Here is a 132,060-nt window from a genome sequence, read left to right on the forward strand (position 1 = left end):
CTCCGGGGGTTGAGATCGAGTGAAGTAACTTAATTTTTGAATTTTAGATGGAGACCGTATGATTCGAATTCATGATAATCTATTTGAAGTGGAGTGTACACATTCCGAACAATAAATTCGAATTCTAAAACGATCTCGAGTAACGGATTCAAATTGAATGGTTCCGATTCAAAACCCAAAAATTGAGTTACTTTAGAGGATCCAGACCCCCACACTAAATAAAATTAAATACAAATATTGTTTAATATATGAAACCAACTAAGACCGAATCTCGCGGGCTGGACCACAAATATACTGTATATATATATGGAGTTAGAAACAAATCAAAGGATACCGCCAAAAACAAAGAGAATATAAATCCACCAATAATCCCAAGTTGCCAATTTGATGTGGAAGTCTGAAAGAAGACCCCATTTCTTAGATGAATTCACATCCTCTCAGGATACCGGACTAAGTACAATTGAATCGAATGGTCCAAAATTGTTATTTTTAACTTGGCACGAATTTCAAAGCACAAATAATACTGCCCCCTTAGTAGGGGTGAAAACGGATCGAATACGGATCGGATAGTGATAAAACCATATTCGTATCCGTTTTTATTTTCCGGATATGGATACGAATCGGATATTAATCGGATACGAATACGGATCGGATATTAATCGAATACGAATACAAATCGAATATTAGTCGAATACAAATACGAATACGGATATAAATCGAATTTCTAATTCGGATATATATATTACAACAAGATTGTATAACATCAGTGGAGTGAATTAAAATTTTTAATTGTAAAACAACAAGTATCCACATTTGAAATCAGAACAAAATTAATTAACTAATGTGTTATTTAATAAAAATAAAATGACCCATCATAAACAATAAATTACATCAAAACTCAATTAATTAAATGAGAAAATAATTAAAAAAATGATTATTAGTATTTTTGAAAATTTATTATGAATTTTTAAACCTAAGATTTAACTTAATGAGAAAAATAAAAATTCAAGATGTTGTTTGAATGACGATGGGGTCTCATGGCAGGACTTCTCACTCACGGATGGCCACATAGATTCCACCTCTTAATTCTCCTCTCTCTATTTCTATTACAAGCGGACCCCACTTGTATCCGAATATCCGAAAAATTCAAAAATCCGGATATCCGAAAAATTATCCGATTATCCAAAAAATTATCCGATTATCCGAAAAATATATCCGAAAAATGAAAAATTCGGATATCCGAAAAATCAATGTATCCGGATTCGGATAATTATCCGAATCCGTATCCTTATTTGCTTCCGAAATTAAAACCGAATTCGTATCCGTATCCGGATAAATCATATCCGTATCCGTATTCGTATCCGCAAATTATCCGTATCCGACTATCCGAATTCGAAAAATTCGAATACGAATCCGAATTCGAAAAATTCGAATACGAATCCGAATTCGGTCGGATAATATCCGATCCGTTTTCACCCCTACCCCTTAGACATTCTGAGCAAGACCTGGTTGAAATTAAATCTGAACCGTCCTTCTTCAATTGTGTTGAGTCCGGTATATGAGAGAATACGGATCTGTCTTAGTCTCTTAGATGATTCAATTCACCAACTTTTTTTTTGTTGGCAGACAAGTCGATCCGTATTCATTCACTGAACAACTGTTTATATTACAAGATCACCTAGTAAAGATATACACTGATGACATGCCACATCCACTTTTTTTTGTTTGTAAAAACCTTGGCAGCGGAAGATTTATTTAATACATGCCACATCCACTTTATAAGAATATTTTATTCTTTTTTCTCATGCATGGAAGATTTATTTAATACAGTGTACAAGAAATTTAAATTGAACTGATTGAAAAAGTTTGTTACAAAGTCGTTAAAAAAGTTTGTTACAAGCTCGTTCGATTCAAGCTTAATTTGTCATGAGCGAGTTTATGTTTGATTCAACTCATCTCATACTGACTTGACTTATTTCTCAGTTTGTTGGAAGAGAAATAAAGAGTTTTTCTCCGACATGTACTTTAATTCACTATTTAATTATCTTTATGTCCACCATGAGATGAATCTTTGTAACAAGAAAAATTAAATATCATTTTATTTTTCTAGCTCATGATTTATGCATGGTTTACAATATCGAATTGATAAAAATCTTTGATGTTAATGTGCTGGAAGCGATTCGCAACATAAATGAGATGTTAACAAGCTGACTTAGCTAAAAATTTGAACAACTCAACTTGATTCAGTTCATTTTGACATCAACTGAATTCAAATTTTGTGGAAGTATTGTTGTTGTGCCCTTGCTAGTTGCCACTTGCCACTACATACATCATACATGAGAGGGAAAAAAAATGAGTAGAGCACTCAAGGACGGCAAGGACAGCTGAAATGACAGGGATGTGGTCGTTTTTGGCGTGATAATGACAATGTGGGTCCGTCATTCCCAACAAAAACAAGGTGCCGGTATGCCACCGCCCACTGGTTTCATTTCTTTATTCCAAAATAACTAAATAAGCCAGCTGGACTCACTTTTGCTCAATTGCTGCAAAGTGCAAACTAATGATGAATTTCCAAAATAAGCCTGCGTGACTTCACTCTGGGTCTGGGATTGTCGACTTGTCGTTGCGTGTTGACCTGTCACTTGCTTAATTACCCACATCGTCGGCAACTAAGATGCATCCACATTGACAGTAGATTTAGCTCTAGCTCCTGTGCGGAATGAAATCTGCTCATTTTCTTAAGAAAAGAAGGACCCTCCTATTCTCCAATCCGAACCGTTTAAAATCGATCAAACGGCTTCAATTACATCTGATTTATTTGTGCTTTGAGATTCGTGTCATGTTAAAAAGAAATTGAAGCCGTTTGATCGATGTTGAACGGTTCGGATTGGAGAATAGGAGGGTCCTCTTTTTCTCAAGAAAAGGAGCAGATTGGCTTCCCTCCTGTGCCGATCTCTCTGAGTCTCGAATCCATATCCTCTCAAGTAGCTGAAGACAAGATAAAATAATCTCAACCGAATCAAAAATCAAATCAGTACCAATATAAAATATTGTGGAGGGAGGGGTTGTGACTTGTGAGGGCATAGTCAGAAATTAATACAAGGATAGGCAAAAATTCAATTAATGCAGGTAAAAATTAAGAAAAAGGGTAGGCAAAAGTTGAATATGTTTTGAATAGACCACTTACATATTAGTCTAAATTTAACTTTTAATATCAGAGACTTGATTTTTAAAATCTAGAAATAAATATCTCAGTCCTAATGTGGCTCTGTCAATTAAGTGTCCATCTTGAGATTCATGTGTGCCTTTCAATCTCATTCTACACGGTTAAGTGTTGCAATTCCAACCTATGTCTCTATCACCTCTGCATGCATTTGACCTCATAGATCTTGCACATTTGTAGGCAAAATAGGCTAAAATTCATATGTTGTTAAATTTAGGAGATACCGAAGGTGGCTAATTTTTTCTAAAATTATAAATTTTAAACTTTTAATTTTTATAAGTTTTACAGTTGAATTTTTATGGGCTTGAATGATCAAATTTCATAAAATAAAGTTACACTATCATTGCTCATTTAACGCTTTAAATATAAATTTTCTGATTCCTTTTTTCTCTGCTAAAATTTAAAATAAAAATTATTCCAACTAAATTAACACCAGTGTGAGGTTAAATTTATTATAAAAATCCCTGTACTTCAAAACCTTTTTACAAATACTCTCTCGAAATGTTATTTTGTTTCTCTCTAATCAAACTATTTTTTTTATTAAAATATGATTTATATTTTTATCTAGAAAATACATGATAGAAAAAAGATAAATGATAAGTAGAAACAAAATCGACTCTAATTAAAAAATCTATAAGTACGACCATCAACATGTCTCACAAACAATGTTATAAATCTATAAGTACGACCGTCAAAATGTTATAAATTAACAGAGGTTTAAATCTATAAGCTGGCAAAATTCTCACCATTCTTACAGTACAATTAAGGGGTTTTAGTACCTTATGTTTACAATTTTGATATTTGATGACTCTAAATGTTACTTAGTTTCCTTAATGTTACTCTGTCGGATTACAAGTGCATAATCTCACCGTGCAGTTGTGTCGGGTGTCGATCCACGGAGATAGATCTTAAGTAGCTTAACAATTTATCACTAGTCTAGGTTCTTCGGATTTGTTTGGATAGCGTGTATACTTAATAAAATAAAGATATATGGTGATTTTACAGTTTACCCTAGCAAATATATAGATGGAGATGCTAATTGCTGTAAACCAAGTTTAGGGAGCCTCTAGGGTTTTAAATGAAATCCTTCTAATTATCTCAATACATATTTATGGCACTCATGTATATCGCTACCGCATATGGCCCGTATATTATCACTACCGCATACGGTATAGACCACCCTGCAGAGCAGAGCCGCATACCGGTACTATTATTTCCTACGGATGCTTGGGTTCAGTTCTATGCGTATTTGAAAGGTTCTCCGACTCTAAGGTCGGCTTGTGGGGGACAATTTAGATTATCACAGGATATAATGTAATTAAATCACTCACACCAACCTAATTAATTATATTCCCCTATTACTCGCTAAGTAATAACCCTAAACCCTATTCATTACAAGTAATAAATAAATTCCTAATTATACTTCGAGATGCTATCTAATTTATATCCTGTCAAGGGAGCTCACTGGGTTTTAACCCCTGCCAAGCCTTGTTAGTCGAAGTATTTATAGTACTTGTATTTCCTCTCACACCGAGATACAATGACTTAACACCTATTGGTATGTGGAGGACATTGGCATATAGTAGACAGAACTATGTATGCAATGACATATTTCAATAACATTCTAAGTATAATGAAATCTCAAATAGACATAAAAGAAAAATAAATATTATAGTAAAGATATAATATATAATTCATTACATCCATTCCTAGAGAAGAGGAGCCTAGCTACTCAAAGTCATGACAAAATAAAAGAAAGACATAACCTAAAACTTATAACACCTTTTCCTTGGATGATTCCTTCTTTTGCCTTGTACTTCGAGCACCTCTAATACAATAAACTCCAGAAATTACATGTAATATTTTGTTCTAAACTATGGACTTACACAACTAAAACATGCACACTAATTCTTATTACATGAGGGGTTTATATAGTCTTCCTAAAGGTGTGGAGTCATGGAGATCATGGGAGAACATGGGTGTCAAATATAGCTTTTCATGCTATATTTGGAGCGCTAAAAATAAACTTCAATGAGTAGCAAGGCCTGCCACATCTAGGGATTCGTCCTTCTAGAAGGTTGCTACCCAACGGTCAAGATTTCATCCAAACTAGACAATCCATAGATTCAATCCTTGTGCCCATATGTAATAGATTTTATACCGTATACGGTATAGGTTATGCCGCACAGCACTGTACTTAGCCGAATTTCAGTGAATTTTGTCATGTTGCATGTTGTGCACTTCGTATGAGGTGTTTGCATACTTCATGTGATGCCCTATTTTGACGCTTCCTTCATAATTGACCTAAATATGACATTTTTGCTCTGTTTTTGGCCTAAATTATCAACTTTCTCCAAAACCTGCCAAGATAGCTGATGTAGATTATTACAATACAAGTAATAAATCCTAATTTACGCTCAATTCGGTTGCAAGTGTACAACCTTGTCGAGTAGTACTTAGGGATCGTCTCCACAGGGACAAGTCGGAATATTAAACCTAACCTAACAATTTAATTTAGTAAAAAGGAAATAAGAAGGTTTTTGTTTGTTTAAAGGGTTGGTTTGATTGTGATTAAACTAAAGTCTTTAAAGCAAAATTAGGTTTTTAACAAGAATGAGAAATTAGGGTTCCTATCCACTAGTGTTACGATTAATTGGTTTATTAAATTTGTTCTATAATTATGAAAGCACAGTTGGGTGTTGTAGGTACAAAGTGATATCTCTATATTAATACCATCTTTCAATTAAAATAAACGTCACCTCTCGGTACTTGGCTACTCTAATCTAAAGTCATTAAGTTCTTACCGTCCCAATTGATCTAGAAAACTATCTTTCACCTATCGGTACTTGGCACAATTTTCTAAACTATTGGGTGAAGCCCGTATAAGACAAGCGTCACCTCTCGGTACTTAGCCTATCAAATACTCTATTCCTTATGGTCTGGACCTAATATTCAATTTCTCAATTGCAAATACCAAATCCTAGGGTTTCATGTGATTTCGATTAAGTCCTCACAATCAATTAAAATAAAGAATAGATCACAACAAAGAACAAGAATATATAAAATAAAACCAACTAAATCATAACAAAAGTTTCAAGTACAACCCTAATCAACCCTAGAAAAGCCCTTAGCCAGCCATGACTAAGATACAAATCAAATCAAAAGAATAAAAGAGTTACAAAGGAAAGAAAATAATAAAACTGATTTATCAATGATCTCTTCTTCCTTCTTCTCTCTTCTTGCTTTCCCTTGCTTTTCCTTGTTCAAAAACTAGAAATTCTGCCTAAAAAACGTACTCAACCTGTTCTACAGGTGCCTATTTATACCCCCCTCTAAAACCTAGAAATAACCAACCAAAAATAGCAAATTCGGGCTCTGAACCGACCTAATTGCGGACCGCAATGAATGGAGGCAGTTAAGAATTTGTCGCGCAGAAAACTATAACTCATTGCGGGTTGCAATGGATTTGGTTGCAGGCCGCAATGAAAGTGCAGAAATGAAGATATGTCATTGCGGGCCGTAATGGGATTGGTTGCGGGCCGCAATGAGTATGCTGGAATGAAGATAGGTCATTGCGGGTCGCAATGGGATTGGTTGCGGGCCGCAATGGATGTTGCAGTTGCTCCAATCTTCGCGCTAACTCACCCGTTTTGCTTTGTTAAGCTCCAAACACTTGATTACCTGTAAAATAAACATAACTAGGGCAGTAACTTGAACTTTTGGACATTTCTAACCTAATTGAACCTAATTTAATCAAAACTTGGCTTAATTTACATACTTAACCCTAGGTTTCAATAAATACAATTTTGGCTTATCAATAGCCTAAAAACACGTTTGCGGTAAATAATTCAGAAAAATAGATACTTTGCATAAGCTTTTCGTCATTTTCGCTACTAAAAAGTAGTGATTTTCGCTATATGTTTTGGCGTTATCAATATTTATTATTTAATAGTAATATATTTCTAAGTTGAAAAGCAAAAAATAGGAATATACGTGGGTGAATAAGCATGTCGTATGATGAATAAACTCTTTTATTCATCATTTAGAATTTGGTCGTTAATGCTGCCAGAAAGTTGATTTGGTGCATTTGTTGTATATCATACAGTCTAAATTAATTTTTTTTCCCTCTATTTAGTACTTAGCAATACTTATCTTTCTTCTAAAGAATAAATCACAAGTTTGATGATGCTTACTGTCTTATTAGCATATGTTATAAAAATATGTTAAGTCATGCTTACTGTCAGTTTTCACTAAAAAATTTACTCGCATTAATTGATAGAGAGAAAAACATGTATAGACTTATTAGTAGACACTTTAGAGACAATCACTCACAAATCCACTACTTTCATCTAAATCTTATTTTGATTCGAGCATTTAATTCATGGAACACTTTTAATGCATTCATCTATGCAATACAATCAACTCAAACATTTAAACTTTTAAAATACATGTTTTACAAATTCGAATTTAAACTAAAGGAGATTACTTATAATATTTGATGCATATTCTTTAGTGATTTTGTTTTAAGCCTAGCCTTTAGAAGGAGATTGAGCCTATTTGCATTTATCTAACGAGAGTGGTATGGGGAACTCAGATTGGTTCATATCTTTTTCAGTGGGTCTTGAACTTTAGTTTGAAATTAGATACACGGCATTAAATATAAGAAGATTGAAGAAGATCAAATTTAAGGAAGTAGGAGAGCTAATTTCTCATTTCATTCCATCTTAGCGGGGAGACTAGGGAAGAAACGAAGAATTCTTACGCGAAATACGAAATCTTATTTGAACTGGAGTTTATGCGATTTTGTTCAGCAAATTTTCAATACGAATTGGCTGATTAAATCAGTTCCGATCCAATTGCTTAAGTGATAGTATAAAAGAACCAAACCGAACAGACCGGTTTCGATTTTTTTCGATCCAACCAACTGGGCAGATATGGTTCTAATAACACTTCTCACAAGTCTCATATGAAAAAAAAATAAGCACAAAGTCTCCATTCAACAACACATTCTTTAGTTTTCTTAAGTGTTTTTTAGTTTCCTTATTAGTTACGTAATTATCTGAGAGTTGACCCAGCCCCATCATCAAATCTTGTTTTCTGACCTTAAACCCCCAACTCCCTTCAAAGATATTAATCTCAAGTTTGGATGAAACAAAAAATAGAGCAAGAATAGAGCTAATTTCAAGTTTAAAAATAATAGCTAACCCAACATTTTTTTTTTGTTGTTGCATGTTTCAGGCTCGTAGGCACAAAATTGATTACATTCTAGTGCTCTCTACCACTCGAGCATGTTCTAAAAATCATTAAATAGAGGAAACTCATATAAGACAAATAAATAATAGTGAATTAAACTCCCTAAACTATTAAACTCGAGCATGTTCTAAAAACCACTCCCTACCCAACATTTGGTTGGATTAGTAGAATAGTGAGTCAACTCATATAAGACAAATAAAAAAATAGTGAGTTGGTGTTATTCTTGTTCTATCCAAACATCAAATAGTTCAAAAAAATAGTACTATTATATTCTTGCTCCATCCAAATGCACTCTAAATAAAGGCGGGGCATTTTTGAAAAGTTAGTAACGATTGGACAAAAATGAATTAAATTTAATTCAGTGTGTGCGTTGAATCAAGGAGATGTCAATAATTAATTATCTAATTATGAGCTTCAACTCTACTACACATATTGTGAGTAGAATATGACAAAGTTTTCTTGCTCTTTATCGTGCTGATTGGCAGATCCAACTTAATTTGGTGAAACCTGATCGCGTCGCGTGGACACCACCCGCCATTTACATGTCATTCTACTGTGGTCGTCCTCTTTGATTATTTGTAAAACGAGTTGCGGGTATATGTTTATTATTATCCGTTACATTTTTGGATGTGGAAGTCTCCATCACAAAATATCTAAAACGAATTCGGATAAATTCAGGTAAAAATCTGATAAAAAAGGAAAATGGAAAGAGCAGAATCTATCCGCATCCTCAGTATTAACGCACCGTTTTGATACGATAACAACATCTACGTGTATATACGTACCTACGTGTACGTCCTCTTATAATTATGCATGTGATTTATACGTGTACGTCTATTGCTCCAATTATAATTATGCACGTGATATACATGCTTAAATTTGATAGAGAACTAATTAAGCCTTATATATATTTTGTTTAAAATATATATAATTTCAATAAAGCAAACTCATTTATTTTAATCATTTTAACTAACAAATCTATATTAATTTCAATAAAAGTGAAAATTTAATTTCTTACAAAATTGTGAAATAGATATCAACTTAATAAATAGCTCAAATCGGCCATCTCAAATATTTAAAGTCAAGATTTGAACACAAAACACTACGGCCAGCCTCATATATAATCATATTTTCATCACCATCTGAACCATATTTTCTTGATGAAATGGTTCAGTCTCTTGCTAGCTAATTGTCCCTCTACTATGATATACAATGTTTTTAAATACAGCTACATATGCGTATGTAGTCTGTTGCTGCATTCAAAATATTATACGGTCGACGTCATATATATGCAGATTTGATATGCATACACATATGCAGTTCATGCAGACACATAATACTACATGCGTAACATGCATGGACATATATTACTTTGTTAACTTGTCATGACTCATGACTATAAAAATTAACTGTGGATATTTACAGCTCATATTAAAATATATGTCTGCATTAAAATTCACATATGTGGTATGCAGTAATCTTTCTGCATATATGAACAAAGAGGAGGGTTCAAATGCCTCCATTTTTTGTGCCTCCGTTTTTTAGAACTTTAATAATTCAAAATTTAAACTTTAAAAGTTCAAATAAAACCATTAGATGTGATCTATGTTATTTTCTCTATATACTCATAAAAAATGATCACATTTCAATTTTGTTTTTATGTGAATTAATAAGTTGAAAAATCAACGTCTATAAATTATCCACATTAGTACATTTTTTATAAGCTCTTGATGACAATTAAAATAAAATTGAAATGTCATAATTTTTTATGAGCACATAGAGAAAATGATCTAGATCATATCCAACAGTTTTATTTTGACTTTTAAGTTTTAGATTTTTGAGTTATTAAAGTTTAAAAAAATAGAGGCATAATGGAGGCACAAAAAATGGAGGCATTTGAACCCTCCTCATGAACAAAACTGCATTTTAAAACATTGATGATATATATTATGCTCTTAATATCTGCTAGTTCAATATTTCAAATGTTTATTTAATTAAATTATACTTATATATTAATGGTACAATTTATAAATCTATTATTACTTGACCAACAAACCAGAATAAGTTGTAACATGATATATATCAGGAGTGAAATCCGATACGGTACAATGGGAACTGAGTACAACACATATATATATATAGGACCGAGGATTTTTTTTCTGCAACATATGATCTAACTTTTGATATAATATCATGCTCCTAAAATATAATTATGATATGGTTCTAACCCATTAGGGCATTAGAGGATTCAAATCAGCTGAAATCTCAAATGAATGAACAGTAACTCTGAAATTCCGAATCCAACCGATGAACTATTTCGAGATGCGTGCACAGAAAAATCAACTGTTTCGAGATCCGTGCACAGAAAAAGTTGAACGGTTGGATTTAAAATTTCAAGAATTTCAGCGGTACTGTTTATACATTTGGATTTCAGCTGATTTGAATCCGGCATTAGAGCGCTCATGCGACTTAGACAAAAAATATATATTGGTCCCATACAATCACTTTGGTCGTTGGACATGAGTGCGCAATTCAAAATCGGAAAAGATAGATAATATTGGTCCCATAAAATCAATTTGATTGCTGGATACATGAGTGCTCAAAGCTGCCCTTATTGACTAAAACACTTATCTTTTACGCAAAAAGAGAGAACGATGGATATATACTGACTGTGTTTTGCAAAGCATCAATGCTTTTTAATTAGTTTGACTTTAAATCTTGTGTTTAGATATGACCAACTAATTGAAAATGTAAAATATTCACTGGTCATATATGAGTATGTATACATATAATTTAGAGAAAAGATTTCTATCCACATCCTTCTGTCCATGTTTTGTCCACAACTAACGATCGAATTGGTCCACTTATAACAAATTTTATCCAATTCCTCCAACCTTCCTTTATAAGAAGTTTCATTTTTTATTTTTTGATCTATTCTCCAAATCTCTCCAACAGCCATCGTTTCGCCAAAGAGAGAAGAGATTTTCGATCAGTCTCTTCTTCATTTACGAAAACAAAAAATTCTTGATCTGGTTCGTGACTCTGATTCATTTCTCAAAGCCACGGCTTCTATAAAACCTAATAAGTTTCATTAAAAATCTCTCTCCTCTCAAAAGTAGCACAAAAAGACTTGTTGTCGGGCTTGGATCTGATAACTAGAAGCAGCAGGGATGAAGATCTTGACTATTTGTTTTGATTGTTGACGTTGAGGAATAAAGAGTAGAAGCTCTCAGGTTAAATCTCTCACCCCTTTTATAGATTCATCAATTTATGTACGGGCTCGATCTAAGAGAATCACTTCATTCGAAAGTGAGGGAAGAGTTAACAACGCCAAATTTTAGTTTAGAATTGACCTTCTCTACTTCTCTTGTTTTAAATTTACTAGTGAGTTATTGATTTATTTGGGGGTATAATTGCAAAACGGTCAAAAAGTCAAACACAAGTGGTAAAGGTAAAAAACTTGTAAGTTTATTTTGTAATTCTTATTTATAATAAATCCAATTTGTTACATTGTTTATTTTATTTGTATGCATGATGATATTTCGAAAGAACATGTGGTTCTTGTGATGAAGAGTCTTACTCATCCTAATAGTGTTCACAAGAGGGTGATGATTTAGAAGTTTTATTTTTGCATAGTATGTTAGATGTTATTTTGGATGTTGAATGATATACTTGTGTTTGGTATTGTTTGACAAATATATTTGTGTGGCGAATATTATGGTTGCTTTGAACATATGTTTTTGAACAAGTGTGTTTTGTTAAACAATGATGTATTACAGTTTGGAATTGTTATCTTTGTAGTTAACATGTGTCAGTTACGATATTGAAGTGTTGTAGTTTTTATTTTTAATGTTCTGGATGTTATATACATGCAATTGGTTTATAGTTTACATATACTAGTTTTACAGCATTGGCATCTTGTAGTTTATACGTTTTGTTTTTATAGTTTAAGTTGACAGTTTTTAATATTGAAATTTTATATTTTTTACATTATGTTTTATCGTTTTCATCTGCTAATTTTATATTATTGAAATTTTATAGTTTTACATTTTGTTTTTATAGTTTAAGTTGACAGTTTTACAGTTTTGAAAATTTATATTTTTTTACATTTTGTTTTATCGTTTTCATTTACTAATTTTACATTGTTGAAATTTTATAGTTTGTATGTTTTATTTTTACAGTTTAAAGGTGACAGTTTAAAAATATTGAAATTTTATAGTTTGTATGTTTTGTTTTATAGTTTTAATCTGTGAATTTTGAATTACTGTCATTTTATAGTTTGTATATTTTAGTTTTATAGTTAAAGAGAACAATTTTACAGTATTCATTATTTGGATAATTTTTTTTGTGTGTTGATTAAATAAAGAAGAAGAAAAATTAAAAAAATTAAAAAATTATTCGAAAAATTTAATTTTGCCTTTTTATCACATGTTTTGTCGAAATAACTGTTAATAATTAACACTAACTGCTAATAACTTCCTATAACTGTAATTTCTAAAAGTACAATAAGTGGTCCCTCTGAAAGTATATTTTTTTTGTCTTGTTGTGCAAGTTGCAAACTGTTACTAACAATCTTGGGACCACTTTGAATACTATCTGGTTGATATTTTATTAACTGATGTATTTTATGTGATATATTGAGTAAATATACAGAATGAAGGAAGAGTTTTACAGTATTTGTGCAAGTCAAATGACAGTTTTTATGTGAACAAACTGTAGACAACTAGCTGTGGACAATTAGACGCTTCCTATAATTTATACCTTATTTCACATGCCAAATCAATGAAGAGAGGATTTCTAATGCATGTATCATTATCATTATTAAAATAAAACACCGTTGTCTAATTTGACTGAAATTGCACTCTGTACATCTGAAACTTATTTTCAAAATTGCTTCCCAGTTTATTTTAAGCCCAAGAAAGCCCATGGAGAAGACAACTCATTGAAACTTGTGTTACTTGTCCAACCCAATCATCTCCCTCTATGGCCTTTAGAAACCCAATCATCGAAAGCTAGAGACAAGTTTGAGAAAATGTGTTTTGACTGCCACTTGCCAGTTGCCAAATTGAAGTTGAACCAAGGCAAACTATACATGTCATTAGTTGCCACTTCCCAAATCACTGAACGGCTGAACCATTCCTTCAAAATTGGACACAGGCATGCATATGACAAGTGGGACCGGTACCAGAGGCGAATTCAGAATTTCGGTCAGGATATGACACTAATCAAATTTAAACCCATTAACTAATTGAGTACTAAATAAAAACTTATTTTTGTATAGAAAGTTGAAAAAAAATTGATAAAAAATTATGTTTTAAAAAAATATATACTCTTGTTATGAGTAAAATTATTCATTAGTTTTTTAATTTTCAAAATTTATATGAAAAAAAAATAAAAAATACTAATTGAAATAAAAAAAAATGATTCACACCAATAAGGTAAAAATTAATACAATAGTTACAATACCGTTGATCTCAAAAAAAAATATTGTTGAAAAAACAAAAAGATGTATAAATTATGAATAACAATTCAAAACAAAATAAATGCAAATATGCAAAACAAAATGTGAAAATGGATGGTTCAATGAGTGAAGATTAGATACTTCAATTTTACAAGTGAGATCCCGTCTCATTTATCACATATTTTATTATTTGGACCTAGTCCATAAAAATTTATTTACAATAGTCTTTAATGATACACATACACCAAGTCTAAATGGTAAAAGAATGAAATGAGAGCTTTCTTCTCCAACATGCTCCATCAAAATTTGACAGAAAAAATAGATCTTGGCCTTTAGAGGAAGAGAAAAAATGACGACGGAGAGAGACTCAGTTCTTGTAAATTAGATTGTTAGGTTTATTATAGATCGAGGGTAGGGAAAAGGTCAGAAACTCAATTCTTGTGAATTAATTTTGAATTTTCAGGGTAGGGCTGTGCTTAACTAGATCCGTCCCTGACATGTACTGTTTATCAATGTTAACCAGCATATGACAAAATATTTTTAGTATTTGGTGGAGACTTGGGAGTAGGGGTGGTAACGAATCAAACCGAATCGAACCTATTCTAGTTTGAGTTTGATTTGAATAAGATTCGAACTGAACTGGGTTTGATTTATTTTGAATCGAACTAATTTCGAATCAAATTAATTGCGAACTACATATTTTTCGAATCAAAGTCGAATTGAATTACAAACTAAAATTTTTTTTAGCAGCCCTAGTTATACTGGTAGTTTATACATTAATTTTCTTCTCGTAGGATAATTTACACAGCTTTATTTTACCTTTAACGAATTCACACTAATGGATTATGGGTTAGTTTATTAGTTGTTAGCTGCTATAATCCTGCTAACTGAGCATAGACAAGTGCAAGACTAATAGCTGCTACATTAACTCTCATAATTACCACTACGGTACTAAAAAAAGAGCTTCAATGTGACATCAAAGTATGAAATGAGTGTTTTTAAGTTGAAAAATTGATTATGAAAAATATATCACAACAAATAATCGTAAAAAGAGGATTAAGTACAAGAACTGAAATATGCAGTAAAATAAATAATCGTACAAGAACTTAGTGTTTTGAGAGCCAGAGAGCATCAGCTAGGTTAAATTATGACTTTCTATCTTGGGTTCTAATTTCATCAGGTAAATGAACGGCCGATGTTATTATGAGATTTGAACCATAAAAGTTCGTGAACCCATTTCGATCGAACCAGACCTAGTTTAAATTTGGTTTGAATTAATTTCTAACCGAACCTAGTTTGGTTCATTTCAGCTCGAACTAATTTTGAATCAAATTAACTCGAATCAAACCCGAATCAAACTCGAATCGAATCACGAACAACGAATTTTTTTGCCAGCCCTACTTGGGAGCCTATCCAGTTAATTCAGGCCCGTGTACATCCTTATCTTAGTTTTGGGCTGCTTATCTGACTTAAGCCCATTGCGTTACAATCCAGTCAAGCCTCTGTAGTCTGTACACGCATCTCTTGCTCAGAATTAGTCCAAACTTGTACAATTTTAGTCTAATATTTATTAAGCAATAAAGATTAGATTATGTAATAGTGTATACTGAAAGCTGTTGTGTACTCAAAGGCCAAAATCCTAATCCAAGTTTATGTAACACAGTTTATAATGGAGGCTATACGGTGAGTCGGTGAGGGTTTTTTTTTTTTTATATATATTTATTTAGGTTAGAACTGTAGATTGGTTATATTTATTTCGACAGTTTATGTAGCACAATTTATAATGGAGGCTGGCTATACGGTGAGGGTTTTTTTTTATATATTTATTTAGACAGTGAGTTTTGTTTATCAATTTTTCTTTTTGGAAGCGTCTAATTGTCCACAGCCTTTTGTCCACCATTTGTCCATAGCTTTGACTTGCGCGAATACTGTAAAATTACTTCTACATGCTATATAATTATACAATATATCACATAAAATATATCAGTTAATCACAAAACATCCAGCAACTATTTGAAGTGGTCCCATGATAGTTAGAAAAAGATTGCAACGAGAAAAGAAATGTACTTTCAAACTGTACTTTCGGAAATTGCAGTTATAGGAAATTATTGGCAGTTAGAGTTAGTTATTAGCTGTTATTAGTGGTTATTGGCAGTTAGAGTTAGTTATTAGCGTTTGCACTTGAATCTTGTATATTGTAAAATGGAATATTGTATACGGTAAAATTTTCGATTGAATCTTGTATACTGTAAAATTGAATCTTTTATACAGTAAAATTTTCAATTGAATCTTGTATACTGTAAAATTTTCAAATAATACTGTAAATTTTTAATTGAATCTTGTATACTGTAAAATTTCTAAATCTAAATCATAAAATAATATCATGTATACTGTAAGATAAAATGTAAAAAATGCTGCATTTCAGCTTAAACTACAACTTGCAAAGAATCATGTATATTGTAAAATTTCAAAATATAGACCATAAAATAATACCATGTACACTGTAAAATTTCTAAATCTATACATACATCCATCATCTGTTCAACAAAAATCTGTTCACCACACAAAAAATCTGTCATTTCACTTGCACCAATCATGTAAAATTCATCATTCAATGCTGTAACTTAAATAACAAATAATATAAAAAAATGTCATTCAAATTTTCAAACATCCAGAAAAGAAGTGCAACAATAACTCCAATACATTACCCATATTAATTTCTAGAATCCTAAAACTAAACAAAATCATATGTCAGTTTCCTTAGAAATCTCCTTCAAAATCTGAGGCACTTGGGCCATGCTATTAGAATAATTGAAGGCTTGATCTCCGCGCCATGTCCCTTTTATAGTAATCATACCCTTGCCTTCAACTCGTCCCGTCTCTATTTTCCAGCTGAATAGCGTTTCAGTATTATCTCGATTTACTGGGAGAAATTACTGGGAGAAGCTGCTAGAGAAAAAAAGTAGAGAGGCTCTGTGGACAAATTACTGGGAGAAAAAAAATCTGATTTATAAAAGAAAGATAGAGTCTGTTAAAATTAGTTAAACGGGAGTACATAAGGCTCTGTGAACAAATGGTGAACAAAAGTTAGTGGATAAAGATTTTTTGTCTTTCTTTTTTCCTTTTTTTTTTTTTTTCTTTTACCAAGAGATTCCATTCCCATCCTTCTCATTGCTATGTGCCTCCAATATTGCACCCACAAAGAAAGTGCTGACATCAACAAAAAATATCATGAAAGTAAAAACCAACCTAGGGAAATTAATTTATTGCAGTGCACAAGCAGCTTCTGGAATAACTCATTAAAAGTTCACCATATCTTTGGAAATTTTTTATACCAATAATTGCTGGAGTACTAAACTTGAAACAAGAAGAAAAGAAAGAAAATTGAAGAAAATAACAAGTAATCGATCGCCTGATGGGAATGGCAATATTTGCGAATCCATTGAACCTAGCCTTAAACACTGTTTTCTGTTACATTATATATATAAACCCATCTCTGATCTCTCTGCCCACTGATCATTGATACCAAAATCACCATCGATCTCCCCTTGTTCTAATAATTATAATCATGGATAAGGATGAACACTCTGCCTCGTCTAAAGACAGTTCTCTAAGGTTAAAAAATGCGATAATAGCCCTGGGGAAAGCGCGCAGCTCGGCCATGGAGAACGAAAAACGCCAGGATGAGCTCCTCTTCTCAGCATGCACAAATTTAACTCGTTCATTGGATTCCATGCTCCCAAAACTGGAGCGGGCAGTGGCCCGCCGCACCAATGCAATGAAGCCCGATGCATCACTGGCCTCACCTGTGTCAGAAGTGACAGTGGAGCATAATATTGTTGCCTCATCTAATGACACCATTGCAGTTGAGGGACCAAATGAGACAGAGGAGCACAACAGTGACGACACGGCTGCTTCACATTAGGGTATTGCCTCACCTGTGGTCGACCCAAGTTTGAATTAGCAATTTAGCATGCGTTTTTTAGTATGGCGTGTATGTAGAGAAATTTGTCCAAAATATAACTGGTTTTGTGTTGACCTTTCTTGATTTGGTTTCTTTTTCGTTCTTGTTTCTTGGCTACTATGTTTTTGTCGATGTGTGATGTAACAAAATTGAAAAAGGACTGAGTTGATTTCTTGGTTTCTTGGTATCGTTGGTTCCTTAGATTGGTTTCTTTTATTGGAATATTCCTGTTCTGACAATTGCGTGCAATTCAGATCAGAGAATTTTAATTGAGCTTATTACTATTGTGAGAATTGCTTTAAAAGCGATATAAATTCTTGAATCTTGTTTCTTGTTTCCTCCAATATGACGGACCAACCTTCTCTGATCTTACAGTTTTCAATGATCAGAATATTATTATTATTTTTTTTTTTCACAAGCAGTAATTTTACAATAACATTAAGTAATTAGTAACTTCATAATGATATGATCCTTCGTCAGTGTTTTAGAGTTTCGACCCTTCGAAAGTAAAAGAAGTGTGTGAGAATTGCCTATCCAATATTCCTGATAATTTAGATCTTAAAATGTTAAGCAGCCCCATAGTCAATACTATGCTAATAACCATTTCGTGTAATTGTAAACTAATATAATTTCTTTTTGAATTGGAATTAATAATGGTAATTTTAACTGAGGCATTTCTTTATTATATTAGAGCATACTACTTGCAACACAGACAGACAAAATATGTACCACTGGTACAAGGCCCAGTACAACAATATTTGATATGTGAGATATAAGTTAGTTTTGGCATTATCGTCGTATTTGAAGCTTAATCTAAAGTCAAATGTTACTAAATACATTGAATAATTGTCAGTCCTAGAAATCTGTGCTGATCAGCAACTATGTAGCAACAATATGGACACAATAAGACAAATCATTCTATGGATTGTAAATTTGGGAAAAAGATGGAACTACAACATCAGCTTGCTTGCTTGAAATGAACAGGAACTGAAAATAGTGACACATTACAACAACAAAATTTAGCGAAAAGGAGAAATACTTTATTCCTCACCCACTTATTTCAATTCTGTAACTAAATCCTCAATCCCTGTCAGGTTTCTGTTCTCCACTGGTACCAATAATTTTTTTTATAGTTTTTCCAATTTCCAAAAAAAAAAAAAAATACATCAAAACATTTTGTTATAACTTGATATAAACCCGATTTGCAGCCCTCTTCTTTTGCTCCACCAGCAGTTCTTTAACCAAAACCTTTAGTGCACCATGCGTACCATGATCTGGTACCATAGCCCTCTTGAGCCCATTGCCAATCACATTTTGTGCATCATCGAGTTTATTCTCTTTCACAAACGACTTATAAAATGCTTATATGCTGTTTAAATTGGCATGCATGAATCCCATCTCTTTTAATTCCTTAAAACCTGCCACCGCCTCATCAAATCTTTATTTGCATGGTACGATATGGTCAGATAGTTATATCTGATGGTATCTGGTTACAGATTAGCCAGTACATTCTCGGAGATCAATTCAACCACATCCTATGGCTCCACATTAGTAGATTTGTACATCGTGTGTAAGTTACACATAGTTAGATCTGGTACGATCCACTTTTTGCTCATCTCCTTCAACACTCCGTCTGATCTTTCCGACTTAGCCTCCTTAAATTTTGCCAGGATGTTGTTCACTTAAGCTTGATTGACAATTCACATGTGGGAGCCAGAGATGCACATAGACTTGTGAGTTGATACTGCTCTGGTCAGGTGCAATGGATTTGGAGGTCGGCGGCAGGGCCCAAGAAATTTTTTTTTATGTATTCCCCACAGAGAGAATGGTGGATGTACTGATCATTGTGTTTTGCAAAACATTAATGCCTATGCGTTTTACTTCAAATCTTGTTTTTAGATTTGACCAGCTAATCTGATAGTTATATGTTTACTTTACAGATGTGTTTAGATTTTCTAAATTTAGATATATAGATCAAAATCATTAATTACTTCTTAAGACTATAATACTTTCTAGAGCACTAATCTCATGCTCCTTGGACCTCAAATCTTGACTTCTGAGGTTGTAGGGTTATCTGGAGCTATCTAATATGATCTAGATATCAAAACATATTTGAATTCGAATTTTATAATTTATATTCTTTAATATTTTGTTGGGTAATTAAATGGAAATCCATTGCTAGCTATTGGATTGCATGTACTGGCAACAAATAATAATTTATAATTTATCCTTGTTAAGACAAAAATATGAAACTTAGATTTAATGCTTGCACAATTAATTTAGACCTTTTGTTTAAGTCTCAAAAATCAAGATATAAAACTAAAGCACAATAGGATTTTGCAAAGTATTGTTACTTGTGCTATCGATCTATTGTTAATAATTTAGCTTGTTCGTTGCTCCATCAACAAATTTGATTGAAAAAAAGTAACTATCTTCTCTTGTCATGAGTATCTATGCATATGACTTAGACATGGTTTTACAAAGAGAGCAAGAGGATCTGGTCAACGCGATTTATGGCAGTACTGTGGAATATTTAGAAGCAGCGGAACGAGACCATATTCCGAGAGAATGCATCCGGTGGTATTGGCAGACAGAATCCGAGAAGAGACTGAGCTATGGCTATCCTGTTGTAGACGAGGCAATGCTAGTCGGAGGCATACTGGAATGGACAATACTGTGTAGTTTGTAGTTGGCTGTTGTAGTTTTAAACACATCTTAATTCTTGTAATTTGGTAGCTGCTACCAATGTTTCAAAAAAAAAAAGACTTAACATGGTTTTACATGCCAAACCAGAAGAGATGATTTCTTATGCATGTATTTTTATTAAAATAAAACACCGTTTGACCGAAATTGCACATCTCAAACTTATTTTCGAAAGTGCGTCCCTGTTTCATTTTGGACCCTAAATCCTAAACCCAAAAAAAAAAAAAATCAAAAGACTACTGTTTTTGAAAATTTTCATATTTATCAAGACCGCAACGACAAATGGCGGCTCCATTCTTACTGAGCTGCCATTTGTTGTTGTGGCCTCCACAGAAACAAAAAAAATAAAGTGAATTTTAAGCTGAAATTTTTGGTTTTTGTGGGGGCGCAACGACAAATGGCGGCATCCAAAAATGAGTAAATATGAAATTCTCCAGATTCAATGGTCTTTTAGTTTATTTATTTTTTTAGCAGTGTTAAAGCAAGGCTAATTGATTTCTAAAATTCTCTCCTCATCTTAGTTTTGAGCTGCCCATCTGCCTATCTATGTTAAAATTCACTGTTTTTCAAAAATGCTGACAGTGGTTGTCAGTTATAGTTCATACGAAAATTATAAAAAGGAAAATATAGTCATGCTTATGTAGTCTGCAGTTTTGTAGCTTCTCATGGGATCATCTACATGTGATGGGACTGCCTATCTATGAGAGGTGCCACTGATCACGCACACGAATCTGTACTTCCTCTCCTCAATCTGGATCATCGATCCATATCCAACGGCTCTGATTATAAGACCAACCAAACACTCGGATCGCTCCTTTGCCATTGATTAGAATACCTAATTTGTACTCAAATTGCACCCATAAATGTTAGGTCTCCTACAAATACTATAACGTGCTTGAAAATTCTGATTCAAACTTCATTTAGACAGTAAAAAAATCTCTCACAATTCTGTCATTTTCAAATTTACATATTTAGGATGGGTTTAAAATCTGAAATAAACCCCACAAACCTCCAAACTATACAACCTCAACCAAAATTCTAGAAACCGTGTAGGTTGAGTGTAGATTGTTAGAGAGAATGACAGCAAGGGAAGAGATGTTGAGTTATTCAGGAAGCATGATCTATACATTGACGGTGTGGGCCAGGGGAAATAAATCTGCTGCGATCCTACAGGATCGCAGGGTCCTGCAATTCAAATCTCAACCTTTCATATATTTTGAGATCCGTGCACAAAAACTATCTATTTTTAAGATTCGTACATTGTAATAAATGAAGAGTTGAAATTGGAATCGCAGGACTCTGCGATCCTGTTGGATCGCAGCATATTTGCTTCCGTGGGCTGGGCCTGCAACACCGGGCTTGAAAGGCATGGAGCTAGTTGAAGTGCTTGGGATAAAATCTACTTGTGAAAAATTTTATCTTGAAGGGAAGTGTACAAGTGTCATTTTATATTTTTATTAATATTTATATGTATTTTAAATTGATTAAATCAATAATGGGGATATGAATAAAGCAAATGAGTTTAGAATATGAGAAATAATTAATTTGCAAAATTTTGATGGGTAAATATCTAAATCATCAAGTTATAATGTTCTGTGTGTGTGTGAATATATAGATATAGTCTCCATTTTTTTAAAACACAATATTCAGCAAGCTAACTACTTCGCATCTCTCAGTTAATCAGGAAACTCTTGATTTTATAAAAGTCTGCAATAAAGTGCGGGTCCAAACTTTAATTTATTAACGTGAATATCTAAGTCGTGTTTATCCAAAATGTGTCTAGTAACTTTACATAGTATTGGTCTGTGTGTCCCAACTTCGTATTATATATATATAGTCGCGAAGTATTTTACTTAAAGTTCAAAACGTTTATCGTTCAATTAATCTCTATATTAAACTATGTTTGGAAAACAATTATTATTATTTTTTTAGAATTTTTGAAAATCATTGTTTTTTATGGTCCGTATTTTTTTGAAAAACAGTGATTTTCAAAAATTCTAAAAAAAATGTAAAATTTAGTCTCCAAGCACAATTTAATATGAAGATCAATTTGAACGGTTCGAATCAATGTCTTGAACTTTGAAATTAAAGATACAGATGTGAAGTAAAATTCTCGCTTTACTTCGTGAAGTATCGTAGCCCAACTCTTTATCTCTATATATATATATAGAGAGAGAGAGAGATGAGCTACGGTACATTGCAATGTATAGACATTTTTGTACATTGAACTACAAATTACTGGATTCAAAGTCCAAATAACCTATCCAAACCGTTTATCTTATTCTCCATATTAATATGTTTTTGGAGACCAAATTTTACATTTTTTTGGAATTTTTTTTACTATTTTTTAGATTTATTGAAAATCGTTGTTTTTTATGGTCCATATTTGTCTAAAAAATAGTGATTTTCAATAAATCTAAACAAAATAGTAAAAAAATAAAAAAAAATGTAAAATTTGGTCTCCAAAAACATATTAATATGGGGAACAAGATGAACTGTTTGGATCGGTTATTTGGACTTTGAATCCGATGATTTATAGTCCAATGTACAAAAATGCTACACACACACACACACACACACATAGAGTAAGGCTACCATACATTGCAATGCATATGTATTTTTGTATATTGAACTATAAATCATTGGATTCGAAGTCCAAATAACCAATCCAAACCATTCATCTTGTTCCCCATATTAATATGTGTTTGGAGACCAAATTTTATATTTTTTGGAAAAAATTTACTATTTTTTTAGATTTATTGAAAATCACTGTTTTTTATGGTCTAGATTTGTCTGAAAAACAACAATTTTTAATAATAAAAAAATTAATTCAAAAAAATTAATTTTGCAAATTTCCGGGGTTATATTGAAAAAACTGCAAGTTTGAGTAGTGGTCCGGTTTTAAAATGTTCTAGAAGGTTATAAAACTGTCATTAACCGTAAGTTAAAGAAGTACATCAAGTGGTCCCACAACAAGTATAATTAGTTTGGTAAGTACACAAAATGGTCCCGTTGAATGTTAGAATTTTAAAGTGCATTTTGTATATGATTCGTTATATAAGATTACAGTATAAAATTAAAATTTTACAGGATTCGCGCAAGTTAAATAATAATTTTGTTTATAAAATAACTGTGAACAATTAGACACTTACTACCAAATTTACTTAATTGTTGTATCGATGATATACTGGGAGGGGTTGCATGAAATATCAATGATACTTGAAGCATGATTTTGTGTAAAGAATTCCTTTGGGTCACGTTATGAGCTGGGCTTCATTATCTAATACATTTTGACTTTTCGTCCGGCACAGCAAGTGAATCTAACAAGAGCCAGTTCGGTTGGGCTCGGACCCAATATTGGATCCGGGCCAATCTGGCCCCCGCTCCGCTGAATCCCTAATAGAACAAACAATTTCTGTTTTGATCTTCACCGTCCAATCAGAATCCAGAGGGGTCACGTGAATTGCATCTAGGGCCAGAATTTCCCGGATCCTGATTGGACGGACATTAGAGAAACATAAATATTATGCTACCAGTAAATATATCATTTTCGATTTAAATTTTTTCTCTGACAACGCTCGCTCCAGCTTCACCTTTGACGCAAGAGCATCACCTCTCCAGTCTCCCCTCCTCCGCCGATGACCGCTGGTAGCACACGATTACTGCTGATCAACGGCGTTCCTCAAACTGGAGATGTTCCTTCCGTCTCATCCTTCCTCGAATCCACCTCTGGTATATCCTCACTTCCCATTCCCATTTCCTCTTTTGCTTCATCTTTTCGCATATACCCCGTCAATTCTTGTAATTACTCAGTGTAATCCACAATGCACTTCATCCTCAGTTTAACCTATACATTGCTTCATCTTTTCGCATATACCCCGTCAATTCTTGTAATTACTCAGTGTAATCCACAATGCACTTCATCCTCAGTTTAACCTATACATTCCTCAATTAACCCTCTTTTAGCAACTAATCTTTGATTCCACCATAGTTTGTCCATTTTGACAGCATATGACGGGTTGATACTGGTCTGACATGACTAGTTATGTACCAAATTTATTGTAAATTTTTTGTACCAAATGAGATGAAAAGCAACTATTTGTGAAGAAATAATTATTCTTTTGGTTAAATAGGAGCTTACACCACAACTCGTACCCATGGCGGTGCATCATGCATCCTTTTCTGGGATCGCCATGTCAGACGGCTCAGTGAATCAGTTCAGATTCTGTCAGAAACCCGGCCTGATCTACTTGGGACTGGACCCGGACCTGCACCCAACCAAACCAAACTGTGCATGTCATCAGTTGCCAAATCACTGAACCACTCTTTGAGAATTGGATACAGGCTTGCATATGACGAGCGGACCCAGTATGGTCTGACTGATGAGCTGGCAATCACGGCCTTGGTCAGAAGCAAAGAGGGTGTTGGCTGGTTGTTGGATATTTATCTCCATATTGGGTTTTATATGCCCTCTGTTTTTGGTTCTAGTGGGGCCCGTTTGGCAGTGGCTGGGCCTGGCAGGTATCTGGCATCTGCCAAATATTCAGATTGGGTTAGGTGACTTATTTGCTCTGTTACTTTTATTTACTTCTTTTTTTTAAGTAAAAAGTTTGTCTACCTGGCACAATGTAAACATGTCATGATTTCCCATTCAAGCACGAAATTGCTAAGGGATCCTGACAAAACATGCTAATGTTCATATATATCCTTCCTTGCCATATTTTTCTCCAAAAATATTCTAATTAGCCTCATTCTTACTTTATCTACAAAATGAGTAATTTGGGATCTTTGGAGAAGTTATAAATTGTTTAGAGGGTGAATGAGATTTCTCAATTTGCCAGGTTATACATGATATAGATTGCAACGCAAATGAGAATTCCAAAAAAGGATCAAGTCAAAACTTCTTTTTTCGTTGCTGTGTCTTTTATTATGTTTTAACCTCAGAGGTCATTTGTAAATTCCTGACTGGTAGGGTGAGAAAAAATTTGGAAAAGATGAGGCCGCCTAATGTAACTGAGTTACTACTTACTAACAATGGAGATGAATTACTGGAGGGTTCAATAACAAACTTTTTTGTTGTCTGTAAGGTTAGTGTTAATTTTCTTAAATTTCATTATTTAATTCTTGTGGTAGCAACTTGTGGCATTTGAGAGTATAGGAATACACGCTCCAGTGGTTGTGTTCTTTTGCTTATTTTTTTTTTATTAAGGATTAGTTACTCAATTTTTATTTATTCTGATCGTTTTGATGCAAACTTACTTCTCGAGTAAAGGGAGAAAAAGAAGCATGCTAAAGCATCAGTAATTCATTTTTATATGATGTTACATTTAAGAAACTTTTATTAGTATTGCAGTTTTATACATTCTTTTGTAGGTTCTCAAAGTATCATATATACATTAGCTAAAGAAAAAATATATTGTGCATAGTCACAGCACGCTAGGATGATAGTTGTATGTGATAATTGGGAAGAGATTCAGCTACCTTTTTTTTTTAACTCCATAGTGGGCAACAGCAAATGCATTATTTAATTTCTTTTACATATTTAAAAGCCTAAGATGTGTGTTACTTTTGGTTGGTTACCTCCACATGGAAATCGTTTGTATTTCAAGAAGTTTATTGATATAAACATTAATATTTTTTTATTATGAAAAGCTAGGTCACTGACAAGTCTGTGCCAAATACATCAAGTTATGGGATAGAAGTACAAACAGCTCCTGTAAAACAGGGTGTACTTCCTGGAATTGTACGTCAATTAGTTATTGAGTATGCTCAACCTCCCCCCCCCCTCCCCCACCAACCACCACCACCACACACACACATATACAACCCTCACAATGTTTCTCGCACGATAGTGTGCATATTTTGAATTAAAAACAAATATAGTGAGGCTATGGTACTATGCACAGTCGATATGAACTGTTCAACATGATCCCCATATGAAACTAAATTTTACATCTTTAAGAATTTTTTTTCCTATCTGTTTGACTGTTTATATAGTTAGAAAAATCACTACTATTAATGGTGTAGAATTTTTAGATCAAATGATTTTCTACCTACCTAAAAAATTGTAAAAATGTAAAATTGGATCTATAGGTACATTTTAATATGGAGATCATGTTGAACGGTTCAGATTGACTTCTTGGACTTTGAAAATGGAGATGAATTACTTGAGGGTTTAGATATTGATCCATAGTATGGACCCTTCTGCGCTATGCATAGTACCATAGCCTCACTCAAATAAATATATTATGCCAGTACCAGGCATGTAACTAATAGTGAGTCGGTGATTTTCTATTTCTTCCTTTATTACTTTTTGTATTCTTTCATTTAATGTGAATGTGAAGCACCTAGGTGTCTCTGTTTTTTTTTTTTATTATGTCTTATGGTTTTCCAGTCATTTAATGAGATACCTGTAAAATGTCCTTGCCAACCGCAATTTTGTTTCTATTTCAGGATTTTAAGATAATTAGATAGTTATTATTTGGTGAAATCTTTCCTTTTGTGTAGGATGATGCAATTGTTCTTTTTATATTATTTTTATTAGAATATCTTTGCTTGATAGGATATGCTCTGACAAAGGGATCCCACTAAGGGAGATTGCCCCGTCATGGTCTGAGAGAAATTTTTGGGAGGAAGCGTTCATTACAAGTATGATACAATGTTTGATTTTTCTAATTGTTTTTTTCATTTATGTTTATATATAAAAACATTCCTTTTGCAATACAGCAGATATCATGCTGAGATGTGTTGTAAATCAAATGGGTTTACTTAATTTATTTAGTTAAACAAAACCTGTTATAGAATTTTTCTCATTTGCATAACCGTTCTAAAATAGGAGTTTGGATGTTAGTGGTTTAAATTTAGCTTTGTTGAAAGATTTACATTTAAAAAAAAAAACCGATAGCTTATGACTAGGGGTGTTCATTGGATCTGGTTTATTTGGTTTTCAACGGAACCGATAAATTATGGATTAAATGGTTTGGTTTTGCGGCTTAAATGGTTCTGTTTTGCAGTTTAAATGGTTTGGTTCGGTCAAAAAATTTAATTACTTTGGTTTTTTTATTTGGTTCAGTTTAATCTGTCTTATTTGGGTTCAACCAAACAAATCCAAATTTACTTGATATTTACTTGAATAACTTTGGTTATTTATACTTGGTTCAGTCTAATCTCTCTTATTTTGGTTCAACCAAACAAACCAAAATTTAGTTCGGTTTTTTCTTTGTTTTGTTGTTACTTGGTTAAGAAGTTTAATTTGGTTGGTTCGATTACATTTTTTAAACAGAATAAAATTTCCGTTTGACTATATTAATTCTGTTTGAACACTACTTATGACAAGAAGACTAAATTGTAAAAACTATTGTAGGTAGTTTGCGAATTGTTCAATATGTCGATTCAATTCAAGCTCCAGCTTCGTATGAAGATTTGCAAATGACATGGGATGATGTATCTTGGATTTCAAAGAATTTTGAGGTAGAATAATACACTTTTTATATATTATGATTTTTAGTAAAGAGGATGTCACGTAAGAATTTTATTTCTAAATATTTATTAATTGGTACCAGGGTCCAGGACGTATCACCACACTGATACAGGTACACTTTATTTAAAGTAATGATATCTAGATTTTATTATTTGTTGGGTTTTTCTTTTACCGAGCATTGCTTTTTATGGGAAGTAGTGAAACCCTATTGTTTTTATTTCCTGCGATATGAATGCCTGCTATATTGTAATTAAATTAGAAATGCATGCCACTAGTTATTTTTCGATAGAACTTTCATGCATTGATTTTTGTATAAATGTTAGTATGATAACAAAAGTAACGCTGTGCGAAGTATGAATGAACTTTTACACATAATAGGTTTAACAGTGCTGCTTATGAAGAAAGATGAGCTAATAATAGATTTCTTCACTAATTGCTCAAATACATTAGCTTGATTGAAATATGATATGAAGTATTTTTTAGCATTTTACTGGCAAGCATGTTGCTTTATTCACCATTTTCTTGTTTACTGGTAATTATTTTGCTTATTTAATATAAGGAAAAGAAAAGGAAAACTTGCAACCATGCATATTGTACTTGAATTTTTTGGTTCTAGCAGTGAAATTTATTTTTTTCAAGCACTTATTTATTTGTAGAAAGAAATAAATGCTAGAGCTGGAGAAGAAGGGTATCAAATGAATTAACTGTTCCAAGCTTCTATCTAAAAGGTTTGCATGTACTTTTTTTTTTTTCTGTTTTTATTCTCTTTTTTTAATTGTTTTTGTAAGTATGCAGTACTGGCACGCTTTTACTCGTGCGAGCTGTAACTGATCATGTAGTGTATTGAATATGGCTTGGCTGGTACACTACAGTGGTACCAGATATGATGTCGTACATTTGGTTCATGTCCTATGACAAATGATAGGTCCAACTTGAGAAAACAACAGCTCAAGGCAAAGCCTATTTTAGTTTTTGCTATTTTTTTAGCAAAGAATAATGTTCTAGCCCTTATCCATAAATATTAATTTATTTTAGGTTGGATTGAATTCTTTTTGCTGAGGTTGGCTGGTGATGCAAATGTCGATTAAATAAAGAAAACCTATTTTATAGAATTTAGCATCTGATTATGTTATTGTATGTAATTTTTCTTGTCATAATTTTTAACTCTATAGAAGTTTGTGTTTCGCCTTTATCAGTATTATGATATTTCTGATTGTTTGTATATCTCATGTAGTATTTCGATCCAATGAATGTTCTCCCACTTGATATACTTCTGTATAAATTGTACTCTCAATTCAGATACCTTTCTTCAAGAGGCAAAAGTGAACTTATGTGTTATAGCATTTATACTAAAATTGTACCAAAAAAAATAAAAATTGAAACGTATAATAGAGATAAGTGCTTTATTAGCATGGCAGAGACCAGAGAGGTTGGTCATGCTTTTGACCATCAAGGGTTGAATTTTGTGAAGAAGAATGAATATTTTGCATTGGATCCTATGTGGCGTTGACTTTGTGGCTTCATTTGGTTTCTATGTGGTTGCATGTGCGTATTTGGTTGTAATCCGTACAGAAATCTGTATGCTGTCAATATATGCGGTTTTGCACATGCAGCCGCATATTATTACTGCATATTCGGTCGCATATTATTATATATTACCGCATATTATTGCATACCATTTATTACCTCATACTTGTTTATATATATAAATTATCACTTTAAAATTTGTATATATAAGTCTGCATAAAAATCCACATATGCGGTATGCGGTGGTCTTCTGCATACCGCATAAAAACTGCATTTAAAAACATTGGCTATGATCTGCACCTTTAATTGCTTATCATTTTATCAGCTCAATTAATTAATTGCTCAAGTATTTTTTGTTTAAAGGTTAATAATTGCACCACAACATACTGTGGTGAATTATATAAGTGCCTGTAAATTGTAGCGGTTCTATTGTTGCTTTTAGTGTTTGAATTATACTTGTACCAGATTCAAGTATAACTTTTTTAAGTATTAAACATTAAGGGCGTGTTAGGATTTTATTGTTCAAATGGGAAAAAAAAAAAATTCAGACTGAATTTTTTTTTCCCACATGAACAATAAAATTTAGTTCAAAAATTTTGCAATCCCATTCCTATTTCTATTCCCGTCCGTCTGCCGAACATGCCCTAAAAGAATTAGTTTATTCTTGGTCATTTTGATACATGGAAGATGCAAACATGGTAAAATGGGTATTTATGCAAGTATGCACTAGAGGCCAGAGGGGTGCTAACTATCCCTATCCCCATATGAGTTTATCATTTTTGGCTTTAATGTTTGTGCAAGATTCACTCTTCAAATGTTTAGGGGTTTGTTCTTTCTTAGCAAAGAAAATGGCGAATTCAGTACTTGATGAAATCTGTACGATTTTTTTCAGGCTAATAATGTCATTATTCTATGCACTAATGCACCTCAAGGATCATTAAACTTTAGAATAAATTACATGTACAAATGTGGTCCTCAAAACATTGCCAACTTTTCATTATGTTCCTTAAAAGCATTAAAAGTGTCATTTTGGATGCTATTGTAAATTTTCATTTGATCTATTTTTGTTGGTGATACCAACATGACCAATTTGGTACATTATGAAAATGATATTTGTGATATTTTAAGAATCATAACGACAAACGAGTGATACTTGAGAAATCAGGGTTGTAATTTACTCTAGAAACTTGAAATAAACGAGACGACACAAAAATTCAAAGTAAAAAAAATAAAAACCATAGGACCTTAAACAACAACCTGTGCGTAAAATGTAAGTTAGTACTTAGTAGTACTGCTCAAAAAATTTCTGGCCACCTGCAACACATAAGTTCATAGCAGATTGTTGCATAAGATCGAAGTTCCTTTTAAGGTCCCCCACTGAATGATTTGCAAACGACCTTTTAGAATTCATTGACACTTCTATTTTTTTAAATTGGCATCTGCCAAAGATTATATTAAAACGAAAATTATGTACAAAACATCCTAGATTGTCATTCACAACTGCTCACACTCAACAGTACTACCCAGTCGTACTGGTATCTTACCAGTACCACTGACACTGATCGGGACCATCCCAGTACCACTGATAGGGACTGGTACCATACCCGTAACACTGATAGGGACTGGTACCATACCAGTACCCCTGATGCAGACTCCTCACAACCTCCAGGAATTGAAATAGTAAAACAAGGAAATTTTTTATTCATAGTAATTATAAAATTCAGATGTACGGAAACAGATAAAGTATCTCGTTTTCAATCAATATAGTAAGATCGGTGGCTGTGGAGAGAGGGGCTTTATATGGGGTAGGGTTAGGTTTAGAAGAGGATTTGTGATTTTTGGACTTGGGTTTAGTGGACCAACATATTGTAAATCTGGATTTGAGCTCATGACAGAATTTTGTTTTAATGCTTATTTTCAAATATTGAAATAACTGGAATTATAGGTTCGGAATTTGGAAAAAGTTAAAACATAAGAGTCATAGGTTTTTCTGTTATGGTTCTAACACAACTGGTTTCACCTTAATAGGAATTTTCAGTGAAGAGGAATTAATAAAATAGTCAACAAGGGTCTGCAGTTCCAGAACAGCATTGTTTACTAACTTTGGAAATCTATGGAGAATTTTACGTTCAGAATTTGGGATAAGTTTCTAAACTAATGTTGTACATCTTGAGGTTAGGTTTTCAGGTATTAAATTTTATTTAGATCCGAATTAGTATGATTGATAAATGGTTAAAATACTAACAGCTGTCTGTCTGAAATTTAGAAGTTTCCTAAGTTTTATTCTATTGTGCTTATGAAATTTTAATTTGTCTATAGAATTTTATTACGTAAATTCCGTGGCGTTACACACTTGCAATCTTATCTTGTAAAAATATACTTATAAAAGAAAAGAGATAGAGAGCGACGCTGGCCACCTGATAAGGACACAAACCCAAATCAGTTTCTATTTGCGTCACATTGTCAAAATCCATAACTGAATACATTATATTACATGCCCATATTAAACACACACACATTCACACAAGAGGTAAGTTATTTATTCTTTTTATATTACTTCCTGTAGCTAGCCTTGCAGGGAGGAAATATATGCATGTTATATAGTGAATATTTTATTTGTTTATATATATATCAAATAAAGTTCGAGAAGGAGATAGATTAAAAAAAAAATTCGATGCACTAGAACAAATCAAATCATTGATTTTTTTAAAAGCATTTTTAAGAAAACGAACCAATACTTTGGTTCCTTTAAGTATGCATGCAGATATTCAATCATCATTTTGTGGGCTTTGAACTCATGATCTTCTACATGAAAGTTATGTATCATTGTACTAGATCAAGATCAAAACTGATTCTTAAAATTGAAGTATTGATTTAAGCATTTTTCTAAGAAGCATCCACTATAAAAGTAATGGATAATACCGAAACATAGATTCTCTATAATGAAAATTGGGTACATGTATATATTAAGAGGAGGGTTAAAATGCACTATTGGTTTTGTGCTCCAACCATACCTCATGTCTCTATCTTCGTTTACAAAGTTCAAACAATCGATCCGAATCGCTTAACATGTTCTACATATTAAAATATGCTTAGAGATCAAATCTTATATTTTTTGAAATTTTTTTAGATGGGTACAAAATCACTGCATCTTGACCATCCAAAAACAGTGATTTTGTACCTATCTAAAAAAAATAGTAAAAACAATTCCAAAAAAAATATAAGATTTGGTCTGTAAGCACATTTTAATATGTATAACATGTTGAGCGGTTCGGATCGACTGTTTCAACTTTGTAAATGAAGAAAGAGACGTAGAGTATTGTTGGGGCACAAAACTAATGGTGCATTTTAACCCTCCTCATATATTAATCTTTAAAGGAATCGAACCATTCATTCAATTCCTTAGAAAATGACCGAAGGATTCGGATTTGGTTCCTTCTAGTGTATCAAGAAAAAATATTCATCCATCTCCTTCCTAATTATTTATTTCATATATTCCTAAAAGTTAAATATATATGTTATATGGATATATATAATAGCGAGACCGTCTAGTATGACATCAGTGCCATTTCAATCTATATAACACCAATTTCAAAATCTATCAAATCGATTTTATACGGCAAATCCAAATTGTTGAAACCTATCTACTTCATTAGTTGTGTGTTTACATGTAAAATTTATAATTTTTTGAATTTATCTAGTATCAAGTAGTAAAATGTGATAGTTTTTAAGTTAATTTAAGCATTTAATTTTCAATATTTTTGACCAGTTAATTTGATACTAAAAATAAATAAAAAATATATATATTTTTTCATTAAAATACAACTTAAAGTAAAAGAATTTAAATTAAATTTTATCTAATAAGTTTGAAAATTGGTATCATATCATAACAATATCATATTATCAGGACTATAAGAGAGATAATTAAGTATAATATAAATCATTTTGAGTTGTCTCTTTATCTCTTTTCAAACTCTAGAAACACTAACCATCTTAATTATCATCGTGAAATATAATGTAAACAAAGATAGCAAAATATCACGATAATGAAAATAAATATAATGATAATCAAGATATATTTTTTAGCTTAATTATTCTAAATTTCTTATATATTTAACACGTGTTAGGATATGTATAAGCTCGAAGATAGCAACATATGCATAAAAATTAGAAAAGACTGCTTGTATATAGTGACCAAAGCACGCGCATCTCGTTTTACACAAAACATCCGGAAGTATTATTAAATCTTATATAATTCCTTATTGTTTAGCCTACGGGCTATGTAAGAAGTAAGAACCCAAAAAAAAAATTCCTTTTTGTTTTTATCTGTTCTATCTTGTCGTTTACCTGTTTTACGCTCTTTTTAATTTTTGGAATTATGAGATGTAAACCTCGGAAAAGGGAAACATTCTCGTAAAGTGCACTGCCATGTCTATAGATTTGAATTTTTGTTTTCATGTGTATAATTTGGTAATCACTACCGGTGATTAAACAGGGAGATTGGAGCGCATGTTTCCTAATTGGTTTGCATGATTTGCTGATTTATAGCTGATATATAAAATTATTTTATTTTTATTTCATCTAAAGATCCATCTATTGTTAATTCTCCCAATATTAATTAATTCTTGATTAACATCTCCAACAAGAAAGAGCGGAGGCAAATTTTTGATAGAATGGTGTAAATTAAATTTTAGGACAAGACACATTTTTATAATTCTATTCAAAATATATTTGTTTTTTACTCTTTCGGACTCCACCTGTGCTCAAAAGTTAAATTATTTGAGATTGTTTTTCAACTTTCCAAACAAATATACAGGGTAAATTTTGCTGTAGGTCACTAAACTTTGTTATTTGTCACGAATTGATCACTCAAGTTTGATTTGTCCCTTTTGAGTCACTCAACTTTGTTATTTGTCCCAATCAAGTCCCTCCATTTTTTCATCCAAAATTTTAATGGAATATGCTAATTCCGTTAGTATTTTGGATGAAATATGCTCATTCCGTTAATATTTTGGATGAAATGAGTATATTCCGTTAATTTTTTGGACGGAATAGGAATATTCCGTTAACATTTTGGATGAAAAAATATAGAGGACTTGATTGGGATAAATAACAAAGTTGAGTGACTAAAAAAGGATAAATCAAACTTGAGTAACCAATTCGTGGTAAATAACAAAGTTTAGTGACCTACAGCGAAATTTACCCAAATATATATGATTTTCTAAATAGGATGGTTCTGTTGAAACAAAGATGGCTGACATGTTTTGGATGACGAAAATTTTCAATGAAGTTTGTAATTTTATCAAAGAGATCAAAAGAAAAAGTGAAAAGTTTAATCGAGACACATATATCTAGTTGATTTGAAGGGTTATCTTCATCTATATATACATGTTCATGTTAATACTTGACAAATATTGTATACAATTATATACGAATAGGGGCAGAGTTAGACTTTTAAGTTATGAGGGTCAAACGTACATAGAGATCAATTATATAAAAATTTTCATGTTTGAATGTGGATCAATTTTACAATATCCCATAGCATTTTGCTCTAAAATATATAATAATCAAATTTTAAAAACAAATAGAGATCAATTGATTCCCATTGATTCCACGTGTATCCGCTCCTATATATGAATATAGTATTTTTATATGAAGAGTGATCCAATTACATTATTTTAGGTTGCCACGTCTTGACACCATACTTTTTTAAGTTATTTTTGCGATTTCAAAATCAAAACAGTCGATCCAAACCATTCAACATGATCTCCACATTAAAATTTGTTTGGAGACCAAATTTTACATTTTTTATGGAAATTTTTTATTACTTATTAAAAAATTTGAAAATTGTTGTTTTTCAATGGGATTGTCTAAAAACAGTAATTTTCAACACATCTTAATACTGAAAAAATTAAAAAATATATATAAAAAATTTGGTTTCCAAGTACATTTTAATACGGAGATCACATTGAATAGTTCAAATTGACTGTTTAGACTTTGAAATCGCAAATATAATTTAACATATAGTATCAAGATGTGTCACATAAAATGATAAAATAATATAATTGAATATCTCCTCTTTTTATGTAGTCAAAATTGTACTCTGAACAAGCAAAATCATCCCCAACATCCCCTTTTTTTGTTTCAGTGAAATCAGACTCCACATCATGAGATGCTAATTAATTAATAGGGAAACAACTATTGGAGATGTCAATTATTTCATATTAATAAAAATAAACCATGTTTTAGGAAATGACCCCATGTGATCACTGAAATTGTGGAATGTCACAAATGTTCTCATTAGTGCTTGCCTCACTATAAATTGTTACCATCTCTCATATTTATATGCTCTCCTGTTTTGAGAAAATTGGAGCCTCCAGTTATATTTTTACTGCATATGGCAAAATATATGGAAGAAACAAAAGCTAGATACTGAACCAAAGCTGCTTTTTTTTTATTGAAAGAAAAAAATAAATATATGATTTTCAACCAACACTAATGGTGGATGGTAATACAGTGCTTAATATTTTAGTTGTGCAGAGATGGATAAAATAAAATAAAATAAAATAAAGACAAAAGTGTATTTTAATTTAGAAGAAAAGACATAGCATATTTATGTGAGATTGTAAGTATATAGTTCTACGTATTTTTCTAACTTATCAAAGCAAAAAAAAAAATTACATAATTTTTTGAGGCACAATGGTTCGAGTGCCTTAGACTATGTATATAGAATTATAGATACATTGATTCTGCTGTTGAGTTGTGATTAAACAGAAGGTGCCAGTTCAAAACAAAATGGAGAAGACACTAACAGTAAAACAACCAAATAATCATTATGGGAAATATGATGTTGATATTCTGCAACTTAGATCATTCGTAACACAAGTTGGATGAACTTAATATTCAAATGAGATTTTTTTTTTTACAGGGCATGATGCATCAAAAGTCGTGCAGTTAAGGTGCATGATGGCATGGCAGCGCGCATAATCTTAGATTGAGGCGACTGAGACAGATAATAAAGATAAAGAACCCCAAAAAACAATACCTTTCTTAATCGGCGCCTTACATTGGTGGGACCCACTTTAAAATCTCTCTCTAACACTAACAGCCAGCAGCAGTCCCCATCCATCCATCCATCCATTTCTTGGCGCAAATACCGAAATATTCCATCAATATCAAATTAACCATGCCTAATGAGTATTGATATATCTCCCTAACATGCACCAAACATGAACGTATGTAATTATAGATTTATATTGATGTATTATATTATTTTTTAGGGTAATTATATCTTTCCTACCTAGGGATGGCAATGGGCCGAGCCCACGGGTATTTTGTCAAGCCCAGGCCTAGCCTGCCCGTTAAAAATCAATGGCCCGCCTGCCTGGCCCAAACTGACGGGCTTGAAAATTTAGGCCCAACCTGCCCATAGGCCTTTCCTCCAGGCCCAGGCCTGCCCGTGCCTGCCTGTCTATGCCCATGGGCTGCCTTACCCGGCCCGGCCCTGCCATGCCCAACCAAACCAACAATAATTTTTTGTATAATCAACAGTTCAACAGAGCATAAATTAATACTAAGCATATATTGAAAAAAAAAATATCCAACATTATATGACAGCACATCCCTAAACAAAACAACACCATAAATTAATACTACGTAAAACAACACAGAAACAAAAGTTCCAACATAGCAAAACACTTTACTATCCAATACAGCACAACAAAACAACAACACAACAAAGTATAATTCAGTACAAGTATAATTTAATACTAAGTTAAAAATAAAAATTTAACAATTACATAAATATTATTTAGCACCCAAGCAACAAGCATTCCTCACCTAATACTTGATGTTACCTTCTAAAACTACAATTCTCTCCTGTTGCTTGCTTATTTGATCAATTACTATCTGCAACTCACTCACATATTTGTTTTCAGCCTATTCCTGATTAAGAAAAAAACATAGTACCTAAACATTAGCAAAACAATATTTACGAGTTACGAGCAAAAATTGGACTACAATTTTGAGAAAATCAACATGCACAGATCAACTAAGGTGGGTTTAACAATTCAAAATCATCAATTCCACAACTCAAATTTCAACGACTTCAAGCAATCAAAAGGCCTCAATATCAAATAATTCATCACAACAGATTTTAAGCATATAATTCATCACAACAGATATTAAACATATTCAAAAATCATACTGGGTTTATTTTAAAAATAACTATACCAGAGGCCACTTCCACATTTTATTAGTGCATTCATTCAAATCACAAAACCAACAACAATATGGATATATAGACATATGGATAGAAAGCTAATTTAAGAAAAAGATGCAAAATGAAAAATATCATGGCTATATGGATAGACATATAGGAAAATACATTTGCTGGTTATATGGATGAAATAAACTGAAATTCACAACACAGCTTTGTTACGCCTCCCATATGTAAACCTAGGCTTCCACAATTCAGCACTTAAGCACTAAATTTTTTTTTGAAATTTACCAATTTCCAGCAAAGTCGAAGCGAAAGATACTAATTCCTTTCTTAGTAATTGTTGCTGCAAGGTTGAGCATTATAACGTCATCCTAAAATTAGAAAAAAATTATACAAAAAAAATAAGAGAGAGAGAGGTACAGCATTTCTAAGAATAGAAGAGCCATAAATGCAAATGTAGTCCCTGCCACTAGAAGTACTATTTGAGATTTATATTTGAAAAATGCAGTCCCTGCAACTAGTCTTAAAACTTGTGGCATTAAAACCCTCCTCAGTGAACAATTCAAAAATAGTTATTTGAGATTTAATTTTATTAGCACTGATTTGGCGCCATGACCATGGGCAATGGATACCTCCTCATGGTCTACAAGCAAATGCAATATTTTCCATATTTATTAGTGGGGTAAATGGGAAATTTTGTTCCTCAAGACTGAGTGTTATAACAACTAACAAGCACTATAATGACAATGCCACGAAAACAGAATATCAACCCAAAAATTTTAACTCTAGTTTAAGCAAATTCTATTAGTCAGTACCTTACTAGACCTGAAACCATGAGAAAGGATCACAAGTTCACAACCCCCTTAGAACCAGTGTTGTGCAACACGCCAACAAGCTTCTCTCCATGTTTGTTAGTTATTTCAAGCCTTTCTTCTGATATGTCTGTTTTATTTCACAGGGAAGAACAAAATAAATCATTAGTATTGAGAAAGGATGCATACGTGACAATTTCAATAGCAAAATTTGTTATGATCTTCTCAGTTAAAATGCCAAATTGGTTACTACAATTTCAGTATTCCAGTTTAATTATACGAGCATGAATCAGTAGCCCTTAAGCCGAGCTAAGTTTCAGTTCAGAAAAACGAAAGCAAACGACAATCGATGGAAGAGAGAGGGAGCAAACTAACCTGATAGAAGAGTGATGCAAATCGATTTTGAGGGCGTGACTGGTGGCGTCGTGGTGGAGGACTGGCACCGTAGCCAAGGACTGGTGGCAAGAAGAGAGGGAGAAAGACAAGAGAGTCGGAGAGAGTGACAGAGAGAGAGATGTAGTGAGGGAGGTAGATCAGATCTGTGGTGGCGGAGGGTCCGCGGTGGCTATCCGGTGGCGGAGCGAGTAACAGAGAGAGCCGACAGAGAGAGGGGGCTAAGAGACAGAGAGAGAGAGAGCGAAAGAGACTCAGAGAAAGAGCGGCTGCACTGCCTCCACATAAAACCCTAAATTCATATTTGTTGTATTAACATATAAGCCCAATGGGCTGCCTGTGGGCTTCGACTTAAGCCCAGGCCTGACCTGGCCTGTCTTTAGGCCCGGCCTTACCTGGCCCATCACAGCGCCGGGCCGACCGGGTAAAGGACGGGCCGGGCGGATATGACCGGGCCTCCGGGCCATCTGGGCTTTTTTGCCATCCCTATTCCTACCCATCATTCTCTCATTTCTTTCCTCATTTTTAACTATAACTATCAATTATAACTACTTTTATTTCTTTTCCCTCTCTCCATTCCTCTCTCATATCCACCTCCGCCTCCACCTCTCTCACCCACCTCCGTCTCTCTCGTCTCCGCCTCCACCTTCGTCTCTATTTTTTCATCAATAAGCTTCCCTCTCTCTCATCTTGAAATGGTAAATACGATAAGCTTCCTTCATCTCCCACCTCTGTCTCCGCCTCTGCCTTTTCACTTATTCCTACTGCTACCGCTCCAGCGGACATTCTGCTATTCTGCTGGAGATCATCCGCCACTTAATCCCAATCAAGCATGCCTCCATTGGGTATGAATACTTCAACGTGTATGAATGAATACTTGATATACTCCATCCCAATTAAGCACACCTCCACCGGGTCAGATCCATCATTGTCGACCGTCTCAAAATGAGTGCTAAATGGATCGAGTTCAACTAATTGTGTCTCTGTGGATGCAATTAATCCCTTTCGTGTCTATGTTCGTTTTTCTCATGAAGTAGCGAGTTATTTGAAAAAGAACAAAACTCCATTAATACTAAGAAATGACAGAAAAAAAAAATTTGAAAAAAAATATAGGTGTATGAATGAATGCTTGATGTTTTAGGTATGAATGAATACGTGATATCTTATGTATGAATATTACAATGTGTGTGTGGTGTGTGTATATATATATATATACATACATACAGAGGTGGGCTACGGTGAGTTGCGAAGTAAAGCGATTATTTTACTTCACGCTCATATTTTGCGATTTTAAAGTTTAAAATGTCGATCTGAACCGTTCATCTTGTTCTCCATATTAAAATGTGCTTGGAGACCAAATTTTATATTTTTTGGAATTTTTTTACTATTTATTAAGCAATTTTGAAAGTCGCTGATCTGATGGTCCAGAAAATTTTACTGTTTTTTACTGTTCACAGCAAAACAGCAATTTTCAAAAATACTTAATAAATAGTAAAAAAATTCCAAAAAATGTAAAATTTGGTCTCCAAGCACATTTCAATATGGATTAAACATCTAACGGTTCGGATCGGTCGTTTGGACTTTCAAAATAAAAATACGGCGTGAAGTAGAAACTCGTTTTACTTCGCAACTCACCGTAGCCCACCTCCATACATACATATATATATAAATATATATATATACACACATACATACATATAGAGATGGGCTATGGTGCATTGCAATGCATGGAGGGTTTTGTGCATTGGACCATAAATCTAAAATTCAAAATCCAAATGGCCGATCCAAACCGTTCATCTTGTTCTCCATATTAATATGTGCTTGGAGACCAAATGTTACATTTTTCTGAATTTTTTTACTATTTATTAAGTATTTTACAAAATTGTTGATCCAACGGTGGCTGCTGATTTTACTGTTTTGTTAAGCCACCGTTGGATCAACAATTTTGTAAAATACTTAATAAATAGTAAAAAAATTTAGAAAAATGTAAAATTTGGTCTCCAAGCACATATTAATATGGAGAACAAGATGAACGGTTTGGATCGGCCATTTGCATTTTGAATTTTAGATTTATGGTCCAATGCACAAACCCCTCCTTGCATTGCAATGCACCATAGTCCATCTCTCTCTCTCTCTCTCTCTCTCTCTCTATAAATATTTGATATCTTATGTATGAATACTTCAATGAAGTATGTTTTGTTTCTTTTAAATATTGTTTTTAGCATTTCAATTACATGATCTGTAAAATTTGATAGATTATTATTTTTTCGACAGTGAAACATGTGGCAACTATTTTTTATTTCCAAAAAATAAAATTGAACTAGAAAGTAATAAAGCAATGTTCAATACTCTTCAGTTGCTCTTGTAAAATTAATCGAGGTATGCACATATGCTTGTAATACTCTTGATTCATGAACTATTTACACTTGTACGACGAAAATGAATACTTTTTCGATGAGATATGAATACTTGCATGACGAGATATGAATATTTATGCAATTGATAACTCGAAAGTAAATCATCATGGATCGCATTTGAAAGATAAAATTGTGTTAAAGATGTTCGTGGTTTTAGATTTGCAAAATTCCTCACAGATCGTCAGAAATATTTGTTAGATTGAACAGAGAAAAAAAAACATCTCTAAAAATGTATAAAAGATGGATAAGTGATGTGTCCAGCTTTTTTATTTGCACTTGCACGATGATAATGAATACTTTCTCGATAAGTTGTGAATACTTGTGCAACAGACAACTCAAAAATATGTCATCATGGATTTCATTTGAAAGAGAAAATTGTGCAAAAAAATGTTCATGGTTTTAGATTTGCAAAATTCCTCACAAATCGTCAGAAATATTGGTTAGATTGAACGGAGAAAAAAAACACCTCTCAAAACATGTAAAAGATGACTGAGTGATGTGTCCATTTAAAAAAAAATACTTGATATCTTAGGTATGAATAATTGATGTGTTATATATGAATACTTGCGCATACCAGTTGTAAAATCTTTCAAATATTAGGCGGTCCCCAAATAGTAAGTGGTCCTCCTAAGTAGCTAGTAGTTACTCAAGTAGTTAATAACTGGAGGAAGAAATTAAGAAAAGTTACGGAGATAGCTAGGTACTCTCTATTTTTATAACTTTCACAATTATGTTTTTATTAAAAAGCACACTCTTTATACTTTTGTCTTTCTAAGTTGCCAGTTTCCCAATTAATATAATAAACTCATAACATTCATCAAACACCAATTAAATTATCAATTAGTGTATACCATTCAAAAAGATCATAGCACATTGTTTTTGTTATATTATGCAATATAAACTTGTTGTGTATAACAATATGTAAGTTGCACAAAAGAAAGACAAATTCAATAAAAAAAAAAAATTAATGTGATACAATATCTAGTAAGTTGTATATTAATATCTACTATTCCATCAAACAACTATTCAATAAAATCTTGAAATATGTTTAACTTTCTAAAATTCAAATTTTACAATACTCTTTTAACTATTCTATGTAAAAAATCAAACATATCACATGATTTTTTATATTTTTTCTTTATGCACTCACTCTTTCAAAACATTTTTATTAATAAGAATTTAATATATATATATATATATATATATATATATAACTATGTAACTCACTAACAAACATATTACCAAATCAAATTCAATCAATCAGAATCATCTAATTGAATGTTACCAAGTTTCTTTATTCGACTGATACGTCCAAAGGGTATGGTAAAAAGCTTCAGTACAATGAGATGTACCTTTTAACCCTAAATACACTTTCGGTTCAGATTGCAAGTATACAATTCTATCGTGTAGTATATTATCGGGTATCGATCCACAGGGAGTGTGTTTAATTACTATGCTTAAACTTTAGTAATAAATTTCAGAAAATAAAATAAAGTGCAATAAAAGTAAATGGGGGGTTTGTTCTAACAATTCCTAGTTTTGGGTTCAATACCTGAGAGAGAGATTTTAAAACAATAAAAGTAAATTGAGGAAATAAAGATTGATTTGCTTTCTAGTTTGAGAAGATCTATGAGCATTCGGTCTACAATCTCTTGCTAACTCTATCTATTCGGTATTTGTTTAAGTTCATGTATGATTTGATGAGGTTTCTAACCTAATATGTTATTAAGGGTCACTTTCGTGAATTAATAACGTGTCTAAGTAATTCGAACTTCACGATTAAGTCCTTCATCCTAGCTACCTAGACCATACGCTTTTGTTAGTCTCTCCTTACCTCAAATATTGATATTTCACGATTAAGTCCTTCATACCAATACCCGATTCGATTTGAGATGTCCTAATTAGGGTTTGCCTTCACGGTTAGGTCCTTCACCAAATTCCTAACCTTAATTTCTGTAGTTCCGACTTAGATTACAAATTAGTTAGATCATAATCCAAACCTAGGGTATTTGCATTCATAATTTGGTACTCTCCTCTCATCCTAGGAATATTGGTTCTTTCGAATCCAACACGGGACTACTGCGATTTCAAGTACTAACTATGTAATTAACACAAATGATAAATCACAGAAATTAACATCAAATCCCATAAAACAATCATAACAAAAACAAATAACCGAATAAGATACAATTAAACAAGTTCATGCATTGACCTAAATCTCTAGAGAGAGAACTACTCCCTCATGGAGAGGTCCATTACAAAAAGTTGGCAAAGTAAGAAGAAATGAAATAAAGAAATGATTACACCCTTTATTGAATCAAGAACCTCTATCTCGCCGAATCTTGCTCAGGAAACTCTTCTTCTCCTCGCTTGAAAGCTTTCCTTACTTCAGAATTTATCGCTAAGTATTGTGTGTGTGGAGAGAGAGAATGAGATTGGATGATTTTGATCTTTCCGAAGAGATGCCTTGAATGGATAATGAACCCCCTCTTTTATAGCCAAGGGCTATGCCCAATTAAGAGGCTAGGAAGTGGAGTTAGTGGGTGCTATATTTGGATTGTTTCCCAGGATGCTTTGTCCAATTTTGACTGTAAAAACGTGTCCATGATGCGCTAAAAATAGAAACCGTGTTGAAAACGTGTAATTTTGGCTTTCTGCGAGTTTAGTGCATTCAACTGACTCCAAATTTCTTTTTTTAGTTTCTCATGCTGTGGATCTTCTTTCTAGCTTTCCAAAAAGTGGTCGTATGCCCAAAACGGAGTTACGAGTCAAAAGTTATGACTATTTTAAGTTCAGGCTCTAGTTATGCGTTCTGCTACAGTGCGGCCAGTCCACCTGCACTGGGCTCGGATTTTTCCTGTGCGTCCAGATTTCATTCGCATCGAAATCCGTGCATCCACACGGATTTTGACGAATAGCTTATTATACCTTTTTAAAATTGGCACACATCCAGAAATCCATCTAAGCACTTAGTACGGCCGTATCGTAAACCGTGCGTCCGTACTGAGCATTTTTCTTCGGTTTTCTTTATTTTTCTTCATTTTCTGCAAATTAAAACCAAATAAAAGTAGTAACTTGATCCTAGGTGTATTCTATTTATTTTATATTTAAAATACAAGATATTTGATGTTATTTCATGATAAAAATCAGATCAAATATGTATATAATTTAGGCCTATCATCGACATAGACTATAAAGTTCTAGTTTGATCAATGTGTCCAATTATATGTTACTGAAATATCTATATTTAAGAACCTACCTTCGGCCTAGTGACAAAGGCACATGACTTCTATATTGGAGGTCATGGGTTTGAAAATCACAAAATAGAAATATCCTCTTAACCTCTAATCCATGATTTCCCAAAAAATATATATATATTTTTCTTTTTCTCAAACAAATGGAAGCCCTACAAATATTATTAAATTAATTTCTTCAATCTAAAATTCAATCAATTTGAATCATCCATTTTAATATTCTTTAATTTTGATACTCACAATCAAATTCAAGTTTGAGCAAGTAAACTATAAGCTATGTTACTCTAATACTTTACATATGGCCTCGTATCCGTATCCGATACGTATCATATTATCGTATTGATACCTGTATCCTATCATCCGATGTCCATATAATATTGAAAATTATCATATAGCCGTATTCCGTATCATATCCTATACAATGCCCGTACATATATTTCTATAACATCAACTATCAATTATATGTTAATGAAAGTGAAACTCTTTTTCTCTCACACATGAGAACCATAACAGATTGCAAGATTGGGGGAGATGTATCCGCTCCAGCACAAACTTAGTAGGTCCCACGTGTCACGTTCTCCGTATGGGTAGCATCTGTGAGTAGCTAGGCGGGACCCGCGCACTACCCATCACCGACAAAGCTCTTGGATTGGGTGCAGTGGTGGGCCCTACATCCCTTCTCTTGGCTGCTCTTTAGTACAAATCAGCCGCAGGCCTTCTGGTTCTGATTTCTCTCTCTTCATGAATCCATCCATCCATCATTTTCTCTCTCTTACACACGCATGACATGGAACAATAGAACATCCACTTGTTCCTTCGTCGCCAATTAAACTCTGCTATCATTGGCAAATATGAGAAAAAAAAAAACAGATAATTATATGTATAAACTCTGCTTTTATTTTTCTGATAGGAAGTATGTTCTGGTGATATGATGAACCTTCTCCTCTTCACACATCAATACATCATGTCATTTCTCACCTGAACTTGGTTTACTGTGCCACTGAATGTACCAATCAATTAGTAATCTTTTCCCTATATGACTGTGAAACTAACATAAATATATTTTTAGTAAAGATTGAGGATCAAGCAGAGGTTATATATTGATCATATCCAGAGAAAATTTTCATTCAGATTTGAAATTTGCGGTCAATCATGTCATATAAACTATGCTGTCATTAATTTCTTACCTGAACTTGGTTACTGTGCCAGTGAATGTACTAATTAATTGATTACCAAGCCTTTTCTTATATGACGATGTGAAACTGACATGATCAAAATAATAACATTCATTTTCACATGATCAAAATAATAACATTCATAAATAAATAAAAACGATTTTTTTAGTAAGATTGAGGGTCAAGTTCTTTCTTTATATTCACATAAAAAATCATCAGCTATCGATGGTCAAGTTCTTATTTAGTTCTATTTTTTTTAGGATAGGAACACTGTTTTGGTGATACGATCAACCTTCTCCTCTTCACACTTCTCACTTTCTGATCATGATACATCAACATTAATTCATCAAAACAAAAAGAAAGATATTAATGTGCTATTTGTTATTACTTGTTGAATCTTTGGTTGGGTTTGTTAGCTACTTAAATACAATGAGGGTTCATTTTCAGTATTGCTTGCATCCATAAAAGCAGCTTCTTGCTTTTCTATATTCGGTGTGTCTAATTTAAGATTGATAAATCATATTTATAGATTTAAGTCTTTTAAGAAAAAAAAAATAATGGTGTAAATCTAATCTATCCATGATTGAATGAACTTGATATGAAAAAAAAAATTATTTGTTTTCGTGCAAATTAAACGGATCACCCTCAACTTAATTAAGTACTACTACTAATATTTTTTAATTCTTGGATATTATAATTTTATTGAAATTATTGTAAATGTATACTGCAAGTTAAATGTTCTTTAAAAGTACATCATGTCTTTGATAGGACTGTGAAGAAAAACATAAATTAATCATCATAAAGAATGTCAAGCTTTAAAGTCTTTTAACTATGTCACATCATAAATATTTTATCCCTAATTTAGTTTCTCTCTCTATATCTCATATTTTTTTATCAGATGACCTTTATACCATGTTTGTCTCTTATTACTTACAAATTATGACTTAATTTGATGTGTCTAAGTTGCAATATAACTCTCAAAATAATACGATTTTTCTTGTGTCTTCCTCTGTTTATCTATTTCACAATTACCACTGTACCTATCTACAATATTATAAAAAAAATATTTTGTTAGCCCAAATTTACTGAATACAAAATAAATAGATATACATCTCTTTTTTTCAGAATGAAACCTGAGAAATAGCCCAAGTAGTTATAAATATTTTAATTAACAAGTGATTACGCGTGGGTGCATATATATAAAAGGAATGTTCTTGCGAAATGTATATATGTTTAGAATGAGCATTTTAAAAATAATGATTACATTCATTACACTTGATAAATCTATTTAATTTGATCAGTCCATTATTTACAGAGAATTCTGAAAATAATATCGCGATGATCATGCAACAAGAATGAGACACTTTTCGCGAGGATAAAAAAGTGACTTTTTGCGACAGACTACTCTCATTGTTCAGTTTTTTCTTTTTGCGACAGACGACCGTCATAAATGCGTTTTTTCTCTGGCAAAAAGTGTCTACTTTGTTGTAAATATATATATATATATGCATGTTTATTGTCATGTTTTTTTCATTTTCTCGAGGTACGTTTTTACCCGATCATATTTCTTGCATCATGTATTTTTACAGCATGGAGTAAACTTTTGTCTGTATATATTCTCATAATTAGTAACTAAAACAAAACAAAAAATTATAATTTAATATATAAATATTATCAACATAATTAATACAAATAAATCACTGTATAAGATGATTGAAGAATGCTTCTACATTTACTTTTATCCACATCATGAAATATATATTTTTTTCTCGAAGCTCTTCAACTAATTAATATCTTACTATAAGTTAAGAACTAGAAAGAAGCGAAAAGCCTAGTAAACTCCGCAGGTGATTCAAGACTTGCCGTTTTGAGAGTCGCAACACTAGTTTGACCGCTCCGCCTCGCCTCCATCCCTTCTTGTCAACCTGGTCCATCTCGTCTCGCTTTATTCGAGCATATGACTTTGTTAAGGATTCTGTCGCTCGTCGCCTCATCCATTCGTATCTATTTTTCTGGTTCGACTGAGAGTTTTGTGTATTTGTTTCCATCATCGTAGTATCTACTACAACAATATATATGAATAAGGTATGCGTTTTTATAGTTGTTGTTGATGATGAGATTGCAAAGAGTTGCCTCCTTCCTCCTCTCTTCTTGTTCTTGTTCTTGTTCTTGTTCTTGTTCTTGTTCTTGTTCTTCTTCTTCTTCTTCTTCTTCTTCTTCTTCTTCTTCTTGTTCTTCTTCTTCTTCTTCTTCTTTTTTCACCTCTCTGAGTGGTGACTGTCCTGGGCCGGTTGATTCAATTTCCGGTTTGGTTTGATTCAATGCCTTCTCAGCTGAGTGGTGACTGTCCGGTCCAATTGGATTCAGTGCCCTTTTCTTCCTCCTCTCTAAGTAATGACTGTCTCGGTCCGGTTTGATTTAGTGCCTCTCGGCTGCACATTCCTCTGGGCAACGTCGATTTTGGAAAGAAGAAGATGTTTCGTCCTCAAGGAAGGACTTGATACGGCGTACTCCGCCTGCCATGCAACTCGAAAAATTACTGTTGTTTCTACATTATCAGAGAAGAAAATCGGAAGGCCCACCTACTTTGCTAATCGGGCGCGAATAGACTAATTCGCATTATCTGGCTTCACATATCTATTATTTTTTGACATAGCAAATTAGATAATTTTACAGGTAGCTCAATGTATAGGTTTTTATACTTTCTATTTTAATCAAAAGAAACCTGTGTAATAGCTATCTTGTATATCGTTGGATCAAATGCAATCGCTTACTGGCTTTTAACCAAAAAAAAAAAAAAAAACTAATTAATATCTTTCAAACTTACAACTTCTCATAAAGAAGGCAAATTATAATTTAGCCATCAGAATTGGTGCGGTTCTCACACCTTAATTAAGAAATTACTCTAAAGTCTAAACCATGAATAAACATCTGATATATATTCTCGAATTGTAAGATTGATGTTAAATAATTTAATGCTGTTGATATTCATGGTATGAATATACATCTGCGGTAACAAATCCAACTGAACATTTAAAACATGAAAAACAAGTCCAATGAAGCAACCATATGCACAAAAATATAGAAGCAACTATGCACACAATTATGTAGAAACTATAGTGATAATTTTATGATTCGACAATACATAGTTCCAAAAAGGTCAAAAGTTTGTAGTTTGTGTATAATACAGGTGTAATCCGATTATAATCTCAAAATGCAAATGATATACTAATATTGACATTTTTGTGAAAAAAAGTTTGCAGATTCAATAAGGATATTAAATAAATATACAATTTGATAGTTTGAAAATATATAATTCAGTGAGGTGTCTAGAAAAAATAATACGGGAAATATTATAGGGATAAAACCAGTGTTCTAAATAGTGCGTTATAGCGGCGCTATAGCGCCGCTATAGCGTTTTTGGAGACCAAACGCTATGCTATGGCATTAAAACACGCTATTTGCGCTACAGATGCTATAGCGGTAATAGCGGTCCGCTATAGCGTATAGCGTGTAGCGCAAATAGCTCGCGCTATGCAACATTTGCTGTTTTTTTTTTCAATTTATATGAGCTTTAAAATAAATAAATGGTGAAGATATTGTTTAATTTTGATGAATATTACATTATATCAAATTCAAGTCCGCTATAATAATTTTTTCATTTTGCTCTTGGTTTTTTTTTAACTGATGATAAATCAAATAAATAATTGCTAAATTATGAAAATTTTAGGGACTGACAAGAATTTCTTCAAGGATCATCTGTTTATTTTACTAGAAGTATGATTTTTTTTTCTTTTCAATTTCTAGGTTATTTTGAAATTTAAATAGAAAAAAGATAAATTATGTTATGATGTTGAAGATATTTTAAATAGAAAAAGATCGATAGTTTATGATATTAGTATTACTATAGATATTTTGAGTCGCAATTTGAACTTTGTATTGGTTCAATATAGAGGTTGAATAAAACCCGTTAAGGGTATACCCGCCCGTACCCGCCAGCTAGGGTGCCCGAGCCCGGGTATGGGTCGGGTACTCGGGTACGCGGGTACGGGCAAAAACCGGACCGGACCCGTTATTTTAGACCAATACCCGAGTTTACCCTACCCGAGTTAACCCGTACCCGACTAAACCCGTACCCGACTACCCGAGTACCCATACCCGTATACCCGAGTACTGTTCATCACAGTTCAAAATTCAAAAAATTTGATTTTTCCCCCCAAAAAAATCAGAAAAAAACCAGAAAAAATCAGGAAAAACCAGAAAAAACCAGAAAAAATCAGAAAAAACCAGAAAAAAACAGAAAAAAAACAGCAAAAAAAAAAAAAAAAAATACCCGTACCCGTACCCGCCTTACCCGTCAAGGGTACACGGGTAAGGGTATAGGACGGGTAGGGTATGGGTTTTGAAAATTATACCCGCCATACCCGTACCCGAATACCCTTGTACCCGAGTATACCCGTACCCGAGACGTACCCGTACCCGAGACGGGTATACCCGGGGTACCCGTACCCGCCCAAGTTGCAAACCACTAGTTCAATATGAATATTATAATTTTTTAATCAATTTGATATTATTTATTGTTCTATGAGACTAAATAATGTTGATATTTAGTACAAATATATAATATAATTTTTATAAAAATAAAAAAAACGCTATTTGGAATAGCTTTCGCTATAGCTTTTTTTGGAGGCTCCCCGCTATGACGCGATAAACGCTATTTAGAACCTTGGATAAAACCATGTGGTGTATAAACTACAACACGAATGTAAACACAAATCCTGCCACACTGAGAGAGAGATTTAGTGCCTGCCTGCCTAACATCCAATCCAGTGATAATGAGGCCAAAGAAATGAATGAATGAATGTACGCCTGTGAAGAACCAACCGTAGATTCTGTGCCTTGTCCGTTACCCACAAAACAATAAAAAATAATTAGTAGAATCTACAATGTCATATAGAAAAGCAAAAACAAGGAATTAGTTGGCGGGAGACGGTCTTTCTAGCTTCCTTTGTTTTATTGTTTTGCTCTCTAGTTAATTCCCTCCTTAATTTGGATGAATCAAAATGTATTTATTGCTTTCTAAATTTGAGAAAAAAAAAATAATATTCTTATAATTTTGGGAAGCAACCTCTGAACTAATGTTACAAGAATATGACAGTATTCATCGCACATATTTCTGTCACTAATAGAAAAAATAAATTTTTGTCCGTATATCCTCACAAATAATCACTTTTAACACTCGCAGATACTAGCACATTATTTTACAAGAATACGACACTATTCCTCGCATATATTCCCGTCACTAATAGAAAAAAATACCTTTGTGTCCGTATATCCTCGCGAATAGTCACTTTTACGCTCGCAGATGCTAGCACATTCTTGTTTAACATTAAATTAAAGACAATGTCTACTTTTGTGTGAAAGGTCAAGATTTGTTGTAAATATTAAATAGCTAATTGACTTAATCTTCATTCTTTAATAAAAGAATCTTACAATTTTAAAAACACGTAGCAAATACATAGCACCGGATGATCTGATTAAATATAACAATTACTGCCACATACTTTTTTTTTATGGTTAGCAGGCAAGTTCCAAACTAACAAATATATTATAATAAAAGTTAATTACATAGTTAGCACTATACAAGGTCATTTTTGTTATGACCTGTTACAACCCCCTGCCCTTTTAACTATTTATTAAAATTTGCTTCTAGCATTATGCTATAAGCGCTCCCATGCCCTCTAACAATAATCCCTTTGCTAGCTAAACTCGTTTTACATGATTTAAGTAAGGTGTATCCAATCATTGATTTCTAGTGTTGCGCTCGCAATAAGCAGCCCAGGTGGCCTTCTCTTGCCCGTAAATAGCCTCTTGTTTCTTTCCCACCAAATGCCCCATGCTTCTGCCGCCCATACATTATCCCATATGCACCTTGACTGATCGTGTAGTGACAATCTGATGTGTAGCCATATATCCCCCAACTTCTTGTCGTGAATAGGCCTATATGTCAGGTTAAATTATGTCATCAGGCCTCTCCAGACCAACTTTGCATAAGGACAGTTCCACAGCATGTGATCACAGGTTTCTACTTCCGTTAAATCACATAGTGCGCACCCATGCGGCACATTGCAGCCTCTTATAATAAGCATCTCCTGCGTCAGTAGGCTGTTCTGTATCACCAGTCATAAAATAATCCTCACATTAGTCAGAATTTTTAGCTTCCACAATGCTTTGTGGTAAGGGCACGAAGTTCCCCTGTTATGCATGGTTTTGTATGCCGTGGCACAAGAGTATTGGCCTTCCTGAGTCCATCTCCATCGTCTCCTTTCATTTGTCGTGTCTGATTCTGTTGAAACCTGATAGAAATTCCAGTTTCTTTCTAGGTCATTTGTAAAAAAGGATCTATTCGTTGTTTCCCATATTGCCTCTCCCGTGCTATATATCATCTGCATAGATTGTGTCCATTGACTCGTCGAGTTATTGTCCAATTTTCATAACCATTTTATGAGAAGTGCCTCGTTAAGAATGGCTAGATCTATGATACCCATTCCCCCATTTTGAGCCAGTGTACACACCGTCTCCTAATTCACCAGACAATTAATGCCTCTACACGTCTCATTGCCTTTCCATAAAAAATCCCTCCTCATTTTGTTTATATGTTTCAACACTCCCTTGGGGATAGAGAGCACTTGCATATAATGTAACGGCATAGCTTATAGGACTGCTTTGACCAACGTCACTCTACCTCCATAAAAGAGAATGTTCGATTTCCATCATTCCATTCTGTTCTGCACCGCATTGATCATTGGTTCCAGGTCTATCTTCCTTGGTTTCCTGGTGGTGAGGGGGAGGCCTAGGTTTTTGATCGGGAGTTGGGATGGTTGACAACCTAGGATGCTTTGAATGACCTGTACTCTGCTCAGTGCGAGAGTGATTGGGACAAAGCTACTTTTGGTCTTATTTATTTTAAGGCCCGAGAGCTCCTCATACATTGATAGTATCCTTGCGATGATTTTAAGGGTGGTTGGGTGTGATTCGTAGATGATGATAGTGTCGTCTGCAAATTGGATTGGTTGTGGGGCCATAAAAGCTAGATTGGGCATGAGAGCTGAGGCATTTTGGATAAAACGGACCAGGGAATCAGCCACAATGATAAAAATCATTGGAGATAGCGGATCACCCTGTGGCACTCCTCTTTGATGCCTAAAATAGGAAGTTAGGCTCCCATTAATCTTTATTGCCAGATGTGCAGCACCGATGTTACCCATCTCGGTGAGAATCCTCTTTCAATCAGCAAGTTTATCGTGTAGCACCAATCTACCGTGTCAAATGCCTTCTCGAAGTCCACCTTATACAAGATCGCTAGCACTTTTTCTCTGGTGTAGAAATTTAGAAATTTCCTTGCCACCACAAATGATTCTGTCATGGATCTTCCTTTGACGAATGTCGTCTGGTTAGGCGCAATGAGACTATCAAGCATCGGTGCAAGTCTATTCACAAGTAATTTGGTGATGATTTTTACAATTGAATTGATTACACTTATTGGCCTATTGAGCTTTCTGCATGTGTATAAGTTGAAAGGGAAAGTCCGATTTGGTGACTGCCATGAGAACCGACTGAATGACCTGGGGGTTGTGCACCGTTTTCAGTCGGGCATCACTATGATCGCACGCCTCAGCTCCATTGCATTGTATCTCATTCGGTGAGTCTCCGGTATGTAGACTGTAGCTGTGTCTGGGCGATTGGATGGTAAGCCTTCTTCGCCTAGATTGCTCATTGGTCGCATTGGGTCAAACCTCGCCTTGTTGTATTCCGGGCAGCTGCGCGCCTCGTGGCCTTTGACCCAATAGTGAGCACACATCCTCTTCTTGTCTTTGCATTTTCTTTGATCGTGTCAGAATTCGAGGTAGTTAAAGCACCTTTCTCGCCATGCATGATGCGTCGGTACCGGGGGCAGCGGTAAAGGGAGTCGTTTAGGCTTACTTGGCTACTTCGAGGTGCTGTGTGAAGACCATGGATTTTGGTCGACGAAATTGATCCATGGTGGCAGCTGATATCTCGATGGTGGGGGTGATGGAGAAGCGTGTATGTGTTGGTGTGCATGTGGTATTTGGTTTGGTGCATTACGGCTGTTGTGATGGGGTGGGGTTGGGGATGACAGAGTTTGTGCGTAAGAGGCTTCGTTGGTAATGTTGAGATTGAGCGTAGTGGGTGGTTTTGGGTATTTGATGTATGGTATGGTTGTAACTGGATGGGATGGGATTACAGGATTGTTACTAGTGTTATTTGGATTAGGAGTGGGGGTGTAATTTGGGGAGTGGGTAGGTGTGTTTTTCTCTGTTGTCATTACTGCTAGTTGTTTAGGGTCATTAATGGTCACTGCCACATACTTTCATAGGAAGATTATTTTTGTAAAGACATATTTTTATTAGGACTGAGTAGTAATATAGTTATGCATTAACATATTGGGTAAAAGAGTCTTAATTAATTGATACATGAAATCGGCACATGTACATTAATTAATCCTGGTGCATGGTGAATGCTACTAATTTTGATTTGCTAAATTTGTACATGTTTGTACAAAAGATTTTAGCTCAAAACTTTTGGGGAACAAACACCAGACTATTTAGAACAATAAAGAAAACACATGAAATTGAACCATTCATCATTCATGTTAGTGTTTTTTTTCCCTATACATTCAATTTAGGTTCCCAATTTTGTATTACATGATTATTATTATTTTATAAACGCATACAAATAGTTGGCTATAGTATGCATCCTCTGCATTAATACACAATTAGAATTTAGATTTGGATAGTACTATTAGAATCCAATTTTGTATTACATTATATTTTTATTATTTTATAAACGCATACAAATAGTTGGCTATAGTATGCATCCTCTGCATTAACACACAATTAGAATTTAGATCTGAATAGTACTATTAGAATCATCTGCAATCCAATCTGGTCCCCACCTGTAATGCACGGGGTTCTTTTAAGATTAGTGTTAATGTGTACCGAACAAATCAGACACAAACGGTACATATAATGCAGAGGATATAAATTCCAATTTAACCTAGGTGATATAATTAAATTAATTAGCTCCATAATCTGATTTTCCAAAGGCCTTTAATTTGAATGACAAGTGACAACCATTACCATATAGATCTTATGTGGCAGAATATTTGTAGGCCATGGTGTTGAACCATGTAAAAAAATTAGGTACAAATAATTTTGTCAAGTAATATATATACATTGAAAGATAAAATGTGACAATAAAATTTTAAAACCAATACATATAGGGGGAGTTGTTCCACATTGATCCAATATCAGCATCGTATTTGTTGTTGTTTGTTATAATATTTGGTCAAAGTATTGTGTGTTTTGTGTGGTTATCATCTAAACATTTGTTATACTTTAAATTGTCGTGAATTAAGTCACTTTATGTCTCATTTGAGCTCTTTGGTAAATGTTTTGAAAATCTTTCTCAAAACCATTGCAAACACACTTTTCATATTATAATTACTTCACATAAATTAAATTAAATTAAATGATATATAATTTTTCTTTGTCAACACATAAAGTGTGGTGGGTTGACAACTCGTAGCTATTGTATTACCAACTAAAGCATTCATTTTGTAATTATTTCTCAAATTATATTGCAGAAAATAACACTCTTTACAAGAAAAGATTGTACAAATTTTATCATTAAACCCAAAATAGAGTAAATAGTACATTTATTCAATTAATCAAAATTTATAATATCCGTTATATTATACGGGAGTTTTACTAGTTATTTAATGATACACAAAATTAAACATGCCTGACAGTCAAAACGTTTCTTTTTTTACTATCATATTTGTTAAGAGACGCTCTACTAGTTATTCAATGACACACAAGATTAACACGCTCTATAAAACTAGACCCAAAAAAACTAATTTTCTCATTTTCTCTTTGTATTTCTCATAAAATTGTCATTGTATTATGTATCATCGACTTGATTCGTACAACATCCTTTCTATAAATTTATATCTGTAAATTTATAATATATACAAACTATTAATTTTTTTGCAACAATGGAAATTATGTACTGAGCGAAACTAATCAAATAAATTAACTGTTTAATTTAAATAATACTTTATTTTCTAGAAGAATTTACTTATAAGTGTCAAAATAAAAACACACGGACCAGTTCATGTCAGTAATGTAAATAACAGTATGCGATCGTCCGACGGGCAGGGTATTGCCAAAAGATGAATTAGTATGCGGCCGATTAATCGAAATTATGCGGACAATTTAACGTTTTTATTAATTAAATTTATGTATACATATCATACTTTATTCAACTCATTAAACTTACCAAATAAATTTAATTTAATTTAGTTCCATTATTATAACATGACATTACGTTTATATTTTCTCAACACATAAAAATTTTCATGTGTAAGTAACACATTTATATAATAAAAAATAAATTAAAAATTAAGCATTTTCAAATGCTAATAACATACTATTTGAAAGAAATGAAACATTTCAACATAAAATCACTAAATTTAGTTTATGATAACAACTAGTTTCATAAATGAATATGTCGTACTAATTGAAAAGTTACATTAGTAAGTAAGAAAAATGTATGGCTAATATAACATCAGTGTTATTTCAGTCTATATAACACCAACTCCAAAACCTATCAAATCGAGTTCAAATGGTGAATCCAAACCGTTCAAACCGATCTACTTCATTAGTTTTGCGTTTACATGTAAAATTTATAAGTTTTTGAGTTTATTTGATATCAAGTCAAGCAGTCAAATGTTTGAGTTTTTAAGTTAATTTTAATACATTCATTTTTCAATTTTTTTGCCGCTTGATTTGATACTAAAATAACTTGAAAATATAAAAAGTTTGCATGTAAACGCATCACTCATAAAGTAAATTGGTTTGAACGGTTTGGATTCAACATTTGAATTCGATTTGATAGGTTTTGGAGTTGGTGTTATATAGACTGAAATGACACTGATGTTATATTAGCCATACTCAAGAAAAATATATGGTATATAAATAACAGAAGAATTAATCAATTTCAAAGTAAGAAGAATAAACTTATATAAAAAATATTGGATGTATGTTGAAACACAAATAAACTACAAAACATGATTTATAAAATTTATTATCACACACTATCACAAAAAAAAAATCAATGTGAAAAATAAATATTTAGTAGAATAAACGGGAATAAACATGAATAAATAGAAATAAACGGATGATTAAATGGTAAAACGGCCAATTAATTAGAAAAAATAGCCGATTAATTATTATATATTATCCGCAAACATGCATCCGTTAAGCGTATTTGTAATGATTTGATCACCGTTAACGATTAAACGGCCGTTAAGACCATTTTTTGACAATACTGGTGCATAGTGCAAGTCTCATATAGTAACACCTACCCCGTATGCATAAAGCTTATAGACCCACTGTCATTGACACGGTTCAATGCACCATGCTCACGGTACCTTATCCAATATTTCCCAACAAAAATGATTGAAAAAACCTACAATCAAACGCAACTTCACTTAGTGGCGCTCCAGTCCAAAGTGACAAAGTGGGTCCTTACTGTCCTAAACAACCTTCTCCAGTTTTTAAAACTGGAAATCTCCTGTTATTAGTATATTATAGTAAAAGATGACCAAATGAGAAATATTTTACCAACGATGACAAATTAATATTATAAGTTCTGTTTCTTAGAAAAGTTTGCTTCAGTCCCTGATTCTTTCCTCGACAGAAATATGAACTGGAGATGTGAAATTTGATTGAAAATGGAGATAAAGAGAAGGAGAGGCCGTTGCGGATAGAGTGGGGAAAATGCGTTGAGTTCGCTTTCAAGCCAGAACCCATCACTATTCAGTAGCCTCCTGTACGGAACTTATAATCATCTCTCTTTTTCCTTCTCTCTCCTCTCTCTTTCTTTCTCGCTTATTGGAAGTTTGGAACTTGAAAGGTTGAGGTGAACTTAGTTCCTCTCTCTCTCTGAAGCTTGGGGGTGTTGTATGGATGGAGATCTCAGGTGCACATCACCAGGTAGAAAAACATACATACGATATAATATACGGTTAATTAAACGCAAGTATGATGTTTGGTCTTTTCTTGAATTAACAAAAAGTATTTCTTTAACTGATCTTCTTTTGTTGTTGCTTTCTATACCATGGATTTGTTTCCTACTATGTGAATTTGTTGGGCTTTACTTTTGTACAAATATTGAGATCTCAACTTTTACGGTTTTTTCCTTCAATTTTTCCTGTTTTCCTTTTTCAAGGGATGTTTCAAGATCTGCGCGTCTATGATCTGTAACAGCAACTTGCCCATCCTGTTCTTCTTGTTTGATAAATTCTATTATCTCTGTCTTTTCTGTGAAGAACTTTTGTGAATCCTTTTTGTTTTGGTTATGATACATATTTCTTGCAGAATCTAAAATAATTTTTTCCCCTAGTTTCTCTTCATCTCAGAAATTATAGACGTACTTTTTTTTTTTTTTTGTAATTTAGATGATACCCATAATCCATGATCTCCTTAAAAATTAGATAATTCATTTTTGTCCCACAGAAAGAAAAAAAGAAAGGGTCTAGGTTGTTTTCCCCTCCCCTGTGAGATTCTTTGATGGAAAAGAATTATGAAAAATTTGGCTATTGGTTCTTTTTGAAATTTCATTTCCTTAAGTGTATCCTCTTTAGATCCGTGCTTTAACATTCAAAACCTTTAAGATTAAATTATTTTGTAGCTTTCCAAAATCATCCTTAAATGTGTCTTTTAAGGCTTTAAATTAAGCTCATAATTTCCCTTCAATTTTCAACTAAAAACTACCCAACTATCATTACCATGCATGCATTCATGCCTTTGTTTGTACTTTATTGTGCATTTTTTTATCACTCTTTAATTGCTAACAAATTGAGTTTCTCAAGCAAAATTATGTAAGTAGGAGAGAACAGTTTTCAAAACATTTTCATACTATTTGTACATTTCCTGATGAGACGACAGTTCTCAAAATCAAAACTCTTGCAAGATTTCTCCTGAGATATATAGTTACAATTTTATTTTGTTAGGTTCTTTTTTTATTACAATTGCTCTATTCATATAGTCATCTCCTAGATATAAAATCTAATGATCTTAAAAATCGACTTCATGGTCCTCATTTTTAAAAAACAATCATCACATCACAAATTCATTCTTACGAGTGAAATTCACATTAATTCCAAATATGATATTGGATTTTGGTATAATTTTGAAGACTGAAAATGGAACAAAAGATTTAATTTGCAACTATAGGGAGGGAGGAAGGGGAGGACATGCATTACATTGTAATTATGAAACCTTTATTTGACGTTTATGATTTGCATGGGTATTGCTAATTAAGTTGGTTGTTATTTGCTCAAGTGGAAGTTTTTGTTATATTTGAGGACTCTAAATCTCTGTCTCTTTTCAGCTTATGTCTAGCCATCCATTGGAGGAGGTGTTCTCAAACTCAAACAATCGACAATCAAACCACCTCTTGCACCACCACCAGATCGTGCAAAACCAAATCCAGTCCGAAAACCAACCACAACAAAACCAGCATCAACAACAACCTCAAAATGAACAATCAAAGAAGCCTCGGCCGCACCCCGATCAAGCCCTCAAGTGCCCTCGATGCGACTCAACCAATACTAAGTTTTGCTACTACAACAATTATAGCCTGTCACAGCCAAGGTACAAGATGTGTACATTGTAATTAATTAACTGACATATTAACCTTAATTATTTGAGTACATCTGTTTTGTTGCTTAACATTTTTTTTCTCCTTTGTATACATTAAATACTCTTAAAAGGTTTTGAGTTAGTAAGATATATATTTATAAAAAATCATTTATTTTTAGGCCGAAAATGGCCATCTTACAAAAATCATAAAAAATAGTTAATTTATTTTTAAAATTATAAAAATCGGTATTCTACATGTTTACTATATATCCAATTTATTGAGCTACTTAGGTTGATGTTTTGAACATCAAATTTTAAAATTTGACCCATAACTACTTTGGCTAAATGCTTCCGGAAGCAATTTAGCCAACCCCTATATATATTACCTTATTAGATTATTGCTCAGTGTTTGTTGTTTAACACTTCTTTCTCATGTGTATACCTCATATATTTATAGTTCTCTTTTATAAGTTTTAAACTAGGTTAGATAACCTCTTTTGAGTACTTCTGTGATGGTTGTTTAATTCTTCTTGCTCATGTGTATATATCACATTAGGGATAATGAAGTGCAGCAACGATTTGATACTTAACATTTTTATTTTAATATTTATGAATGCAAATTAAATAAATTATTTCGGGTATCATGATACAAAGGAAATTAATTTGTATTTTCCTATCTTTTTTTTTGTCCTTAAATCCTTTTTATACGAGATTGATATAACACCTATACCGCCAATTAATCTTATATTTTGTGAAGGCATTAGCTACAAACCTAAATTAGTTTAAGATACACCGACTAGTTTAGCACTTGTATCATGCCTAGCTAGTTGTAGGTGTCAAATACTTATGAAAAATGTTAGGCGCGCAGTCAAAAAGACAATCTAGTTGAGTTTAAACAATCAAAAGACTGTAGTGGATTTTTAAGTGCAAATACTTTTAAATTGTGTCCTAAAATTGGTTCAGTCCATAGATTATATATTTTTTTAAAAGCTATTGAGCCCACTACGTACCAATGGTGAGTCATATTTTGTTTCCAATAATATTATAGAAGCGACCTATCTTGTCATATATATTGTCCCCAAAAAAAGCTAGCCAGACATAGTTGGGATTATATTATAATTTCAAAATTTAATTGGCAATGTCCTTATTAAGAGATGTTTGTGACTTTTGGTATATATGACTTGATAATAATATATCTCTATACTTTTACCCATATTTTGTTTCCAACAATATTATAGAAGCGACCTATCTTGTCAAATATATTGTCCCAAAAAAAGCTAGCTAGACATAGTTGGGATTATATTATAATTTCAAAATTTAATTGGCAATGTCCTTATTAAGAGATGTTTGTGACTTTTGGTATGATTTGGTAATAATATATCTCTATACTTTTACCCATATTTTGTTTCCAATAATATTATAGAAGCAACCTATCTTGTCACATATATTGTCCCAAAAAAAGCTAGCTAGACATAGTTGGGATTATATTATAATTTCAAAATTTAATTGGCAATGTCCTTATTAAGAGATGTTTGTGACTTTTGGTATGACTTGGTAATAATATATCTCTATACTTTTACCCATATTTTGTTTCCAATAATATTATAGAAGCAACCTATCTTGTCACATATATTGTCCCAAAAAAAGCTAGCTAGACATAGTTGGGATTATATTATATTATAATTTCAAATTTTAATCGGCAATGTCCTTACTAAGAGATGTTTGTGGCTTTTGGTATGACTTGATAATAAAATATCTCTATACTTTTACCCAGGTACTTCTGCAAGGGTTGCCGCCGATATTGGACTCAAGGCGGGTCTCTTCGGAATGTTCCGGTTGGTGGCGGTTGCCGTAAAAACAAGCGTGCATCTCCTTCGCCTCGCAACTCCTCGCCAACTCCAAAGAAAGTTCAAGAGAATGCCCAAAGCATTACCTCCAACACAAACCATAATTCCAACCCTAACCCTAATCCTTTGCTTTCCCCTCTGCTGCCACCAGGTCAAGTATCACAACATTCAGGCTTAGCATACGATCCAAGTGACTTGTCACTTGCATTTGCATGCAATCTCGCAAAGCCAAGTGTCATCCCTGCATTGCACGAAGGTTACGCAACCCCAAACGGATTTCTTGATATCTTAAGGGGTGGTGGGTTTGTGGAAAATAACGGCAATGCTTCTAACAGTGGAGGCACACATGCCGTAGGAGGCGGGTTTCAGGGTTTCTACTATGGCTATGGTACAAGTGGCAGTAACGCAAACGGGGTAAATCAAGTTGGCCCTAGAAGTGGAGGTGAGATGTCGCTGCCGGCATTCGATGGAACTACAAGTGCAAGTGGTGCAGCAGGCGGTGGTTCAGTGGAGAATCGAGATGCAGGATCAGGTGCAGTAGTTTCTGGGAGTGATAGGTTGACGGTGCAAGGAGGTGGCTCTTCTTGCAAAGCTGCCTTGGATGAAGGTTTACAATTACAACAACTAGGAAGTGGGGATGGGAATGTGAACGGGCTTGGAACGGGATCAAACTCTTTCGTTTTGGAATCGGCTAGAGATTACTGGAATAGTGTTAATGTTGGGTCTTCTTCTTCATGGCAAAGTATTGTGAACAGCTCCATGTTGTAATAATTGTGTTAGGTGTTCTTCTTTCAGGCAAGTGGAGCTGCTCTGATGGGCATCTCATATATACTTCTTCTATTTTCAGGGATTATCTCAACTGTTGGATAGATATTTGATGATTCATTTTGATGGCTGAGATGAACAAAAGAGAAAAGGGTTTGTAGATGCTCGTCAGATCAACTCTCTGGCAGTTTGTTTGATAATTAGGTCTCTTAAGGTAGGAAAATCAACAACCGAGAAGCCAAAAAAAAGGAAGAAGAAATTAAATGTCAAAAATCATGAGACTTAACTTTTATTTTTCTTTTTAAGATACCAACTAGTTCTCTCTCTTGTAATTGTTTGCTCTTACTCTTCTCTCTTCTTTTTTGATTTTTAGAGTTATTTTGTTTCTGTTGGGTGCTGCGGGTCGATCTTGTACTAAAACTTTCAAGTTAATCAAACAATCATAAGTTTGTTCTTTTATTGTTTAATTAAGCATTTACCCAAAAAAAAAAGTTCAAGCACCGAAAGTAGGTTATGGGTACTGTAGTGTAGTCCTTTTCTTACCTATTTTGGTATGAAATTGATGGGGATGCACCTGTGCAAGGAAAGATTCTTTCAGGATATAAATTAATGTTACGATAAAAGAAAATCCTGCAAACTGGTACATGCACAAAAAGGTAAATTTAGATATAAACATGTGTGGATTGTGGAATAATGACAATAGAAATGTACTTGTGTTTATTTTGTCATAAAAAAGAGTTGGCATTAATTAACATGTTGCTGTTAGTATATATTTGGCTCACAGTAACCTTGTTTCAAATTTTGTCCTAATATATATTTTCAAGGCCAACTTGTTTCCATAAATGCCTAAAGCACTTCTTAATTATCAGTAGCCTAGAAGGCTAAAGGCGATGCAAACAAAGGGGAAAAACAAAAGGTGAAAAGTATATTTTGTCTAAATGCATAACATCACATGATGCCATTAAGAAAAGTTGCTTGACATGATGTTTCAATTGGAGGGATTCTTCCTAGAATTATTCTTCTTTAACAAGTGTGTAGCATACCATTTATGGTAGGCATTATGTGATCCTTTTGTTTTTTTTATGTTTGACAATTAATGAAAAGTTCGAAAATATTATTGTTGGTAAATTTATACTGCCAAATAAGATTTTAACAAGGGGTGTGTTAGTGGTATTTCCAAGAAGTTATCTCTTTATGACTGCCACTCTAGAATCATGCTTAGGTTATCATTGTAAAAGAAGATATGAATTGCAGCACAACTAGAGAAACGGAACCTAGTAATTAACTTATTGATGATGTGTCATAACTATTTAATTATGACTAAAGCAACGCTAAACTTAAATTATGTGACAATAAGTATTTAAATCAATTTACTTCTTTTTTTTTTGCTACAAGATATGTTACGAGCTTATGACGTTTTAACAAATTTAAATAGATGTTTAGTTTAGATAATGTCTACTATTATTATGTAGCGTAAGTTATTCATTAGTTGGAGTTTCACATATAAATTGTTATTGCATATAACTAAACCATGACTTATAATTGATACCATGCATGCATGTCAAACAACAGTTGATATTGACATTTTATGTCTTGTCACAAATTGCTTTTAGGATTGTGACTCTTTCTAAATGAGAAAAAAGCTTCTTTAAATTTTGTGGGCTAAAAAACATATATGAGTAGAACTAGGGTGTTCTTAAGTTCACCAAGGTGTATGGTGAGCTTAACTCAAAAATTTATTAAATTGACTTTAAACAATAAATCAAAACCATTGAAACCAATTTACTCTACGAGTGATGAATTTACATGTAAAGTTTTTATAATTTTGAATTAATTAAGTATAAAATCAAGTGGTTGAAAAATGTTCAAAAAATGAATGCACTAAAATTAATTTATAAACCTTCTAATTTTGACCGCTTGATTTTATACAAAAATAATTTGAAAATTTAAAAATTTTTGCATGTAAATTCATCACTTGTGAATTAGATGAATTTGAAAAGCTTGAATTTGTCGTTTAAAACTGATATAATATATTTTATAGAGTTAAGCTCACCAAACACCTTGGTGAGCTTAAGAACACACTAGTTTTACTCAAAAGTCAAAACACATATATAATGACGTCAAGTAACTTGTGTTGAATCATAACAAATAATCCAGAACTTGTGATAATGGAGGTAAGACTTGGAGGTGTGATAACAAGAGCTAGCCCAAAGCAAAAAAAGAAGAAGACATAATCTATGATTAGCTAGGGATAGAGAGAGAGGCTCAGCCTTGAAATCTGAGGATGTAACCTGCACGCTGGACAAACAAATCCTAGTGGAGATATCTATTAACAAAGGAGAAATTGGAGAGAGAGAGAATTCATAGTACCTAAAGTAACACGAATTTTAACTTCACACCCGGGCGGACCGTCGGATCTGTTTTGGTACAAAAATTAAAGGGTCCTTGGATTCCAGTTCGGGCGAATTCACATCCTCGTTACTCGACCGAGTACAATTGAATCGGACGGTCTTAAATTGAAATTTTTAACTTGACACGAATCTTAGAGCACAAATAATACTGTCCCCTAACATCATCTCGAACACTCACCGGTTGAAATTAAATCTGGACTGTCCATTTCAATTGTGTTGAGTCAGGTACTTGGGAGGATACGGGTTCAGACAGGATTGGTTCCGATCTAAACTCAAAATTTGAATTACTGCACATGATCTGGACGAGAGAGAGAGACAGAACTGCTTTTCTTTTGCTGGGGATTGGTCATAAATAAGAGGTGGTAACCTGGAAAATGATACCATTTTTTTTTTTATTCAAAGGAGGCATGTTATTCCAAAGCAGATTTATTTCCATGTATTGATATCATTCATTCATGCGTACTTGTGTAGAGTACATTTGCCACCTTGCATTCTGCGCCTTCTGTTTTGTTGCTATCAATGTGCGCTTTATTTTATAACCTCAACTCACCTCCTCTCCATTTCATGTTATACTGGAAATAATCCGCTTTCTTGGCCCCACTCATTAGGGGTGTCAACGCTCAGTTCAAATTAGGTCTTAGCTTAGCTTATTAATTTTGGACTAAGCTACAGCTGAACAAGCTGGATCTAGGACATCCGAGCTAAAATCTCAGCTTAAAATCGTGACAAGCTGGGCTGACTGGATCTTGTTTTAAGAAAAAAAAATTCTACAAACTTTTAGATCGAGCTTAACCGAGCTGGACCGAGTTAGACAGTATAAAATTCATACAAATTCATAAAAATTGACAAATTGATGTCTACCCGATCTAGCTCGCGAGTTGGCGAGCATGCTATGCTCCAACTTGAACTCGTTAATTCTGAACCGAGCTAGTTATAAGCTGACTCGTTAACAACTCGTCCAGTAATGAATGAGTAGTTAGCGAGCGAGTCTGATGCGAATCACGATCAAGCCACAAACTACTAACTTTTTTGCCACCCCTACCACTCATAAGTCTCCAAGAACAATTCTAAATCTTAGCTGCCACTTACATAAAAAATATGATAACCAATAAATTATAAAAAATAAATAATAAATAATGGAATGAGGGAAAATTGAAAAAAAAAATGAAAAAAAATGAAAAAAATAATATCTTTGCGAAGTAAGCACTAATGAGGAAAAACAAATTAGTGGCGCGCCTTTTGAATGCTTATTGATCGGCCCGCCTAAAATATAATTGGGCTGCTATTTAACTCCTTTTACTTCAATTCCTAATAATAATTCTATAGGAAATAGTTTTTTAATAATTAAAATGTCAACAGTTTTATTTATACATAAAATATAGCAGACATGCATTATGATGTTAGAAATTATTATTAATTTAAAATTGATATTAAAAACTGCACAATTATTATAATTCATCAAAATATTTTAAAGGAATAAATTAATTAAAAATATTCTAGTCATTTCATGCTTAAAATTGCACTTTAATTGTAAAATAATTGCCCAAAAAATTGTTATCATTAATTATATAATTCAGAAAATAGATGGTTGTAAAAAAAAATGTTTTGAGTACATCCGACACTATTGAAAAATGTGTTTTTCATCCAAGCCCCCGTAAATTTAGTGATTTAGCCTTCAACGATCCTCACTGGACTTATTGTTTTTTCTTTTTCCAAATCAATATGTTAGTGCCTTAGGGTGATGTTTGGTTGTAGTCTAAAGTCTGAACAATGAAATAAGGACTTTAGGCCTCAATTATTATATTAAATATGGTTTTATTATATTAGATTAAGATAGAATAAGTTAATCTTTAGACTGGCATAAACTGAGCTAAACCAACCCACCTGGATAGGTGATTTAATTTTATTTGGCATTTGAGGCCTAAACTAACCCACTTGTTAATAAAATATGTTGTACAAACTAATTGCAAAATACTACAAATACTGAATTTGGCAGTTGCATTACTTCTGGAATTAGATTTCCCCTCATCTCATCTCATGCTGAAAAATAGTTCTTTATATGATCTTTAAAAAAACTAGTTCTTTCTATGATTTTAACTGTTAGTACAAGGTACAATGTATTGTTATTATATTTTAATTCTGTCATTAATAAAACTTTTTTTTAATACAAGGTACAATGTATTTTTATTATCTTTAATGGAGTTCTCTGATCTAATCTAATCTAACCTAATATTCATGAAAAATGGAGTTATCTGATCTGAAATGGTGGGTTGTGCTTCCAAATACTGATTGGTATTACATTGGGTGCTTATATAGGCCTTAAACCCTAACTTAGAGTCGTAACCGCTGTTCTGTCAATTATTCTATACGGATGCCTGAATCGCATGCGGTTCATTGCTCGGTTGCACAGCATGGCACAAATCGTATGCGGGCACTCTCTGGATCGCATGCGGATGAGGGCATCCGCACGCCTTGGGTTGGTCTCTGACTTTGTGTCTGATTTGGCGTGTTTTTTTCTCTTTTTAGCCCGAATAATGCTAATATTCTGCAATTCTCTAAAATCAAGTGAAATAGCAAAATGAATCTGATACTTAATAAAATTGATAAAAATAATTCGATAAATGATCATTTTTTAGGTTAAGTGATAAAAATAATTAAGTCTTCTTTCTTAATGTTCGGTTTCACTTCTTCCCCTATTTTTTTTTTACTTTGGGTGTCATTGTAACTAGGGTTTTTAAATGACAGTGATGGATTAAACTTATATTGATTCTAAATAACGATTACATAATAATCGGTTGATTCTAAATAATAAGTCATAGCAATTTAAAGGCTAATTAAAGAGCAATTAAAAATTACTTGAAGAGTAATTAAAGAGTAATTATAGGGTAATTAAAAGTAATTAATAAGTAATTACAAAATAATTAGAAAGTAATTTTAAAAAAATACATGTAATCACCCAAAAAATCAGCCCAAATCGCCTTTCTCTTCTTCTCTTTCTTTTTCTCTTTTTCTGACTTTGCTCTGATGTTGGAATGAGTTTGGAGTGGGCATGAGAGAGAGAAAAAAATAAATATATACAACTTTCATAGCTGATCGCCCCTGGCAGGGGTGGCCAAGTCTTCATAGGACCGCCCTTGGCTGGGGCAGTCAGGTCCTTAGTGTTGGCCGCCCCTATAGGGGGCAATTGGGGCATTATTATTATTTTTTAAAATGCGAGGGTATGTTCGTTAAAAACTTTTTTAGGGTATTAATAAAAAATTCAGCAGAATCCATGGATTCCGTATCATTACATATACTGGATTTTTTTTCTATTACTAAATTTTCTATAAAAAAAATTAGGATCGCAGAGATCAGGGGCGGATCCAGGATTTTGATCATAAGTAATAGACATAAAATATTGACAAAGTACAATTTCTAACAAATTAAAGTGGAATAGTGAATAGGAATCTAAAAAAATCGTGGCATGACCGGATATGTCACAACACGACACGGTTTCATTACGGCACATGTGATGGTTGCGTGCTGTGATTCACGTGTCCTGTGTTATGACCATTTTTCAAAAATTTGGACACATCATGTGTGATCAAGGCGTGATTAATGTATTATGACCAGTGTTGTAAATAATAGTATGCAGTCGTCGGTAGACAGGGTACCATCAAACGATTAATCGGGAATAATCGACTATAATAAAAAATAATCGGTCGATTAGTCAAAAAATTATGTAACAGTTTAGTCATCGTCAATGACTAATTGGTCAATTAATCGGTTTAAACGGACTTTTTTTACAACACTGATTCTAACCATTCACATGCCATGACTATTGTTCCAAATTTGGTCACGAACGGTTTACACGACATATGATCTAACTCATGGTACAAATTTATATATATCCTTAGTAGTTGTCATCTTTTTTCTCCTAACGAATCAATGATTAATTCTTCTAAGTGGAGTGGTGAATCATAATGTGTCTTTTTTTTTACGCGAATTAGTTTGAACTGATTTTTTTTTCCACATAATTTCCTTCTACTGAACCGTAAATTAAATCCAGGGGGTAAGCACATTGTTGCCATATATATCAACTCAAGAATATTGTGGAACAGAATAGATGAAATATAGTTTATATTAAGGATCTCTAACTTTTTCATTGATTTATTATTTGACATCTAAAATATACACAATAACGAGATAATATGTTCCATCAGAGAGACCAACGAAACTCAATATTAATAAGAGATATATACTTTCAGATGTGAAATACAACAAGTATTAATCAAGCAACATATATAAATACATTGAATTATTGATAGAGATAATTTGAGATGTATTCAATATTATTTTAATTGTAGAATACAACTCATTAGTAAATTGATTAATGCAGTTGCTGACAACGATTACAAATAAAGCCACATACATGAAATGCAAATTTAATTAATTTAAGAATCCATGACTGTTACTTGCACTGTTTTTCGCACTCTTCCTGTGTTGTCCAGCAGTATTGTGGTTGAAACGAACCACAACAATAACATGTCCCTGAAGCACAGTCGCACTTGGCACAGAGTGCTGGAATAGTGATCTTGCTTGTGTTTTTCTCTCCTCCTACATGTGTGATTGCATTACCGCACCAATTCTGAATGTTAATCTTGCTTGCTCTTATTTTACCTGGTTGCACTTGCACCTCACGACCTATAAATTCAAATAAAAAGCTAAATGCATGTTATTAGCTTATGTATGCCGTATATGACAGTTAGTGGATTGAGATCATAAGGAGAGATGATTAGTTGAGATTAAATATTAGAGGACTAGAAATAATTTAACTCGGTTCAATTTAAAGGATAAAGCTGGCTACTAGGGATAACTCGGTATATTGAGACTCTCAATTCTTATAAAATGATACGAATTTTTGGAGGCGTTACCTCCATGCACCTCTCAAGAGAAAAAAATAAAAATAAAAAATGATAGGAATTCAGGGGGGTTCAATTGCTACAACACAAACAGTACCTTTAGTCATGCAAAGGAAGCAAGTGATGAGAAAAAGTAAAACAAAAAAGCGCAGCTTAATATTCATCTTGATTTTGATGAGGATCTAGTTGTTGTGGAAGAGGAAGTGTTTTTATGCTTGTGGCATAAAACAGATTTAGAAATTTTTAAAAAGAATATTTAGGAGATATACTGTCTTCATCGCTTAATTTCTTCATTACTAATATTATAGTATGTTTTTTTTAGGAATTTACATCTAAATATTATCTGATATTACATGATTTATTTTGTGATATTTAAATACATTGATTCTAAGACAGAATCGGATTTTAATAGCAAGATTTTGGATCAAGACACCAACGAGGTACGTAAGAGAAACTTTTTCTTTGGACCATTTTGTCATTGTATCAAAAAGAAAATTAATAAAGCAATATTAATTGACAATCTGCATTCATGGATTAATTAATTCTTCAAATAAATTGAAAGATTTACTTTCTTAAAAACGGTGAAGTCAAATCTCATAAAATTAAAGAAGGTTGGATTTACTTTCTGAAACATAGACAGAATGCAAATTTCTTTTTTGACAGATTAGAAATATACGGTGAAGACATTATATTATTCCTTCTTAGTTTTATTGTTGTTTTTAATTATTAGTTAGTGATAAGCAGTTAATTTTTATCAATTTATTGTATAACAAAGTATATCTAATATGTATTATTTTATATATGCATCTATTGGTTTATCTCAAAAAAAAAAAAAAAGTAAGCTTTTGAACATCAAAAGCAGTAAGATGTTCTCTATAATAGCAAAATGAGCATGCAAAAAATTTAAATATAATTTCAGCAAGACAAAAAATATAGATGTTGCAATTTATAATGTAGCAGCATATAAATAACAATCATTATTCCTAAAAACTTAATTTTAACAACAAAAATTCGAATAGAGTTTCCAATGAAAAATTCATCATACTAACAATTAAACTAAAAACTATAAATAATAAGAAATTCATTTAAATTAAACATATAGCAGTAACATTATTCTGAAAGATCATTGATCTGACACGTCTCTGTTGTCTTTTCTATTTCATCTATAGGCACATCCTGTGCATTACGAGTTTACCACCTCTATCATATTGTAAAACAACATATTTCTTTGACTTTGAACTACAAATAGACAATGCATATTTTTTAGTCGATTAAAATGCTCTAACACCATTGAGTATCTCTTCACGAATTGAGTACTTTAAATGAATTAAATTCAAATTTTTTGGTCTCTTGTTCAAATGAAATTGCCGATTCAATGACTCATCAACATCCATCTATTAAACAAAAATAAAGCAAAAAAAATTACGGAATAATTATATTTTATAAACCATTTTCAAATATAAATTTTTTGTCGTCATTGTCATATCATACTATAATTTACTATAATTTGTTATTAAGGAAACTTTATTTTTCACAAATTTTGTTTAAAACTTATGTTGTCAGCTTTTGATCAAAAAGCTAAATTTTTTTTGTTACAAATTTTGTCTAAAACTTATATTCTCAGCTAATTTTGTATACATCTATCATTTGAAAAAAAATTTGACTAAACATGTTAAATTATCTTTATTTAAAAGCAGGATTTTCTTTCATTAAAATAAAATAAAATTGACTGTCAATTAAAAAAGAAATCAACAATTAATTACATAGGTGTCCATTGAAAAAGTAAACAACCCCTAAAAATATACTAGTTTTCTTTCTTAAACTTCAACAAAATGGTCCAAATAATTTTTTTCTCTCACTTTTTTGCTGCATTGAGCCAAAAAACTTGTTAAAATCTACACCCCTAAAATTCTTACGCGAACCCTAGCCTATATAAAAGCACATTCACAACAACAAAGTAGGCACTTTTCGCGAGAGAAAAAACGCATTTATGACGAGACTCCGTCGCAAAAAAGTATCGTCGCGAATAGAAAAAGCACGTTTATAACGGTACTCCGTCGCGAAAAGTCACTTTATACCCTCACGAAAAGTGCCTGTTTTTATAGTGATTTTCTTCGTTATTTGGTACTTCGATTTGAGAATTAGAAATAAAGATTTTTCAAGAAGAGGACATCTCATTTTTACCTATTGTAACTTTTTTTTTTTTTCTTTCCTTTAAATATTCGATCCACTTTTATCTTACATAAGAGGAAGGCTGTGCAATTTAGCATCCATTTTAAATAAGTTCCAACTATATATGGATCCAATTTTCAATATCTTCATATTACCGAAAAGAATAATAGGAATTCATTTCTTTGACTATCAAACGGGCTAGAGAAGTATCAATATGCAAAGAGAAATTAGATGTCGTTGTCGTGAAAGCTATGTGAAACATCATCAAAAAAAAAAAATTTACCCCTCAACACGTAAAGAAGACGATAAAAACACCAATACAGCAACAAAACTTGTTGAATATTGATCTCCTTGTACTCATAAATATATATGTCACAAAAATTTCCTAAAACCAAATCATCTTGCACCATAATAACAGCGCCTCTGAATTCAAATGAGAACGGAGAGGATCCAAATTTAATAATAAATGAAAATCCATAGGAATATTAATAAAGGAAGCTTGATCATTGAGTCGAATCAATGGTACTCAGATTTGGGGTTGCTCGTCTCCAAAATTGACCAATGGTACATATGTACAATCAGAGCTATCGATAAATAGAACCAAGCCAACCTTTATTTACTTAACATAGGAAGGTTAATACTTCAAGAAAAATAAAAGAAGAGGTGAATTGGAGCTACCAGCACCAAGATCCATGAAACTGCTGTTATCTTATCATAGTGAAGATACAATACAATACTATATAATGTGTGGTCTTAAGCTGGTTTAGAACAAAGTTCACTAAAATATGGTACTTTTATTATGGGCTTACTTGTAACCATGTAAAAGGTTGGAATATATTGGGAACTTTAGGTTCTTAAATGGATCAAAAGTTGGGCCCAACCAAAGTTACGGAATGAAGTGCTACGCTATAAACAGGGAATTTGTATCCTCTGCATTAACTCAAAAGGGTATCTTTTCAATTTCAATTTGTTTTCAAATTCGTGCCAATTATATCCGCACTAATATTAAAGGATTCCCTATATTTATAAGAAGATTCAGATTAGCTCCGTTTAAAATTAAACGGTTGAGATTCATTAACTCAAAAGATTCTATTTTATATTAATGCAGAGGATACGCATTCATAAACAGAACCACAAGTCATGAATTTCGTATGTTATGGTTGGGCAACCACCCATGCGCATGCGATATATAGGTAGATAAATTTTGGTTTTTTTTATAAGGTTAGTGATTTTAAATGTTTATTAATTGTATTAATAATAAAATGTATTTACAATATGTTAAATGATGTTTGTTTAGAAAATTCGGGTAGATTGTAGATGCAACAATTTAATGCAGTTTATCAATTGTTTACTATTTGAAAATTAAAATCTGTGTGTTAAATTAATTCATATATATATATAGAGAGAGAGAGAGACTAATATGTATTTGGTAGCATATGGGCCGAAGTGCTACCGGTCCAAATTTAAAATTTCAAAATACAAAAAGTCGATCTGAACCATTTATCTTGTTCTCCATATTAATATGTGCTTGGAGACCAAATTTTGTATTTTTCTGAATTTTTTTTACTATTTATTAAGCCACTTTGAAAAATACAAAATTTGGTCTCGAAGCACATATTAATATGAAGAACAAGATGAATGGTTCAGATTGATTTTTTGAATTTTGAAATTTCAAATTTGGACCGGTAGCACTTCGGCCCATATGCTACCAAATGCATATTAGTCTCTCTCTCTCTCTCTCTCTCTCTCTATATATATATATATATATATATATATATATATAGGAATATGCTAATATGCTATGCATAGCATAGAGGGCCTCCGTGCAATGGCTTAATATTTGACTTTTCAAAATCCAAACGGTCGATCCAAACCGTTCATCTTGTTCTCCATATTAATATGTGTTTGGAGACCAAATTTTACATTTTTTTTAGAATTTTTTTACTATTTTTTTAGATTTATTGAAAATCGCTGTTTTTTTATGGTCCAGATTTGCTGAAAACAACGATTTACATCTAAAAAAATAGTAAAAAATTTCCAAAAAATGTAAAATTTCTCCAAACACATATTAATATGGAGAACAAGATGAACGGTTCGGATCGACCATTAGGATTTTGAAAAGTCGAATATTGATTCGTTGCATGGAGGCCATCTATGCTACGCATAGCATGCTAGCATATATATATATATGAGGAGGGATCCAATTACACCCTTTTTTGTGACACTGGATTACACCCTATGTTTTCAAAGTCCAAATAGTCGATCCAAACCGTTCAACATGATGGATATGTTAAAATGTGCTTGTATATCAAATTTTACATTTTTCTGAATTTTTTTTACTATTTATTAGGATGGGTACAAAAATTCAATAGTTTGAATATAGCGATTTTGTTAAATACTTAATAAATAGTAAAAAAATTTCAAAAAATATAAAATTCGATATGCAAGCACATTTTAACATATCCATTATGTTGAACGGTTTGGATCGATTGTTTGGAATTTGAAAACTTTGAAAATGGAGAGTATAATTCGGAGTCACTTAAAAAGGGTGTAATTGGATATAGGAGGGTTCAAATGCCTTCATTTTTTGTGCCTCCACCATGCCTCCATTTTTTAAAACATTAATAACTCAAAATTTAAAACTTAAAAGTTAAAATAAAACTGTTAGATGTGATTATTTTCTCTATGTGCTCATAAAAAATTATGTCATTTCAATTTTGTTTTTATATGAATCAATAAGTTCAAAAATCAACGTCTAGAAATGATCCACATTAGTAAGTTTTTAACAAGTTCTTGATGTCAACCCAAATAAAATTGAAATGTCATAATTTTTTACACGTGCATAGATAAAATGATGTAGATCATATCCAACGGTTTTATTTTGACTTTTAAGTTTTAAATTTTGAATTATTAAAGTTTTAAAAAATGGAGGCATTTGAACCCTCCTCATATATATATATATATATATAGAGGAGGGATCAGATGACACCCTTTTTTGGTGACATCGAATAACATCGTGCATTTTCAAAGTTTTTAAAGTTCAAACGGTCGATCCAAACCGTTCAACTTGATAGATATGTTAAAATGTGCTTGTAGATCAAATTTTATATTTTTTGAAATTTTTTTACTATTTATTAAGTATTTAACAAAATCGCTATATTCAGACCGTTGAATTTTTGTACCCATCTTAATAAATAGTAAAAAAAATTCAGAAAAATGTAAAATTTGATCTGCAAGCATATTTTAACATATCTATCAAGTTGAACGGTTTGGATCGACCGTTTGGACTTTGAAAATACACGGTGTTATCCGATGTCACCAAAAAAGGGTGTCATCCGATCCCTCCTCATATATATATATATAGATGTGGGCTACGGTGAGTTGCGAAGTAAAACGCGTTTCTACTTCACGTCGTATTTTTATTTTGAAAGTCCAAACGACTGATCCGAACCGTTAGATGTTTAATCCATATTGAAATGTGCTTGGAGACCAAATTTTATATTTTTTGGAATTTTTTTACTATTTATTAAGCATTTTTGAAAATTGCTGTTTTGCTGCAAACAGTAAAAAACATGAAAATTTTCTGGACCATCAGATTAGCGACTTTCAAAATTGCTTAATAAATAGTAACAAAATTCCAAAAAATGTAAAATTTGGTCTCCAAGCACATTTCAATATGGAGAACAAGATGAACGGTTCGGATCAACGTTTTGAACTTAAAAATCGCAAAATATGAGCGTGAAGTAAAATAGTCGCTTTACTTCGCAACTCACCGTAGCCCATCTCATATATATATATATATAGAGATAGGCTAATATCAAAACGTTTGCACCAACCCCTCCCGTGCAACCAAGTCATTTTCCGATTTGCAAAGTCCAAACGACCGATCCGAACCGTTAGATGTTTAATCCATATTGAAATGTGCTTGGAGACCAAATTTTATATTTTTTGAAATTTTTTTGCTATTTATTAAGATGGTTTGAAAATCGCTGTTTTTATTAAAATTCTGCACCATTGGAAAACAGCGATTTCAAACCATCTTAATAAATAGCAAAACAATTCCAAAAAATGTAAAATTTGGTCTCCAAGCACATTTCAATATGGATTAAACATCTAATGGTTCGGATCGGTCATTTGGACTTTTCAAATCGGAAAATGACTTGGTTGCACGGGAGGGGTTGGTGCAAACGTTTTGATATTAGCCTATCTCTCTCTCTCTCTATATATATATAGATAGAGAGAGAGAGAGTGTGTGACTAATGTGCATTCGAATGTATATGAGCCGAAATACATACGGTCCAAATTTGACTTTTCAAAATCCAAATGGTCGATCCAAACCGTTCATCTTGTTCTCCATATTAATATGTGTTTGGAGACCAAATTTTACATTTTTCTGAATTTTTTTACTATTTATTAAGTATTTTACAAAATTATTGATCCAACGATGGCTTAACAAAATAGTAAAATCAGCAGGCATCGTTGGATCAACAATTTTATAAAATACTTAATAAATAGTAAAAAAATTCAGAAAAATGTAAAATTTGGTCTCCAATCACATATTAATATGGAGAACAAGATAAACGGTTCGAATTGACCGTTTAGATTTTAAAAAGTCAAATTTGAACCGTATGTATTTCGACCCATATATATTCGAATGCACATTAGTCACTCACTCTCTCTCTCTCTCTCTATATATATATATATATATTACCACTAGACACATAGTGGAAATGTTAAATCCTAGCAATAACTTTCTTCACTTCGTATGTTTCATGTCTGACCCACACAACATCAACAACAACAACCACGTCTCTGTTGGTATTCACATGAATATATTGATAAACAACTACAAGTTGGAGTGCTAATGCCGACTGACATTTGTTAATTCATATTTATAATTTCAGTAATTAACTATTAATTATAACCTATAATATGGCCGGTAGAACATTTTCTACCAGTTCGTTCATAGATTGATAAGTTACTACTCTTTTCCTAGTTTGAAAAATAGAGTGCAGAGAGGTTGATAAGTTACTGCTCGCTGTTTAATTTCACCTTGAATATTATTTCATTTATCTTGTAAGCATTTAAATTAGTCAAGCAGAGATAGCATGAGGCCCAGCCCAGGCCCACATAACCGCAAGAGGATTCAGGACTTCAGAGTTGGATAGGACAGTTTCTTACTTTCTTAGGAAATTAAATTACAACACCATACCAATAATAAATAAAGAGCGAAGGGGCCCGATGGGCGTTAGATCAAATTTGGTAATATACCAGGTTCGGACCGTTCGTTTGGCATTTAGATTCGAAAGATCTGCTTAGATTCATGGACGATTATCATATTAAATTTCCTACACGAATCTTGAAGCAAATCAAACAGTTTTATCTTGTGTCGGATCGACTTTTGTCAGACGACTATCGGAAACCCTCTCTCCCTTAAGAAATTAACAAATAATCAAACATTTTATACGAGTCAAAACAGACAAAAAGTGTTACAATTCGACAGAGAGAAAAGAAGAAAGAAGAAGAATGGAGAGAGCTTTAGAAGAGCTGAGAGTGGGAGAAGAGGAAGCGGAGGCGGTAGAGGGACTGCCAGTGCGGGCCCACCGAGCAGGAGAGGAAGCAAGCTTCTACGAGGGCTTCGCTGTCAGAGGGATCCGCGTGGACCGGATCCAGCCAGGTTTCCTCTCCTGCTCCTTCACCGTTCCCCCTCGTCTCACGGTAACAAATTAAATTCAATTCTAATTGTAATAGTAAATACAATAAATTGTGATTATATACTCTTGAATGAATTGATAATGAGCAGGATAGGAGGGGGGAGATGGCCGCTGGGGCGATTGCGAATTTGGTGGATGAGGTGGGTTTTGCGGCAGTGAATTCGGAGGGGCATGGCGCGAAGGTCTCGGTCGACATGAACATTGCCTTCATCACCCCGGCCAAGCTCGGGGTACCTATATTCTCTCTGTTGTCAATTGTTTCTCTTCCTTTTTTGAGAAATTAATAGATTATATTTTTAAGTATTAAATTTTATAAATAAACATATTAATAAAATAGTTAATTATAGATGGGGAAATAACTAATTTTCAAATTGGATGAGAAAATATCTATGGGTATATACCCATCAAACTAATGATGGGCATATATATCTAAATTTATCTTCTTTTTTTAACAAAAAATAAAATGTATATCGTATGATGCATAGGATGAATTGGAAATCAGATCAAGAGTGCTGGGCCACAAAGGAGGATATTCTGGAACACATGTGCTGCTCAGGAACAAAGTCACGGGCCAAGTTGTTGCTGAGGGCCGGCATTCTTTGTTTGGAAATCTCAAGAGCAAAATCTGATCTTGTAACCTATTCTCATCTCATCTTTTTAATAATGGTACAGTAATGTAATGCAGGTTTGGATCAATTTAGACAGTATTTATTGAAAAAAGAAATTCATATTTTTTTACTTGCTCTGAGTTTATATTAGAGAGGTCACATTAATTGCCGAGTTATTGATTGACAAACTGTAGCAAGTAAGAAAAGCATGTTAAACCTATGAAAACTGTAACTGTTATCATGAAGGCACCTACTCCAAATTATGAAAGAACCAATATATGTGCCACTTCCTTTTTCTAATTTTTTCTTATTACTTGGTTGATTATTTTTAATTGGATATTTATGAATTCTATATCCAGGCTTTCTATCTCCAACACATTTTGCTTGATAAACTTGATTATTTTTAATTAAATATTTATTTTTTTTCCCTTGCATACATAGTAGCTGAATCAAATAGACTGACAGCCTAATTCCTCCCTTTCAAATGAATCAAATAAATTCAAGACAGATAGAAACCTATATGCGGATAACAAACATTTTAAATACAATTAGAGTTGATCCATTGATATAACGCACATTCAAGTATTTTTCATGTGACAAAATTTAACATGGAGGTTATGAAGTCTATACATTCTATTACTCCATTCGTGTTCTTTGCAGTTGTCTTTCTTTCTCCTGCATATATCCAATATATTTTTCACAAATATAAGGATGGGTGTATATGTCTAATGTATCATTTTTATGCGCTGACGTGTGGGCGTCACACACCCATTGTAATTGAGGAACGTACGGCCAAAATCATTTGAAATGCGAGGATAGTTTGTGTAATTATTCATGCTGCATATAATTTTGGTATTGATATAAGACAGATATGTTATTATGCAACATTATTTTAGCACTTTTTCCCAATAATATTCTTAATAGTCTGGGCACTCTAAACCAGAGGTGGAGTGAGGAAGGAGGAATGGGGGTCAATTGACTCCCATTTTGTTTATATTATGTATGATTTTATATAATTTAAAGTAAAATAGCATGATACTGTAAAATTGACCCTCATTCTTTGTAGAAAATTTTTATATAATTGACCCCCTTATGTATTTGATCCTCAGTACGAAAGTCTGGCTCCGCCCCTGCTCTACTGTTTTTTTCATTGATTTACTGTCCAAAATAGCTAAAATATAAACTTTGTTTTGTTATTTTTAGGATAATTCTAGTGTACATGCAACTTTTATGGTACATTAAACTATTATAGTACATATATTAAAAAAATATTATTAAAATTCAGAAATTAAAAGTTTAGATATGGCATAAACTGAGTTCTGAGATTCTGGTATTGACTCCACCCGTGTTCTCTTGTTGAGTTCTCAATTCTTTTAGAGGTGGCTTGATGTGAACTGTAAAATAAATATTACTAAGGCCTCCTTCAATTTAAGTGTCTATTTTGGTTACAAAATATATGTTCTGAGGTGTTGAAACTAGTTTGAAATGCCAGGCCTTATTTCTGTTATTATGGTATAGCAAAACAAATTATCCGAAATTATTTTTACTGGCAATGTTGGGATTTCTGTGAAAACGTGTTTAAAGGCCTTCTTGGATATGTGCAAGCATGCGACTGTCTGAGTATATGCAAATGTTTGCTTTAGTTAAAAACAGTGAGTTTATGTTGTATGGCAATATGATTCTAGTTGATGATAAGAGTAATTTCTGAAATTATATATTGCACATGCATCAAGGGCTTTTTCCGGAACTTTGGTTTGGCGAGGGCATAAAACCAAATTTTGGAAATTTTAAGGAGTTGTAACACTTTTTGAACTGTTTTAGAAGGATTTATGGATCAATAAAACTTATTTGAGTAAATTTTTTTTTCTTTTGTTGTTTATTTACCTATTTATCATCACTGGTACCAATCGGTATCGGTGACAAACTTGTTTCTGCTCTCGGTTTCCTTAGTCTGGCAATTAAAATGAGTATTTTCTAAGAAATACCAAACCTTCTGGTACTCGAGGAATTATTGAGCATTTACTGAGGTTATTTCTGAAATTGATAAAAGAAAAAAGGTTTTCTAGTACCCTGTGTGTGTGCAAAACTAGAAAATTTTGATAGTAGTTGAAAATTAAAATGCACAAAATGTGGTGAGTGAGATTTTAACTCAAGACCTTTCAACTCCAAAATAAAAATTTTGCTATTTGATTACAACTAAACATTTGTTATTTATTGAAAAAGGCTGGACTATAAAAAGTAAAAAAAAAAGAAAAAGATATAAAATTCAATTAAATTTTTATATACATAATTAAAATTTTAAAATTATAGAGTGACTTAGAGCATCTACATCCGTGAAACTCTTGGAGTTTCTAAATAACTGTTAACTAATTTTTAGAAATTTTGTCTCTGAAAGTTTCTAAACTCCCACATCCCTGAAACTAAGATTAGAGTTTTTTAATTGCCACATCAGCAAATAAATTACAAGAGAAAAGAATTTCAACCAATTATTTGGCCACGTCAGAGTTTATAAACAATTTCTTATTAAGAAACTTTGAAGCAAAGTTGCTAAATAAGAAACTCATCTGCATCCCTGAAACTGGTTTAGAAACTGCCACATCAGATTAGAAACTCCAAGAGTTTCAGGGATGTAGATGCTCTTAGTCATCTTTGACTAAGTTTAAGTTCCATCCCTGACTGCACTTATATGACATGGTACTGTCAGTACTCAGTACTGTGACTCTCTCTCTGCTATGGTACGCTGGATTACTTGAAAATAGGATTAGATTGTAAATACGTAATAATTGGTTAAGATGAGGTAAGAACCAAAACCAATTCAGCCCAAGTTGAAATTCATGAGGTCTCTTTAATATTCATGCAGATTATGATCGGATGGTTAAAATTCAAGCTCAAAATTTAAGTTACTTAACGGACCCGAACTCATATATAATTGCATCAATTCAAGGTCATGTATTTGCCACGTTCATGAGGCACCTTTTAATATTTGTATTACTTTAAAAATTGATACGATTTGGCACGTTCAAAATCTAAGTCTCCGCGTGAGTCAATTTGTAGATAAAATAGTGTCAAAGATTCCATGACCAAGTCATAACTAGCTCGAATCCAGCAGTGCCAATTAGATGCGCACACAACCGTGTTTCATATCATTTTTTTAAGTGTGTATATATATATATATATATATATATATTTAGTTAAAGCAAAACTAAAATGTGAAACTATACCGAATCAAAATTATTTTGCTAAAATAACACATAGAAAAATGCCTTCTGAGGCTAAATTGGTACACACATCTTATCAAGTTCTGAGTTGCCTACTTCCTATGAATCAAAAATTTCATGGTAACTCGATAAACGGCTCAAAAATGTAAGAATCACCAATTTTTAAGATTAATTGGTGACTTTAAAGTGAGCTCCTATATTTTAAATAGATCCGAAAAGAATTTGACTCAATTTTGACTTAAACCGATGCAATTAGCAAGGGAGGTGTGATGTGGCGGAAACAAAGCCATAGCTAGCTAGATTCAACCATGCTAATTACATGCACAAGTGCAATGTATTACCTTCGCAAATTGATGCACTTTGTCCCGTTCAAAATTTCAACTATTCTCATGAGTCAATTTACAAATGAAAGTGTCAAAGATTCAATGACCAAGTCATTGCTAGCTTGATCCAGCAGTGCCAATAAGATGCGCACGCAACCGTGTTTTTTTCTTTTTAAAATAGAACCGTGTCTTAATTTTTTTTTAAGTATTATTATTTTTATTTAAACCAAAACTAAAATGTAAAATTACGCTAAATTAAAATTATTTTGCTAAAATAAATCTAATCAAATTCTGAGTTCCCATGAATCAAACACTTCACTATAACTCTGAATAACACAGCTCAAATTTCAAGCAAGCACCACCAATTTGTAAGATTAATTTCATCATTGAAGCACACATAACATAGACAAACAACCCCATTTTTTTTAACAGCAGATATAATTAAATGCACCGCAGTAGAAACAGAGTAGAAACATTTATTTCAGCAATCCAATACAAAACATACATCACACTTCTTAAAATTTAACAAAGAGTAGTCTTTGATGATTTCCCATATAAAAAAGTAACAGCAACCATCAGAACTCTTGAATCTCTACATATGAACAAAAAAGAAATATGAAAAAAGTTGAAACTATATGGACATTTATTTCAGCAATCCAATACAAAACATACATCACACTTCTTAAAATTTAACAAAGAGTAGTCTCTGATGATTTCCCATAAAAAAAAGTAACAGCAACCATCAGAGACAAATACTGTACTCTTGAATCTCTACATATGAACAAAAAGGAAATATGAAAAAAGCTGAAACTATATGGACTCAGTAAACCTAAAGACGCGGCAAAAGTAATTACGACCTAATTTACAGTAAAGTATTCTCGCTCGTACTGCATTAAAAGGGAGCACGGGAGAAGAATTTCTTGGCCACACACAAATACTACCCGACATAAAACATACGGGAAATATACTGTATAGCCATCTTTTTTCCACAAAAAAAAACCTTTGTTTTCATCGATTTTGTGGTCAACCGATAATTTGAAAGAGGCAGACTGATGAACAGATCAGGGTTTCAGCTTCTTTTCTTTGAGCTTTCTTTTACGCACACTATCAGTCAAGAATTTGATGGCGTTGATCAATTCTTGAAAAACCCTAAGCTTGACATGACCCCTCCTCCTGGGGAAAGAGTTACCTTTAGCCTTGCTAAAGGTTGCATTGCTCGGAGCATGGCAACCTTCCATGAGAGAGAGAGAGAGAGTACTTGGCAGCTGCTGCCAAGATTTTCAAAAGAGAGAGAGAGAGAAAGAGAGGGGTGGGGGTCTTGGGGGAATGTATAGGAGAAGGTGGGCCCTAAGAGGAGGAGTCAAAGTGAGCTTTCTTACAGCTCAAGGATCAGTTGTGTTGACCTAGTGATTGATTTCAAAGTCTTTTAGGTAAGTTGTAAGAAGTAGCGAACAACTAAGCAAAAGCTGGCAAGGTGCCAACCTGGTAATTACTTCATACTGGAGGGCCCGGAGTGCAATAGCAAATGAATTTAGTAGTCATTTGGTACAATTTCTTTCATGGTGTGAAGAAAAGGTAATCTAGAAGGAATTAGACAACTTAAACTTGAACTTGGGAGCTCAAGTACGAAGTCTGTTAATATAGTTACAAATTCGTAAGGTACCTAGATGTGGGGCCCGCAGTGCAGTAATGGGTAATAAAGTGCTGTCCGACAAAGAGATTTGGAGATGTGAATTTGACACTAATATAACTTCAAGATTACAGGGAACAACTGATTTTGACAGAAACAAGGAAACTACGTGGTTATAAGTTCAATATAATGTTAAAACATTACCTGAGAACTATGTTTACTTTGTCAAAACCACCAAATATTAAGAACAATTATTTAACATTACTTGACAGCTAACTTTAGTTATTAATATTAAACTGACAAGTCTGTAGAACTTATATGAGGAAGAAGCAAATCCAAAATTTGTAACTACAAAAGTTGTATTGGAAAAAAAAATTAGAGCCATCACTTCAGGTGTATCAGACAGCTCAGTCTCTACCAGTACGGAACTTGGCTGGAATAGTAAGCATGTTCCATAAGAATATCACACCTAATTGGTACAAGCACAGTGCAGTGCTTGCATTTAGCACTAAACCAAAATAGCCAGATTAAAATGTTTGCTTGACCCCATAAATGTTATTATTTCATATTGGGTATATTTGGATTGTACACAACACAAGCATACAATTTAAAAAGAGAAACAAACAAATGGCAAACTTCATAAGCTAATTACTTCTTAGAGTCATTTTGTTGGGTCAACCTGAGAACAAGTGATAGCAATTCACCTCTCAATTCGTGCACCTTGTCCCCATTCAACTGCTCACGTAACACATCAAACCATTTTTCTTTGCCATCTGCTGATCCATTGTTTTTAACTTTACAATACCATTCACACACACATCTAGCTATCGCCATTACATAAAGGCCACAATCATAGCCGTTTGTTTGCCGCGGGGTGGGCCCGTCGTGATACCTAATCAATTTTAAGAATGCACATTTTTTTTTTCAAATGTTAGTTGACAATGTGAGCATGACGGATGTTAATTTTGAAAATATAACATAATATCTTATTTGCAAAATGTCCTTCATAGCGGGTCTGCTTCCTGTAGGTTTCAAGTATGATCATGCGCCAATTGCAGTTGTTTTGTCATAACATAAATTGATCTCAAAACCGGGGCTTTTAACTTTTATAGTGCCTTTTTGGATGCACAGGGCAGTATTAATGTGTTGCTTTAAGATTTGTGCTATGAGAAACTGAAAGCTCCAGATTTGTCACAGATCAAGTCAAATTTAGAGATCTTAGGGGATGTGAACTCGTGGCAACACCTACAACAATCCAGCACTGCTATACCAGTGCACTGTATAGGTACCTGAGTCACTCTAACCGGTACCAATCAACTTCAGTACCAAGTAAGCAATTTAAATAAAAAAAAATATGATATAATAGAAGAATCAACATTACCCAAATTGAATATCGCCGAGAAAGTGCTGGACCAACTGGTACAGCTTGTACGCATGGACAGAGTTCAGACAGCCACTGCTGTCGTGGTGCACGAAATCCCGGGAAGGCACGTGACAGATAAGGAGGCTCCAGTGGGACCCACCTTCGGCGAGGTTGACGTCAGGGTTGTCGTTGACGGGGAAGAGCACCAGCGCCTTGTTGCGCAGCTTGAGGGGAGCGACGACGTCGGAGAGGGAGGTTGGGTCGGGATAGTTGGCGATGAGATAGGCGATTGAAGGAGGTACGAGGAGGATGTCGTCGGGGTAAGAGCAGGATACGGCGAGGTGAGAGAAGAAGAAGTGAATCAGGCGGTCGTTGAGGTAGTGGGGCCCACGAAGGATGGAGAAGTCGGACCGGACCAGAGTCGAGTCACCATGGGTGAGGATCCGGTCATCGTCGCCACTTGGTGGTGCCATTTTCTGTATCTATTCCAGATTCAGTGTGATTTATCATTCATGAATGATGAGGAGGAAGCTAGGTTGGCTAGCTGCTAGCTAAGAGTCAGTCCGACACGGATACGACTCGGACGAACACGAGTATCCTATAATCATCTGCGGATACAGCCAAAATTGGAGGCACGCTTTCTGATTCGGTCTTAACTTCAATTTGATCACTCAAAAACAAAAAATCAATCTGAATGAAAATCTATTCATAGTCGATTAAATAGGGTAGAGTATGATTTTAAAAATTAAATTATTAAATGATAAGTGTGTATGGTTATAGAATTAGAGATGAAAATGGTTTGGATAATATCTTATTCGTATGAAAAATTAAATATAGATATTTAATATTTAAATATCCATATGAATGTAGATACAAGGACAAAAATCAAGAATGTTAATAATGCTATTCGTGATATGGAGAGAGCGATGCGCTCGTTGCTTTACTGACAAGACTACAAAGGGCAAACACGGCAAATACGCTTAACACCTCAATTCGGGAGGAGTAACAGGTCAGATGAGACATCCCCAATACTACTGCCATCAAAACTGGAACATTGAAGCACCGGTACCAGCGTACCAATAGAGGTACTAGTACGGCAACAATACTTGTAACAGTGTACCAGTCCAAGTCAGCAGGGGAGAAAATCAATTGTTAGCACTTTTTATTTTATCTAAGTTTCTGTTAACTTTTCTTCTCTTTTCTGATCTTTTTGAGTAAGAATAGGAGTCGTGCTCCTATTTTATTAACCGCAATTGGTTACATTGTTTGTTGAGGGTTGTGAGAAATAACCCTCTGATGGATGTACATGTGATTGCAAAAAAAAAAAAAAAAAAAAAAAAAAAAACCTAGAACATAACAGAAACATAATGATCTTCTTAATCATCTCAATCTTCTTTGATTTGTATAATTCCACTGGGTTTTAACTTCTTCCGTCAATTCTTCAACCGACTTTGAACGCTCTCTGAATAATCTTGTACAGCGCTCCCTCCATAGTATAAACAAAGTGATGAGCACTAATTCTCTGAGTTCCTTCGGCTTACTTCCGTCAATCAGCAAAGTTGCATAATCCACGTCATGGAACAGTTGCGTACTGCAATGCAGCATGTCTGAATTGAGGACCCGATTGTATACCTGTCTTGCAATTATACAATCTCTAAACAGGTGTATTGTGGTCTCCTGTTCTGCTCGGCATAAGTAGCAAATACTGACAAAATTAAAACCTCTCCTGTTAAGATTTTCAGTGGTTAATACCCTGTTTAATTGAAGTAGCCATCCGAAGATTTTGAAACGAGGTGGTGCTGTTAGCTTCCATAATCTATGCAAAGGACTTCTTACTCGATGTCCATCTTTTAGCAAAAAATACGCAGACCTAACCGAGAACATGCCAGTGGATTGTCCCTTCCATATTGCATCATCAAATAAACCTTGAGATGCTGTCATTCTTGCTTGCACCACAATTTGGATCAGAATTTGTAATTCAGAGATTGCTTGACGTGTAGTTACTGGTATGAACAAGCTACCAATATTTTGAGTACACACTACTTGCTTCACTGATATGTCTTTGCACCATGCAAAAGTGTATAAAGCCCTGAATCTTTCTTTTAAAATCTGCTCTCCCCAATCTTCATCCCAGAAATTAATCGTGCTACCATCTCCTATTTTTCTGACCATAAAGCAATGACAAAATTGCAATGTTCCTTTCAATTGGCTTTTAAAGAAATGTGATTCATAAAGGGCATTGCTTTGCTGCATGTAGAGAACTTTAATTATCGTTTTCCAAAGTTTTTCTTCTTGTTTGGACCATTGCCAAATCCACTTTGACAACAGTGCTTGATTAAGAGCATTCAAATCTAGCACTCCCATACCACCAAGCTTCTTCGGTGTACAAACAAGGCCCCAGTTTACCAGATGTATTTTTCTATCTCCCCCAGATGCACCATGCCACAAAAAACGTCTTCTAATCTTGTCAATTTCTGTTGTGACCCAGACCGGAAATTTGAAAACCGACATATAATAGATTGGAATAGAAGTTAGAACCGCATTTATCAAAACAACCCTGCCCGCCATGTTGAGAAGTTTTGCTGCCCATCCAGATAATCTTGCATTCACTTTTTGTATGAGTGATAAATAAGCCCTCCTTGGCAACCGACTCATGGATAATGGCAGACCAAGGTACGTAAAAGGAAATTTACCTCTACGGCATCCCATAACCGTCAAGAGCTGCGAGACAAGCTGTTCATCTCCTTGCACAAGCAATTCAGATTTTTCCAAACTCACATTTAGGCCCGACAAGGTTGCAAATGTCAAAAACACAATCTTTAAGATCTGAATTTGCTGAATTTCTGGCTTGATAAAAAATAGAGCATCATCTGCATACAGGAGACAGGGTTTCATTCCTTCTAATGGCATTTTTATCGCTCCTATTGAGACTAGTTTTGCTAACCATCGTGGCAAGAAGTCCATGGCTAGAATGAACAAAAAGGGAGATAAAGGATCACCCTGACGCACTCCTCGTCTCAATATGATTTTTTTTCCCAACAATCCGTTTACCATAATTTGTGAACTCCCTTGCAACACCAAATTCATGATCCAATTCTGCCATGATACCGGAAAGCCCAAGCTTTCCATGACCTTTATTATAAAATTCCAGCCTAGTGTATCAAAAGCTTTATGAATATCCGCTTTGAATAATGCTAGCGGTATATTTTTGCTCTTCGAAAAATGCAAAATCTCTTGTGCATACACAAAACCTTCTGTAATTTGCCTCCCTTGAATGAAACCAGTTTGATTTGTGCATAGAAGATTTTCAATGTGCTGTTGTAGTCGGTTTGCAAGCACTTTAGACATAATTTTTTGGATGCCATGTACAAGACTTATTGGGCGAAAGTCTTGTGGTTTGGATGAATTCTCTTTTTTTGGTATAAGTGTCACATAAGAGGTATTGAGAGGAGATAGACTGGAACTCATACGAGTCACCTCATTGAAAACTGCCATAATATCGGGTAGTAGTACTTGAGCAAAAGTCTTGTAAAATTCACCCGTTAACCCCTCTGGACCTGGGCTTTTATTTCTCGGCCATTGCATAATAACTTTAAGCACCTCTTCTGATTCAATTGGTCTTATCAATGTTGATAAATCATGTGTCTCCGTGTACAAATTTGACCATTCAAAATCGGTGCAGCTCTCTTGATCTTTGCCCATTAAGTTTGCATAATAATGAAAAAATGCCTTTGCTTTCATCTTTTGATTTGAGCACATGATGCCATTATACTCAATATGACCAATGAAGTTATTCCTTTGTGTTGTTGATGCATACGCATGAAAAAATTTTGAATTCTTATCTCCTTCTAATTCCCATCGGATTTTAGCTCGTTGTCTCCACATTCTCTCTTCCAAATCCGATAATTCAGTATATCTTCGTTTTAAAATTGCCCTTACCAATTTTTCCAGATCAGTTATAGCTCTTATTTCCTGGACTTCATCTATCCACCCAAAAAAATCTCTACACACTGTCAATTGTTTTTTAATGTTACCTATTCTCTGCCTTGTCCAAGATGTTATTTTTAATGTTACCTATTCTCGCCTTTTCCTCTGGATTTTCCATTTTTGGGATAGTCGTGCTGGACGAATTCACATCCTGTGCAATATATCTGGCTGAAAACAATTACATCTGAGTTGTCAGATTAACTTGGCACGAATCTCCAAACGGACCCCTATAATTTTTATAAGAGAAAAGGTTTTTGTTCACTGGGTTTTGTCCACAACCTTATCCACTCTCATCTAACTGTCTTTTAACGGAAATCTATTTCTCTTATCCAATTCGACAAATTATAAAATCACGACAGAAATGTTTTTCTCCAAAATTAGCTTTCCTTTCTTCTCCTATCTTTCGCTCTCCGATCAGACTCGTTACCATGGGATGAATCAAAAAAGGATGATCGGATCTCATCTCTCCCTTCTTGTCCTATTTTGTCGTAATTGTTCATTTGGCTGCCTCTCGCCTCTCATCTTTCCTCTCTCTCACCTCTCTATCGACGGCCGCAACGGCAACGAGAGTGGATAAGAAAGAGATGATCGGATTGGATCGGAAGAATAATCTGGATTGGCTGTGACGGCAACGAAATCGTGATTGTTGTTTTTTTGTATTTACCTTCTCTAATTCATTTTTCCTTTGCAATGTCGATTTTAATTGAGATTACTGACTCGATCTCGTTTTTTATACATGATCACAATGGAACTTTCAATCATGGAGCGCGATCGAATAGAAGTTGTTTTTGTTGAAGAGCACGGCAAAATTCAAATCTAGTAAGTTATTTTTGTTGAATTTGTTGTTTTCGTTGTATGCAGTAACAGATCTAGCATTTCAAATGAAATTTAGAGGAAAGAGATGATAGAGAGGCGATATGGAGTATTGATCTGTTAATTTTACTGTTCTACCCCGTTAATTTTACAATATTCATCTTGTCATTTTACAGTATTCATCTTATGAAAATCTGAAGGAAATAGATGATAAGGAGACGATATGGAGTATTAATCTATTAATTTTACAGTATTGCTTTGTTAATTTTATAGTATTCCCTTGTTAATTTTACAGTATTCATCTTGTCATTTTATAATATTCATCTTGTGGAAATCTGGAAGAAAGAGATGATAGAGAGGCGATATGGAGTATTGATCTGTTAATTTTATAGTATTGGCCCGTTAATTTTACAGTATTCATCTTGTGGAAATCTGGAGGAAAGATATGATAGAAAGACGATATGGAGTATTGATTTGTTAATTTTACAGTATTTATCTTGTAATTTTACAGTATTCATATTGTGAAAATCTAGAGAAAAGAGATGATAGAGATGCTTCTTACTCATCCGAACAAGATTCAATTGAAAATTCTACTGTATACAAGATTCAATTGTAAATTTTACTGTGTAGAAGATTCAATTGTAAATTTTACTGTGTAGAAGATTCAATTTTACAGTATACAAGATTCAATTTTACAGTATACAAGATTCAACCCAGTGCGGACACTAATAATTAACTCTAACTGCCAATAACAACTAATAACCGCTAATAACTAACTCTAACTGCCAATAACTTCCTATAACTGTAATTTCCGAAAGTACAGTTTGAAAGTATATTTATTTTGTCATGTTGTACAAGTTGCAATCTTTTTCTAACTATCATGGGACCACTTCAAATAATTATTGTATGTTTTGTGATTAATTGATATATTTTATGAGATATATTGTATAATTATACAGTATGTAGAAGTAATTTTATAGTATTCGCACAAGTCAAAGCTGTGGACAAATGGTAGACAAAAGGCTATATATAAACAATTAGACGCTTCCTTTTTATAAGCACCGGATTCAGTTTTATCCGACTGGAAGTAATGTGGTGGGCTATCTGTTGCTAATTTTTGTCAGCCAGGTACCTGAGAGAATATTTGTCCGTGCTGGACAGCCTTAGCAATCATTAGCATTTGGATCATAACTTCATCATAACAAACCCAATTGTGATGAAATGATTTGTTTTTTGGTAAAGGATAAACATATCTAGAACTTTAATGCCGTGACTCTCGACATAATTTGAGTGTACGATAATCAAATAATTTGTGAAACGAAAGAATACTAAGCAGAGAAATGTGCTGGACAACCTTGACATCTGTTGATATCTTGGCCATAGCTTTGCCATATCAGGTCTGATTGAGATAAAATAAAATATCTTGGAGATCTCATAAAAATATGCACGACTCTTATGTTTTGAGTTTGTGTAGAATTCTAATTAACGTGTTATGGTCAAATAATGAATTGAAATGGAATCCCTATATTACCATGAGCTGCGGACAATCTTGATACCTGTTGGCATTACAACATAAATTCTTCATATCAAATTCAATTGAGCTGAAATAAAATAAAATCATTTAGATAGATCATGAAAAGATGCACAACTTTTATACATGTTGTGTATATGTTCTGATTCAAAACGCATAATATTCAAATAAAATTATTAAAGTTGCATAGTCAACATTTATGAATGACTGATTTGCTGAATTAATGCATGCTATATATGGTCGGGTTTGCAAAGTCACATCCCACTCATTGACAACAAGACCATATTAATTCGCTCCTTATAAAATGAAAAAAAAAACAAGAAAAGAAAAAAAAAAAAAAGATCTAGATTCTAGAGCTTAAATGAAAAAAAATAAAAAATTCTTAACCACCATATTCAAATTTTGTCGGAGTAACAATACACAAAAGAACTTGTAAAATTCAGAATTTTCTTAATATTTATTCTTCTCGACAGAATCCTAAGAAAAATAAATAAATAAAAAAAATAAAAGAACAAACGAACGAACGAACGATAGAAAAAAGAGAATAGAAAGAAGGATTACTTTTGAAGTTCATGCCAAATGCTCAAGGTAAAATAAAAATAAAAAGAGAGAGACTGGTGTTCATTCTTTTTATTCTTATACTCTCTATTTTTATCTAGATCGGACTATAAGCACTCAATGTGATAAGGTATCGGACGTCAGGCGACAAAACAATCAACGAGTTATAAGCACTCAGTGTGCGATAAGGTGCCCAAAAAATCAAAAGGCTGTCAGCACTTCGTGCCATAAGGTGTAAAAATCAAATTGAAATAGTGTGAATAAGAAAAAATGCTGCTGAAATTTTCTCTCAATTAATTGCGGAAAAAAGTTTTAGAAAAAAAAAATGAAAAAATAAGGTGAAATAATGCTGAATTCTCATGACTAAAATAAATAAAAAGGACCTTAAGGGAACTAAAGCAATGACTATAATATTACAGTTTAATGGAAAGCACAACAATCAACTAAAATAAAAGGATTAAAATATGGTCAATAACTAAAACACATGGATTCAATGGGAGCTCGTATCAACGAAAAGTTGAATGACAGGCTCAGTTCAGCTTCAGTTGTCGGGTTTTGAATGCAAAAATATATATGTCAATTACATATATATTTCTTTTCTAACTCAAACACTATTTGAGAGGAAAAATGGTCGAAAGAAAGAAACCTGACTATTTGACAATCAGTCAGACTTTCCAATCGAATTGGTATGCCCTGTCCAACACCCCTCCACCCCTATTTATAGCCATCATGAACAGTAGGTCGACATGATCAGTATATGAACAGGAGGTCAGTTTGGGTAAATTACCAAAATGCCCCTCGGCCCAAAAAGGCCCAGAATGAATGGTACAAGGTCAAGAAAGACCTAGATTGAATAGTATTGGACATGGGTTTTTGGGCTTTGATCTTTGATCTTTGGGCTTTCTTAATTATATTCTAAATATAATTAAGGCCCAAATATACTAATCCGTATATATTATTGTTCTGAACAATTTATATCTCTTTGCGATTGCGATTGTGATAACTTTTATAAAACCTGTCATACACGCTTGCAATTTTAATCAGTTGAAGCTTGTCATCTCTATGACATTTATAATTAATTATAATATTTATAACTAATTATAAAACCATCTTATTGATTAATTATAACTATTTATAATTAATCATAAGATTATTTGATTACTTCCTATGCGGTGTGACCCGATAGGATCTGTATTTGTTGGCAATAGAGTTAAAACTATTTTAACTTCTATAGATTGTAAGTGGCACTTGGTAGTACATTATGATCCCCAATTACACAGATGATGTTGTCAAGTACAATATCACGATCCTTAAGTAAACTATTTACTCGTGTTAATTCTTTTGTCTCATAGTAACAGATTAGGTTCAATGTACGTATATGTCATCCTTGCAAACTTAAACTTCTCTTGATCTGGAGTAAATTATCGTATATAATTAATCTCCATTAATCAAACCATATACGGATAATCCTACTCTATCAAGGGGCCCAGTGTTACTATTACTCGTATAGTAATATGAGGGACGATAGTATTCTTGGTGAGTATCTCTTCCTTCGCACAAGTTATGTGTACTGAAATATCACTGTTATAGCTCCCTTTTATGGATAGTGTTAGATAACAGTTACAAATGCACACTTCTCATGTAGGAAAGACAACACCTCATACCTTAGAACTTAACATTGAAATGAAACTGTTTATGACACAAACACAATACCATATAACGTTTCATTTAGGGTCAGTCAAATACCATGTTCATAACATGTATCTATGTGATTAAATGACAACTCCTTGTCTATGGTTTGTGAAACTTAACCATCATTTAATCCACATACTAACATTCTCGCAACTAATTAGTGTTCCTGCTAATTACCATGGTTAGTGACAATTTAGAGTGTTTATCATCTATATTATGAAGTCTCACAATTCCAGTCATGAACTCGGAATGATTCATAAATGCAATAACAATTATGGAACAAAATGATATATTAATCATCCAATTCATGAACAAATATGATTGACTTCTAGATTACTATCCTAGCAGGGTGGTAGGTAGATCGACATGAGCAACAATAACGGTGTCGTCTGCATATTGCAAGGCAAGAATGGATTCTTTTACCTTGGCCGAAATATGCACCTCTAAAGTGTCATTCACACGTTCAAACTAGGGGTGTCAATGGATACGATACGGGTAAGGTGAAAGTATTTTCATACCCACTAGGAATGACCCTTATCCATTAAGATTTGACCTTACCTTATCCTACCCTTACCCGTTAAAATTATCAGATAACGAAACAGAGATAAGGTGACAAAATAATAAATGAGTTGTAAGCACTCAGTGCGCGTTAATGTGCCACAAAAATCAAAAGGTTGTCAACACTTCGTGTGATAAGGTGTAAAAATCAAATTAAATGAGTGTCAATAAGAAAAAATATTGCTGAAATTTTCTCTCAATTAATTGCGGAAAAAAAAGTTAAAAAAATAGGATAAGAAAATAAGGCGAAATAATCTCGAATTCTCGTGACTAAAATAAATAAAAAGGACCTAAAGGGGACTAAAGCAAGGACTAGAATATTATCGTTTAATGCAAAGCACAACAATCAACTAAAATAAAAGGATTAAAATATGGTTAAGAACTAAAACACATGGATTTAATCGGAGCTGGTATCAATGAAAAGTTGAACGATAGGTTCAGTTCAACTTCAGTTGTCAGGTTTTGAACGCCAGACGTCATATAACTTTTGAGTGACATGTAAATTGAATGTGCTAATCATGTCCTATATATGACATCAGAACAACATTTTCTATCACTTTTGTGCTTAAGGTTTTTTCAAATTCAGGATGCATAATTCTAAGAAAATTGTGGAATCAAATACTAATTAAGATTTGTTCAACTTCTATTTTGGATGTCACTGACATATATAGTCGAAAATATTTCGGTCGCAACTTTTGTCAATCCGGCTATAATTGAGGTAAAACAAGATTAACTGGAATCATGACAAAATGTCCTAAGACTTTTATGTTTTGCACTTCCTTAATTAGATCGATTATGAATGTGTGATCCATGGAAAATTGTATAAATTTAACGGTCATGTTTGATGCTCATGAAGCATGATACTATTTTCCATAATTTTCTGGAAGCAATGCATGTTAGTTCATTAGAGGTTGACTTTGTAAAAAGAGATAAATTAATACTGAAAATGACATTTTCAAGTGGTCTAAATGTGCTAATTGACAACGATATAGATTCAAAGGAATACAATTGCAACAATAAAATTTACCTTCGGTCATAGAAAGAAGACAAGTGATGAGAAAAAAAGAAACTAGAATGCGCAATACAGTGTTCATCTTGATTTTGAAATTACTGTAATTGTAGAAGATGAGTAAATATATTTATAGTAATAGTATACGACAGCATTAGGTATATCATGTATGGTCATGATATAATGTTACTTGTTAGTTTCCAAACTACTAACCAAAAGATACTATTTTTGTTAGTCATTTGTTATTTTGAAAAAACCATTTCTTTCTAATTTAAAACAACTTATTTTGTTTGGAAATCACGATTTTGACATCTATAATTTATTGGCGCAATTTAATCTTTCTACATTTGGTACACTTGTATATGGTCATAATATATTCTTTGTACTTAGTTTCCAAACTACTAGCCAAAAGATTCTATTTTTGTTAGTCATTTGTTTTCTTAAGAAAATAACCATTTCTTTCTATTTAAAACAACTTATTTTGTTTGGAAATTAAAATTGTAACCTCTATAATATTTTGGTGCAATTAATATAAAATTAGTCATTTAATTAAGGATGCTCATCACGTATGATGTCATAAAAAAAATATTGTATATAGCAAAGAATATGAAGACAAATCTAACAATACTAATGAGCAAAATTAGAGTGTGATGTGAGGATTGATAAGCACATCTCTAAAATGTTATCAGATTAACTTCAAGCTACGAATTTAAACAGTTGAAATCCATAAACTTCGTGAGTGATGTATGTACTTGCAAAAAATTTAAATTTTTGAATTTATTTAGTACATGGTCAAGCAATCAAAATAATGAACATTTTATAAGTTATTTTTTCAATTGTTTTATGTATTAATTTTCCATTATTTTTTGACTCATTGACCATGTACTAAATGAATTCGAAACTTTAAAAACTTTGCATGCATCACTCACGAAGTACTTGGAATTCAACAGTTTGGATTCGTAGTTCGAAGTCAATCTGATAGTCTTTTAGAGGTGTGCTCACCAACTCCTCTTGATGAGCACATCATATCATAGTTTTTCTCCAATACTAATAATATAGATGAATGATTTGGCTCGTTGAGGTTATTTTTTATCCTGACCCATCCACCAATCACACCACACCACATGTTTTTGCAAAATATGTGTAAGTGTCACTTGTACAATTTTTTTTTTTTTATGAGTGTTGTATTTGATGACAAAATTGTATCGGTTCATGTTTAATAAATGTCAATTTATATGATTATGTTTCTAACAATGGAATGAGATCTTGTCTGCTCGGTTTCTTGATTGAAAGAAGCATTCTAAAGTATGAAATTGGCATTTGTGTTTGAGAACAACCCATAGCCATAGCTATCAGAACTTCAGATTCAGTTAACTTTATAGAACGAAATGAACTATTATCGTAGTTGATTTTCAAGCCCGATATCATAGTTAAAAGTCTAAGAACGAGCTTTTAGGTGATCATGCATGTTAGGTAGATCAGCATTAGCAACAATAGTAATGTCATCCGCATATTGCAAGATAATACTGGATTGTTTTACCTTGGCCGAAATATATGTGCACCTCTAGAGTGTCATTCACACGTTCAAACTCTAGCCCAATTATCATTTTATAGAAAATTACCGTTATAGAGAATAGGCATGATCGGCAACCATTATTTCTTTCTCTGTATAAAGCTCACTGTGCAAACTTTGATAAACAATAAAAGTTTACAATTCGTCATTTTCTTAATTAATCAAATTCTGCATAAATCATCAGAAGTATATTGTTGATAGAGATAATTTGAGATGTATTCAATATTATTTTATTTCTACAATACAACTCGTTAGTAAATTGATTATGCAGTTGCTTACAACCATCATAAATAAAGTCTCAAACATGTAATACAAATCTAGTAATTAACAATCAATGCTATCGGCACTATTTTATGCACTCTTTCTGTGATGTCCAACGATATTGTGGTTGATATGTACCACAACATCAATGTACAAAAATATAAATAAAACAAAAATGAACACCACACTCCCAACCCTCCCTATTCTTTATTTCTTTTAGAATATATTTTTCTTACATTACAGTAATTTCTTAAGTATGATTACAAGGACTTAAATAAACATTGGCCCTTACGCCTTTTTGGAAGGAGAAAATAAAATATGCATTTTTCTTATTTCTTTCTATTTTAATAATATCTCTATCTATACAAATAGGAAACAAATCAAGCTAACCAAAATAATGCACCGCCTTCTTTAATTGTTTGGTGCGCTAGCATGACTTGTCTTGACAATCGATAATGCACACCCTCCCTCAAGTTGGTAGGTAGATATCTACCATACCTAACTTGACAATCGATTCTTCAAAGCATTTTGTCGACACTCCCTTTGTCAACATATCTGCAAGTTGTTCCTCGAATCTCAATAATGGGAATGAGATGATCCTTTCTTCCAAATTTTGCTTGATGAAATGTCTATCGATCTCTATGTGCTTTGTTCTGTCATGCTGTATCGGGTTGTGTGCTATCTCAATTGCTGATTTATTATCACAATAAAGTTGCATTCCTTCTTTCGGCTTAAAGCCTAGCTCGATCATGAGTTTCCTCAGTCATATGAGTTTACATAGACCTTTGGACATTCCTCTAAACTCAACTTCTGCACTTGATAAGACAAGTACATTTTGCTTCTTACTTCTCCAAGTGACAAGGTTTCCTCCCACAAAGGTGAAGTATCCAAATGTAGATTTTCGGTCGGTTCTATCTTCAGCCCAATCAGCATCTGTGTACCTCAAATGTTCAAGTGTCCATTTTTTCTAAATTGGAAACCTTTCCCTGAAGTCTTTTTGAGGCTGAGAGACCATCAAACTTCAGGTTTTGGACAACAGGTGTATGGCTTACAGTCTAGCATCCCCACCTCTGCAAGTAAGTCAAGTGTATACTTTCGTTGTGATAGAGAGATACCTTTGTTTGAGCATAGCACCTCTATTCACAGGAAATATTTTAAACCACCTAGATTTTTCATCTCAAACTCCTGTGATAATCTCTACTCTAGCCACCCTATCTCCTCAATATTGTACCATGTAATTATCATGTCATCAACATAGATCATTATGATAGTTACCTTATCCTGACAATGCTTGTATAACATAGTGTTGTCATAATCACTTTGAGTGTAGTTGTACTTCTTTGTGGCTTTGCAAAAACGCCCAAACCATGCTCGTGGTGACTGTTTCATTCCATACAGACTTCGTTCCAGCTTACATACAAACTTCTTTTGTTCTTGGTGTGTGTATCCTGGCGGAATGTCCATATAGATCTCTTCCTCCAGATCTCCATGCAAAAATACATTCTTCACATCAAATTGGTGTAGCAACCAGTCCTGATTTGCTGCAAGAGACAATAAGACTCGAATTGTGTTAAGTTTTGCAATTGGAGAAAATGTTTCCTGGAAATCTATTTCATATGTCTGGGTGTACCCCTTTGCAACTAACCTTACTTTATACCTTTCAATTTTACATGTAGCATCATATTTTACCGAGAACACCCACCTGCACCCAACAGTTTTCTTTCCACTTGGCAGTTTTACTAACTTCCATGTTTTTGTGGTTTTCAGGGCTTCCATCTCTATTTCCATAGCTTTAACTCATTTGGGATCTCGCAAGGCTTCGTCTACACTGTTTGGTACCTGAATCTTTGACAATTCTTCAGTAAAATTTCTTTACCATATTGGACAACCCAATAGTACTGGTATAATTGGATATTGCATATCATTCTTGTCTATTAACTTCTTCTCTATACCGTTTTGGTGGTATATTCCGGGTGGTTCTCACAGGGTACCGTCTTTCAGGTTCAGTTTGAAGAGAACTTACCTCAGGGACATTCTCTGGAGAGCTTGAGCATGGTATTTCTTCCTCCTCGTCCGACTGTATCACTTCTTCTTCTAATCTGGTGTCCTCAGGTTTAGGTGCATGGTCCGTGTCCTCTGGGGTAGACTCTGCACGGTCTGTGTCTTCATCTACACGGTTTGTGTGTCCCTGTTCATTTTCCCACCAGATTGTTTGATTTGTTTCCTCCTCTCTTGGAGGGGGAAATAACTGGTTCCGAAAATAAGGTTCATTTTCCAAAAATGACACATCCATTGTCACATAGGTTTTTACGATTTCTAGGTCAAAGCATTTATATCTTTTCTGGTTATTACCATACCCGACAAACATGCACCTAATTACGCAAGGTTCGAGCTTGGTTCTTTTCTCTCTTGGAACATGTACATATGCTGTACATCGAAACACTTTTGGTGCCAAATTTAGAGCTGATGAAATTCTCACAAATTTAGAGTCTTGGATCATTCATAGGCATAGTAGTCCAATCTCTAGGAATTGACATTTGCTGCCCTGTTCTAGATATTGGTTTTGCAGGTAGATGTGGTCTTTTTTTTTTAGAATTAGAAGAGTTCTTCTTTGATGAAGACTCTTAGATTGATGTTGCTTCCTGCTTTCTAGACGCCTTGATCCATTTGATCGACGTTTGGATTTCTCTGTAATATTGTTTGATAAAGGCATCTCCTAGGGTTTCTACAAATCGGCTGAACATGACCTTTAGGCCTTGTTCGACAGTAATCTCGCAAGTACCGTTTACGTGGAAAAAAAAATTCACTCAGACTGAATTTTTTTTTCCTATGTGAATAGTAAAATCAAGTTCAAAATTTTCAATTCCTATACCCATTTCTATTCCCTACTGGACTGCCAAACAGACCCTTATATTGAAGTTGTCTGTTGGTTTTTCCCAGTCCTAGACTTTTTGAGATTCGATCTTTTTTTTTTTTTCGGGTAACTAAAGTCCAACCGTCATTATCTCCATCTTTACTCTGCCCTTCTGGATTTGATTGATGTTCTCCCCCTGAATTTAAATGGGTTTTATTTTGAGTAGAAGTTGGAACGTCTTCTTTTTGGGTATAGAATCCACTTGATTTCCTTCCCGAAATGTCTTTGGATGCGATTGCTGCAAAGCTTTTGGCATAGGATCCACTTGAGTTGAGTACTTATCTTGACTATGCGAAATACTGGATATTCCCCTACAAGAAGAAGATCCTGGCCTACTCCTGACACCGTCTGAATCTCCTGAAGGAGCTCCATTGTCCTGATGGATGCATCCCCATCTCTAACTTTTCAAAGGTTTTGTACGTATTTGATTATAAATAGAAGCACTATGAGCTAGTAGATAATTAATCCGTTTTTTTTTAGTTACCACCCAAATTAAAATTAAATAAATACCATCCGAATAATTAGATTTCAGATTATATCACGTTCGCACTATGAATTTGCGGACGGATCGCCAATCCGTTCACGAAATGGATCTGCGGACTGACCTGTTCGCACCATGAATATGCGCACCGACCCGTTCGCACCATGGATATGCGAACGGGTCATCGGGAGCGGGTCAGGTCGGAAGCGGGTCACTCGAGCGGGTCAAATCGGGAACGGGTCAGTCCACAAATCCATTACGCGAACGGGTGGCGATCCGTCCGCAGATTCATAGTGCAAATGTGGTGGAATCTTAAATTTAGTAATTCGGGTGGTATTCATTTAATTCTAATTTATTGGAGTGGTAACTAAAAAAACGGATAATTAATATGTTTTGCAAGTATTGACACTTGAGATTAAATATCAAATTTCAAATTTCCCACAGAGTGATTATTGATTGAGATATGTTCAAAAATGGATTCAAAATTTTTCTTTTATTTCCATAGTATATTGATCAAATGCACGCGAATTGATTATTTTTTATTAATTTAATGCATATATTATAGCAACACATAATTTTATAGTATTAATTAGGGGTGTTCAAACGGTCGGTTCGGTTTAAACCGAACTAAAATAATCAAACCGAACTTAAAACCGAAGTTTGAAAATCCAACCGAACCGACCGAACTAAAATAGCAAACCGAATTAAAACCGAACCATTTAAACCGATTTAAACTTCGGTTTGTTCGGTTGAACCGAACTTTCTCAAAAATCAAAACTCAATACATCTATAATACTCAATTTAAACTTTGGTTTTGATTAATGAACCAATTTAAACTTCGGTTTTGATTAATGAACCAAAATAATACTAGAAGTCTTGACCCTATCAATAAAATCGGTCGGTTCGGTTTAATCGGTTTTGAGAAATCAAAACTGAACCGAACCATTTAAACCGAACTAAGTCACAAAATCAACCGAACCGAACCAATTCAACCGAACAACCGAACCATTTAAACCGAATCTTACCGGTTCGGTTCAAAACCAAATAAACCGAACCATTTGAACACCCCTAGTATTAATATATGTAGTGTGTACATACATTTTTGTTGAGAAGGATTCAAATACCTCCATTATGTCTCAATTTTTAAAAACTTTAATAACTCAAAATTTAAAATAAAATCGTTGGATATGAACTACATCATTTTATCTATGCACGTGTAAAAAATTATGGCATTTCAACTTTGTTTTGGTTGTAAAAAATATACACTAATGTGGATAATTTATAGACGTTGATTTTTCAACTTATTGATTCATAGAAAAGAAAAATAAAAATGTGATATTTTTTTATGGGAACATAAAAAAATAACATAGATCACATCTGACGGTTTTATTTTGATGTTTAAGTTTTAATCTTTGAGTTATTTAAGTTTTTGAAAATAGAGGCATGATGGAGACACAAAAAATAAAGGTATTTGAACTCTCCTCATTTTTGTTTGTCAATGCATAATCCTCATAGTATATGCCTACTAGTAGTGATGTATTGTTGTAGACACATTGTAAACTATTTTGAAAGATAAAATGCTTTTGGTAGAACCGTAGAAGGTAAAAACACCAATTTTTTGTTGGCTGTATACTGGCTACCAATCAGCATATGTATTTCTAACACAAGTAATTAGCATCGGTTTGTTCATTTCTTGTCTAGAGAGAAATTGTGAGACAATTATTATCTAACCAGATGTAACAGGTGGGATCCCATGCGATTGGTTCAATGGTGAGGCAGTTTTAATATGGGCCTTGCTTCTCTTTGTGGGCCGTGGACCTTCATACAATCATACTTATTTATGAGGGTACTAGTAGATTGCACCAGAGGGACGCAAGGCCCATATTAAAAAATTGTTAGTCGGAATATGTGCAAAAATAACCGGATCTTCATTGGTTAGACCACATGGTGAACTAGTTCAATGGTTTGTTTAATTACTTAAAATACTTGTGTCCATATATGAGTAGGGGTGGCAACGAACCAAACCTGGTTTGATTCGTTTCAAACCGAACCCATTTCGAACCGAACCCATTTCGAACTACACATTTTTCGAATCGAACCCGAATCGAATCATGAGCTAAATTATTTTTTAGCAGTCCTAGTTATACCGGTAGTTTATACATTAATTTTTTCTCGCGGGACAATTCACATGGCTTCCTTTTACCGGTATGAACTATGAAATGAGTGTTTTTAAGTTGAAAAATTGTTCATGAAAAAATACATCAGAGACGGCTTTCCTGGTATGAACTATGAGAGACGATCGAAAAGAAAGGAGAGACAGTCATCTAGGCCGAAGAGAGGAGTGACAGCCGGAGAGAACCAGTCGCCGAGAGCGTCGGCTATATTTTATAGCTAGAGGGAGAGTGAGTTAGGAAGAGGTGGAGAGAGAACTAGGTTTGAGATTTGAGAGCGAGGGAGTGTCGGCTAAGTTAAATTATTACTCTCTATCTTGAATTTTAATTTCATCAGGTAAATGGACGGCCGATGTTATTATGAGATTCGAACCATAAAAATGATCGAACCCATTTCGATCGAACTAGGCTAGGTTTGGATTTGGGTTTGGTTTGAATTAATTCCGAACCGAACCTGGTTTGGTTCGTTTCAATTCGAACCCATTTCGAATCGAATTAAACTCGAATCAAACCCGAATCAAACCCGAATCGAATCACGCACCTCGAATTTTTTTGCCAGCCCTATATATGAGATATGAAGATTTTTATAAAAGTAATTATCTGTAATAATTCGCACATACATATTTAACAATATAATATAATATTGAATTTATAGATATATATATGTCACAATTTAACATCCAAATAAAATAAACGAGCTGACTCCGACTCGTCCTGACATGAGCTTGAATTTTGTCCATCTTGACTCGGATCGACTTGTTTACAGCCCTTACATTAGTACATTGCTTAATTTACAAATTTAAAACGGAGCAATTTATTTTCTTTTCTTTTTCAAAATCTTTACAAAGGCTGCGAAGTTAAAACGGAGCAATCTCATTTGACTAAATTGTATCAAATTTCTTGCAAAATGTCACAAGAAATGACCAACATCATAAATAAAATATAATGACACTACAAACTAACTACAATCTGCATGTCCATTATCCAAACTACACAAATCAAACACACTACAAAGAAATCAACCTCAAAAAACACACATTAAAATTACAATAAATCACGGATCGTGCCACAAATAAATAAATCTGAACTTGGCAAAAAATAAAAATAAAAAGGTAAAAAAAGAATCAAAACCCTCACTATCAATGGTTTATTCATTCAGCATTTCACCATGACTCGTGCTAATTATCTCTTCTAGATGAACACGCCGGCCGCAACTACCATCAAACCGACCATGCTAAACCACCGTGTCGCCACAACTCTGAATCCATCATTATCATCAGCCGCTTTCTGATCTGCTGCATCATCAGAATCAGGTCCCGGTGCATCGGCCACGGGTTGATGCTTCTTGGTCTTCTTCCCCTTGGCCGGTTTGGGAGCATCTGCAACCGAAGCAGGAGCGGGTGCCGGCGCCTCTACAGGTGCAAACAATTCCTCGGGTTTCAACACGCCGTCAATTGAGAAGATCGCAACTGGCTCCTTATCGAGCACTGTGCCGATGATCTTTGCTGGCGAATCCGCCTCCGTCTTCAACGTGATGTGATCTCCGTCGTTCTGCACGGTGAAATTGAAGTTCTTTGCGGTGCCATCAGTGGCGAGGGTGTTAACAACGCCATTGCTGGATTTGAGTTGGTCAAGGGAGTAGTAAACCGGGATTGCATGGAAGAGGAGAACCGAGAGCTTGGCTTCGGCAGTGAGGTTCTTGAACTTGGACACGAAGGGTTTCATGGCGGAGTCCGAGGGGCAAAAGATGGTAATGCCTCCGTCAACGGAGGATTGAAAGGTGGAGGCGGCGTCTGGAGTGGAGAGCAACAGATCTGCGAAGATTTTGCAACTTTTCTTGGCCATCAAGGAGGTGAGGTTAGCGGGAGGAGGAGGAGGCGCTACGGCGGCCACTGGGGATTGCGCAGTGGGGGCGGAAGCCGCTTTGGCCGGGGCTGGGGCCGCTTTGTCCGGGGCTGGGGCCGCTTTGGCCGGGGCTGGGGCCTCTTTAGCGGTGGCGTGAACGGTGACGGCGAGGTGGTGGTGACCGGATGTGTGGATCCGGGCAATGTGGTTGTGGGCAGTGGAGATTGAGAAGAGAAGAGAAAGGAGGAGAGCTGAGATGGCGATGCGATGCATTGTGGAAACGGAGGGGAGAAATTGAATTGAATTGGATTGAGAGGAGAGGCGGAAGGAGATGGATAGAGTGGGGAGTGTGTAAGTGGAGAGGTAGAGTGTGAGGAAGGGAAAGGGACTACTGGAGAAAGAAGGAAAGTAGATGAACTGGGAAATTGGCACCCTAAAGTAAATCAAAATTTGATTTTTGAGTCCGAACCATCCAATCTGTTCTGCCACGCATATTAAAGGGACCTGATTCTGATCGGACAGTCTTTGATTATATTCAAAACTTAAATTACTGCAGAGAACATGGACAAAGGGAATTACTGGAGAACGAAGGAAAGCAAAGGACTGGAGGGATTAACAGACTTGGGGTGATCATTTAAGTGTGTCGCTGACAAGTGGGTCCAGATTCTAAAAGAAACAAAACCACACTCGTGCCAACTAGACTATCACGTGCTGTATGAATTTTGCGGATCCAGTTGAGTTGATGTGTGTCGGTTGCGGGTAATTTAACTGAATGATCCCTATGTTTTTAATGTTTAAAGTTTGTGTGTTTCTCTTAATTTAATTGTTTCCACATAGGTCCTTAATTCCTTATGGGGCCCCAACAACGACATGGCCTTTATACCCGGAATTACTGCCTAGATTTCCTTCTTAAAGGGCGACCGCATGTTACGACTCACGTTTTTGTGTTGATTTAAAAAAGATCTTATCATTAGAGCACTTTCGTTTTAATTATAAAATTATTACAAATATTGATGTGTATTTATTATTTTAATTATAGAGATATAAAGTATTTGTTGGTGAGCAGATTTATTAAAGAGTGAGGTTATGGTGTTATGTGCAGAGTAGATTGGTATCTACTACGACTCAATATTTTCATTCTTAAAATTTAAATAGTTAAGTTGAACTGTTAAAAATTTCTTTTTTAATGTTAAAAAATTATTAGATCAGGTGATTTTTTAGAATGAAGCTATGTTACTATGCATAGTACAGATCGATCCTTGCTATGGATCAATTTCTCTATTTAAAATTCAAATAGTTGGTTCAAACTATTCAACATGATCTTCATATTAAGATGTAATGGATGACCAAATTTTATATTTTATATAATTTTCTTACTACTTTTTAGATAGATAGAAAATCACAATCTAAAGATTTTGGAACATTCGAAAATAATGATTTTCTATATATCTAAAAAATATAAAATTTAATATTTTAATATAGAGATCATATTGAACAGTTTGGATAAATTATTTGGACTTTGAAAATAGAGAAATTGATCCATAGCGCATACCGATCCGCGCTCTGCATATTACCATAACCTCATTTAATATTCTACCTATCTAAGAAATAATAAAAGAAGTTCTAAAACATAAAATTTTGATCTACAAGTATATTTTCATATAGAGATTATATTAAATAGTTCAAATTGATTGTTTGCGCTTTGAAAATGAAGATATTGATATAAATATATCTTCTTTCTATTTGTTAAAAAGGAGCTCTTTAATTATTTTATTATGACGTCAATAAAATAAAATAAAATCAAAGATATGGAATAAATTTAATATTCATAACCACAGGATTAAATCAAAGATACTCTTTATTTTTATTTTTGTAGTTTTTAGATTCAATTTAAAGATACTCTTTATTTTTGTAGTTTTTTATTGGCTAAGATCAAAATAATAGCTCATGGGCTTTGATGCTACCGATTCGTTTTTGTGATTTTTAAAGTTCAAATAATCGATATGAAGTACTCAACGTGTTCTTCATATTAAAATGTGCTTAGAGATCAAATTTTATATTTTTATAAACATTTTATTATTTTTTATGGATTTAAAAAAAATAAAGTTTTTCAGATTTTATTTATTTATTATTATTCAAAACAATAATTTTAAAAAATTCTTAAAAAATAGTAAAAAAAATAAAAAAACTGTAAAATTTGACCTCCAATCACATTTTAGTTTGAAGAACACGTTGAACACTTCAAATTAATAATTTGAACTTCGAAACCGTAAAAACAAATCGGTAGCACCAAATTCAGGAACTACCATTTTGATCTAAGCCAAGTGCTCTCTCTCCCGATATTTTTAAAAATACCATTTTCGGAAAATTAATAAACCAAAACACCATTTTCAGAATTTTTTATTAAAAACAGCATGGCCGCTTCTGTAGAAAGCGGCCACATACAATCGGGCCGCTTTGGTGGGCTGCGGCCACTTGAAAATAGAAAATTTTCTTTTTTTTCCTTTTTTTTTTTTTTTTTTTTTGAAAACAGAAATTTTTTTATTATTTTTATTTTTTGTATTAAAATATTAGAAATGTTGAATATATTTCTTTGAATATAGATGGAATGCAATATAATTTGATTTATTAGAAAGACTGCAACAAATAACCCGGATCAATATTTTTCAGGCCGGATTTTTCGCGGCTGTAAGAAAAATTAATATATTTCTTTATGTGTTATTGGAAAAAAATAAAAATAATTAGATTTTGAGTTATTGATCCCGGTTCAAAAGTCACTTCTCGGTAATCCAGAAAATATTATGATCCTTCTAGTACATTTAATTTATAAAAAGTTGTATCTATTTTTGAAAAAAAACAAAAACTTTAATTTATTTAATGATTGTTTTTAAAAAATAATTCTCAAAATAGATATAATTTTTTTATAAATTAAATGTATTAGAAAGATCACAATATTTTCTGAATTATCTAGAAGTGACTTTTGAACCGGGATCAATAACTCAGAATCTAAACATTTTTATTTTTTTCCAATAACACATAAAGAAATATATTAATTTTTCTTACAGCCGCGAAAAATCCGGCCTGAAAAATATTGATCCGGGTTATTTGTTGCAGGCTTTCTAATAAATCAAATTATATTGCATTCCATCTATATTCAAAGAAATATATTCAACATTTCTAATATTTTAATACAAAAAATAAAAATAATAAAAAAATTTCTGTTTTCAAAAAAAAAAAAAAGGAAAATTTTTGTTTTCCAGTGGCCGCTGCCCACCAAAGCGGCCCGATTGTATGTGGCCGCTTTCTACAGAAGCGGCCATGCTGTTTTTAATAAAAAATTCTGAAAATGGTGTTTTGGTTTATTAATTTTCCGAAAATGGTATTTTTAAAAATTTCGGCTCTCTGATAAGCCAAAATGATATATGTTGAAACCTAGGGTTTGTTGTGTAAATTAAGCCGAGTTTTGTTGAAATTAGAATTTAATTAGGTTAGAAATGTTTAAAAGTTCAAGTTATTGCCCTAGCTGTGTTTATTTTGTAGGCAATCAAGTGCTTGGAGCTTAACGGAGGAAGACGAGCTATCTGGAGCAAGAAAGCACGAAGTCTGGCGAATTTTCACTTTTATTGCGGGCCGCAATTTATTTCTTGCGGGCCGCAACCAACTAGTCAGAACTGATTTGCAGAACAGAAAATTTGTATTATTATTGCGGCCCGCAATGGAGGTTATTGCGGCCCGCAATAAACAGTTCCAGAGCGAGATTTTTGCTATTATTAGTTGTTTTTATTTTCTGAAAAAGGGATAACTGTTTTTAGGGACGAATTTTAGACATTAGAAAGGGAGAAAAGCACAGGAGAATAGGGAGAAAAAGGAGAGACGAAAGGAGGGAGAAGAAGATAGCGAATTCTTCGAGCGGTTACATTGATTTCTTTCTTTTAGAACTCTTTTACTTGTTATTTCTCTTGTGTGCTTCAGCCATGATTGGCTAAGGTTATTTCTAGGGTTGATTAGGGTTAGACTTGAAACTTATGTCATGGATTAGTTGATTTTATATTATATTTACTTGTTCCTTGGTATGATCTTTTCTTTATATTATTTGATTGTGATAACTTAATCGAAATTGCATGAAACCCTAGGATTCGGTATTTACAATTGAGAAATTGAGTATTTAGTCCTGACCATAAAGAATAGGGTATTTGATAGGCTAAGTACCGAGAGGCGACGCTTATCTTATACGGGCTTAACCCGATAGGTTAGAAAATTGTACCAAGTACCGAGAGGTGACGAATAACTTTCTATACCAATTGGGACAGTTAAGAACTTAATATACTTTGGATTAGTGTAACTAAGTACCGAGAGGTGACATTTATGCTAATTTAAAGACGGTATTAACATAGAGATATCACTTTATACCGATAACATTAGACTGTGCCTTCATAATTATAAGAACAACCTTAATAAATCAATTAATCGTGACATTAGTGGATAGGAACCCTAAGAGACCCTGATTTCTCATTCTTGCTTAAAAACTACATTTAGACCTAGAATTTAGTTAATTCAATTTGATCAGCAACAAACCAAACCATCATAAAAACAAACAAATTCATTTTATTTCCTTTTACTAAATTAAATTAGTAGGTTAGGTTTAATATTCCGAATTGTCCCTGTGGAGACGATCCCTAAGTACTACTTGACAAGGTTGTACACTTGCAACCGAATTGAGGGTAAATTAGGATTTATTACTTGTGTAGTAAAATTCAAATCACTCTCTCTCTCTATATATATATTGATTAAGCGTCGAACTGAAAATATTATTAGCTAGATGGTAACAGAAATTTAAAAAAAAAAAAAAATTGCTAAGTTGAAGATAACTACATCTTAGCATTACACAAGTTATAGTTATACTATAAACATTAAAAATATGCTAAAACAAAACAAGCATCTTTGCATCAAACATGACCACATCTTCAATTATCCAGTAAATCATCTTTTGGCTGCCACCCACCCTTTCTTTATTTATCAAAACATCTGATCCATAGATGTGTTCCAAATTATTTGGCAACTTAATTAGTTCAACATGCAAATAATTAAGAATAAACAATTTGACTACTAGATTCTTCAATACTTTGAAAATCTTAGAGTTATATTCTCCTCAAATTACCCCAAAAAAAACTGCCAATAATATTTGACAATATACAGATATGATGAAGGCAAGTTTAATATATTAGCATAATGTCTCAGTCGTAAAACAATTTAAATGAACTTTAAAAATTAAATTTAGTGCATTTATTTTTAAAAATATACTTCTAAAATTATAAAAGTTTATGTGGATGTATATTTTGGAAACCAAAACAAAATAAATCATTAGATTGGCATTTAAGTTTCAATTTTTGAAGTGTTCATATATAAAAAATAAATAAAAATTGTAACAGCTTGTAACAGCTTAAATTTATCAAGAAGAAACTATCAAAGATTTAAATAGCATTTATCGTGTCATAGCAGAACGATTAAAAAAATGGTGATATGCCCATATTGTACTACTATAGCGCGCTACAGCACCAATAGCATCATAGTTTTAATTTTTTATAGTTTAAAAATACTATAGTAGCACTATAGCGCGTTATTTAAAAAACTCTAGAAACTATACATGATCAAATGATATGGCAAACTGAAAATAAAATTAGTCAAATTTCTATAATTAATAATAAATGTACAATTTCAATCTAAACATTAAACGATATTCGGGATTTAAGAAGGACAGGATATGGACCAAATAATTTTCTTCTTGACACAAACGGAAAAAAATTCACTAAGATTGTTTGTTGATTTAATTTGATTGTCCACCTCTAAGTAGAGCTAGATTTCCAGTGTTCCCCCTCAGTTTAATTTTATTTATTTTTATAGAGAAAGAAAGAACCAGACTTTTAGATTTCTTTGTTTTTTTGTGAAGGACCGGACTTTGAAATTCCTTCACAATTCCCGATTTATTTTTCTGTTTTTAGCTAAAAATGATTATGAGATGGAATTTTTTTAGATTTCTTTGTTTTTGTGAAGGACCGGACTTTGAAATTCCTTCACAATTCCCTATTTAATATTTTTCTAGATGTTTAATTTAAATTTATTTAGTTGTTACATAAAAATTCAGAAAAAGAAAATATTTATTTGTTGCAATAGTTAGATATGATTTAACATTAAATCAAGCAAAGGAAGATGATCTCAAAAACTGAGAAAGAAAGAGAAGCGATATAGAAAGGGTTTACGTGTTCGAGTTTTATCTCAAAATCAGATCTTAATTTGTTGAACGGAACTTATTCAGAATTTACGATACAATATTCAAAATTTGAACGGTAATTTTTTTTAAAAAAAATGTATTAAAATTAACTTATAAATCTTTATTTTTGAAATGCTTGAGTTTATAATAAATGATTTCAAAATTTTATAATAATTTTGTAAAATTTTGTTGTTGAAATATATCTAATAAAATTTTAAAAGAGTAATACAATATGTTATTATGCTACAAGTAGATTTATTAATCTTAGAAATTATGAATTCTAATTTCGATACCTGAACGAGGAGGGGTGTATGATTTCATGACAGGTGGCAGGAGCTGGCGGTTGATTATCAGATAATTAAGAAGCATTTATTTTTATGGGGACCAAAATGGCAATTTGGAAAAGGATTTAAGATGGTGGGTATATTCGCATAGATTGGCCGTCGGTGCTAATTGGGTATGGCACTATGGCTCCAAATTCAATCAATATAAATATACATAGAAAATAGAATAATAATTCTGTTGACCCCAATCCCACGTCAGTACGTCACCTATAATAAAAATATATATATATATGATAATAAACCCAGCTTGTCCGAAAATAACAAGTTAACTATCCTCTCTCTTTCTCTGTTAGTCTAATATATAGTTTACTAAATTAATGTTGTTAGAGTGGAAAAAATTGCATGGCGGAGTCAGTTCTGTCATCGAACGACACGATTTTAGTACGAAATGGCACAACACGTGTATCGGTTACATGTTGTGACTCGTGTATCCCATATTGTAATCATTTGTATATCGTAATCATCTTTTGAAAATTTAGTACAGCAAGATACACGAAAGATCTAGTTATAGTATCGCATATGGTCACACGAGTTACATGTAATTAGGACCATTAGATCTTGACCAAATGGTGAATCTTCAATAAACTAATATAAATTATGATTAAATGGTCACGCGATTCACGTGAGTGATGGTACATTTAGACACATTGTGGCTCACATGGTGTGACTATTCACTTACCGTGACTACCCTTGACATTTTAATTATATTACGGTACGGTACATGAAAAAGCAACTTAATCACAACACAACACACTACGAGACTAAAGTCACGACGTGTTAGTTAAGTCACAGCACAATATGTTTTTTCTACTCTAAATGTTGCCACGTTTAAGTTTAGAAAAATTATTATGTCCTGAAATTTTATAAAAAAAAAAAGAGATAAGAGAGCATAGAAAGTTTATCTTCTTTATATTTCAATTTAAAGTTACAAAATTTAAATTATATATATATAATTTATTTATTTATCTCAAAATTTAGTATTTCGATAGAAGTAAACAGGAGGGCAATCAAAACCAGATACTCCCCTCCTCTCTCTTCCCCTTATCTCTTCTGAAATACATGATAAAAATATTGTATATGCTAATTTGTCTCTATGAGAATGTAAAAAATATAGCATGAAGTCAATTACTTGTCTCGATTAAGTTTGATCTAATAACAACGCAATACTTTTTGTTTAGAATGTCACGTATTTAAAATCTAAATAAAAAATCACTTATCACATCTCAATTGATAATGCCAATGAAAAAAACTTCTAACTCGATAATTCAATTAATATGCTCAGCAGCTCAGGATTAAAGATGTATTATTTATCAAAAATATCACGACTTATATGCCGTGATCATTCTCCAAAAAAAAATAAAAAATGACATGATACGACTTGATCAAACACGTAATATAACACATCATGACACGTCACCATATAACTACACGTAATCAAAACAACATAAAATTTATAACATCATTTATCTCAAATAACAAATCAAATTTCGGCCAAATAAACTTTTACTTTCTCACACAACTATTTACAATATTATTTGTTTATTTTTACAAAATTTCCACAGTTTTCTATTTTTCCTCTTCTTCAAATAAGCATAAAATTTTAAAAAATCTGACTGAAAGTGACTTGTGTAGTCACATTTGTTCACGGTGTGAAAAATGAGAACAGTTTGAGTTCGATGGCCATTGGACCCAAAGTGATTCCAATGAATTCGCTCACCATTGGATCTGCTTTAGGATTCGCGCCCACACTTTTGTGTATGCTTTAAAATTCGTGCACACAAATTCTAAAACAGATCCGATGGTGAGCGAACTCATTGGAATCACTTAGGATCCAATGGCCATTGGACCCAAGCTGAAGTCGTGAAAAATATGTTTTGATCATTCATCGCAATTTTGATCGTAACATATCACTAGACACAGCACGTGATTCAAATCACAAAATGACCGGCCACAACACGACACAATACTAATTTGTATTCCTATTCAAGAGAGTGTTTCAACAAGAATGATATTCATACATGAACAGATCAAAATGATGGTAATTAAACAAGCAACAAATGCAAATCATAAACTACTTAATATAAAAAGAGTACCATAACCATTTTAGCATTAGCATATGACAAACGACTACTACTTTTTGTTTAGAAAAACCTTATCTGATAGTTACAAACAGTAATTAGAACTTATGCTTAACATCAATTCAACACCTTAAAATGTTAGAAATTAACTAAATAAGCATATTTACTGTCAAATTTAAAATCAAGAGATGGCGGAACTAGTTTTTCTCATAGGTGCTTCATGATTGTGCCTTCCTTCATAAGTAGTCATAAAAGATCCCGATTCATCCGATACTTTCTCGACGTACTTTCGCACGTTGCATTTCGGACTTGTGCATCTGTAGTAACTCCTAACAAACAAAACTAAATCAATGAAATTGTAATCTAAAATAAAAATCATCATCTCTGGTGAAATTTTCTGGTTTAAATTTGTTCCTATTTTTCTCTTTGAAAATTAGTAGGGTGGATGCCTACTATTCATTTTCATTATACAAACAAAAGAGCTCAGAAAGAGAATTAGAGGGAAAAAGAAAAGATGAACAAATAACAACTAGAAGCACTATATTTCAGTTAAGAGTGGGGTTATGGTACTAGGCATAACGTAGATTGATCTGTACTACATATCAATATTTTTGTATTCAAAATTGTCGATCCGAACCATTCAACATGATTTTCATATGTAAATGGACCCTAAATTTTACTGTTTTTTTAGAATTTGTTACTATTATTTGAGATTGCTGGGTAATCACTACTTTTGAATGGTCTAAATGATCAAATAATTTTCTACCTATAAAAAAAATAGTAAAAAAATTATAAAAATATAAAACTTAGTTTACAAGTATATTTTCATATGGAGATCATGTTGAACAGTTCCGATCGATTGTTTAAACCTTAAAAATAGAGATATTGTTCCAAGTACGGGCCAATATGCACTGTGCATAGTTCCGTAGCCTCACTCTTCCAGTTATCTTAATTTTCTATAGATCAAATGTTTATCTGATTCTCTCTGTTACAGTACCAGCAGTATAAATTGTGCTGATCATGAAAGGTATAACACTAGTATGAGGTAATGCACTGATATACCTTGGATAGGAGTTTCCTTTTACGACTTTCTGGCCATATTTTCTCCAGTGGAAGCCATCTCCTGCTACATCTGTTTCCATGGGAACTTGAACTGCAGTTGCGGCATCGCCACCTCCTGCAGCTGTACTTCCAGCACTTACTTGATCATCCTTTTTCCTGATATTATAAGAATATTAAAAAGAAAATTTGTAGCTTTGATATATTCAGGTTGTATCTGAAGTTTATTTTACTTAATTATTTGTAGGGTTATTAAATACCTTCTCTTAAAATCAGGTCGGTCAAAATCCGCACTAGCTGAGACACTGACAAAATTACCATCCTGCCCCTGGTTGCAACCACCAAAGATGGGCAAACTGAACTGATCCTGGCCTTCCATCCTTGGCCCGGAAACATTCTCATTTCTCATACCAGCTCCACTTATATCAATAGCAGAATGATCAGAAGTAGTACTATTTTGTTGTTGCCGTTTTACAGGTTGCGGTTTTGGGTGGCTGTGCTCGCCTTTGTAAACTATTTCTGCTATTTGTCCATCGAGTGTTCTTTCCACCTGTAGAAATATATATGCATATACTTTACATGTTTAGTGTTTATTTATTTGTTAAGGTAGCAATCATGAGTTGTAAGGTATCTATCAGTGTGAACAGTATCTAATGAACATGACTGGTCTGGTATATTGGCAGAGGACTATGGGGGTCAAATATATAAAAAAATTCTACTACGAATGGGGATCAATTTCACAGTATCCATAATATTTTAGTTTAAATTATATTAAAAATAGGATATAAATACAAAAAAATTGAAAATGAAATGGGGGTCAATTGACCCCCATTCAATGAATGTGGATTCGCCTCTGTATATTGGTACCAAAGAGGAAATCTGCATTAGTGGTACTGAAATGACAACAATTGGTACTAGTAGTTACCATGAGTAGCATAGTATGATTAAATCTTAGTTGTTCCTATAGTTTCTTTTATTTTTTTATTAAAGAAAAGTTGTTCTTAAAGTTACTGCTTCTAACAAATGATCACCGTATGGTATCCATACCGGTACCTTTTGAAGACCATTATTGCTGTGTTAGACCAGTATAGTTCAAGTTACCAGTATCTTCTAGGTACCTATCATGAAAGTAATTGGGCAAAAGTTCCAATCATGATCATCATAGTACAAAGTGGACCAATCGTTATGGATTTTGGTAGGATGTAAAAAAGTCATGTCGTGACTGGATACCTCACGGCACATGTGCCCCGGTCATGTGTTGTGACTCGAGTGTCCCGTGATGTGACCATCCTTCAAAAAATTGGCACGACATGACACACGAACTGATTTAGTCACTACACAACACGTGACCGTGCGCATCAAGTGTGATCAGGACCATTAGATTTTATCTAATGGTGAATTTTTTAATAAAAAATAACTTAAATTACAAAAAAAAAAATAGTTTAACATGACCAAATATGACCGGTCACGTTTCGACAACACGTGTGGTCACGCGTCCATCCCAATTTGGTCACCACACGGCATGACTCGTAAAAGTCTGACTTGGTCACGGCACATGATCCAAGTCATGACACATCAAGGCACAGCACGTATTTACATCCCTAGGTTTCGGCATCGTAACTCGTAAGTTCGTAATATTGATTGGTACCTTTTTCTTGACGGGGCAATTGGGATGAGTGCACTTGTAGTAACTCCTGGGGAACTCACTTCCCTTCACTTGCTTCTGTCCATATTTCCTCCAATTATACCCATCATAGGACGGCCGGTCGGATGGTCCGCTGTTTGCTGTTTGTTGACTCGTCTCCTGTTCTGTGTTTTGTGACATGAGTCCCGAAGGATCAGTGATTTGATTTGTGGTGACAATGGAAGGCTGTGAAGTTCGATTTGAGAAGTACATCGGTTCGGGTCGGGCCTGGAGGTACAAGTTCCGCTGATCTAATTCAAGATTTTGAGACGAGGCCGGTTGATCTGTTGATGTTTGGTGAGTGGGTGTGGCTGTTACCTGTTTAATATTGTATTTGTTAGTTAAGTGAGTCTTTGGTTCTATGCATAGCGCAGAATGGTCCGTACTATGGATTAATATCTTTATTTGTAAAGTTCAAAGAGTCAATCTGAACCGTTCAACGTGGTCTCCATATGAAAATGTACTTGGAGACTAACTCTTACATTGTTTAGAATTTTTACTACTGTTTGTTTAGATAGGTAGAAAATTTGCATATGGAGATCATGTTGAACGGTTCAGATTGAATGTTTGGACTTTGGAAATGGAGATATTAATTAAAAAATTATATGTGTTTGTAGTTTGATTTTGATATAATTATGGGGATTTCCTTGCACTAGACATCAAGATGGAACAATTAAAGGTAAATATGTAAGTAGAAACAGGTACATACAGGTGATATAATAATGTGCAAAACCGGTAATTCATCTACTTGTGTGTTCCTATGTAGGATTTATGATTACTTTTTTTTTCTTTTTTTTTCCAAATGTAAGTTTCTATACTGCATACCAGATTGGTAAAGGGCGTTGCACTTCTTGCTACAAGCTTAGGTTTCGGCCTATACAAAATTGATGCATTTGAACCTTCTTTGGAGGAAGTTTTGTCAGAAATATCCAAACTGACTGATTCTGACACCTCGTCCTAAACAATTAAAATTTGCATCAAGTACCAAATATCAAGTTCAAAAAGTAAACAAATCCCTGATGAAAGAGCAAAATTTCGGTAAATTTTATAAACTTGACCCCTAGATATTGTCTTTTTTAAACTGTTCAGATCACATTAATATAAACTAAAATTGTAGAAATGTAAATACAAAATGTGCAAAGACAGTATCAATAAGAAATTCCTCAAATAGCAAAAAAAAAAGTTATACCAGTAAAAAAAAAAATTGGTACACAAGACTGGTAAAAGAGCATACCACTTTAGGAGAGCAAAATTGGTCTTGTTTGGATGTAAATCTGACGGGCTTTGGTTTAATAGCGAGAGAATCAGAAAAGGCGGCGGGTCGGCTGTTGGAGAAAGGCCGAGATGCCACAGGCTTGGCCACAACAATTTTCTCTGTATCTTCTTGCATGGTTGATTACTATAGATTTATCAATTTATTAATTACTGTTATTGATGACTGGTTCTAGGAAAAGTGACTGTTTTTTAGGGGTTAATTTTTCCTTCATTTTGTTTTGTATTGTGAAGAAGTTTGATATGTATTATCAACGAAAACAGTGGATTATATCTTTAACCTGAAAAAAGAAATTAATATTGATAAAAGGTATTAAGATCTTAATTAGAGAATATAATTTTTTTTTAACCCTGCATTTTGACATGAGAAAATTTTGATGGAGAATGAATAATTATTTTATGCAAAATTGGGTAACAATATTTGTTTAATGAAACAGATTTATAACTCATCTACCACTTTTTATAACAAATAAAAGAAAATTTTACTCTGTACTCTGATTTTTATATTTCAAAACTTAGTCTGTATTTACAAATATATATATTTTTTTAGTTTCATGCATTTTCCTATGAAACATTTGCTATAAGTCTTTGGTAAGTTCACTACTATAGCATGCCTAAAATTCTATAGATCAAAAGTGTATTTTAGTAAGGAAATTGTAAAGTGTAGTCAAAATAAACATAAATGTGTGGTATTATGTGTAATTATGCCCTAAAACCATTCACTCATGACTGACAATAAAACCAATCATGCTCCATTTATAATGTTATAAAACTAAGAACTTATTTAAAGTTGAATTTCTAATAACTAATAAGGCTCATGAAACCACATAACATGACCTTGTTGTCTGAAGACACTTCCAGGAGAAATAACAAAAAGAAAGGAAAAAAAAAAAGAAATAATCTAAACATAGAAGAATTGTGAGTATAAATACCTAATTGCACATAGAGCGTTGCTTCAACTATTCTTCACAAAATAAAGAAAAGAAAATGAAGAAAAATGAGAAGAATTTAGTGGGAATACAGAGAGAACATGAAATATTTTGACTGGTAGAAACGGAAATGATATGAGGAAAAAATGGTGTACAGAGATAGTGACAGAACAGAGAAGGAAGACAGACAGAGAGAGAGAGAGAGAGAGAGAAAGAGAGAGGGGGAAGACCGTTAGGTCAGACTGGTTGCCACTTATGTTAGCTCTACGTCTCTACTTGAATTTATATAATTATACAGAAAGAATATTGCTTATTCCACAGTGGTCCCTATATCATTTGTCATTTACATGATATTCCCTTCAACTAGTTTCCTCTGAGAATATTTCACACTAGTAAAAGTGCATATATGATTTTTGTCAATTTCCTTGTCATAACAAACAAACCCATTTGACACTTTTTCATAGAAGGAATGATATGTAGAAGTTGGTTTTGCACTGACTAAATGAACTGAATCTTTAAAAATAATATACTTTATACTTTTTATGTTTACTGAAGTAATAAGAGCATTCATTATTGGTACCTAAGAAAAGAAATATTATTATGCTTATTGAAATAATAAGAGCACTATTAGTACCTAAGAAAAGGCTATGATGAATGGAATAACTTTTTTAAGGTGCATAATAACACCTTCTCAAAATTGGAACAACTTGAGGATAACATTTTTACTAACTTTTAAGGATTGTTTTGAAAAAGAGACAGCTTGTAATGCAACGTAGATGCATTGTCAAAATCAGTGTACCTTTTTGTTTCCTTTCCGAGTTACCAAACAAGCTGCATTAATTGTTAATAAAATCAATATAATTCTGTGACATCCCAATCCCATCCCCCCCTCCAAAAAAGGAAAAACAAGAGAGAAAGATGAGAGAGCAACTTAGCTATCTAGCTGCTACTAAGGTTTTAAAGAGAGAGGGATCAAAATAGTAAACAAAGTACCAAAACTAGGTATCCAATGTAGGTTTCTCTTTTCAAGTCTTGATTCCTTCTAACCTATTATTCAAGTAGCTTCTGCGTGGTTTTCTCATAGGTGATGGTGAAAATATGAAAGTAATAAAAGGAAATTAAATTATTTATATGAACGAGCAAACAGGTGAGAAATCAGCTTTCAGTGCAGTACTATTACAAGAAGTTTATATTTATGCGTATAACTATAATTGAATTATTAACCTAGTTTGTTAAATTCAAATCTTTCTTTCATTCTTTAGTACAACCCATGATCCAATAATATATTGGAAATAAATATGGGGAAGGGGAAAGTATGGGCCCAATGATATAAATACTTCCAAATGATACGTGAGATATGAATTCAAAAGCAAATGGGACTAGCAAGGACGGAGATATGAGATATCAAATTTTGATTCCAAATTTTCTGTGGCAGTAAGGATGTGTGACAAAACAGCGCGAATCCCTCCTGAACAGTCTTGTTGTATATGACAATATGACAAGATTGGGTCCACCGACAGAGGCAGAGAGACTTGTTGCATGGTAGCCAAAACCTGAGTAACAAATGAATTATTCGGGTTCGGTTCGGCAGAATCAAAAATTCGTGATTCGGAATGATTCGGAATTACAATACGAGACAGTGCATATTTAATTCATTATAGATGATCTACAATACGAGACGCTACTTGTATTTGCCATAGAAGATCAGCAGTGTGATAATATAGTACAAAGTATGGTGTATTTCGTCTGACAACATAGAAAGAATTCAAATGAGAAAATTATCTACATGCATATCTCTAAAAATCAGGTCCATCTCTGACACGTGGGAGAATCAATAGCTGTAAACACGACCTTTTATTTCAATGGGCCTTCACGTGAGTTAATAAATGCAGAAAAGACGTGCGAGTCTGCGAGGAAGGCAAAGCGTTTTTCAGAACAAAACGCGAATAATTCATCAAATTCGCGAATTATTCGCGAATAACTCGTGAAAAGTTCGTTTACCCGAATTATACGTCATTTCAATCATCTCAGATTCAAATTCGAATTATTCGCAAACAACTCACGAATCATGTTAGAATTAGGTGAGAGCTTGTGGCCAGCAATTACTATTTACTAATTACAAGGGCCAGTACGTTGGCGGTTGGCCCCACATTATTGCTCTAAAATGCCTAATTGACAAGAAGAGGTAACAATCAGTAAGCTTTGAATCCAACCAGTAAAGATGAAATTAAACCCAACCATAGCTTATTAATGGAGTATCGATTAGGTGGTAATAAAACTAATTAAATTTCAAGTAATAAACACACATAGTTAACATACAAAACAACTCAAATTTGTTAGAACCCCCTGAGTTGAATACCTGACCAAAAAAAAAAAATCAAGAACACCAAAGTCTAATAATGTAAAACAATGTTACAAAGGCCAAACAGAAAATTGCAAACAATAAATCCTCGGAAATTACAATAATAACCCCACCAAAGAGATTTTTTTTTTGTACTAATACTTAATTAACGACGTCCATCACCTTTTCCTTCGTCCTCCATTATACCGTCACCAGCATGCCTGTATATACAAAATAAAATTGTCACACATTCTTATCAATTGCCACTATCTTCGGGGAAAGCTGGTAACAAACAAATAAATAAATAAATAGGAAAAGTATTAGAATAATGACAGTGATGATGATAAATGATGATTAAAGAAAAGCTTTTGAATTCTGGCCAACAACCTTTTATGAAAAAGGAACTTTGAAATCTTGGGGAATTCCATGTATACCCTTCAAAAACTTCGTAATTACGTATTTCCCCCTTTAAAATTTTGGCTAGTATAACATCAGTGTCATTTCAACCTATATAATACCAACTCTAAAACCTATCAAATCGACTTCAAACGGTGAATCCAAACCGTTCAAACCGATCTACTTCATTAGTTGTGCGTTTACATGCAAAATTTATAATTTTTCGAATTTATTTAGTATTAAGTCAAGCGGTCAAATGTGTGAGTTTTTAAATTTAATTTGAATACATTAATTTTTCAATATTTTTCCGCTTAATTTGATACTAAAATAACTCGAAAATATAAAAAATTTGTATGTAAACGCATCACTCATAATGTAAATTGGTTTAAACGGTTTGGATTAGTCGTTCGAAATCGATTGATAGGTTTTAGAGTTGGTGTTATATAGGTTGAAATGACACTAATGTTATATATTAGCCAAACTCTTCGTAATATCATATTTACACTTCTAATTTCAGAAACTCACAAATTTATCCATTTTATTGTCTTTTCAAATAAAACTCATTTTAAATTTTATAAAACACCCATTCTTACCCTTTATTAAGAAAAGAAAAAAAAATGTAGCATGTTTAAGAAAAAATGTCAGTCTTCTAATTGATCAGTTTTCGAGGAAAAATGGGTCATTTTTCTACTTCAGACGCATACTCAGTGACATTTAATTTAAGTATATGCTTGTGTAAGCGTCAGAAGTAGAGAAATGACCCATTTGCCCTCAGAAACCAACCATGCATTTTTCTACTAGTAAAGGTAACCAAACTAAGAACAGAGGAGGTAAAATTGGAATTTTGAGAAACCAGGTGCAATGTAATTATTCAAGTACTAATGAAGAAATTACTTGTATATATTGTAAAAGGGCAAAAAAGCTGGAATACAAAGAGAATTCTGACCTCCAAGAAGAAGTTAGGTTACGGGCCTTGCGATCCAAATGAACATTTTCTAAGGCATTAGAAGCCCGAATCACATCCTCTGAAATCTCATCAGACTCGTATCTCCAGTTGTAATCGTCTTTTCTCATCCTCCTATCTAAAAATAGGACATACAACAGTTAGCTAGTCCAAAATCAATTTTTATTAAAAAAAAAAGGAATTACAAATGAGCATGTAGGGGTGTAAACGGAGCGGATAATGCTAATACCATATCCGTATCCGTTTTTCAATGAGCGTATACGGATAGTAAACGGATATCAAAATTTAAAACCATATCCGTCTTGAATGGATACGGATACGAAGCGGATAATCAACGGATACGGATTTGAATACGGATACGAAACGAATAATTATCGGATAATTGAGTTATGCACTTTAGGATACAAAAAAATAACTTGTTGTTATCTTGAAACAATGACTAAAACAAATTTAGCAGAGACTAAAAGCATATTACATTCACAGACTAAGTCTTGAATAGAAAAAAATGAAGAAATGGAGGTAAAAAGGAAAGAAAATTGCGTTATTGTAGCACCATCACCAACAAAAAAGAGATTAAATTGAAAACCATATCGTATTATTATTTATACCACAACCAAAACTGAAATGAATATGAAATAATATATAACTTCTATCCGAAGCAGTAAAATTAAAACTGGTTGGGAATAATTTCGAATCCAAATAATTGCGGATACGGATACGGATACGGATATTCACCTTCATGAAATTATCCGTATCTGTATCCGCCATTTTTTCACCATATGCAAAAATTATCCGTATCCGCAATTATCCGTATCCGTTTAATCCGGATACGGAGCGAATACGGAGCGGATTATCCGTATCCGTTTACACCCCTATGAGCATGCCATGAATGTCAACTGAAGAGGGGGCAAAGTATAAACTGTATCATTTACTTGAATGAAAAATCCTAATACAAGGCACCGGGTATGAACAATATAGCTTTAGCATCTATGAAACTTTCAAACTGGATAATTTCTTTTTCATGTTTCATAGCAATCAAAAGAATCAACTCAAAATTATTATGCATCCAAAACACTACTTTATTGTCTTCTGTTTATGAGAGTAAAAAAGTAATAAACATTGTAAAAAGAAAGAAAGCAATTACCTGATGGTTGTGAACCCGGCATTTGCCTAGAAAAAGAAAATAAAAACATCAGATTAAATGAACAATAAAAATTTGCAAAAAGCCCCTGCATTATAATGAGATAAATGAACAATAAAAATTTGCAAAAAGCCCCGGCATTATAATGAGATTTATAAGCCCTGGATCATTGAAAAGAGCTAGTAGAACTAGGGTGTTCTTAAGCTCACCAAGCCTTTTGGTGAGCTTAACTCCAAAAACCTATAGGAATGACCTTAAACAAAGAATCGAAACCATTGAAACCGATCTACTTCACAAGTGATGCGTTTACATGTCAAATTTATAAATTCCGACTTAATTTAGTAGAAAATCAAGAGAGAAAAAAAGAAGCTTATATATTAATTTTAATGTGTTTATTTGTCATCATTTTTTGACTGCTCGACTTTATACTGAATTAATTCAAAAATTTATAAATTTGACATGTAATACATCACTTATGGAGTAGATCAGTTTCAATGATTTGTATTCGTCATTTGAAGTAAATCTGATAGGTTTTGGAGTTAAGCTCACAAAGGACTTGGTGAGCTTAAGAACACCCTAATTCTACTCACGAAAGGCAAAGACCATATTTCGAATCTTAATTTTGCCTTTCCCAAAGTAGTATTGAACTACATGTTACAGGGCTTTTTCTGTAATAGTACATTGCAGGGAATTCATAGCAATTTTATCAATAAAGAAAACGAGAGTTGTTCAGAGTTGCAATAAATAAAGATAAACCAGAGACGAAAATTAGATACCTTCCGAGAGGTGGCAAACCACTGACAGCAGTGGAAGAAGAAGGCCTTCTGACATTTCTAGAAGATTCAGTACTGGAGCTAGAAACAGAATCCGTATCATTTATTATTCTCCTCCCAGCTGCTGCCATCCTTGTCTGAGACAAGTTCTAGTACACAATATTTTTAAAAAATTCAAGCCGCTATTGAAAAGCAAGAAATGAGGTACTAAAACACAAAGTAATCACATTAAAGGCATTGCTTGATCATATTCCATTTGGAAGGTTGCAAGTCAAGTATAGTACCCAAAAAAAAGGTGCAATTAGTACAAAAATCATATTCCATTAAAATACTTCATACCCCCACCTTCGCTTGTGTATTTTAAATGGCATAGTAATACTAGTATGTACTTCCAATTCCTACGCAAGTAAAAAAGTAGAGAAGTGTATGTTTTGATATTTTTCATTACATATAATTTTTTTTTCATTTTAGTATTGCATGATATAACTCCGCCTGTGTAGTTTCTGCACAGCCTGTCCCAAGCTAGGAAAAAGGAGCAGGGTCATGATAGGCGTGGCGAGCCAGTGGTCAAAAAACAGCCTTTTTTATGGAGATGAAACCCAAAAGACTCTGATTGGGTTTTATTTCTAGCCTACTCTAACTTGTTTGGGACTAAACGCTTTGTTGTTGTTGTTGTTATTGTTAGTATACATGATGTTTTGATATTTTCTAGCATATTACATAAGCCTAATCAATTTACTTAAAACAAATACAAACGGTAAAATATAAAAAAAAAAAATGTATGTAAAGTGAAGTAAAAGCTAGGACAAAAGAAAACCTCATATTTGAGAAATCCTTCAAGAACATCAAGAAGCATGGGACCACTTTCAGCGCTCCTGGTTCCATCACTTTTGTTGGAGAAGTCCCTTAACTCTGATTTCCAGAAATCCTTGGGCTGATCAGCAAAATATTACCAAGTTACAAAACTTCTAAATATTTGGCTACTATATCAAAAGATAATCAAGTAACAAAAGAAATTTACCAAGTTACACTCAGGGAGGTAAACTTTGAGAGTATGATTGAGCTGGGCCCACTCCAAGTACTCACATACCAGTGCTGTCAGTAGTCTACCTGCAAGATGTACCAATTTAATTACAAAAGTATGCATATTTAAAATATTAAATGCTACACATGGAGAAAATAAGTAGTGAGGCCTGGCATTTCTATAACTAGAAGCAGTTGATCTATGAGTAAAAAGTTAAGTCTTTTGTTTAATTAGTGTGTCAAATGCTATCTACAGTCAAATAATTTTGTATTTCATGCTAGAACCTGAAAAAACAAGAAAATATCAGTTATGACCCTGTAAAGCAACAAATTTGTAAAGTTAACCCTGCCTCCCTTAACCCGGTTGATATGCAGCTGTAAATTTACTTTGCTGGTATATTCTTTGAATCTTCTTTCAACTAATTTTCTCTTTCATATGAACACAAGTTAAACAAGGAAATGATCATACACGCCCCTAAAAAGTAAATATCAAGCCAACCCCAATTAAATAAAGAAAATATCAATCATACCCCTGTAAAACATAATTTATATCCACTATATGCCTCTCCTTATCCACACAACATGTGCTCTGGGTTAAGGAAGAAAGCATGTGGAATATTTTGAGGTTTCCTATGGCCTAATGAAATTTCATGCAAACTATACTTTGAAGAAAAGTTTTACTGTACATGCAAACAACAACCAATGTTTAAAATCATGGTGATATCAACCCCCCACTTCATTATTTCAATTGAACTAAATCCCTTTCACACCGAATTGTGCAGAACCTAGATCAACATAAAGTTATTTGGCCTTATTTTTTATTTTCCGTAAAACCATAGAAAAAGATCAGTCTCCATACAAATAAGCGCATGAAAGCATTTAACAGAATGTACAGATTATTACTTTTCAAATAAGCCAAAAAAAATTAGCGCTATTTGAACATACAGTAAAAAGCTAGGTGTGTGGTAAAAAGTAAAAACCTGAAGGAGAGGCGTGGAGTTGCTTGGCACGGTCATTACAGCAGCCAAGCAAAGCAGGATTTGCTCCCTCGTCATTTTCTGAAACTTTATCTTCTTCTTCTATTGCTTCAAATACACTTGCTCTTAGCTCCGCCTATATTACACCATTATATTATATATAAATCACTAAATCCAGTAGTTTTTTTTTATATGGTACCAAAATCAATAGTTATATTTTTAATATAGGATAATATCAAGTATTTGAGATTTCAATTCAGTCATACTGATACACCAGAATTTCTGTGTTGGTTCTTTTCTTTTCATTTAGGGTTTCATACAACACTATCTTCATGGAGAACCAAATGCTCCTAAATTTTAATAATTTTTAACAAGCTCTATATACAAAGATACATGGGCAGTTAGGTAAATTGCTTCTTTATATCAAGTAATGCTATAGTAGAGCAGTCTTGTTTAAGATATTCAATTCGGATAGCATCAAATCCTGACCCGGTATCTACAGATTGTCAAGTCAAGTACTGAAATTTCCATTTCAGAACCTCTAAAAAATTTAATATGGCAATCTTTTTTTCTCATAAGCCTAATTTGGATTTAATTATTTTAATGATACAGAATTTCGGTTTTATAATTTGCTCAAGGTAACTACACATTAAAAATACTAATGCGTGCTGCAAATACTAACAAACCCAACGAAATAGAGGCCAAAAGAACAAAAAAATAATACGGGATCCCAGAAGTACAATGAAATTGTATTAGTGATACAAAAAATGGGGTCAGATCGCAAATGTATAACCACTTCAGAGTGCATCTAATCGCACCAAGTTCACATTTCAAGAGGGATCTATCTTAAAAGACAAACTTAAATCTTCTAAAAAACCTAAATTACCCAAACCAGGAACAAAAGAGAGAAATTAAGAAAAAGTAAACAGGACAGAGAGAAAGAACAAACCCTAATCTTTGCGAGCACCCCTTTCTTCTCGAGGGTTCGCGTGACGAGCGTTTTGAGCTCCATCATCTCCCTCGCGTAGTCGTCCATTTTCTCTCTCTTGATTTCTTCGTTCTCTAGAGAGAGAGAAAAGGAGGAGAGCAGAGAGAAAGAGTCGAGACTCGAGAGCTTATAATTTGAAAAATATAAATAAAATCAACTGGAGTAGCTGACGGTGACGGAGAAAGAGAGACAGAGGAAATAAAAACGAAGAAAGCGAAAGAGGGAGGTCTATTTTGTAAACTCGTCGGTGTTAAATCTATTTGGATTCTATAAGGCAGAAACAAAAGTTCGAAATATATGGCGAATCACCAACCGGTGTCCAAAATGAATTTGGAAAGAGGAAACCAGAAAGCCCAAATAAATAATTTTTTTGTCTACACTATTTAAAAAATTAAATCAAATCTATACTATATTTTTTTAAATATTTAAAAACATACTATGTGTCTGAGAAGAACTGCAGATTTGACACGTTAGCTTGAGAAAAAACTATTTGTAAATTTGTAAAAATCAATGAAACAAAAAGAATAACAAATAATGGAATAGACTACTCGATGTAAGAAAAAGGTTACTTATAGAAGGAAACATGAGGGAAGAGAAGAAGTAACAAGACTGAACGTGATTAGATCTGTTTACTTGCTCTGGAAGAGGAAATTCAGAGAGGGAGAGGAGGGGAGAGGAAAGGAAAAGCATAGCAACAAGATTTGTGAATTATTTGCGAACAAACGAACACGATGTCTCTTACTTGCGAACACGCCCTAAAGCGCCCATCCTCTTGAGAGGGGATCCCGCAACACTCATCCATGTCCTTTTTTCACCCACCGCTTGCTGCCTCATGGGAGGTGACGGCGCAATCGCCACAGTAATGTCATTTCTGAAGTCACGTGATCCTCTGGTGATCTTACTGCTATCGCTACCTAGAGTGACAAATAGAGAATCTTCAGCATCAGCCGTGAGGAACAAGGGGTGCATCTGAGCGGGGAGATCTCGGTTGTCCGCCAGAGATTGGATGTAGGGATAAGTATCCAACGGCTCCGGGATAAACTTATGTCACATCCCGCGGCCACGGGTCGCAACAGTCCCCCGCCGTAAGCATACAACGCCGTGTATTCTTACAAGGCAATAACAATTCAAACAAAACGACAAGTAATATAAAGCAAGTTTCTAATATATAATCAGAGTACACAGTCTGGACAGAAATTAATATAACAAAAGTATCTCATCCGGATACCAACCATGAGGCCTACCCTAAATCTATACAACAAAACATATATAGGGTCCTGTATTGGTAAGCTACTAAGGCCTGTTGTTCTAGCAATAATCCTTTTAGTCTATTTGACTAATTTGCAAAAACATACAATTATTGAATTTTACGATTTCTTCTATTTTAGAATTATGCAGGTTCAAGTCAAATGGAATTACAATATGGAATACTTGAACTGAAGAAATCATGAAGACTTATCAAGAATGTAAATTGTAAAATCTAAACTTGGTAAAGTGTTTTTGATGTTGTTTCAACAGGATAAAAACGTTGGTAACGTTTGTAAAACGTTATAACGATTATACCTTAAGAAAACGCTGTGAAACAACTCGATCAAAGTCAAAAAAAGTCAAAAAAAAGTCAAAAAACGGTGCTGTAACGTTTTAAAACGTTGGTAACGTTTTCTGAACGTTTTAATTAATTTCCAAACTTCAGAAATTCCTGATTTTGATCAAGTTTTTTACAGTGCAAAACGTTATGTAACGTTTTATAAACGTTGTAACGTTTTTGAAACGTTTGTGTAACGTTTTGGTGCAGCTCTCGGACTTTTGAAGGCTCATAAAACGTTACCAACGTTTCTGGAAAACGTTGTAACGTTTTAGCTCAATTAGCTCATTTTTGAGCTGCCACTATAAATAGACCGAAGGTATCACTTTCAAATCAAACCTAGCCGTCCCTAAACTTCAAAAGAGGCGATTTTCTGAGAGCTTGGTTCCACCATTGTTGATTGAGCTTAAAACTTCAATATCTCTCAATCAATCTCAAACAACCTCAAATCCACTTCACTAATCTCTAATTAGATTAGGTTAGAGTGATCTATTGAGTGTTTCTCTTGTTCTTGAGTAGCTCGTGTGACTTCCCTTGGTTGTAAGGGCTCGCCGGCGCTCATCTCTCGTTGGCCGTGACTTCCCGTTTTGTAAGGGCTCACGGTTCACAATTGTAATCCTTTCATATTGGGTAATAGAAAGGCGCACCTAGAAAGAGGTTGCGACGCCCCGGAGACGTAGGCCATTGTTTTGCCGAACTCCGTTATCATCCCGCGTGTCAATTTCTCTAAACTCATCTCTTTTACTTTCAATTGCAATTTATTTTCAGTTTTTGTTCAATTAGAGGTGCCCCTTAGTGCAACAAGGCCTACTACTCGTGTGCTTCTCCGGAATCAGTCGCACCCGTACCTGTAAAATAACCTGAAGGGTGGGGGTGAGAATAAAATTCTCAGTGCGAATTTGCCATAGTTTAGACTATTGGACTTGCAATCAAACTCCATATTCAAAAATGAAACGATACAACCACAATTCAAATCAATTCATATTCATAATAAAAAGGAATGCATATGCTCGACAACAATTAATCAGATGAATCACAGTTAATGGAATTTCCAAGATGAATTTCAAACACAACACATATTTGGCTTAACTTAACTCATTAGAGCTTGTAGCAACTACAGATGTTTTTTCGAGCTGGACCCTTTAGCAAACCCACGTCTGTAGGGTTACTGACACCTACAGACGTTCCACCGAGCTGGACCCTTTATCTGACACCCATCTGAAATTGCTTGGCTTAACAGTTATTAAGGTCTGGTTCAAGTCACATAAAGAAAATTCTTTTTAGAATCATTTCCAATATTCGCAATATTCAATTGACCGTCCAAATGCATTAACACATAGGAGAATGCCACCGAGCCACAGACGTTACACACTAGTCACCCACGATTCCAATTCACACATCATAACATAATCACCCTCCCTCGTCCCAACTGGTACTGGGAAACATTGAGGGCCATTCACTTAAGGCCATTAGGATCCTGGGAATCAAAGTCAGCATACAGCCCGACTTTGCAAATTCATTGGATCCAAGTGCTTAACTTTGTAAATCCATTCACATACACAGTTCGTGGTGACTTTCAATCAAAATCAGATCATAATAGATCGACACAACCAACAACCATACCAGCATGCAAATCACTCAAGTCACATAAATTCGAGTTTAATTTGATTGGGCTATGCAAATGCTTTACACAATTCAATGATGCAATAAATGATATTCAACATGACAAACGAATACACAGTTTAATTCCTGAAAATAAAGTATCAAACAAGTCCAAGAATCTCGCACCTGATTACGACGAGCGTACCGCTTAATTAAGGATCGGACGTCTCGAATTGCCTCGCGAAGTCTTGCTCAACCGAGCCTACGCCTATATTACACGTATACTAGGTTTAACCTTGGTTCATGATCGAGGTATTCACTCGAGTTATGTTAGGGTTTATACTTTTCTATTCCTCTTTCTTGCTTTAAAATCTCTAACTTCTCACAATTTCCATTTGGGTCTTCTAGACCATACATGATCTGAATTTGGTAACAATTCATTTACTAGTTCACAGTTTCGGTTCCCGTAACAATTCAATTTACCGTTTGGTTAAACCCTAATTTGGTCAAATCTCAAATCAGCCGTTAAATGTTCTAGAAATTCAAGATCAAGGGGTAACCTTACCGATTATAAGTCTAATCGGTTGGATTAAACGAGTCAATTCACGATTACGCTCAATTTAGGTTTTGGCACGAAAACCCTAAAAATTGATATCTAAAATCGAGATGAAATCGGGAAAGAATCAGCAAATAAACAGTCAAAGAAGCTCCAGGAGCTAGTTTACAAGAAATTCGAACACAAATCTCGGGTTTAAAATGAAAACCCGAGCAATCGAGAAATCCGAGATTTTAGAAAGAAACTGAAAGAGAAAGAAATACCGAATATGAGAGCTAGGAGAGATCCACGGCCGCTTACTCGGTTCCAACTTTGATTTCTCGCAACAATCGGGGGTTTGAAAGGAAGAGGAAGCTCTCTCGCTCTTTTTCTTCTCTCTTGGGTGAAAAACACTTAAAATGGGGAAAGGAACGAAGTGGGAGAGAGAGAAAAGGTTGGATTTGAGTTTTAGGGTTAAAATCACCCCGAGTGCGGACGCACCCATCCGCAGTGCGGGTGGCTTCACCCGCACTCGACACTTAGTCGATTTTCAGAAAATGAAATTTAACACAGAAATCTCTGAGTGCAGACGCACTCATCCGCAGTGCGAGTCACTTCACCCGCACTCGGCACTTAGTCAATTTTCAACAGAATTTCAGAAAAAGTCCGAGCCTAAGCGGATGCATTCCACCCGCAATGCGAGTCCATCCATCCGCACTCAGTACTTAGAAGAATTTCAGAAAATTCAGATCAACACATGATTTCATGAGTGCGGACGCACCCACCCGCAGTGCGGTTCAATCCATCCGCACTCAGAACTTAGGAAAATTTAGACCAACACAGAATTTCATGAGTGCGGACGCACCCACCCGCAATGCGGGTCAACCCATCCGCACCCAGTACTTAGCCAATTTCAGGAAAGTTCAGCTCAACACAGCAAATCATGAGTGCGGACGCACCCACCCGCAGTGCGGGTCAACCCATCCGCACTCACAGAAATTTCAAAGGCAATTTAAGGAAAACAGAAGTCAGTGCGGGTCAGTCACCCACACTCACCACCAGTGCGGACGCACTGGACCTATAAAGGTTCAGAACTTCGAAATTTCGACGCGGCTTCGATTCACACTTAACTTATTTATTTAGAGGAACCTTAATTAAGGTTTAAACTTCCATTTTGTTAGCATGATTTTCGATTCTTGCTTTGAAATTATTTGAAATTAATTGTTAAAATTTCGTAACGTAACAACTTATAAGGATGCTCCGAGAGGGACTCGATAGGAGGCAAGCAGTCAGACATCAGGTTTTTTGTCAGAGACATCATAGTTCGTTTGGTTGTATTAGAGAATCAGGAGAGAGTGTGAGTGCAAGGTGAGAGAAAGGCGTTTGGTATTTATACAGAAGAGGCCAAATGTGGCTGCCCCTGGAAATGAGTGACGTGTACTGACCATAGTAAAATTACTACAATGCCATTTTGGGCCTGATTGAGTTGAAAGATGTCTTAGAGCATCTACATCTCTGAAACTCTTAGAGTTTCTAATCTGATGTGGAAGTTTCTAAACCAGTTTCAGGGATGCAGATGAGTTTCTTATTTTACAACTTTGTTCCAAAGTTTCTTAATAAGAAATCGTTTATAAACTCTGACATGGCCAAATAATTCACTGAAATTCTTTTTTCATGTAATTTATTTGCTGATGTGGCAATTAAGAAACTCTAATTTTAGTTTTAGGGATGTGGGAGTTTAGAAATTTTCAGAGACAAAATTTCTAAAAATTAGCTAATTATTTAGATACCCCAAGAGTTTCAGGGATGTAGATGCTCTTATTTGAAATGGGCTGATGGGCGCTTTAGGGCGTGTTTGTTTGTTTCCCTGTCCGGTTTATTTGCGAACAAACGAACACGATGTCTCTTACATCCTGCCACGCAAACAATGCCAATGTATATGATATAAACGAAGATTTTAAAAAAGTGTGGTAAATATATAATCTTTTTAATGATTCAAATGAAAAAAAAAATCAGAATTACGTTTGTATGTAGACTGTAGGTCTGCAAAAAATTTGACCGGTACACATATTTTAGTGCCCATTGTCCCGAAGAGGGTCATCTATATGTTAATTTACTTGACATCTGGCACAGAGGATCAAAA

At 33.5% G+C, this 132,060-nt stretch overlaps 7 protein-coding genes and 2 long non-coding RNA genes across 11 annotated transcripts; 4 read left to right on the forward strand and 5 right to left on the reverse strand.

The window, feature by feature from the left end:
* Window positions 1-24,141: 24,141 nt before the first annotated feature.
* On the forward strand, window positions 24,142-29,288 carry LOC144574949 (uncharacterized). The gene is made up of 9 exons (XM_078325054.1): window positions 24,142-24,336; window positions 24,738-25,161; window positions 25,577-25,691; window positions 26,273-26,367; window positions 27,167-27,252; window positions 27,968-28,074; window positions 28,167-28,196; window positions 28,741-28,838; window positions 29,145-29,288. The coding sequence occupies exons 1-8, from the start codon at window positions 24,243-24,245 to the stop codon at window positions 28,786-28,788; spliced, it is 999 nt and encodes a 332-aa protein (XP_078181180.1). The 5' UTR covers window positions 24,142-24,242; the 3' UTR covers window positions 28,789-28,838; window positions 29,145-29,288.
* An 8,142-nt stretch (window positions 29,289-37,430) lies between these two features.
* On the reverse strand, window positions 37,431-38,877 carry LOC144574488 (uncharacterized). The gene is made up of 3 exons (XR_013518236.1): window positions 38,648-38,877; window positions 38,121-38,203; window positions 37,431-37,555 (listed from the first exon to the last, which is right to left on the reverse strand). It is a non-coding gene; the product is annotated as an uncharacterized LOC144574488 (long non-coding RNA).
* Window positions 38,878-57,804: 18,927 nt separating this feature from the next.
* Window positions 57,805-62,684, forward strand: LOC144574963 (dof zinc finger protein PBF-like). Its single transcript, XM_078325076.1, has 3 exons — window positions 57,805-57,963; window positions 59,363-59,625; window positions 61,388-62,684. The coding sequence occupies exons 1-3, from the start codon at window positions 57,937-57,939 to the stop codon at window positions 62,226-62,228; spliced, it is 1,131 nt and encodes a 376-aa protein (XP_078181202.1). The 5' UTR covers window positions 57,805-57,936; the 3' UTR covers window positions 62,229-62,684.
* A 14,488-nt stretch (window positions 62,685-77,172) lies between these two features.
* Window positions 77,173-78,306, forward strand: LOC144575024 (uncharacterized). The gene is made up of 3 exons (XM_078325138.1): window positions 77,173-77,427; window positions 77,513-77,653; window positions 77,909-78,306. Exons 1-3 carry the CDS (start codon window positions 77,236-77,238, stop codon window positions 78,050-78,052), a joined length of 477 nt encoding a protein of 158 aa, XP_078181264.1. The 5' UTR covers window positions 77,173-77,235; the 3' UTR covers window positions 78,053-78,306.
* Window positions 78,307-81,789: 3,483 nt separating this feature from the next.
* On the forward strand, window positions 81,790-82,360 carry LOC144574976 (uncharacterized). The gene is made up of 2 exons (XR_013518327.1): window positions 81,790-82,107; window positions 82,271-82,360. It is a non-coding gene; the product is annotated as an uncharacterized LOC144574976 (long non-coding RNA).
* A 572-nt stretch (window positions 82,361-82,932) lies between these two features.
* LOC144574974 (Cysteine proteinases superfamily protein) lies at window positions 82,933-85,091 on the reverse strand. Of its 2 annotated transcripts, none has more exons than XM_078325085.1 (3): window positions 84,584-85,091; window positions 83,855-84,094; window positions 82,933-82,975 (listed from the first exon to the last, which is right to left on the reverse strand). In XM_078325085.1, exons 1-3 carry the CDS (start codon window positions 85,036-85,038, stop codon window positions 82,948-82,950), a joined length of 723 nt encoding a protein of 240 aa, XP_078181211.1. In that variant the 5' UTR covers window positions 85,039-85,091; the 3' UTR covers window positions 82,933-82,947. The 2 variants fall into 2 exon arrangements, with proteins under 2 accessions (XP_078181211.1, XP_078181212.1); XM_078325086.1 differs by lacking the exon at window positions 82,933-82,975 and adding an exon at window positions 82,983-83,343 and having other exon boundaries at window positions 84,584-85,090.
* Window positions 85,092-103,075: 17,984 nt separating this feature from the next.
* On the reverse strand, window positions 103,076-104,327 carry LOC144575090 (fasciclin-like arabinogalactan protein 1). The gene has a single exon (XM_078325210.1). It carries the CDS (start codon window positions 104,229-104,231, stop codon window positions 103,305-103,307), a length of 927 nt encoding a protein of 308 aa, XP_078181336.1. The 5' UTR covers window positions 104,232-104,327; the 3' UTR covers window positions 103,076-103,304.
* An 8,244-nt stretch (window positions 104,328-112,571) lies between these two features.
* LOC144575237 (putative WRKY transcription factor 4) lies at window positions 112,572-117,852 on the reverse strand. Of its 2 annotated transcripts, none has more exons than XM_078325347.1 (7): window positions 117,596-117,852; window positions 116,626-116,944; window positions 116,217-116,348; window positions 115,356-115,709; window positions 113,968-114,257; window positions 113,711-113,866; window positions 112,572-112,977 (listed from the first exon to the last, which is right to left on the reverse strand). In XM_078325347.1, the coding sequence occupies exons 2-7, from the start codon at window positions 116,779-116,781 to the stop codon at window positions 112,830-112,832; spliced, it is 1,236 nt and encodes a 411-aa protein (XP_078181473.1). In that variant the 5' UTR covers window positions 116,782-116,944; window positions 117,596-117,852; the 3' UTR covers window positions 112,572-112,829. The 2 variants fall into 2 exon arrangements, with proteins under 2 accessions (XP_078181473.1, XP_078181474.1); XM_078325348.1 differs by having other exon boundaries at window positions 112,629-112,977; window positions 116,626-116,790; window positions 117,596-117,722.
* A 2,002-nt stretch (window positions 117,853-119,854) lies between these two features.
* LOC144574738 (protein TONNEAU 1a-like) lies at window positions 119,855-126,398 on the reverse strand. Its single transcript, XM_078324780.1, has 8 exons — window positions 126,157-126,398; window positions 125,211-125,343; window positions 124,229-124,317; window positions 124,025-124,141; window positions 123,211-123,356; window positions 122,438-122,463; window positions 121,276-121,411; window positions 119,855-120,154 (listed from the first exon to the last, which is right to left on the reverse strand). Exons 1-8 carry the CDS (start codon window positions 126,241-126,243, stop codon window positions 120,100-120,102), a joined length of 789 nt encoding a protein of 262 aa, XP_078180906.1. The 5' UTR covers window positions 126,244-126,398; the 3' UTR covers window positions 119,855-120,099.
* Window positions 126,399-132,060: the final 5,662 nt, after the last annotated feature.

Source organism: Carex rostrata, chromosome 23 (genome assembly GCF_964058835.1).
Source record: "Carex rostrata chromosome 23, lpCarRost1.2, whole genome shotgun sequence".
Taxonomy (NCBI): domain Eukaryota; kingdom Viridiplantae; phylum Streptophyta; class Magnoliopsida; order Poales; family Cyperaceae; genus Carex; species Carex rostrata.

Excerpts from the sequence above, each read along its gene's own strand:
- LOC144574974 (XM_078325085.1), bottom strand. The coding sequence starts at position 85,038 with ATGGCACCACCAAGTGGCGACGATGACCGGATCCTCACCCATGGTGAC. Across the intron at positions 84,095-84,583 it reads CTCGGCGATATTCAATTTGG|GTATCACGACGGGCCCACCC; the intron begins GTAATGTTGATT and ends AAAATTGATTAG. Across the intron at positions 82,976-83,854 it reads CAACAAAATGACTCTAAGAA|GTCAACACAACTGATCCTTG; the intron begins GTAATTAGCTTA and ends ATCAATCACTAG.
- LOC144574949 (XM_078325054.1), top strand. The coding sequence starts at position 24,243 with ATGACCGCTGGTAGCACACGATTACTGCTGATCAACGGCGTTCCTCAA. Across the intron at positions 24,337-24,737 it reads CTTCCTCGAATCCACCTCTG|GAGCTTACACCACAACTCGT; the intron begins GTATATCCTCAC and ends TTGGTTAAATAG. Across the intron at positions 25,692-26,272 it reads ACTTTTTTGTTGTCTGTAAG|TCTGTGCCAAATACATCAAG; the intron begins GTTAGTGTTAAT and ends GTCACTGACAAG.
- LOC144574738 (XM_078324780.1), bottom strand. The coding sequence starts at position 126,243 with ATGGACGACTACGCGAGGGAGATGATGGAGCTCAAAACGCTCGTCACG. Across the intron at positions 125,344-126,156 it reads GGGTGCTCGCAAAGATTAGG|GCGGAGCTAAGAGCAAGTGT; the intron begins GTTTGTTCTTTC and ends GGTGTAATATAG. Across the intron at positions 121,412-122,437 it reads GCCGGGTTCACAACCATCAG|ATAGGAGGATGAGAAAAGAC; the intron begins GTAATTGCTTTC and ends TCCTATTTTTAG.
- LOC144575024 (XM_078325138.1), top strand. The coding sequence starts at position 77,236 with ATGGAGAGAGCTTTAGAAGAGCTGAGAGTGGGAGAAGAGGAAGCGGAG. Across the intron at positions 77,428-77,512 it reads CCGTTCCCCCTCGTCTCACG|GATAGGAGGGGGGAGATGGC; the intron begins GTAACAAATTAA and ends GATAATGAGCAG. Across the intron at positions 77,654-77,908 it reads TCACCCCGGCCAAGCTCGGG|GATGAATTGGAAATCAGATC; the intron begins GTACCTATATTC and ends TATGATGCATAG.
- LOC144575237 (XM_078325347.1), bottom strand. The coding sequence starts at position 116,781 with ATGCAAGAAGATACAGAGAAAATTGTTGTGGCCAAGCCTGTGGCATCT. Across the intron at positions 115,710-116,216 it reads CAACGCCCTTTACCAATCTG|GTAACAGCCACACCCACTCA; the intron begins GTATGCAGTATA and ends AATATTAAACAG. Across the intron at positions 112,978-113,710 it reads AAAGGAAACTCCTATCCAAG|GAGTTACTACAGATGCACAA; the intron begins GTATATCAGTGC and ends TTTGTTTGTTAG.
- LOC144574963 (XM_078325076.1), top strand. The coding sequence starts at position 57,937 with ATGGAGATCTCAGGTGCACATCACCAG. Across the intron at positions 57,964-59,362 it reads TCTCAGGTGCACATCACCAG|CTTATGTCTAGCCATCCATT; the intron begins GTAGAAAAACAT and ends GTCTCTTTTCAG. Across the intron at positions 59,626-61,387 it reads TATAGCCTGTCACAGCCAAG|GTACTTCTGCAAGGGTTGCC; the intron begins GTACAAGATGTG and ends ACTTTTACCCAG.
- LOC144575090 (XM_078325210.1), bottom strand. The coding sequence starts at position 104,231 with ATGCATCGCATCGCCATCTCAGCTCTCCTCCTTTCTCTTCTCTTCTCA.